This window comes from Pezoporus wallicus, unplaced genomic scaffold (assembly GCF_028554395.1).
Source record: "Pezoporus wallicus isolate ANWC-B61680 ecotype Strahan unplaced genomic scaffold, APGP_CSIRO_Pwel_v1 contig_4710, whole genome shotgun sequence".
In the NCBI taxonomy this organism is placed as follows: Eukaryota; Metazoa; Chordata; class Aves; order Psittaciformes; family Psittacidae; genus Pezoporus; species Pezoporus wallicus.
Genome location: NW_026640647.1, coordinates 4729058 through 4850953, shown reverse-complemented (window position 1 = coordinate 4850953; position 121896 = coordinate 4729058). Strand labels below are relative to the sequence as shown.

General features: G+C 40.4%; 1 protein-coding gene across 3 annotated transcripts; it reads right to left on the bottom strand.

The window, feature by feature from the left end:
• Positions 1-1401: 1401 nt before the first annotated feature.
• Positions 1402-85231, bottom strand: SPATS2L (spermatogenesis associated serine rich 2 like). Of its 3 annotated transcripts, XM_057419966.1 has the most exons (13): positions 84926-85231; positions 65672-65729; positions 46689-46750; positions 34772-34880; positions 30009-30058; positions 28793-29033; positions 24180-24380; positions 23612-23747; positions 10999-11057; positions 7547-7656; positions 6166-6268; positions 4018-4238; positions 1402-2839 (listed from the first exon to the last, which is right to left on the bottom strand). In XM_057419966.1, exons 3-13 carry the CDS (start codon positions 46725-46727, stop codon positions 2441-2443), a joined length of 1668 nt encoding a protein of 555 aa, XP_057275949.1. In that variant the 5' UTR covers positions 46728-46750; positions 65672-65729; positions 84926-85231; the 3' UTR covers positions 1402-2440. The 3 variants fall into 3 exon arrangements, with proteins under 3 accessions (XP_057275949.1, XP_057275948.1, XP_057275950.1); XM_057419965.1 differs by lacking the exon at positions 84926-85231 and having other exon boundaries at positions 65672-65748; XM_057419967.1 differs by lacking the exons at positions 46689-46750; positions 65672-65729; positions 84926-85231 and adding an exon at positions 45211-45349.
• Between the last annotated feature and the right edge of the window lie 36665 nt (positions 85232-121896).

The window sequence follows — 121896 nt, the reverse complement described above, 5'->3', positions numbered from 1 at the left end:
TCTGACACAGCTACACTTCAGGGCACAGCCATGGAATGCTGTTAAAACATATACTGTGATACTAACCCACACTTGAGGTGCAAGGATTACAGTGTTCCCAGAACCAGCCTGCTCCCCAGCCCACTCAAACCTACACTTGTATCTCTCAAAACAAAGTGTGTTTGTATCACAGCCTGAAGGAAAATGCTCTCTCTCACCTGTTAGTCCTGGGTCTGTCACATACTGAGCCTCCAGTACATCAAAGGCTAGCTGGGACTGAAGAGTGCAAGGTGGTCCTGTTGTGCTATGACTAATGTTACAGATTTTATTTACTGGCAGAAGCCTGCTTGTGAGAAGCTGATTTATGGAATAAAATAACTTTCAATAATCCTGTCATTTGGAGAAGATATTAAGGAAGGAGTAAGCATCATTATTTATACATTAGATTATCTTATCTTAGGAGGGGTTAGAAGAAGAGACAGATTTCACAAATTATGCAAGGACAATGTAATAAAATTCCTGTGTAATATCTGTATAGACATTATGATTACATCTCTTAAAGTGAGGTTACAGGTCAAACTGAAGGCAGAAGATAGATTTTGAAAAGCTGCCTATCTGATGGGTGTGCATCACACAGATTCTGGAATTTCAGTTCCATGTACTCAAAACATTCAGCTTTAAAGCAGGGTAGGTAATCAACTGGGACAGAAGCAGTGCTTACAATGCTAAGAAAGCCAGTGTTTACCTATGCATGTTTATTTTTCTTTCACCAGTCTTCCAGATGAAGATGAGATATTTGCCTTTTAGGATCAGGTGGAAAACTGTATATACATATCAAGAGAAATAAAAATAATAAATTAATAAGCCCGGATAAGGAATATGCCTCACGCTACACTTTGAGACCGTTTTTCACAGGCCACAGAGGACAAATAAACCAGTCAGTCCTAAGGAAGCATGCAGTCAGCTAACAGAAATTATGCAGACAATAACCCAGGAATAAACTTTTAAAGATCACAGAATGGTTTGGGTTGGAAAGGACCTTAAACATCATGTTCTTCCAACCCTCTGCCATGGTCCACAAGTGTCCCACTCTTACTGACTTAAGTGGGAGATCCGTCCTACTGACCTTTTACACCTTTCTCATTCTGACACTCAGGCCACTAGTTCACTTAATGCCAGGTCTGGATTCTGGCACCTTACTGTGTTAAATAATAACTTGTATTAGAAGTATGTCCAGGATGGAGCGGCTCTCATGTGAGGGTTCTGTTCCATGCACTTGAGGTACTAGAATGTAGCTAAAAGCAAAAGCCTGGTCTTAATCCAAACTCATCTGAAAGCCTCTCACTGATACCAGTTGTATTAATCAAATACCGTTTGAATGAGATCACAAAGGTTAGACACTGCAAAGCAGCAAACACCAAAGCATTTTAGAAAGAAGATTTTAATTTTCTGAAGAAACAGGTTTTCTGAAATACAGAATCAGAACATTAAGACTAAGTAAGATTTTTATTTCAATAAAAAACTCAGACGGATGTAGCATCTGCTCAAATATGTACCTCCACATTCTGGTGCATGTTGCTGTAACAAATTTATTAGTCATAGCTCTCGTTATGGACAGATGGTTCCTACAGCAAAAATATAGAAAAATAATTCAGATTCAAGTCTAGAAGACCTGCAGCTTTCATATGCAAAAAAATAAATCCAACTAGTCATAGAAAAGTGGCTGATAAGGATGGAAAACAGGGTTGTGCATCTGAATAGCCATGACTATATACATTCCAAACTCAAGAAATGAGTGATTTTCCTCAGCCTCATAAAAATAGTTTGTCAATGAAAAATACCAATATGTAAGACATTTAATACAATTTATACTTGAATTTAAAGATCTCAGATTATGGAATAATAAGATAAAATCAAATGTAGTGCTTTTTCAAATGTTCTCGTATATACCAATACTCTGTGTATACAGTGTGCATGCATGTACGTGTATACACGCACAGAAAGAAAGAGGTGTATAGAGATTTGCTGAAAAATTCTACAAGATTATCTGATTTCATTGCAGACCACAGCAGACAGACTTCCTGGGATCCTTCTAACACTGGCTTCTCTAAAACCCAATAATGTTGACTGGTATAACCACGTATCTACAACAGGTTTTCACTATTATGAATTTAATTATCAATTTATTTCTCCAATCTAGATTTCATTTTTCTAAGTAGTAAATGCTGCTTTGATAAGATTCTGTACTGTCATGAGAAAATAACTGTGAACATATTGGGGAAAGCCCTGAAAGTATGAATTAATTTTGATAATTAGTAAATAATAAAAATACCAACAAGTTTTAAGCAGCAACAGATTTTAAATGATTATATTCTGACTTATCTTCCTCACCAACAGGCAACTTGAGCAAGAAACTAAAATGGAGAGATTAGATTTCTCTGCCTGCCATCACGGTAACATTTTAAGCCACCAAAGTCACAGCTGGAACTGAAAGAACAGTGTTATCAGTAGAGACCTCCATCCTCGCAGGACATAAATTGCATTGAGACGCCCTGCCAACACTGCCTTGGAAAGGCCTGTGATCTGCGGTGTCTGGTGTATGATGCTTTCGTCGGGTCTTTTCTGAATGTGTTGGATTCTCTGTGGTCCTTGTAGTTGTAGACTGCTCTTGATTTTTCATAGCTCCTTTGTTTTTTGATCTGAAGGTGTTATGCTGCTGTCTTCTGTGTTCAGACCTGGAACCACTCTTTATATTATTTTGATCTGCCTCATTACTGGCACCTTGTGACTTAAGAGATCCATTGAGCCGGATGTTTTGGTGCTGTGGGTTGAATCTTCGTCTCTGGCTAGAAGGCCCATTCTACCAAGAAAGAAATTGATAACTTTTATATTATCTGAGTCTTTCCAACAGGACAAGAAATACAGCAATCAGAGTTACCAAAAATTGCAGAATAAAATCTACAGCATAACTAGGAGAGAGGAAAACACTATACGGTTTCAATTGTTGGTAGAGCTCTCTATTTATAACACTTGAAAACTGAACTGTGAGTAACATGCTACCTCTGAGTAGCCTGGAAATATAGATGGCAGGTTCACTACTGATGCCAAATTAAAATCTGCCATGATTCAAGAGAATACAGAGAAGGGAATGAAATACTGGACATCTCAACAGCAAGCAGCTAAGAAGCATTGAAGAACTTAATGCTGTTTTTTTCCAAAATCACAAAAATACCTCTGCTAGTATTGTGTAAAAACTACAGTAAGCAGGAAGAACAGAAATTCATATGTAAATTAAAGTCAAGTTAAAAATCCACATGGTGGGAGAGATGTTCATTGTGGTACCTTGCTCAGAGGAAGATTTGATCCTTAGTGGGAGTGGCTGAATTGCTTTACTTGCATGACTGCAAAGGCAGCTGATTCCATACATGCACTGACATTATGTAATGCTCCTATGATTCCCTTCAAGCACCTACTTGAGCCTAAAATCCTTACTGGGATAAAATTCAGAGACACTTCAGTGGCAGCTTTACCTAAGCACAACAGTACAAGGACATTCTAAGGTGCTCTTATAATGAAACAGGTACCAGTATACCACAATAGTTGTATTAAAAGCTGTATTCTAAAGCTTCTGAAGTAACATGCTTTTAAAGCTGGCAGGATTCCAGTTTTGAAGCCTATCTAATAATCATGCTTTAACATTTGTCAAGCTTCAGGAATAAATGTTTCTCCATCGTAGCACACAGGGCAATTAGCAAGTATTACGGATGGGTTTTCTTTTTCACTTATTAACTGCTACGAGTCACTTCTGAAAACCAAACAGTGGTCTTTGCTGCTATGGCATTTCTGGTATTTCCACCTTGTGTGTTCACATTGCATTGAAAGTGAAGCTGGAAAATACATACTTCCATATTTTCAAAAATTAGGCATTAAATATACAAACTGCAAGCCAGTATTTGATTTTGTATTAACAACTGTCAATGCTGCCTATTTTCTGATTTTTTAAGAATAATTTGGTTTAGTTCATAACTTGTTTCTTACCTGCTTATTTGCTGGGATTCCTTGGGAAGCAGCTTCTGTAGGATTGGGAGAAAGATGACTTTGTACTTTAGGGCTGGCTGATTTATTATCAGAGTTCTTGGCATTACTAGAGAACTTCCGGGTGTGCGCATTCTGCTTGCCAGTTGTTGCATGCGAGGTCATTGAAGACAGCACCGAACTACATGGTGTTCTTGAGGAATAGTTGTTCTTTGGATGGGAAACTATAAAAAACCCAAGAATTCCATATTATCAGTTAAATATCAACATCTAAACACAAGGCTCTATTCTTACCCTGCTTACAGTTTATTTTGGTAGTACTGTTTCAGCCTTACTTTAAATAATGAAGTAAGCCAGATAACTAGTGTTGGAATTAGGCTCATTCCTCTCAAGGAGGTGGTTAACAAAGGTTCTTCTGAACCATGTATATCTATACAAACTGGAACTGAAAGCAATGTAAGCACCATCAGGAACCAGTATTGCTCACCTCTGCTCTGTACATTCCTGCTTCCCAATTCTTAGTATTTTGAGACTGCCTGTTTTTTTAGCCACTTCCATGTCTGGATGTGAAGCACGTCAAATACTACCTCTCTGCCTTTCCACAAGCTCTTCCAAGCTGCCTGCTTCTGTGCAATGGTCCCTAAGCAGTCTCAAAGAGGACTCTGAGGATACTGAAGTAGGTTCTTGATCTTAATTTGCTGTTCTGATTTTTCTGATTATGGAATTTTCCCATTTCCTTGTGGCACAGATGACAAACCAGAGGCTCACTTCACTGAGACAACTCTCGTTCTATCTAAAAGGTACTTCTATTTTTCCCCTTTTAGTACAGAGAAAAAAAAAAGATGTGGAATAATTTTAGCTACTGACATCATCTGTTAGGTTTTTTGAGGTTCTTACTTACATCAGCATCAGCTATTTCTCCCACTAGGTGTCCTCTTCAGAAAAACAATGCAACAATCTGCACAAAGAACTGAGCTTTCTGTCCTAATTTCAGTGAGGGCAGATGTCACTGAATACTACTCCTGTCTCCTGTCTAAACCAGACTGCTGCACATGGAAACCCACTTAAAAAAACCCAGGTGCTTGTCATAAAAATGTACTTTAACAGAAAAGATGTAAAAAGAAAGGGTACATCCCACCATTGGGCATAGGCCTCATTGTGTGATGCTCCAAACCGAAACATGCTTTGCACCAAGCAGCTCTTATCAAAGACATGCCAACAGCATGAGTTGCTTATCTAAGGTCACAAAGAGCAGATTACAGTTAAATTCTTCAGAAGGCCAGTGCACTATCAGTCATCTGTAAGACTGCACTGCTTCCCTGCAATAGCTGTTCTTTTGACTTTACTGACCTGATTTCAACAGGTCTGCAAACTATGCTTATGTAATGCTTTACTGAAATGAAGTATAAATAATTAACTTGCAGAATTAACTGCAGCTGGAGGTTATTTAGGAAAATAGTTCAGCGAGTTAAAAAAAAAATCATCCATGGCTGTATCAACAGCAGCTGTGGTTATATTACGCAGGATAACCTTGGTAGAATTTTCAATCTCTTAAGCTTCAGGGTATGATATAAGGGTCTATGAAGTGACTGTGAACAATCAGATATATTACTGGGAAGCTTATGCCTTCCTTTGACACATCCTGAGTCACTGGCTTCAATGAGGGACAGGATACGGGGCTAGATGCATCTTCAAAGTGTTCTGCAAAAGTAATACTAACAGTCTAATGAGTTACACTGGTTATGCCTCAAGTCGACAGTTCTGCAGCTGTGCACTCACAGGACCACTGGCAGACTGTGGGATATTCTATCTTTTTTCTATTTCTAGTAACTGCTTGAAAACATTATCTCTCTTCCTGAAACTGTTTTCCTTCCGAGTAATGCCTAGAAATCTCTGACAAAGAGGGCACTGTGCACATGCAGATGGACTGACTGTGCAGCACATGTAAAGTGAGTGTAACATATTGCATTCTGAAAACTTGACTTGCGAATTATCAGCAAGACTGCTGCATCCAGACACACCATTCATGTCAGGCTTGCTGCACACACACACTGGCAGTGCACATGCCGTTATTTCTGCCAGCATTTCCTGAACAGGTATGTGGAACACTATCTTGTGAGAACTTTGGTGGGAGAAATCACCAGCACTTACTCTCTCCACAGAGCTGAATTTGGGTCTTCAGCTGTTCTGTATCACAGGAAAATCGTGCAGACCTGCCCAACTCTTCATCGTATTTCCGTTCACTCACAAAGTGCTGCAAAAATACAGACAAGTTAACAGTGATTTGCATTCTGAGCAAGACTACATGGATGGTATAGAAAACCAATCATAGAATCATAGAATGCTTTGGGCTGGAAAGGACCTTAAAAGATCATCTAGTCCAATCTGCCTGCCATCTCCACAGATACCTTCCACTACACCAAGTTGCTCAAACCCATGTCCAGCCTGGCCTTGAACAGTTCCAGGGATGGGGCAGCCACAACTTCTCTCAGCAACCTGTCCCCATGCCTCACCACCCTCACAATAAAAGGGCTTCCTAATATCTAATCTAAACCTACCCTCTGTCAGCTTAAAGCCATTCCCCCTCATCCTATTCCTACATGCCCTTGTAAGAAGTCCCCTCTAGATTTCTTGTAGGCCCCCTTTAGCTATTGGAAGGCTGCTGTCAGGTCTCCCCTGAGCTTTCTCCAGGCTGAAGCCCAGCTCTCTCAGCCTGTCTCCACAGACGATGTGCTCCAGCCCTCAGATCATCTTCGTGGCCCCCTCCAGACTCGCTTGAGCAGGCCCATGTCCCTCTTGTGTTGGGGGCCCCAAAAGCTGGATGTAGCACTCCAGATTGTGTCTCATAAGGGCAGAGTAGAGGGGCAGGATCATTTCCTTTGATTTGCTGGTCATGCCCCTTTTGATGCAGCCTGGGACATGGTTGGTTTCTGGGCTGCAAGTGCACACTGCCAGGTTATGTTGAGCTTTTTGTCAACCAACACTCCCAAGTACTTCTCAGGGTTGTTCTCAATCCCATCTCCATTCAGCCTGTATTTGTGTTTGGGATTGCCTAAATTCTATCTTAAGCTCACTTCAAGGCTCAGCAATCTCTTGACCCTGCCCAGTACGCAGGATCTCTTTGCAGAACCAAGTATTTTCCCATCCTTACCAAATTACATGTCTCATAGCCCAATGATGGGTGGATCACTCCCACACTTGGGAAGTGGGTCATTTCAATGGAGTATATGTGTTTGATCACTGAAGCTGATGCTAACACATTTACTTGTTAACTGAGTCTGAGAAATGATACACAAACAGCAAAACTCTCCACTGCTACACTTACGAAGGGATAGCTTACATTTCTCTGATAGTGGCTGTACACTGCTCACAGGTGCTATGCTGCTTTAAGAAGCTATGCTTTCCCCATGTAACGTTACTCACTAGTTACCCTTTGGCCCATAGCAGGAATGAACAGCATGGGCATGTCAACATGACAGCTCTTTCTTGGCATTTATGTGAAGAAATACCCAAGCAGAAGTCAATGCCTGACCTTAATTTCAGCCCTGAGTTCAGACAGTTGTGCTTCAGCCATCTGACTGGCTAGGTCTGTCAGTCTCTTCAGCTCCTCAGCTTTCTTCTGCCGAGCAGTCAGGATTTCCACTGCCAAATACCAAGAGTCAATAATTAATGCCAGGAAGGTAAAGTGCACTATAATTCATTACTCTTTGGGCATTAACACTGTACATCACAAGTGAGATGAAAATACACATCTCTGATCTCTGACTTCAACTGGACTTCCAATATGCTGCTTGCACAGATTAAGTCAATCAGCATATTTAACTGAACTGCCGGATGGTAAAAAAAGATCTGGAAATGGGATAGTTCTCAGAAAATCAAAGTAAAACCAATCTTTCAACGTTTAGACAAACAGGGCAGAGACACGTTGTTTTGAGATTTGCAGTGCTTTATTTTTAAGCATGAGATCAAGGAGCCTTCCATGGAGACATGGAAAGCAGCATTACCTTGAGTCAACAGCCTGTTTCTGAAGACACGCTGTATTTATTTACACAGGGGCACTTCAGTTCCTCTGAAAAAAGTCTGCTCATATATAGCTGACTTGAAAATCACCTGCATTGCAATTTTGCTTTTAAGTACAGAGTATACACAGTTGCTGTTTCAACAGCAAAGCAGTATTGCAAAGGCCAACAGTCTCTATGAAAAATACTAAATATTCACTACTTCCTATCCTGTGTATTTTGTATAAGGAAAGGGTGAATAGTTGCGTTCTTTAGGAAAAGATAAATCACAAACCACAAAGCAACAGTCTACTTACATGCAGGATAATATGACATTACAATTTTTGTGGAAAATTTAATATATGCAAACTCTTATTACCTACATGGTGACTTAATGTAAAAGCAACAACTGATTTTTTTGAAGGCTGCTGGGATCAGTACTTATGGCAGAGAGAAAAGACAGCATCTAAAGGTAAAATAATAACAAACAGTCTTTTGTCTAGAGCTTACGCCTATAGCCAGGGTAAGTGGTAGTTGTTGTAAACTACCCTGAGACCACAGACTCCGTTACAGCTGTGGAGACCCTGGATTCTTTGCCTTCTTTTGCCACAGATTTCCAGAGCAGACTTAGAAAGTCACCTTACTAGCTCATACTTCATAATGCCATTTTTTTAGGTGAGAAATAATGATATTTCAGAGAGAGTTTGTTTCTCAACCTATTAGCATTTACTTAATCACCTTCTTTTGAAAGTATCATAGAATCATTAATAGTTTGGGTTGGAAGGGATCTTCAGAGGTCACGTAGTCCAACCCCTCTGCAATAACCAGGGACATATTCCAACTAGATAATGTTGCTCAGAACCACATCCAGCCTGGCCTTGAATGTTTCCTGGGATGGGACATCTACCACCTCTATGGGCAACCTATTCTAGTGCAGGCACAGGGAGACAAAGCTGTGGCTGTACAGCTGTGTGCGAGCAACCAAACCGTACGATAGAGAAGCGTGTGTCTCACAAGGCAGGGAAGGCAGAGGGTGGCTATAGTTCCTTTAGCCCTGTTGATAAATCTGTCCCTATGTTGTTACTTATGCTACCAACAGGTGTGTATCTATGTCTCTAGCTGATCCTTTAATTTCATTTTGTGGAATACAGTCTACAAGTCTGAGAAACTTTTATCAGATTAAAAGAACAGTTTATTGTTAGCTGTTTTCCCCTGTTCATTAATTTTGCTTTATTGCTTATTTTAGATAATGCTAATATTGTTTCCCCCCAAGGTCAGCATCCCCTTTGCTGAAGTGACTGCCCAAACCATACCATGTCATTTCATACTGGCACTTATCTCCACATGAGATGTCAGTCAAATACCCATTTTCTAAAAAACCCTGAAATTATCATGTTTGGAATTTTCCTAGCATTGACAGTAAGAATAATATTACCCACTGTAAAACAGTCCTCCAGTGCAGCAAAGAGATGTGAAAATAAACAATAATGTAAATCTCAGTTAGCATATTACAGTCCTAAAACAACTTTCTGCCTAAGGTTGTGAAGGCACTTTATAAGCCTACAAATCTTGAGACAGCAGAAACTACACTGTTAGACAGGTACAGGGGCCATCCAGTGTCACATGTGGAGTTGGCATGAAAGCAGGGAAACAGAACCTGCCATGTGCAAACACAGCACTTCACATGCCTGATTCTAGATACAAATTAGGTTTACTTTCCACAAAAACTACTATTATACCTGGCCAAAATTAATGAAGGGGCTCTAGGATACCATCAGCCCAGGTCAGTGGATTTCCAGAGCGTGTTTGTTCATGCAGTTAGGGATTAAATTCATGTCTGCTGATATTAATGGGAATTTTACCACTGGTTTTCCTGGGAGTGAGCAGATGCTCTGTAGCTGATTACGGCTATCTGTTCTCTGCACATAACCAAAATGCTGCTGGTATATTTCCATCCACGACTTCTCCCGAGAATAACAGAGACCTCTAAATCCACATCTATTTATTGTTAGTACTAGAAAAGTTAGAATACAAAATTCCAAACTGAAACTATTGGCAATCTTGTACCATTTAGCTTCCACACATACACAATTGCAAGACACTTGCCTAGCAATGGCAGATTTAGATGTTTTTTAAATAAATATTTAACTAGTATACATTTGTGAGCTAAGTGAGAGGTCTAAATGCAAATGAAGCATTCAAGAATGTTACATGTATTTTTCATCCTCCTTGGAAGGGCCTTAAATTCACAAAACAATAAAAGGATTGTATGCATACACATCAGTGATATTTTCATCTGCCAGGCAAGGTATCATTCTAATAATACTTCAGTTAGTCTTTGGTTTCTTGCTTAGTACTCTCTATTGAAACACATCCCCTGGATTACTGGGCCACAAATACCATGTCTCAGATGGAGCGTAAGCCAAATCTTGTGGTATTCTGACACATGGCTCATCTTGCCTTTTCTTTCTTTTTTCCTCCCACAAACCAAAATATATCTTACCTGTGCAAAAATCAGAGACGAGGAAAGCCAAGAATCAGATCAACTCCCACAGACAGTTAAGAAAACAGGCTCCAGTAAACATCTGGGGGTTTAATTTTTATTTGTTGTTCTAATACATATGCTTGATGACTATCCCTTAAAGCTATGCAAGGTCACACAGTAACTTACTCTCTAGTAGGTTTCAGTATTCTAACTCATATATCTAATATAAGGAAACAAACAGTGATTAAGACATAGAAACAAAGTAATTGACAAACAATAGGAAAAAAAGGAGCAGTCAATAATAATAAATAATTTAAATCTAACTTCAGATGAACCTTTGATTTATCTTAATTTCATAATCCTGAAATTTTGATGCACAATCCTTATATGAAAGACACTGGAAAGCTGCTAACCAAACTTACAGACTGTGCAATTTTCTGCCAAACAAAACAAATGTTTCCATGACTATACCAAAAGTTCCCTGTGTATATTTTTACTTACTGGCTTCTTCTTTAACTTTATCAATTTCTGCCATTAATGACACTTCTTTGTCTACGATGCTAGAAAATGAAAAAAAAAAAAGAAAAAAACCCATAATTTAATCCATGCTAGAACTCCATCAGTATCAAAAGACATAACTACACAAAGTCTTCAGACCTTAGTTATGGGCAGTTTTGAAGTTAATATGACTTAATGAAAACTGAAGAAACAGCTAGGCAAGCTGGCTACAAGAAATTAGTGATCATCAGTGTATGCTGATTTACATAACCATCTCACTGGCCTCTCCATGTGTCTGCTCTGATGTGGAAGTCACTTGGCTTTACCTGGGCACAGCAGTTCTCAAATGACTAAACAGCCTGTTTCCTAATTAAGCTAGATATTCCATTGCAGAATATCCACCCAGGTTTATCCATCTTAACTCGTGGCACAATATTAAGAACAAAACAAAGTGAGAGCTGTGTGGAAGGAAGTTCTTCTCTTCCTTAAACAGAGATATTCTTGCAAAATATGACAAGGTAACAAGAAAATTGTGATGCAAATAAGCATTAATATGGCTCCATAATGGAGATCAGTTTTCATGCCCCCACCCGCAATTCTCTCCAGGACTGGGAAGGTGAGGTTCCACTTTTACCTGGCTTTCCCCAAGGTCTCTTGTGACTCTCCTTTCACAAATGTCTAGTGTGCAAGCACTGATAGTGCTTTTAAGCTATCAAAGTATTAAGTGATCAGTTGGGTCTACTGAGAGCAGACAGCAGGTCTGGTAAACTGTTCACATCATCAACCCAGAGACATTGTTCAATGAAACAGCACCACTGTAGAATGCGCTCCAGTGGAGAGTGCTCTGGTGTGCCACTCCATTTTCCCCTCACTGGGTTATTCTTAGTCATGTTCACGTTTAATAAACACCACCAATGCTAATGTTTATGTTTGCATAAGTGAGTAAACTCAGGCAGCTGGGGGAAAATCGCAAAAAGTAGGTCAAATATCAGGAGTAAATGCCAGGCACACACTCAAGGGAAGAGTGGAGTTCTCAACCCTTGCACTAAAATAATCCTTAAACATAAGCTTTTGTACCCAGTGAAGACACTGAGTTGTATTTGAACTAGCTTTCATCAGAAGGAAGACATTACAGAAAACTCAAGAACAAAACATTTGTCCAGAATGTCCTTAGGAAAGAAAGAAGGATCCTATAGAGTTCAGTGTGCAGAAATCAAAGATAGAAGACTTACAGAAGGGAGAAGGACTGATGGGTTAACTAAACCAGGGAAAGATTAGGGAGCCTGCAGTGTGGCAAACACATGGCAGCTGACTTAACCAGAAATTAACCAGCCAGAATATCTTTGAGTGCCATGCAATTTTCCTTGAAATCTTCCCAGAAATTAACCAAGCTCGTACAGGAGGTTTGCAACAGAAGTTCTGCAAAGTTTTACCCTTGGGTTTTACCAATCAACCATGACACTTGGAGGAGGAGAGGCTACTACCTTTACCTTGCCTCCCAATAGCCAACAAGAGGGACAGAAGCAGGTTGGGCGATGGCAAAGCATGCAGCAATACAATAAAACCGAGCATAGCACATTTTTCTGTTTCATACATATAAACAACACTAAAACCATTGTTTTGGACTGCCTGATCAATTTAGTTTGACCTACGCACCAGAGGAAATAAACCATCAGGGTTTTCTATCGTAGAGCAAACCAGTTAAGGACTGAAAGGACACACTTGTCCCAGTTGGCCCTCAATATTCTCCAGGTATAGGCATTAAGCTTGGACTCCAAACAGGCAGGTGATGATTCCATCTTGCTAATCTAAATACCAATAGCTTTTCAGAATTAATCTGTTTTCAATTAGCTTTTGTAACTACATTATATAATAAAGTTTCTTGGTTTTCACAGCAGGTGGCTGAAATGAGTCTTTTAAGTTCTCACCCGTTTCTACCCTCTACACAAATACAAGATTTTAATGGTCTTTAGTACTTTCTCCTAAATTTAGAGAGTCTACGTGTTTTCTCCTTAACCATCTTTGTCACAAAAGCACCTCCCTAGTGTACTACACAGGTTATATAAGCATAAACTTCTGGCTGGAAAACTACACAAGCAGCCAGTTCACAACAGCAGAGCTCATCAGTACTGTATTTTGTCCCAGTTCATTCCACAGCTGCTCTCTGCCCACTCCAACAACAGACCCTTGCTAAACTGCATGGCCCCTAATATCTTATTTTGATGCCAAATAAAGGCACTTTTAACACCAGAATGAGAATGATAACACATCAGTCCTGTATTTATCATATTTTATATCTCATCTGTTACTAGACAGTTTTCCACTCCTAAGGTTTTTGTGTGGTCTCTGATGAACATTCCAGGAAAGCATTTGGATGTTGTAGTAGTAGATGCCAGGACTCCGATGAATTTGAAGAACAAGCACCTGAGTACTTTGCTTGTAGATACAAACTAACTGGGAAAACTGAAGAATAAAACAAGAGGAGTATTTGGTGCCTTTGTCAACATAATACTAGTTTCTTTAACAGACAGGTCTTCATGAGGTTGCCCTTCCCTGAAGACCATGCAGCTGTACTAACTTATACCAGCTGAAAAAATTAACTCCCTCTAAACAAAAGGAAAGAAACACACTCATTCCTCATCTGGAAGTGTATAGGCACATTTCTCAGCCTGGAAATCAAGAACTACTATCACAGAATAATGGGGTAAGTTAATATTTCTTTAGAAATGTCATAGGCCAACTAGCATGAGGAAATGCTGTTCTCTTCTTAGTTTGCTTAAGGGTCAATTATTTAGGAAATGGAGTAGGAATAAATTTGATTACTTTCTAGTCACATAAGAGAACTTCAGTGCAAAACTGATCAACTCTTCATCAGGAACTTGGCAAAGTTAGGAACAAATGAAAGTAACAAAGCAAGCTAGAAAACTGGATAAAAAAAGGGCAAAAGATAAAACAAAGAGAAAACTAAATGCTAACAGATATACGAGAAAGGACAAGAACACTATGGAAAAATCAACAATTCAAATCTTATCTCTAGCTCCTGCTAAGATCTTACTGCTTTCACTTGAAGCTCAGAGAGCCACTTAAGCTGAACAGCTTCTTAATTCATGAGAAGTTTAACTGGTTTTAATGTATTTTCTGGAATAATGCCCTACTCAGGCTCAGTAGGTTGATTATGATCAGATCATAGTGTTCATCATTGACTATCATTGAAAATCACTCAAAGCTTGGCTCAGCAATGCCTCCTGGAAATGCATTTTGTTTCTTAGTGTCCACTTGATACCAACATGTTACACCAAGCTGGTACACTCCAGTGCACAGCCTGCAGCCACTGCTGTGCTGTGGAGAAGAACTGGATACTGGATGATGCTATTAGAACTTTCTGCACTCACATATCACCAGATTCGAACTCTAGCAGAGCAAGGAACAGAGTACATTTCAGATCTAAAGACACCTCAAGGCAAACATTCTGCTAATTCCTTCCTCTCTAGTTACGTTGTTTCTCTTGGGTCTTCTACAGATGGTAGGAGCCAGGGTTAAGATCACAAAGATGCTTCTTTAGCTGAGGTTCTGCAGAGGTCATAGCGCTGTCATTTTCTCTGAGTATTCTTAGCACTAACATTCTATCAGGCTTCAGCTGTCTCTTCTCCTTCCCAATATCAGCACTTGAGTATATTCCATAATACCATTTGAGACTCCTGTGACAACTGCAGAACTTGGTTCCACCACTTCCCTCTCTGCATGTACCTGAATCCACGCCCTCATCATCAGTCTGTAGGATTCCTTGCTGTACTGTATTTGTCAGTTCTGCTACAGATGTTCAGGTTTTTATCTATAATACACATTTACAATACACACTGGAGCAAATGCCGGGACTCAAATCCCATCTCCCATTGACCAGGCTCAAGGACAGATCTGAATCAAGCAAGTCTTATAATCCATGACCAATGGTTAAGCCAGAAAAGAAATACCTCTTTCTTTTCTGTTTGCCTTTGCCACACCCCTCTTCTGAAAGAACTGATTCTGTTCTTCTCTCACCCCTCACTTTTTCAGGATCAGGACTCGGGCACCAAGCTCAAGCTATCAGCATCGTATCATTGTTCATCGCAGGTGAGTATCTGTAGTTTGCAGCACAGGATTCAGCACTGTTTGATTTTAATAACCAGATGAAATTTTGAGATGTGGTTCAGGAAGGAGACAATTTTGTTGAAGGAACACAGCAAGGCAGAGGCTTAATATAGACAACATGTAAATGGCACCAGGGAACAGCCAGTGCTCGTGCTGTAGAGATACGAGATGCAGCAGTAGAGATAGCAGCTCTTGAGAATTCATTTTGCTGAACTGATTCTGAAGACAAGAGTGTAAGTGTCGTATTCCTGGTCAAATGGACAGTACTCGTGCCTTGGACTTACGCAGGCTGGCAGAATTCACACTAGCATACAATGGCAAAAGAGCTGCAAATGCCAAACTGCAGTGAGCTGCCAGCACAGCAATGACAGGGGTAAATTATGCTGACAGCTGCCTCGTTTCACACTCAGAACAAATTCTGAATTTGTTCTGACATTACTGGTAACCAATTAATCTTCCTCTAGTTTACTGCATGAAATTTGGTGCTTGCACAGTGAAAAAGAAATTTTCAGTCAGCTGCAATACCTCAAAATCCCACTAAAATGATTAAAGTTATTAGTGCCTCTTCAGAAAAGCTGCTTCGATTGCCAGGCTGGCTGAATTATAGCTTTACTGATGAGAGTCACAAGGGTTCCAGATGACCAGAATCTTTTTTCCTTCTGATAATGATAAACCTATTGCGTCTGGAAAGATGGGGAAAGAAAGAGACCAAGCTGACATGGAGGCACACATGCTGACACAAATCACAAAGGTAAGCCACGGCTGCACGGCACAGAAGTTATTGTTAAGAGTGTAATTCAAATGAGTCCTTTCAAAACCCTTTTAAACTCCCCAGAATGCCAATTTTCTCCTTGAGGTGTTTAATAAGATTTGCTCTGCCCTGAACCAGCTTTATCTATCAGTGGAAATCAATGTTGGAGACTGAGGAAGACACAGTCAGCAGTGAGGTGTGGCGTTCTGAACAACTGCAGTAGGGCTTTTCATCTGGTAGGGGAAAAGAGCTTTTATTTTTCATGGTCACCTTCGGGGGTCTGCTTCAGCAGGTGAGACACCAGAACACTGAGGTACAATTCAAGTCCTTTTTTTCATTAGGGACTTATTTGTGGGACACAGCCAGAGTCTGCCAGCTTAAGCTTCAAAACAAACCAACCCCCAAACCACACACTATTCTCCAGCAACTTTTTCTGTTAGTGGGCTTTGGAACAGACCCCAGTAGCTCCTTAAAGTTGTGCTAGTTAACAACCTGCTGCCAAACTTAAGCAAGTTTGAGGGATGTCAGTAGTTACTGTCGCTGCTCTATCTGAACTGAGATTACATACAAATTCATGGGATAGTCCTGACAAGATCAGTGTTGGTCTTTTAAGTATTACGCCTTATTTCCTGTACACATTTCCCTTCTAGCGTGAACATATTTGACCCAAAGGTGGAGTGAAAAGACAACTGATAAGAACCACTAAACCGTGTACTTCACAACAAATCACCCACCTGAATCCAAAACACCAGAACTCTGTTGGACTTTAAACATAAGGAGCTATAATGATGTGCTGAGAACGTAAGTATAAAGCCCAATAACCTGTAATGGGTGACTACAAGTTTTATAGGATTAAAAAGGATTTATAGGATAGTATAGGATTACAGAACAGCTGTGCTATATTGTAACTGGAGAAATGATACTTCAGGTTTTCCTTATATTAATAAACCTGTAGGAATAGCAATTGTTACATTACATATTTTGCAATGTTTCAGGAAATTATATTCTTCCAGTATTAGCTCAACGGTATTTTAATGTTCATGGTGCTTGAAAATAGTTATTTGATCACTGTATTAGCACACGCAGGATGTTTACACAGCAAACCAGATTACATGAATTTTCATTCTGACCACAAATACAGTCTGACAATAAGGAGACAAACAAAAGACAGAATAAATCAATTTCACTGAAATCCTTCCCTCTGCAGTGTACCATCTGGTAGAAGTAAAAATACTGAAAGGCTTTCAGTTATTCAAGTGATTTTGTGTTATTCTTTATGTACCTTCACTAATGTTCTGTTTAGCAGAGAGCTAGCACAGTGGGGCCTGGCAAAGCCATCGTAATGGAAGGTTTCTTTGCATTTTTAAGATCTCTTTACAAACAGTTAGAAGTTTATTGCCTGATCATAAATACTTGTTTAAGCTGAAAACTGACATGGACAACCTTTTCCTGAAAGAATGCTTCCAAATTTTATTTATTTAGAAATGAAGGCATCGCACCTCTGGATTTGGCAGTTTCAACAACTGAGTGCGAGTTGCACCATGGCTCAATAGCATCCTGCGCATTTTGACACAAATTTGTATAAGTATTTATTTCCTATCTGACCCTCAGTTCTGATACAACTACTGCAGTACCAGAATATCTTACTGGTTTTATATACTTTAGCCCAAATACACTCTGGCAAGGCAGAAGGCTGTGGTCCTTTTTGGGCTTCTGCTATAGAGGAGAGGTAACTTTCCCAAAAGCACCCTGGAAAGTAGCCACAAAGAAAGTAAGAGTCTGGCTCTTTGGGCTAACACCTGTTGAAATTTGTTGAGACTGTTACTCCCTACATATGTTTAATAAGTTAGATTTCTCCTTAGTCCGATGAGATCAAAAAGGATATATTCACTTTACATCCACAATGACATGCATGAAAAGCAACAATCTACCTGCAGGACCCCAAAAACGACATGTGCTTGTGTTTTACTGAGGATAGCAAATACCTACGAATGACTGGGAGGAAAGAGAGAGACATGAAGCCACGAAGTATGAACAACATGCTAAGAGACAACGTAATCCACCTCTGGATTTCACCTCTGTAATCTGTCTTCACAAGTGTAGTAAAAAACACAGGGATAAAACAAGTATTTGTAAAAGACAAAGGGGCCAGAAGGGGGACATGATGTATCTCACTGAAACCCAACTCCTCCAATTTCATGAGCTCTGTCTGTTCTCTCCGCCAATACACAGCAAGAGTAATCCCAAACTGCTGGAGGTCATGAGAAGAGAGCAAGCACAAGCCCCTCTCCCAGTGCTGCAGCTCTGCAGGCAGTAGTGAGCCTGAGGCCAGAGCTATTAGATCAGACTCCCAGACCCCCAGGCAGTAGAAGCAGGGTCCAGGGGCTTTGAAGGTACCTGAAAACCCACCTGTGCTCAAGGAAACCTAAATGCCTGGGAGACCATTTTTTCCTTCTCTGCACTGGCAAGGTTACAGACTGCATTGCGTGACTGACAGGCAAACAAATATCAGAACAAATTGCGAGAGGATTTGAAAATCCATACTTCAGAGGCATAAAGACTACCACAGGTCAGCTGACAGACAGAGGCAGAAAGCTAATGCGAACTGCCTGGAAACACAAAGAAATAGCACAGGAACTCTGTTCAGTGTAAAGCAATACCAGTCCTGGCCTTTCCAGACATCTGCCCATGCTCTATACTGCCACATCACTAACACAAACAGGCAGTTCTTCATCTGGTGCCACTGTTTCTGGGCTCTGAGTAACAGAAAACCATCATCTTTTACCATTTGCCAAGTAAGGGTCCCAGAAAAGGGACGACTGTGTTCACTCACTGCAACTGTGAGCCTGTGAGCACTGGCAGCATTGCTCATCGCCCAGCACTGAGTTAGTACAGACACAATTATGTTCTTATAAATGACCCATTTTTCCCCATTCTTCCTTTGCTTTGATTTTAACCTAGAAAGCAATAGAAAAACTGTTTTATCTTCCCAAAACATACAGTACTTGCTTTCCAGTTGTTCCCTAAATGTATAAAAATACATATTAAAATATCATGTAAAAATATAAAACTACATTAAAATGGATTTAAAAATTGTTAGTATTACCAAACTCAATTTCCCCAGTATTATGTCAGAGGCAATTTTTTATCCAGCCTATGGTGCAGCTTTCAAGGGCTTTTTGTTCATTCAAAAAATCAACTGTGTTGGTTTTCATGCTCTTTATAAAACATACCAATGTGTTTGAGATGCAAAGAGTAGAGGAAGCTTGTCTGTCTTTGGTCCAGTTCTGTGTGCAGTGTAATTAAACTTGGCCTTAATATTTTCTACAGACTATTTTCCATTTGTGGTTGGAAGCAGACTGTATGGGCAAGTGGCAGATGTTTCCTTTTAGTGCTCCATATGACTGTGTGGATGCCCAGTATGTGAAAATGATTTTCTGGCAAGAGGTGTTATGGGGAACTGTGGCTTCTTTTGTGCTCTACACATTTCACTCGGATTCCTGGGGCTCTCTTTTTACCCCAAAGATTATTATTCAGTCTCTTGGTAGAAAAGCAAGAGCATAATTATATCACATGGGCTTTAACCCTGGCAACAAATGCCTCAAGCTCACTCTATTGAGAGGAGAGTTCACCTAGCTTTTCTGACCTTTTCCTGCAACTCAAGCACTATTTGGTATTACTCTTTTTCTTGCCCTACACTATTGTGAGACATGGCTATGCTCCAACATGTTTTACATCAAGCAGTAAGTAGAGCAGCTTATGTTCTTACTCACACAAGTGTTCCTGAGAACCATACACCAAACCAAGATGCAATGGGGAGAAATACTGGCTCAAGAAGTACTGTTAGAAGAATCTTCCTCATAATTTTCAGATGCACATCAGAGAAACAGTGCCCTTCAGCTTGCTCTGCCTTGTGCTCTCATAGCCTTGGGGAAAGCAACGTGGCAGAAAGCCCTGCACGAGCAGGGGTGATGAGAGTGCCAGATCGTACCAGAAGCACAATCCATGTGAGACTGCAAAAGAATTCTCACAGAGTAGGGCAAAGTGCCTTGTGTGGTCCAGCCCATGGCCTGTAAAATGCTCTGCTGACTTCTGGCATGAAAAGCATTGTGTAAAAGCAAGTTGTTATCACTTGTTCTGAGCATTCAGAGAATTACTCCAGTTGGCAGGAGCTCCAACTGGGACACTCCTGAAAGAGAAAGTAAGCCCACTGCAGCTTTACTAAAAAAACATCTTTATGGGATTTTTTCTGGCCCCATTTCATTAAACGGTTAAACCTGGAAGCAAGCTTTGTATTTTCTTTCCCAAGCATTTACAAGTGTCCACAGCATGCTGCTCTATACCACTCCTTTTTTGAATTGTGGGACAGTGGTATGCACTGGTAGGTGACTTTTAAATTGCAGTACAGTGCTGACTGAGAGTATTAAGGAGTAATTTCCCTTCATCAGTTAGGACAAGCTGTGAAATACTGAGCAAGACAGAGACATGGACTTCTACTGATAACTATCACTTAGAAGTTTCTGCTGTTTAAAAGGGAAAGTTCTTGTGATTTTTTCTGCTGAAGCTTTCAGGACATCTTAGGCCACACATGCTATTCATTTATCTCCATGATCATGGTTTGCTATACTATCTGGAGGTAGGAGGAAGATACATGACGTTATCTTTTCACTTCTCCATTGTTTCTGTGATTGGTAAAATCATGAAAAGATTAAAAAAAGATTATATGGAAGTCCAGAAGATTACTGCCTCCTCAAATGCAGTTTTGATTCTGATCTTGACAGTAAATGCAAAAAGAAGGATAAAAAAAGGATCTTTTATCCTACTCCCAAAGGAAGAAAACCAAAGAACAACAACAAAGTAGTAATGTGCCTTAGCATTCAGCTGCAATACAAGATTAAAGCTTCCGACTTCATCTAGGTTCGCTAAAACCTCTTGGGTGGTGACAGCTGTGTGTAACACGAACCGGTTAAGCTCCCATCTTGGTTACTGTGTTCATCCCATTAAAGCATTCCCTGCAGTTCTGACCACAGACAGCACTTAGCCGCTGTTGTATGTTTATCTGTTTTACACCTCAACCAATCCACACTCCAGCAGCAACTGGAAGAACAACTTGCAAAAAGCTGTGGAATCAATCTCACAAAGACGACCAGATATCACTGTCATTTTGGTCACTCCATAGCATCCTGGGAACAACAGTTCAGCTGTGGATGGAACTAGATAATCTTTAAGGTCCTTTCCAACCCAAACACTTCTACGATTCTATAATTTTTTTCCCATGATAAACAAGTTGACTGCCACAGCGGAATTCCAATGCCCAAGGAGGGTGATAAATAAGCAAGAGTCTGCATGCCTAGCTACCCTATCCTCCTGCTACCACTAGTGAAGCTTTGTCCAACCCTGAAGCAAGGAAACTGCCATGTAAATAACACAAACTAAACTGTTCAGCCTGGGAATGTGATCTTTTGACTCCATGAGGTCTGAAGCTGTATGCATCGCTGGCCCTGGTGATTTTTTACTCAAATCCAGTTAATATAGAGCAGTTGGCAGCAACTTCTTATAAATGAGATACTAAAGACAGCTCTTCCCATCTTTTTCAGAGTTTAAGCCACAAAGTCACGTAATATATATCAAACCTGTTATTCATTTTAGCAAAGAAGGTGTTAAGTCATTCACTTTAGTATTTAAACCAAATTTTCTCTTCAATCATTTGAAGAAAAAAACCCTAAACATTAGGTTATGAGATGCCAAAAGCAATGTAGCCCACATTGAGATTTTCATAAATATGTCCTGACATTATGCTGTCCTTGTTGCAATATTATGTTGCAATATTACATGCATGAAATTGCTTTGTGAGGCCTGAATATTCAGGTCTGTTACATTCCAGTAATTTATGCCCTGAAGCTGGTAGGAGGAAAAATTAAAATGAAGAATGTTCAAAATTCTTCCGGGCTATTTTTCATCATTTAAAGTTGACCTCGATTTACACACTGTTTTGTGGTCATTCTGTTGTTTCCCGTATTAAGCTGACCTATTAAAGAACATATTATAGATTAGGCAATGCAACTTCAGTGTTTTTCAAGTTAAAACACGAATAATGAAGAATTTCAGTTCTGAAGTTACTAATATAGCACCTCACCCCACAGTCTTAGATTACAATAGGGTTTTAAGCCTGTTCCATGCCCAGAGTGACTATTGTTTAAAGACCGAATTGACCATGACTGCCTGGAAACAAGATTAGATACAAGGGGCATTATGTATTTTTAACACTGTTACAAAAAATATTATAGTGAGAACTACACAGCAAATGAGACCAAACTATGAGTTTACTCAGAGAAAAGGTCACAGCCTTCTCTAATAGAAACCACAAATGTTTTATAAATTTTCTAAAGCCATATAAAACGACCTCTGAGAACTACCATAAAAAGTGCAGGGGACTGATGAATTTTACTTATTTTTTCTATAATTACAATATAATTACTGCACTTTAGTTTGTAAGCAACCATCGCTATGCTGGCTCCAGAGCACTCCTCACAATACTAGAGTTTAGTACAACTGATGATCACAGCCTATGTTCATTGGAGTACAGAGACAGAAACAAGACTCTCTGCTAGACAGCCAGATGCACTGCTGGCTCAGTGCAACAGAATCTTCCACTAATCAGCTCAGCAGTGCTTCGACTTTCTGCCCATATAGAAGCGGAGCCCCAGTGGCACAGAAGTCACTTCAGATGCATCACTGAAGACAACGAATGCACCACTGAAGTACAGAGTTAAAATTCTGCTAATACTACAGCACTTTTGTAGTATGCTCATAATACAAAGTATGCTCATAAAAATACTGACAAATATTACGGATGAATTAAGGGTGAAAGGTTTTTGTACTTTTCTGTGATTTGTAACCAAATCCTGTATATTTTAATACGATTCCTTGTTTACTGCAATGCTGTATAATGCATGGGTTTTATATAGGATCTATGCTTAACGAAAGGCCAAGTAAAACTCAAACTAGAAAACATTCTTCTATGACAAGTATATTCAAAATATACAGCTCGCTACTACAGCAATTATTTCAGCTACAAATTTTCAAAGGGCGTAGACATCGCTGAGGATCAGGAATAACCAAAATTATAATAGAAAATAATTAGAAAAAAGAAAGAGATAAAAGAATGAAGACAAAGAACGATTAGAGATGAGAACTGGAAATGATGAAGTGATGGATGGGGGAAGAAACTGTGAGGGAAAGAAAAATCAAATGGTGGGATAAGTAGCAAAGATAATGGGAAATGAAGAGACAGTAAAGGACTGTCTGCCAAAGAAGATAAGATCAAAGTAGTAGTATAGAAAGAAGAGACTTAAAGAAGGTAAAGAGATTTCAGAAAACCCCATAGACAGGATTTTTAGAAAAGCTTCAGATCAGATATGCTGACACTGAACTTGATACAAAACAATTAAGTCAAGATGGATCACTTGGGGGAAAAAAAACCCAAACAACATAATGAGATGCTTTTTTTTCCCAAAGAACTGTAGTTTTGTCCCCTTTTATGTATGCAAATATACACTTATGCATATATTTGTGGTTGGTGAGAATTACTTGGGGGTACCACATGGGTTTTGTTTGATGAAACCAAACTGCTGCAAACACACAGGGCGTCAGTGACCCCTCCCCACCAATGCCAGTGGCCTCATTAGCCCCTCTTCTCAGGTGGTACTGATGGATCTCTCCAGCTGATTTACCTACCAGCTGTGTAATTCTGCAAAAGCAGCTTTAATCTTCTTCACTGAATTATCCACTTCCTCTTTAATCATCATACGGTATCTGGTTAGAGAAACAGTGCAACGCTGCAAGTCTTTTACTGATTTTTCAATGTTTGGCCCTAAAATAGAAAGCAAAAATTGCACAAAAGTCAGAAATCTGTTTTTTGTTTTTCTGAATGAGGGAGCAGGAATAATTCAACATTTTATTTGCCCACATTAGGGCAAACTGGTTATCCTACTGAAGTCCAAAGATTCAACTTTTCCGCAGTCCTTCCATGGTGCTTTTCAGTTTTTTAAACACGCTGCTCAAATTCATTCTCCAAAGCAAGTGAGTGTTGAAACAGCACTATTGATTCAAATTATTTATTTTTAATTTCATTCACTATAAAGTTAAATAGACTACAATTTGTTCTATTCATTTTTGTTATGCTGAGTATGATTCTGCTCTCACTTTCCAACATATCTCTTCTTCACATAGGTGCTTCCCCCCGCCCCCTGAGGCCTCAACTGTCTGATCACCTCAGCACACAGTAACCAGGGACCCAATTTACCTCTTTTTTTGACTGAATCGTCTGTCTTTGTCTCAAGTTGGGTTGTAGCATTGGGTGATTTAACTGAGGAAGATTTTGACTTTGGCCTGCCTAGGTTACACTGGAGTTGAACTGATGCCTGAGGAGACTCATGCTGTTCTACTCCATTCATAGTCTTTGGGTTTAATTCCGTGGATACTCTCTGGTGTTCTCGTTCCCTGTCTGCAAGAAAGCATTAAGGTAGAAAACAGGGAGTTAGAATATTAAGAAAGCTATGAAGACATATTGTTTAGTCTGAACTACTTAATACAATGGAAAACGCAAGTTGTTTTGTGGATTTTCACCCCACCTCCCACTGGCAGGCATTCTACAGAACCTTGAAAAGCAGTAACAGAATGGAAACAAAAGGTTTTGGTTATTAAACACTAATCTGAACGCACCTATGTTTCAACAGTCTAAAAAGAAAAACCCATTAAAAAAAATCAACTCTTCCATGCTGACTTGAAAAAATACCTCATAACATAGAAAGCATATTAATAATTGTAATCTTTGTCCAAATATTAGAGAACAGAACTAGAGAGGAAGTCTGCTATAGAAAGCATGAGACTTTAATATTGATATCTGTCTGTCTGTCTGTATCTACTTCACACAAAACAATTTTCACCATTTTGCCAGTATTTTAAAAGCACCAATTAAACATTCCTATCTGAAATACTTACCTTGCCTGACTACAGCTTTCTATCACAAGCAGTTGTTAAGAGGACCAAGCAGGAAATGAAACAACATCTAAGACTAGGCTCTTGAATTCAACAGCTTGAGAAGGCTAAAATAATGCCTGAGCCTGTTTGCTGTCACCAGACAACATGGTTTACTCTTTCCAAGACTCCAAAGGGATTCAAGACACCAGCATCATGACAGAGGGCCAAGGAGTCAAAGAATGACTATGAAAACTGACAGGTAAGGCTACTGTCAGTTGAGATCGGCCTTATTAAATAACTCCAAAAGATAGTTAGAAAGAAACAATCTATCAGCTAAACTATAGAGAAAGGCCAGGCCTACTGTCCTCAAGAGCTTTTGAAATTTATTGTTATAGTGCAAAATTGTTATTTACTGCATTTAACTAGAAGCTTTAGTATTCTTGCCAAGACAAATGGCAAACTGACAGCTTCTTAAAGAAAGTCATCTAGAAGAACGGTCATACTCTAAAATCTTTTCTCTGCAATATATTTCGACACTGTTTCTTCCAAATGATACATGAGCTACTGTGAAACCCAGCAGCACAATGATCAATATCACCTAGCAGACAATACCTTAGTATGCTGCTACTGAACTTTCAAATTTGATTGAGGACAATCAACACAATTGAAAATAGATTGAGAAAGCCTGCATCAAATCCCTGAAGACGTGGGCCAGCTAAGCAACATGTATAACAAACTCTGTCTCTCTCAAATACTTGAAAGAGAAGTCAAACCTCTGGGTAGCAATATCTACAAGTAAACTGTTGCAGCGGTCAGTAGATGGTGGTTTAGGATTTCAGCACTAGTCTAATGTGTGACCTCCTCTGTATTAGCCATTAAGTATTACCAGACCTGCCCGTAGTGGCAGCAGCCCAAATAAACTTCCTTTGAAATCTGCTGAGCTACTATCTTCAAAACGAGCGGTTTATCTTTTTGTAACAGCTTGCCATTTAACACCTTTTAAATAAAGTGAACCTTGTGGATTCTTTGACTGAAAGAAGAAAAAAAACCAAACCCTTGAGATATAAACAGAAAGTTCAAAGAATTCACTGAAAATCATCCTACATGAAAAACAATTTTAAAAAGTAGGCAAGAAATCACTATTTGATTTGTGTCTGGGTTTACCCAAGTGCCTGCAAAAAGCATGGTAAGGAAGCATTAAATATTCTTTCAGCACATTCATGCCCCCGCTTTACAAGGGCATGCACAGAAAACGCAGCCGTTAAGTCCTTCAGATCCTGTGTTGTCAAGGACAAGAAAGAAAGTTGGAGAGTTTGTTATGGTCATCATTTTGAAGTAATATGGTTTATTGAAGGCCTCTTCCCCTTCAAGATACTGAGGAGAGCCCTTGAACTGACTCATAACTAAGCAAAACACTCCCCATGGCCCTCCATGATGAGGTAATTCGGCTTTCCAGGGCCTTGAATTGTGTGCTTCATTTTCTCTAGCAGGTCTTAACTCCCTGTAGGAAACCAGAACACAAAAAAGCAACAACCAAGTACCTCTGAGAGAAAGAAAGATGGAATAATGGCAAGAAATAAGCAGATATGAACTAAAAGTAATAGCCACGTGTTCTCCCCTGTCATTTTCTAGCATGGGACACCTCACGGAAAAACACCAGACACACTGCATCCTCACTTCTAGTCCCTGAAGTCCCTTCCAGGCAGCCAGGAATTTATGGCTCGGAAAGACCTTATCTCACAGACTGTGAGCTGGTATAAGCAAAGTTTCAATCTCATGTTCCTCATGGGGAGGAAAGAATAGGGGCCTGTCAGCAGACACCCGACTATGATCATTCTAAGCTGTGAGCTGTCTGAAGGTGATGGTGAAATGACTGCAGTAACATTAATTTGATAGAGAAGGAACCAAAACAAACAAGACAGACAAGGACAAAACAAAGGAGATTACAACACAAGAGGGAGCAATATGAAACGGGTGCACCTTGGACTGACTTCAGCATTTCAAACTCCAAGTCTGTGTGACTTGCTCAGAAACCACAAGGGCTGAGCTGCTGGCCCCCGAGGAATTCTGATCACCCCTCTATTTAGTAGCATGCACTTCAGCACAAATTTAGCAATATGTACATAGGTGGGTTTTGACCTTAAGGAAGTAGCTATTATACTGGCTGTAAAGACAAGGAATCTAGTGCAACTCAAAGTGAAGCAGCAGCTCTTTCCTTCTCTGTATTAAACAAATTGCCAGGAACTTATTTTACTATGCAGGGGAAACTTGAATAGAAAAGTTTCAGGTTTTCCTTTCTCTCCATTACCTTTCCTTTCTTTTCCCACCTTTTTCTTTCACTTTCATGCCCCTCTCTCATTGTTTCTGAAACAGGGGATATGTGTAAATGTCTATAAACATTGTAAAGGTGTGGTAATACCTCATTTGTCACTTATAAAAACAAAGTAAAATTCTGTGATACTTTTTGCCTTTGGTATGTAAAACTCTTCACTGTATCATGTCAAAGAGAAAAAGAAAGAACTCCATACCAATGCCGCAGGAAAAGATCACTAAAGCATGGGTATTCTTGCATTCAGGTCTGTTACTCCCTAGAAAGAACTCCTCCCCATGTATGGACAGATTCAGTCTATGTATATTTATTCATACATGTATCGTTTCAAAACCAGCAACTCTAAGAAGTTTGACATGAGAGCTTGACATAACATATATTTATACCACAAATGTTTATGTCTTGCAGAGTAAGTGCCAAAAATGATTTAGTATTATGGAAATGCAGAATTTTCTGGTTTATGGCATATTCTATCCAAACTAAGTGGGAGTCTTTGGCAGGGGCAGGAAGAGTATCTCTGATACTTTGTAAGGCACCAAATACTTAGGACAAAATTTGTTGGTAAGTAGTCATCTATTTGGCTGATACAGGTTGCAGAGTTTTCATTTCAGAGGTCAGCACCACCAAAATTATCTGGAAGCTGCAGAGAATTCATTTCAGGACAATTATCCATTTGGCACATACCTTTAAAATGAGGTTTGAGAGCTGTATTTGCAACCATGGAAAAAGGGATTTCAAGTAAAGTTTTTTTAATGCAGTCTTACATACTGCTTAAAACACAGGAAGAAAATGCTAGCAGCAGCAATAGTCTAGGGCTGTCAGAAGTTTGAAATATGAAGAGCTGAAAAATCATTGCCAGTATTGACAGCAATTAAATATGAGCTTTATGAAAGGATACTTGAAGGCGAAAGCTTTCACACAGTTTCTTCCCCAGAGGAGAAAGTTTGTTGTCATTGATGTTGCTATAACCATAACTCTGTACCTACTACAAACCAGTAGGAAAGACCTTTCTTTATTACTGTCCCCCAGAGTTCCAGAATCAGAACCTACACCCTAGCAGAAACGTGTGTGTACTAAGAGGCTATCAGGCTGCCTTCCCTCAACACAAAGGCCCTTCCCTGTCAGAGAAAGCCAGTGGAGATCTACTACCACTAGCCTATTAGGGGGAGATGAGAAAAAAAATAAATGGACTAGTCTGAATGAGGTAAAGAAATCCTGTGGTACACCTCAATCTCATACTACCCTGATATCTTTGCTCCAGATGAGGAAACATTTAATACTCAAGCCATTTTCTAACCCTGCATTCTTGTGTATTTATATCTGCAATATTCTGTATCAGATGGGCTTTTAATTATATTTTTTGATCATTTTGTCTCTAGAAGAGAAAAAAAAGACATTTTGCAAGGAAACATACTGCAAGGTGAATTGTGCCCAGATATAGAACTACTTGCATGACTTTAATAGCTAGGTGCATTATTTTGTATAAATAGCTCCCTCCAATTTATTGTTTTTATTATATTCTGCTTCATGGCTTCATGCCATGTTCTTAATGTAAATGGGGGCTTAGCTATTGCCAGTTAAAGGTGTCTTGTGCCAGATGAACTGACCTGGGATTTCTGGACAGACCAGTGCTGAGTCTGCAAATCCTGAGCCTTTGTTCTCAAGGGAAGCACCTTCCCGTTTCTGACTGGCAGAAGCCCTGCAAGAGTTGTCCTTGGAGCATCCATTCAGATGGCAATCATATATTCCCTGGGGCTCCTGAGATGCCTTCTCGGGTCCACCATTCTTAGTTTTAGGATCTTTATTGCCTGGGTGCTGTTTAAATTTGCTTCTTTTTCTCCTGTTGTTCTAAATGGAGAAACAGTGCAAGAACAGAGACATCACTCAGTGCAATTCATAAACTCAAAATACAATCAGTAACATGCCCATGCTTTTAAAATGCTATACTAGTGACAACAGAGTAATGCAATTTACAGGCCATGCTGTGCTATACAAACACAGTGCATCTGTTCAGCTGAACATATAAACTGTTTCAAACAAAACCTGGAGCCCCAAACTGGTTTTCCCTGCCACACAAAACGCTTGCATTGCAAATTGTAATAAAACCACTGCTAAGAAGCTGCTCAAACTGTTTGCAGTTACTTAGGACAAGCAGTTCTTAACCATTCAGGGGACATCCACACAGTAACAGAGACAAATACTTAAGGCATCACTCTGATCAGGTAGAAAGTAATCACAGAGGACACAGGTTGACCACTGCTACTGTAGCTCTCCCAGCCTTAAAAAGGAGCCTCCATGACACTGACTCTCAGGGCAGCCTCCTGGTACAGCTCCGGCTTGGAGATACATATGCATGAAGATCACATCCCAAATATATACTTGAAGTATCTGACTTGATGGTGTCACTAATGCGTGACTCCTAATGGATGACTCCTATGCTTATGTTACTTTTACACTTGTCAGCAAAATCCCTAGCACTATAATTGGCTGTGATTATCCAGGATACAATTGCTCATAAGTGCTTCTGAACATGGGCTGGTTTAGGATTCATTCTGTACTTGTCCAGCATCTGGGTTTCACACACATGTATACATGTGCGCTGTCCCAGAAATTCTCTCAGATCACTGGGCTGGAGAGACAACAGACGAATAGATTAGAAATAACACACACATTTGCTTTCAAGTTTTCTGACTACAGGTGTGAATGAAGTCAGTTATGTTAGCAAAGGCAGACAGAGCAGTGGCCAAAATAAAAGCACTACATTCAACTACAGACAGCTGATAAATGGTCTGAATGCCTTTATTCTCAAGAGCAAGTTCTTACCTTCTTTTTCCCTGTCATATTCCATTCCTTTAGAACCTGAGCTGCGCTGCCTAGAGAAAGAGAAGATCAAACATTTCAAGAAAAGTTCAGCTATGAAAAAGAACAAGTGTGTTCAAGAGCAGTTTCTACTCTCCTACCCTGGGCAGCATTTCCATTTGCTGTTGTGAACTTGCTTATGTGGGGAGAACAAAGCAGGTACTGCTGCCTTTCTTCTTTTTAGTTACCATTTTATTTGATTACACTACATGGGTTATCCGGCACTACTGCTTTACATGGTCTTCATTCCACAAAGTGATTAAGTGGGTGTCTAACTTAAAGCACTAGCATAGGCCCTAGAAGAATTAACACTCAAATCTCTTGCCTGAAAAAGCGAAGTATCTCATGCTAGTATAAATACTGTGTAAAATACATAGACTACCCTGACCCTAGAGCTTCCCACAGTTTTTAAATCTTCTGCCATTTTTATCATATACTTCCTATGTGTCATCTGTCATAGTCAGAAGACATAAGAACATAAAAATGAATTTTGAAAAATTATTACAATTTTGTATACTTGGAATTCTGTCTGCAGCCTTAACGAGTTGGTTAGAGAAATCTAACAAAGCAAGCAGAGCCTTGTTTTAGACAAGTGTTAGCTGCCATACTAGTAGAAAACTCTCCTGCACCCAGTTAACACCATCATTTTATTCTCCTGGACTCTAAAGCTGAAAACAGATGCTCACAGTGTCATGGTTTAAACCCAGCTGATAACTCAGAAACATGCAGCTACTCACTCACTCCCCACTCCCTTCTTCCTCCCCCCCAACTCCCAGAAGGATGGGGAGGAGAACTGAAAGAATGTAACTCCCACGGGTTCAGATAAGAACAGTCCAGTAACTAAGGTATAACACAAACCCACTACTGCTACCACCAACAATAGTAATGATAAGGGAAATAACAAGGGGAGAGAATACAACCGCTCACCACCCACTGACCGATACCCAGCGCAACCCCAGCAGCGATCTAGCCCTTCCGGGTAACTGCCCCCAGTTTACATCCTGGGCATGATGCGCTGTGGTACGGAATACCTCTTTGGCTACTTTGGGTCAGGAATCCTGTTTCTACTTTGTCCTGACTTCCCCTCCTCCCTGGCAGAGCATGAGACTCATAAAGTCCTTGGTCACAATAAACATCACTGAGCAACAACTAAAAACATTGGTGTTATCAGCTCTGTTCCCAGGCCGAAAGTCAAAAACACAGCACTGCACCAGCTACTAAGAAGTAGAAAATGACTGCTACTGCTGAACCCAGGACAATGGAAAGCATGCAGTCCGAATCATCATTCAAACTACAATGGCAGTATCTGCCACAATAACCCTTTTTCATCACCACCAGGTTAAAGGTCTTCTGCTTGAGGAATCACTTTATCATCCCTTCATAATTCTAGTAAATATTTGTTTATCATCCTTTCCAAATGGGTCTCATACTCTTCTCACTCATTTCAGTGAACTCTTGACAATATTAGTATTAAGAAATAATCCTGTTTTCAGATAACCATGAGTCATCAATTTGGATTCAGCCAAAGACATGTGAGATTTTCAAATGTATCAAAATAATTTTTCTATCTCAATAATACAGATCCAAAATTATCTGGCAAGTCTACCATGCACATTATAAGTGCTAAGCCAAATTTGTTAAACTGTGAAAAAAAAACATGTATGGAATTTAGGGTAAATTTAGATTAGATATTGGGGAAAAAAAAAAAGTCTTCCCTGTGAGGGTGCTGAGGCGCTGGCACAGGCTGCCCACAGAAGCTGTGGCTGTCCCATCCCTGGCAGTGTTCAAGGCCAGGTTGGAAGTGGCTTTGAGCAACCAGGTCTAGTGGAAGGCATCCCTGCCCATGGCAGGGGGTTGGAACTGGATGGTCTTTAAGGTCCTTTCCAACCCAAACCATCCTATGATTCTGTGAATCCGTCAAAGCCATATTTTGTTTCCATTACAATGCAGACCAAAGGCTAAGAAAACTTATGTGTATAATTATACATATAACTATATTTAGTTACACAGATACATACTTATGTAAATACAAATGCAATCCCCTCTCCTAGAGATATGCTGTCTTTCAATAGACACCACGTTTCACGAAGAAGAAACAAACCCAGACACTTCCTGCCCATTTTATTCTGTGCTGCTGAAAATACGTGATTTTACTTGACAGCTTTGTTAACTGTTTTCACAGTATCATCCAACACTCTTTTTGTGTTGGCTGGTGTTGTCTTAGTTTTGCTTCCCTCAGATTCCCTGCAAATACTATGCACGGTGAGGATTATTTTAAGGATTCACCCAACTAACCCTAGTTTCTTCTTGTTGGAAGTGCACTAACTGCAAGTCCCAAAGCCCTCATTTAAACCCACCAGTATATTTTCTTGACTAGATCTAGAAAGCAGCTGAACAGCCCTTCTGTTTATGCTTAATTAGGTAAAAATATTGCAAATAATAAATTTGAACCACTATTTTATTTAACTCAACTCACACTTCAAATATAGAAGTAAATTTATAATACAGACATCACCTATACACCACTCCAGATATGAAGCTGATAGGAGCTGATCTCAGAAAACTAAATTTGAACATTTCTTGGTTCAGCATGCAGCACCTCTGAGAGAACCACTGAATGGAGGTGCTCAGCCTTTTCACTCAGCATGGCTATTCCCATGTTTTTCACTGCTTGTAGCAATGTGTGCTCTGCGACTGTGGTATTTCAATCTTAGCAATGTTTTTCATTCATGTGAAAAGGCACTCAAAGTGCTAGAGTCATTCTATCCATACTGGTAGCTGAAAGGACATGACCTTTTTCATGCCATTTCCAGACAGTTACAAATATTGTCTGTTTTCAAATGCTCACTTGCAAAGACTTCTGAACTCAACACACAGTGATCATAAACTGGTGAAGCTCAAAGATGATTTGAACTCAGGTTACAACAGCTTGCTTTTTTCCAAGACTTTGTTGCATTCCTGCATTTGCTTTTGCCCTATTTCTTTTTCATAGCAGATGACAACACATGGCTATGAAAGCACTTCCCCTTTGAAAGAATCACTGGAAACAACTCAAGCAAGCAGTAATAACTTAAGACAAAATAAATTGCATGAAAGGAACTTAGTGAATGATTAGGGAGCAACCTCTCCACTACTTTTCCCAAGCCATGTATTACAGGAGAACAAAATTAATTGATGCATCACATTTTCCTTTCTCTGTGTGTGAACAAACAAACTCCTCTTTCCAGAGGAATATGACTGATGCAAATACCTGAATCAAGAGGCATCATATAGATGGGATGGAAGAATTCTGAGGTATTTATAAATAGTCCGGTTTGTTTGCATTTGCTTTGGTGTATTGGTGAGTAATTCCTAGTACATCATGAGCTTTCTGGCTGATGCTTCTTAGTAAATTACTCCAAACCAAACGCAAAACTATTCTCAAGTAAAATAGATAAGAAATAAGCAAATTTGAGATGGCACTTCAACACTATGAGACATTTGCTAGGATACTGTCCTGGGTTCACCAGCAGCAGTCATTTTTCTCCTTCTTAGTAGCTGGTGCAGTGCTGTGGTTTTGACTTTCAGCCTGGGAACAGCGCTGATAACACCAATGTTTTTAGTTGTTGCTCAGTAACGCTTACTCCGACTCTGTCAGAGTCTCATGCTCTGCCAGGGAGGAGAGGAAGGCAGGAGGAAGCAGAGACAGGACACCTGACCCAAGCTAGCCAAAGAAATATTCCATACCACAGCACGTCAGGGCTAGATCACTGCTTGGGTCGGGCTGGGTATTGGCCAGTGGGTGCTGAGCGGTTGTATTCTCTCCCCTTGTTATTTCCCTTATCATTATTATTATTGGTGGTAGCAGCAGTGTGTTATACCTTAGTTACTGGACTGTTCTTATCTGGCCCGTGGGAGTTACATTCTTTCAGTTCTCCTCCCCATCCCTCTGGGAGTTGGGGGGAGGAAGAAGGGAGTGGGGAGTGAGTGAGTGGCTGCATAGTTCTGAGTTACCAGCTGGACTTAAACCATGACAGATATACAGGGCTTTTAAAACCACTGAACTTCCGGTATCTTTTAAGTAGCCCGAAACTACAAAGATTTTGAGAGGTTTTGCTCCTGATATGTTGCTATTCCTGCAGAGGGTTTCCCACAGTCTTTGGTGAAAGTTCAAAATACTTGCTATTATATATTTATCAGAAGTGTTATTTAAACACAAGTGACCTTTCATCAGAGTTGGTCTCACAATGCAAAATACGAACAGATCCAGATTTAGAATGGCTCAAACTTTCAATGGAGTCTTAGTTCAGCCATTATAAATGTCAAGGCTATTTGCAAAATTCAGATTGAGGTTTGAATGTCAATGTATGCATCAAGTTCAGGGGTTTAGAGGCCTGGTTATCTGCTTCAGAACTATTCCAACTTCTTATTAGTTACTGTATCTTCAACAGCGAATCATATTCTGACATATTCACTTTAAAAAGCATTAACTTTAATGCAGAATTAAAAAGGCCTGCAAAAGAATGGCGCCAAAAATTGGCAGTTAGGTAGAATAAACAGCCATGTCAAACTCATACTGTGAAGAAGTAAAGATGCAGACAGAAGTATCAATTATAACTAATGAGCTTTCCAAGTGTCACAATCATCAGTATTTTATCAGAACAACTTTTAAGCCACTAAAGACAATGAATACTTCAGCATGCAACTGAATGCCTCATGCCTTAGTGAAAAAGGTATGCTCTACTCACCATCCATGAAAGCTTGAACAGCCTTGTCTACATTGTTATCAAACTGCTGCAACACCAGAACTATCTCATTATTGCTTCTGTTTGGAACAACTGATCGGATTGCATTGATCTGGAAGGAAAAAACAGGAATACGTTAACACATGGGTTCATCATGCTCCTTTAGACAGCAAGGTACATCTGTGCCAAGAGATGTTTATATATATGCATGTTATACATGACATACTGACAGGTATACAACAGTGTGTCTGTACGAAACAATACCCATCCTCTCCTTAACTGACCCATGCAAATAATGAAAACAATTTCCTTAGGAGACTGAATCACAGAACTGGTAGCCAGTAAGCCTGGAACCAAATCCTACCTCAATCACAGCAGGAGAACTAGTTTATCTGAACTGACAGAATTTGACCTTATGCTTTTTTCCTAAATGTTCTATTTGCTCCCATGCAACTTGACAAGACACATCACCTATACAAACTTACGGAGTACACAAGTACTTTGACAAGGCTATTGCATGGCCTTGCTACGTTAGTTACGATCAGTGCTTTTTGACATCTGGAAAACAGTCATATGCATGAAAACAGTCACAGGCTAAAGGGAAAACAGTATAAGTTTTAAAAGCTCTAGCGGCTGCTCAGCATAATTTCAGTTTTCTGTTCCATACATATGTGATCAGGAAGCTTGTGTACCAAAATCCTGAACAAAGGATATGGGAAGCCAAATGCTTCCTTCAGGGAACTGCTGATGGACGAGGTGTTACACCCACCCATGATTCTGGCACACCATGCTTATATTTCACAGCATTTCCTACTGCTGTATTGTCTTCAGTATCCATTTACACCAAATGGCAATTCAACCCACTATGCTTTAAATAAAATGTTCCTACTGGAATCATGTTGATGATTTACTTTCTCTTGCCCATGTAACATAAGTGCTATATTGTTTTAATGCTAGACAAGCTTTACTAGGTAGTACCAAAATAAAAATACTTAAATATAATCAGCAAAACTAACAAAAGGGCAAGGTAGTACTCTGAAAAGACAAGAGAATCCATGCCAAAACCAATCTAGTTGTTCCAAATCAGCTTTTTGAGTTCGAGCTATCCACCATGTATTTATTGTATTGCAAATGGTCATCCAGCTCCCCTGTGGATGGCCTTCTTTCTATGGGACACATCCTTGATTAGGGCGTACTTTATTTACTGTGTTACAGTGTCATCATGCTAATTTCTGATTGTGAAGTACTGGTGGTCTTTTTATTGTACTGTAAAATAATTGTGAAAAAATAATACATGAAGATAGAACTCTTTAAGTAAACTAGGCTGGGTTACATGGTGAGAACATTCACAATACCTTGTCTTAGCTGACCATTTAGACGCTGAAGACCAATACTTCCAGATTCCCTTTGTGGAGCCTCCATCAGTGGTGGCACCAGAAGTTGATTCAGAACACTGAAGTGCTCTGACTTATGACCAAGAATCTTATTTTGCTGTCGTATGCTCACCCCACTCCTCAATCACTGTATTTCCCTGTCCCATGTACTAACAGAAGCCACGACCCATTTCAAGCTCTGTTAATACACAGTGACTGAGAGCTCTGATTCATGACACCTGCTGGACATAGCTTCAGCACCACAAAAAGTTGATACTTGCTTCAGCTAAATCCACATGGGATCAAACTTTCTAGGGGACGCTTTCACATTAGCTCATCTCTTTCACTGTGTAAGAAAGGTCACTTTCTGACTTCAGCACAGAACTCTAGTATGTCTACTTAGTACAATTTACCCTGTTTCTGTTTGCTATCATCATCTCATGTCTTTGCAGCTTCACATTTGCCCACAATACATTTCAAGTAGCAAGGCTAGCCTTGGACAACTCAGGCCACAGGCATAGAGGGCAGTGGAGTTAAATGGCTTCTCTGCTTCCCAAGGACCTTTTCCAAAGGCCTATCTAATAACTTGTCTACTGTTGTTGCCCTATGCTCACAAGCTAGTTCTCAACAACTAGTTGCTTTGGAGGTTCTACTAAACACAAGTGACTACTGGAAGTTCAGACAGGCTAGGCTGTCAACTGGCTGTTGTTGCCAGAAACTACCCAGAAAACCTCTGCTCAAGCTTATCTCTTCAGCTGATTTGGGCACATGGGGAGGGAAGTAGAGAGTATAGCTCTCTGTGTGCTGCAGGCATTCAAGTGAAAACTAACCCAGATGAACAGAAGGTGCAGAAAAAGCCCTGGAAAAAGGAGTCTTACTCATCTGATTGTGGGCACAGGCATGCTATTTACTGATAAAGCTGCAACAAATATGAACAATAAAAGTTGGCAAAGACCCGAGGGTAGATTAGGCTGCAAACTGCAGTCTAGTTTATGCTCTATGGTGGTAGATGCCAAAGGTTTCCACCATGTGGACTACATTTCCGTATTCTCACAAAAACCTCCCATCTTCTTTCACAATCATGTGGATCACCTCTGCCTACTCAAAATTGCATAATCTCCTTGTGGCAACTGCTTACAGGAAAAATAGTAAAGGAAATATCTAGTGTATTCTAACCAGCTTTAAGTATAAGCACGGGAATATCATAAGGCTTCTAGGTCCTTCTCTGCTGTGAAAGGTCTGGAAGCCTCAAGAAGCATCTGGAAACAACAAAGTGAGGCCAAGACCACAGGATGGATCAGGCAACGTGCCACACACTGCAGCTAGGAAACTTCTTAAAGACATTAAGAACATCTGTGGGGTGGAGAACACCAAGGCACAGGAACTTGACCAGGGAGACTATGTTTTAGGCTACAGAACCTACTGCAGACTTTCTGTTTGCACTGTGTGGTCTTTGTTAAGAAATTTCCGATTAATAGAAAAACCAGAATTAAAAGCTAAACTGTGTTTCATATGACTAGTACTATGATTAAATACAAAAAGGTTATGGGAACATTACAGTTGTGGAGATAACCCAAAAAAAGCAAGATGATGACCTCAGGAAGAATACTTGCCAATACGCAGAAAGGAAATTAAGCATATGACCAATACTGTGGACACAGTCTTGTTTTAGTTGGACTATGTAAAAATACAATTTAGGTAATATTAATGTACTGCAGAGCTCAACAATTTTACTGCCCCAACAATATCCTTTGTTGACTGTTGTACAAAATATACATTTGTTTATCTTTCCATTTAGAAGTTCTCTATCTCACGAAGTTTCATCAAAAAACTTTCCTCAGAAAAGAACATCAGATTGCAAAGAACAGCATCCAGGGCTTAGGAAACACTAAATCAGAAGTCGCTCACACTTTTCGAATAGGCTTCTCTTGTGTATGTATGATGTGATACCCACGATACCTACAAGTTGTGTTTCTGCTTTCCAGATTTCTTCAGTGACTTACATGGGATAAGACAAATGAAAACTAAAATTTGCAACCAGAATATGTTAATATTAAGGAAAAAAAAATAAATGTACTACTCTGTTCAGAAATAACAAAAGCAGATATAAACCCAGAATTCCAACAGCAGAGAAATCCCAAAAGGTTTTGTTCCAAAATAAAATATTTTGCCTTAAAAACAAAATATTTTGCCTTAAAAACTTCTAGGAACAAAATGGAATAATGTTACCACAATTTTTTTCAAATTCCAAGACATACAGATCCATGTATCAGGCACCAGATCTCCAACATATGCACTGTTCGAATAATGTTTGCAGCCAGAATACACTGCAATTACTGTACAGAGGACATCAAAAAAAGTCAGTGATTTCTGGACATCCAGAAATTACTGACAAATGGTTAAAATTCTCAAATTGTGATGTGACAGTGTATCTGGGGAAGGGCAAGGTGTGTTGAGGGAGACCAGGCCATATGACAGCCTTAGCCAAGAAATGCAAATTTCAAGGTCCCTGATATTCCACCTTTTAGTCCTTCCACCCTGGTTTCAGAAACATGCATAGATTTCTATGCTTGAAGCTCAGGTCTATCCCCATATGCAAAATATGTCCCATATATTTCTGGAAAGGGACACAGCAATACAAAAGGAAAAGCTAAAGGGAGGGTAGACAACCGTCTTGACCACGTAAACTTAACAAATGCACTTCTATAGCTGAAGGCCTTAAGAGACATATCACAGACTGTGATGAATGGAGCCACAAAGCTCCAGGAAATACAAGATGACAAGTGGGAGATATATTAAAAGGGCTGGATTTGAGCTGGTTCTAGACAGCTTACGTATGCTGGCTCCTCTCTGGTTCACCTGCTAGCTCAGGTCATAAAGCAGGCCTTTTGCTAGTACAGCTATATACCTCAACCGCTTACAAGTCTCCAGCTTCGAGAGCAATCCAGAAAACTATAAAGTTATTTTTATTAAAGGTGTGATAGGGAGATACCAGGGCAGGAGGTAATTCCCATCTTTATCTCTCTAAGCTTCAGTCCTCAAACTTACCAAGAACACCCGTCTTCTCAACAAGTAAGCAACAGGTTATGGATCTACAATAATCTAATGGTGAAAACTTCTCATCAACAAATTCCTTTGAAAAATTATTTAACATCCTAAAGGATGAAAAAAGTACAAGAGCCAAAGAATCCCCTCACATACAGTGATTCTTCATTAATACTTAGATGTCTGCAAGAACAAACTCACAGCAGTCTACTTTATTAGATTTACTTCTGTGTATGTGGGAGAATAGAGTTTTTTCCTACTCACTGAAACCTGATCATAGGAGGAACATTACCAGACAGACAACAGGGAAGTCAATTATTCTAATGATTTTGTGAATCATCCCGTCTTTATCCAGTGTAGATTCCCAGTGAACTTCTGTCATCATTTGGATGCTGGACAAGCATTCCGGGACACGAAGATAATTCAGTAACATACCTTCTGAACCACAGTTAATTGTGCCATTACTGTTAGCATTAGTTCAGAAGGTGTCACTGAGAGTATTTAAATTCCTGGGCTTTCCCTCCTGTAGCCTGACTGGAAAGCACATTTATTTCTTTACTACTAAGACAATTTGCTCAGAATTTCAGCTTACAAAAGCTACTTTAAAGCAATTAGAGATCTAAACTACAGAGACGTAATCTCAAAAACAACTGTGTATGCTCAAGCACATGGAAGGCAGAACCCACGTTCACCTCTATTTAAACTCACTATCCAGAGACTACCTTTTTAAAGCATGCATTTAATTCCAGCAGACCTACCTACTCTCTTCTGGGTAAGTCTAAAGTTAGTTCAAAGTTCAGAAGAGTTTTAACCACTTTTCTGAGCTGAAGTCTTAGGCACACAGTTAGCTTGAAATGCTTGCTCAAGCACAGTTAAAGCTGCTGCAAGTTGAGCTGGGTTGCGTCTCATCAAGACCAAAATTCCACAGTCATGAGGCTGTTTTTATCTGTCTCTTACACAAATTGCTGAGGTCTGCCCAGAAGTGATATAAAAATTGAAAAAGGCTCCAAGTCCCCTCAGATAAGCTGTTTCTACCCAAAAATAAAATCCCCAAAGCCTGATCAGATATAAGTGACTATTTTTCTGAGAATTACTGTTAAACTATAGGCAATCTTACTTGGGGCAAAGTTTTGGCTCTCCTGAAGCAAAAAAAATCAGTTTACTTCTGAGGACCACGGCACATAGGAGAGGGCACTGAAATTCTAATGTCTCATGGTGTCTTACTCAAAGTTCTTAGGAACACCCGCCTCATGAGACCTTCCTGAGAAGTCAAGCTCAAAAAGAAATACAGCCTGCCTGAAAACTGTGGCAGCAGATTACCTACTCCACACCCAGAGTCAAGCTGATGTTGCTGTGTATTCCTGTGAGTCCTTTAGGTTCTCTGTCAAATTCCAAATGGTTCCCAGGCAACCGTAACAACATGAAATCAATCGCTGCCTGTTTGCTGCTCTACTCCATCTGCTCCCCCTTGGCATCATCTCAAAGAGGATGTTTCTCCTGAGTAAGTAACATATCCGGGGTTCAGAGAATTTGTTTATATATCTCTGACATAGTGACAAATTAAAATTCTTTGCTGAAAGCTCACGGCTGTTCTGAAACCCCTGAACACAGCTGTTCTAACTCCCTTGTAGTAAGTTACTACCATGGCCACTTAGAAATATTCTTACTTATGCTTGGTTAGGAACATCAAATGCAGATCCACCTTCCCTTTATACTAAACATTAAGATAAATGGATTTTCTCCGTGAGGTGCCAAATTCATTTAGAAGTATGGTTATCAACAAATACACAGACATTTTCCTACTTTAGTAGCAAATCTTTATGTACACATACACATTGTATATACCCCCTGCAACTGAGGACAGGTAGCAGTGTACACCATGCTCAACTAGATTACACCTCCAGCTGCAGTTGACTCAAATCCTGCATGAGGAACAGGCAAGGAGGGCTGTCTGCAGAACCGTGCTGGTTTCTATAATCTAGGACATTAGCATACGTCCTGGTTACATTGAGAAGGAAAATGCATTTAAAAACTTTGAGGTTTTGAAAACTCCTACACAAACATATTTCATAAATACGATTTGACTTTGCTGCATTAAGAGCCCATTTGTTACGTCAGAGAAATTTTCCAGAAACTTCACTAACAGTTCATCACAACACACTGACCAAGTGTTGTTAACATCCTGTTTGAGCAAAATAACAGCTTTGATCAGGTCTGCATGTCTCTTTCCACTACAAGACCCATTTATCACACGGATACCTTTGGATTATTTATCCCCGTGAAGCACAAAACAACTTACTTGCTGCAATAAACTACTTTAGGCAGTCATCATGGATTTATTTTGTCACCCTTGTCCCCCCAGTTCGTAAACTAATTAAATGGAAAACCCAGACATTTAAGGAATCCTGAAAGAGTATATTAAGAAGTTTGGCTCAGTAAGAACTCTTCTGCTTGAGTAATAACAGCAGACACTTGCAGATGTGAATCTATAATATTCTTAACCCAAGTTAAATGGCTCATCAAGTGACACAAGTGCATTTTGCTCAACTTTGTCCATCTAGTTCAACACATGGGCAAGGAACAGCTGCAAAGGACCACTTTAAGAAAGCCTAGTGAAATTACAGGTTGGAAGCTATCTGCTTTTGTAATGGGTGATTTTATATTTATATACTGTTCCATTCCTTCCACTATGAACCCTACTCTGTCCTTTCATGCTATCGCTTAAGTTATGGTATAATGTAAACAAAACTGTGAAGCCCCCAAAACTACATCTGAATAAAGTTTCCTTCTTGCAGTTTATGGAATAAACCTGCCCATCTGTTCCTACAGCTCCGACACTTGAAATGGCAAATGAAAAAGCAAGCCTTTCAGAACTTCAACAAAACTGCACTCCTAACAGAATCCCACAAGAAGGACCTTAATCTGAATGGGTATTTTGCCAATTCCAGCTGACACAGATCTCACTTGCTCAAACATGTTTAGATACACAATAACTGGGAGGGGGGTGGGAGGGTTGGAGGTGGCGGGGAAAGAGGCCTAATGACAAGTCCCAAAGTTTGAACAATTCCCTGTATTTCTTTGGAGCAAACCCAAACTCTTGTGCCAGAGCTAAATGGTTACCCTGGGGAGTGCCTGATACTCTTCTCTTGTTAAACTAAGAGGGTATAATTGTTAAAGGAGAAAACACACTGCTTGAATTCCTCACTTCAATTGCTGCTTTGGAGGCCTTCTCATTCAGAATCTCAGCACCTCTTCTGGTGATACACCAAGTTAATGCATGAATACCTCCATTAATTTTATGGAATTATTTTGGATTTAAGACACCAAATCTGGCCTATTTTATTCCTTAATCCAGTGAACTTGTGTCCATATGATTTAAACTATGTAAAACCCAGTCTCTGAAAACCCTGATACTAGAAAATAAATTCTTATTTATACTGTATTTTCAGGCACAGACATCAATATAATCAGAGGCGAGAGAGAGAGTGGCGCAGTGCGGGAAGACTATTGCAAGGGTCAGGGAAGAGGGAAATATTCTGAGAGACCCTGATGTTAAGCTCCTTGTACTAGCTATGCAGGCACGTAATGAACCTTGTGGCTGCAGAAATGCTGAACTTGTGTTATTCCGGAAAATCTGTGGGTTATATGCATGAAAATATGGTAATTGGAACAGTCCTGGCTCCCCACATAGAGTATCACAGCTGCAGGAGCCTCTGCCAACTATGGAAACTTCCATTAGCTTTCCTGACATCACAGGCCAACATTCATATAAAACTCTCGGGGGGTAGGGGCGGGAGAATGTTTAACCTATTGACTTTATGATCTATTTCAGCTAAAATGCCAAGAATGAATTACACAAATATCAGCACTACAGTAGCATTCTTTTATGACTCAAATTCAGAGTAGGGTCTTACAGAGGCTGTGAGCATAATACTCAGAATGTCTCCCTCAGATGCACATCACTTAAAACAGTGACCGAGGTCTTAATTCTTGAATGACTAGCTGATCATGGAGAGAACATGGGGAAAAGCCATCATTTAAGAAAACCTCCAAGCCACCTCCTCTCCCCTCCCAGAAAAAAACAACAACAAAGAAACCCAGCCACAAACCAGAACAACAAACGTTATGCTAAAACTTCATGGGCTCTGTACTACATTTTTGTCAGAGAAACAATGTTCAATATAAGGGGAAACTTGTGTTCTACTTTTGCGGAAACTTGCAAGAATAAGCATTTGTGTGCAGATGTACAGCTCCTTTGGCTTCATTCAGGTCTTAGCAGGATCAAAGTCTTAAATGCATTATGATCTGCAAGCACTGAGGTAGAAGAGAAAGAAGTGGGAAGGAACTGTAATCTATTCTGCTGCTTTTAACAAGGCCTGCTTACATTTGTGTTGACAGCAATGGATTTTTACTGAGCTCAGCAAGAGTAACTAAACTTACAAATCTTCATTTCGTTTCCCAGAAATACTCATGCCCAAAAGGTAGGTAAAAGTAAACACTAAAGTTGCTGCTTCAGTGTTGTGTAGCATGACCACAACTTGCACTACTGTTTTTTTAAGTGAGAAAGGGATTTGATTTTGACTCTTTTACCAGGACACTGTACATAAGTCTGCTTTTCAAACATTCAAATGAGGCCCTTACATTTCAGCAGTCTATGTGCAAATATAATTAAAGCTAACTCTGCAGGACATATCTGTTCAACCCCTTCCTCGTATTTCTAACGCATTATTCAGAGGGTTCTAAAGCTACAGTTGCTTTAGTTACTCTGCTGCTGACAGAAAGAGCCACCATACCGTAAACCAAATACAAGATGTCAAATGGTCTTGTGCTATCACAGTCTCATTTTAAAACAAGACAGTCTTGTCCAAGTGAAATGGCAAACTGAGCATGCTAGCTTCTCAGTTGATGTATGTAGAGTTCATGAGATTTATGCTGTTCAGTCATTAAGCCTTTACTTAGTAAGTTATTAGCCTATATCTTCCAGAACAAAACCCAGTGATTTTGCAGTAAAATATTAATTGCTGCTTGGCATAGATATTTAGTGGCACTAAGTACTGATAGAAGATACAAGAATAAAGAAAGGAATTATTTGTAACAGAGTACATTGATCCAATTATTTTCCTGCCTTAAAATGTATATGCCTATAAATATTTGATTTTTAAGATACTCCCAGCAGATATCATACTTGGAATAGCAGATATCTAGTGTAAATAAAGACCCTTTCATTCTTGAACTAGCAGATGCTGTTTAAAATCCTGCACTTGGAAAACTGACTAAATTAATTATTAAAAAATAAAATAAAATCAGGCTACACAGTGAATCAGTAGAACTTCAACTGACTTACTGAGCTGCATTTTGAGAGTTACTTTAATTTATGTTCCAGCACTCTGGCTCTAGGGGAAAGAATGCGATGACATTACCTTCTGTTGCAAAATCCATCATGCTGCTCAATACTTAAACCCTGTGCTGTTATTGAAGACTAAGGAATATACTCGTCACCAAAATACAGATTCAAGTTGACACATCTGTCCTCAAGCACAATGAGAGACTCAGTAGTTTACAACATATAAAAACTACTCAAAAAGCAGGCACCTGGGCAGAGCAACAGGTAAGGGACTCATTCCTATCAGGGATATGAAGCAAAAAAGGTCTGTCTTCTGAAAGCAAAGAAAGTGAGTAAGCAGTGAAAGATGGACACAACAGTTCAAACAAGAACTCATTCCCACCTGAACTACTTAGTATGAACCACTTGCTATGCTGTTTTCTCAGCAGCTTCGTTCATGTATTGGTAGGCAGGTAATAGTGACTGTTCTCTCAGGAAACGTCATTAGGAAACTGGAACTTGAGGAAACCTAGTTTCAGGTTCATTACTTGCCACGGCTTATCAACTCTTACAAAGCAAATGCAATGTCTGTTAACTACTAGTCATGATCAGTGCTGGGAAATACATTACCCAACTCAAAAGTTCATTATTTGTGAACTCAGAAGCAAACCAGGAAGTTAACTAAAAAACTGAATACTGACCTCAAGGTTATTTCTTTTTCCTGTCATGCTGTGTCAACTATCATTTCTTTAAACTTTTCCAGATTGGAAAGTCACATTTACAGTACCTTGCACACGCTCCCCAGGCCAAATAGCATCTTCTTCCTTGTTATCAGTCCACCTAACTGCAAAACTGAAGTTATAAACTGCCAAAATTGAAGGCAGGCAAATCTTTTCCTGCTGTTTTTCTGTCAGCTCAGGAAAAGAGTTGATCCAAGGAATCACACAAATTTTTATTATTTTCCTTTCCATTAATAGGCTTAGAGAGAAGAGAGTACTTCACATTCCTACTGCCCTGCAAAATGTATAATCTGCCACAGAAAGGTCTTATGATACAGTGCAAGATGACTACATTTCTCAGTTTCACATTGCCCTTACTGTGTTTTCTTGCTATTTAATCTTGGTAATTAATTATTTTTTTCTTGATCCTTTCTGCTTGCGCATTTTTCATGAAGTGAATGGGCCTAATCAAATTTTCACTGATACCTGAACAAACGTGGTCTCACTGACAGAGCTGCATTCTGGCCTTCAGCATTTATCACACTGCCTTAAAAACTGCATCTTTATTATGCTACCTTAGGCTTAATAAAGCTGTAAATCAAGGAGCTCATTAGCCTTCTCTAGACTACCTAAATGAAAAGCTCCCTTTCTCTTACCAAACGTGAAATAGAACAAAACCTGATCTTACAAAAGACAATTCAGGTGAATTCTCAAAATCTTGGCTTATTTTAAAATACAACCCTATCGTGTTATATTCCCACTTCTCTCTCACTCTTTATGAGGCATTATGGTTTCCTGTTGATGTTGGTGAGGAGTATTTTAACGTTAAATTGTCTCTTCACAACTTTCCTGTTGAGAATCACAAAAGATCTCCTGACCTACCTCATATTTGTATACTAATTAGCTTTAGGTCCTTTACTGCTCCTGGAAGGGTGGTAAAGCCCTAGCAACAGCCAGGACATGGAGAGGACATACGCAAGTACACAGAATACAGAGCTACTCATATAGGAGAAGAAAAAAAAGGAAAAAAAAGAAAAGAAAAATCGACTGTTTTCAGACCCTGTAATTTTAGGAATTGTCTTTTAAGTAGTAAAGGTGTAACATTTCTGGTCAGAAAAATTGTTTTCTAAAGGATGTGTTTACCCAAAGGCTGTGTTTTGTACAGCAGCAATCACCACAGACTGCAATTCTCCACAGCATCAGCGTGCACAGGAATCACAGAGGAATAGAAGTCTGTCTGACAAAACATTGCCTCTTTACAGAAAAGCAAAAATGTTTCTCAGTTTCTCATCAACCAAGATTAATATATTAATCTCACCAAAAGCTGCTTGAGTACTTAACTTTATGCACAGAGTCAACGCATATTAAAGTTACGTATGTGAGCAGTGTCTGATGGAGCAGGGATAAAATATGTATGCAAATATCATTTTGGTTTGCACTGTACTGTGACTTGAACCTACCTTTTCCTTGATATTTACAGGAGAATTTACTTCTGCCATCTCTCTTCAGGTGAGAATATTGTCTGTGAAAGGAGAAAAAACCCAAACAGATTAATTTGGAGGTTTTAATCCCAACCTAGTAAAGCTATAAAGACTAATTGCATGTGCTTACTTCTAAGCATTAGAGAAACATGAAAACACTTAATGAACACAGTGCTCAATCTTGCCAAAAAGCAAAGCTAGTCCAAATTTCATACTTTCCCCAGATTAGTTCTGTAAACACATTTTTAAAATGCCTCATAGATATGAATCTGGATAGAAAGGCATCATACTTCTCCCAGCCATGTCTCTTGGACTCTATTCACTATTACTTGATTACTTTGAGGTTTTAAAGAGGAGAAACACCTTAGATGAACTCAACAGCTCCTTTTTCCTCATTCATCAGCAACCTTAAATTTTGCCAGGAAATCTGTCTGAAGATCCCATCTTAAAAAAGCAGCTAAATGTGCCAGGCGGTTAGACTGATGAGTGCTGCATGGCTGGTGGTTTTGGTGGGTTTTTTCCTTTGCTTCCTTGTTTGTTTCATTTGGTTTTGTGGGGCTTTGTTGTTGTTTTGTTTTGGTGGTTTTCTTGTTTTCTCAAAAGTAACTCAGAGGATTTAGCCATACAGCTCCTACTGAAACTAACAGTGTTTCTACAGTTAAATCTCCAAGTCTGCTCTGAAAACTTGGGCACATGAATGGAATTTACGTGTGATTAAAAAAATCCTACAATATGCTTTCTATTTCCAGTTATGTGGCTGGGTGAGAGAAACTGTACACACAATGAAGAGTTAACACACGAAAAGGAGTCCAATTGCTTAATCCTGCTGCCATCAAAACCAGCTCCAGGAACAGGCTTGAAATCTTCACATTTTAAGTCACACGCAAAGAACTACAGCAAAGACTAAGTCAAATGGAATAAAAGCTTGGTTTAGTCACCAAATTTAACTCTATTGTACACTGACAAGAAGATATAGATGTACATAAATGAGAGTGAAATCTAGTTCAAGTTTTTAAATTGAAACACTTCCTCCTTGTCCACATTTGAGAGCCTTTGCTATGTGGGCTGATATGAAAGTTTCCATAATTCTTCTAAATCCTTCTAATGCACTTAAACAATCCTCCCTTAACTCCTGCTTTAAAACACAGCACTTCAGTGGGGTTCCAACCCCAGAAACTAGTGCTTCTATCACAGTATCCACTGATAGCATTTAAATGTTGTTATTAGTTTTTATGTGCATCCATTTTCTAATTGAAGAGATGAAATTCAAGCAAGCACATTTTCAGAATAATGTGACTTTGTGGGAAATGCAGAAAGAAGATAGGAAGAAGAAAAAGGAATGAATTTTGCAGTGTTGGTCTGATGAAAAGCAGACCCTGAATTATATAAACAATCAAAAAATAAGGTGCCAGGAGAAAAAAAGAAACCCTTTCTATTGCCAGTTATTAAAAAAAGTGCTTGAAATGAATAAGGTTCCTCCTTCCATCTCTATTTTACTTTACCATGAAAAGAAACTCTCCATTAAAACTCACATACCTCATACCTGTCTTTAGTCAGTGGCTCAAGCACATTGTCAAGGCACTGAGCTGGAATCCCATTCTGCCCAATAAGTCTTCTTCCTGGCAACTGGGCCACAATGTGACTCTGAATGCCTTCCTGTCTGCTCATATCTCAGATCAGAAGGTTCCCCTCCCTGTCACTCCTTAAATCAAGGATGAAAGAGTTCAAATTAGTTTCTGGGCCAAACCCACCCAATAGCTAAAACCAGAGTTATAAAATGTCTGGACAGAGCAGGCAGGAAGATCACACAGAGTATGAGTTTAGGGCAACCCTATTCCCCGTATTTAGTGTGTTCCAACGACTAAAGGAAAGCATCGAAAAATTATTGTAGTCTGTAGTCTCTATGTAACATTTTTTTTATGTACTTCTTGTCTATTGCACTCAGCTATGTCTCATGCCAAATAGGCACAGAACATGAGATATAGGTCATCACATTTCTCATGCAGAGTGGAAAACTTAGCCCTAAGATTACTCCGTAAATCTTAATCTCCCTTACTGCTTTTCAAAAAAGCATGCCTTCCACAAAGCAACATCAGCACCATACTTGACTGATACTGTTCTTCAATAAATAATCCTGCGTTAAGGAATTTGACTAGTTTATTGACAGATTATAGCTAACAAATGCTTCTGGCTTTAAAAGTCTATTAAAAAATATCTACAAAAAAAAAACCCGAAACAATGAATAATGGGAAGAGATACTTGCCACATGAAATCGTCACGTTCTGCTTTGTCAGCAGATAATTTACTAATTTTATACCAAAACCATACATTTTAAAACTGCATCTTGTATGAAGCAAATTAATCCCAATAACCATACTTTGTGAAAGCCCCACACCTCTCAACTGATGTTGCTTCAAAGATATTAAATAATTCTTCAAATTCAAATTGAATTCACTGATTAAACCCTACTATAGCACTTAGCCAAATTTACTCTTTGTAGCAATGCTCTGACTCAGCTTAAAAAAGACATAAAAGCTCCATGCAACGCTTTGCCAGATTTGACTTGTCTCTTCTTTGCTGTAATGCTCCAGGTATTACTATGATTATAGTCTTCCACTGATGAATGTGCTGTTGACCCAGCCAGCTTGTAACTGAAGCTGTTTCAAGAAGACCTGGCAGTCACAAAAACATACCCTTAGTTTCTCTCTTTCTTCCTCTTTTATTTCTTCTTCTTCCTTTTAAGATCAAGAACTAAGAGGACATCAGCTTTTAGAAATGGACTCATTCCTCTACACTTCAGACTATTCATTAATATGCATGTTACAGCTGTCAAAATGAAGATGCTGAAACTGAGTTGGCGCTATTTTTCATTCACCTTCTTCAAGGGCAGATAATTGACATAACCTGCATAAAACACTTGCTCATTTACATAACAGTCCAGCACTGCTTGTTACATAAAATACAAATGATACATTAAAAGGAAAACGTCAGTGTAGCACTAATTCTTAAAAATATCCTTTAGCTATACTTAATAGCTAATCAATTTAATTTTCTCATTGTAACACAAACATTGTTATTTTTCCTCTGATATTGTTAATCTCTGTACTGAACAATCACTTCATTTTTAATCCTGTGACAAAAGATTATAGCGCATGAAAATATTTATGAACAAAACAGTCCCACTGAAGTTTAGAAGCTCTAGCTCCAGGCTTTCTACATTTATAATGCCCAAAACATCCTCTATACAAGAGGTTCTCGGCTCGAATGTCAGTTTACATGCTTTGTCTTTCGCCACATCTCTTGCTTGTATTCCTGCTTCCTGAAATGTTACTGCATGTCACACCACACAAAAAAGGAATGAAAGACATACTACAGGTCCCTAATTTCTGACACCAATTTCCAAATGTGCTACCTGGAATAGGAGATCACTCTCAGTTGCTTGCCACACCCAGACCTCAAATACTGATGGAAGAGTGTTATTTCTATGCCTATTATACGCATTTACTTGCCTTGTAAAATGAAGCATTTTTGTAGTATTCAGGGGAATACTGCAGAGAAGACTGGATTATGTTTGGCACAACTTTACTTCTCCCCTCTACCAAATGAAGCAGTTCATATTATTCTACACAGGTTTAAGCTAACATGAAACTGAACTAGGGCTGCTATGGTGCTGGCACATGCTCCGTCCTGCTGACTTTACTGCAAGCAGCAATATCCAGCAAGGCAGACAGTTAGGAACAGCCTCTAAGCACTGCAGCAAATATGCCAGAGCTCACCTGTCACAGCCCTAAGTACGTGGCTGCTCGCCCAGCCTTTACAGAAGTTTCTTTTCTCTCTTCAAACAGCTCTGAAATCCCCCTACTGCTGTGTTCAACTTCCAAAGAACACCTGCCACGTTTCCACTAATATCAGCTTTGGAGCTGTTTGGCTCACAGGCACCTCCCAGCTAGACAGGCCTTCAGGTAAAGCTGACAAACACTCCATTTTACACTACACTCTGCACAGCTGGGATTGCCTGCATCTCAAGCATCAGAGAATCGCAAGATAAGTCTGTGCTGTGCCCCACCAGCAAACCCTGGCAATGACCACCAGCCACACCCCATTTTCAGACTTAGTATCAGAAGAAGAGGAAACGTACTCCTCTCCAACAAAGCAAAAATACATAGAGGGGAGGTGTTTATGAAAACAGAAATGTTGCCAGAAAGACAGGATGTGTGAAAATGCCTCAGCAGTAAGCTCTGTCAGAGTGGAGGAAATTGTGTGACACCTGTTCCACCATTTCCAACATCTGGAATACAATTTATCTTTGGAAACAGGGAACAGAAGATTCCCCATGAAAGAGCACAGAATAATCTGGTGTTGGAAGGGTTTCCCACCTGTATGTTTATGGATGAAATCTCCTGCACTCCAAAGATAACATATTTGATCATCTGCCCACTGCAACCGTCTCCTTTAATGCCTCCCTCCACGACAGCATAACAGGAATCCCAGGTCTAACTGACTTGACTCTTGTCAATGCTTCTCTAGCCCCTATCTGCTTCTGTATTCACCTGCTGCACCCTGTGCTCATTTCTTTCAGATGTCCCACAACTAACCTTTTCAAAGATACACACAGCACTGCCTAAAAACCCTCTGCCAGGCTCTTTTGCACTGCCCTCCTCTTCCAAGCCTGGCAATCCCATAACTACAGATGCTTTGAGTGACAGCACAACACCACAAAGCATGAGGTAAGTTTACCAGTGGTAGGGCCACAGATCCATTTGTTAGCCCTACCAAGCAAGGTCACTGAGTAAGCTTTCACTTCTAACAGAGGAACTGGAGTTTACAATTTTGTCCCTCTCATATGTTCATAAAGTAGATCAGTGCTAGAATGTGGATCTTTTATTTTTAATTAAAGATCATTTACTCATTTCCAAAGAGTTCAGCCAAAATCCCACAGCTCCAAAGAGCTAGCATGCAAGGTACGGGTGGAACAAAGCAATCACAATTTTGGAGCCAATTTAAAAAAAAAAATAACATGTAAATGTCAAGTATTTGTGCTGGTTTTGGCTGGAACAGAGTTATTTTTCTTCATAGCAGCCAATATGGGGCCATGTTTTGGATTTGTGAGAGAAACAGAGTTGATAACACAGGGATGTTTCAGTTACTGCTGAGCAGTGCTTACACAGAGTCAAGGCCTTTCCTGCTTCTCACATCACTCCGCAGCAAGTAGGCCAAGGGTGCACAAGGAGTTGGGAGGGGACACAGCTCAGCCTGTAAAGCTGGGGGAAGGAGGAGCTGGGGGGATGGATATTCAGAGTGATGCTGTTTATCTTCCCAAGTAACTGTTATGCGTGATGGAGCCCTGATTTCCTAGAGGTGCCTGCCAATGGGAAGTGGTGAATGAACTGCTTGCTTTGCTTGTGCACGCAGCTTTTGCTTCACCCTATTAAACTGTCTTTATCTCAACCCATGAGTTTTCTCACTTTTACGCTTTCAATTCTCTCCCCCCTCCCATCAGTGAGCAAGTGGCTGTATGGGGCTTAGTTGCCAGCTGGGGTTAAGCCATGCCAGTATCTAATGAGACTGTAGCAGTCTGCACTATGCTTTCATTGCCTGCACTTCTACTGCCTCTACAGAATTCAATCTCATTTTTAAATGGGATTCCTAATTACCTACATGTATTATACTATACTGCTTTGCTTGCAAAGGTAAAGACAAAACCAGCAGAATCAGAGAACGGCCTCCATTCCACACTTTACTTTGTCTTTTATTATAAAGAGCTGCTACTGAAGAATTGCAGATGAAGGCTGAGATGAAGACACCTTTTCTAATGCAGTTTTAAGTTAACATTATTGTATCAGAAAGACAAACAAAAGTGCAAGAGTGTGATTCCAAAACTCAAGTATTTCTGAAAGGCATTCTTCTCATCTTTAGATTTTATTTAAATAGGAGAAGAAAAAACAACCTCAAGAGGTCAAAGGCCAAACATTAGAGTGCATATGATTTTAAGTTACAAGAATTAGTACCATTAGCTGTGCACAAAGCCCCGCCATTGCAGTTGCAATACCGCAAGAGGCAGCATGAGATTTAGACACATCTTCACTGTCTTCAGATTAGCAATAGGTGTAATTTTTCATTTGCTGTAGTCTAATGACTAAGGATGCATACGGTAAAAAGAGCATAAACATAACCAGCATCAAAAGCATGTAGGACATATTACTGAGTGTCCTCCCAAGCTGTCCTTTTAGCCTTCTGTTTCATTATAAATGAACACACTTACTAAAACCAATGTAAAGTATAATTAATACAAAATGCTATTTTTCCAGTACTGTTTTATGGCCTTTTTAAAGGCTGTATCCAGAAATGGCACACACCATTTTGTATTTCCGGGTTTTCAGAAGTTTGAAATTAGCCACTTCAGGCTAGTCAAGTGCCTCTGGGTAAGTCTGATTATATCTGAGCTCTTTAGTATCCTTCTCTCTAAAGGCATGCTATAAACATTGCAGAATATTCCCCATCTGCAGAGCCCAGACCCACTACCACCGGGTTGTCATGCTTGTTTGAACCACAGAATGCAGCTGTTGCCTCTGCATTCTCCCTTCTGCTAAGCTAATGCAGTCCAATTTCCCTGATGGTCACCACACTCTGACTGAAACCTCCTGGCAGCAGAGCCGGAAACAGGATGCAGGAGATAAAACGTCTCACTGATTCCACATGTAGATCTGGATTCCTTCAGAAAAGAGGCTTCTGCTCCCCCATGACTTACACCTCCTCCCCAAGGATTTCTGGAATGACTAACATTACAATCTGAGAAGGCAGCAGCTAACGCAGTAACACTGTGATGTCCAACCAGTGTCACAACGAAATGGTCAGGCACCCACAAGTCCCGTACCTCACTCTGATATAACACTTCGCAAAACCAGGCCACTACATATGTGGGCACCACAGGCCTCTGTGCTTTCATGATGGAGAGAGCACAATGTGCTGTGATGGATGCTCAGGTCCTCTAAATACTTGGTGCTGCTGCCCTCACTGTGAGTGTTCTGCAGAGGAATGTTCCAACCCTTATGAAGGTCAGTTTGAGAGAGGGTCAGAGAAAAAAAGTCTTTGATTGGCATCTTTCCCAAGCTCCAGTACTATTTCATCCAAACAATTCAAAAGTATTCAGTGGTATGACCATATCTTAATACATAAAAAAGATTGTTTTTTCCTATCACTGGTCCACAACACATCCTTGTTACTACAGCAAAGGCTGCTTGCAAAATCTGTTGTTGTACAGTCTTCAAATGCTGGATCTGTCCTATCCAAGATAAGTTCTTCTTTAACACAAGTTTCAGTGTGGCTTCCCCAAGAGATCAGTGACTGTCAGTGTACTAAGCTGATGCTCATTTGTGCCAAGTGACTGACACCATGTGAGTTACCAGAGTTACCATCCCGGAGATCTGCAAGTATCAGAATCTGCTAACTTTGTAGACTATACCTTGGGCTGAGAAGGATTCATATCAGTTGCTTTCATTTAGGTCATTAAACACCATCCTGCATCTGAGCAATAGAAATACTTTTTTTGTAAAAAGAACTAAAAACACAAAAAAACCATCCCACCGCTAAGTGGAGAGAAAGGCCAGCTCTGCATTAATTACAGCAAATTACTGGAATGAAGGACTGGGTGACAGAAAGGGACATGTATGCTCTGTGAAGACCAAGTACCCATACTTCAACAGACAGGTACCAGTACAAAGTAGATACTGTGCGACTGCTGACATGTATACAGGCAGGCACATAATGGAAGTAGCACTTCAGGCGTGCATTAAGTTGTTCTGTGATAACCCATGAGCCAAGGTATACAATACAGTGTGTGTGTATAAGTATATATATATGCACCCATTTTTTACTGACTGACAAAGAATCATCACAGCATCATTTAAGTTTCACTAGAAAAAAACATTTGCTTCCCCTGCCCAGCAACCCTCTTATGAGGGTATACATATATTCCATATGAATACGCAAACATTCTTACACCAGCAGTCACCTTCTGTACTTAACACAGTTAATAAACAACTTGCTTCCATGCAATGGGAGCAGTACTGCTTCCTTTGATGGCTACTTGGCTCCCACCCATAAAAAGGATCTTTGATTCATTATCTCAGATTCTGCATCTGTACATTAAAAATACATATAATACAAATATCCAAGACTGATTTTGTGTGGTCTATTATGATCCATTCACTGAGTCCAGAGGATGGCATCAACTATTCCAGGGTGACAACAAACTTAGGATGAGCGATCCCCAATCTCTTTGCATGGTGGGCAAGCAATTATAAGTCCTGAGACCTGTGGAGTTCATTACTGCTCACTTTCTCTTTTCTGCTATTTGACAAACTTGTATTAAATTGCATTTAATTCAATCATGGCAGTTCTAATGATATTATGAGTTAAAACCAAAAGATTGTCATGCAGTTGGCAAAACCAGAGATAAAGCTGCAAGGCAGATGAATCTCCCACCCCCCATCTTTTTCAGATGAGATAATAAGGATGAAGAGGTGTTCAAATTTCATGAAGTCACATTCCACTATAAAAAAAGCTAATCAAGTGTTTGTTAAAGACTGGATATTAAGTTTACTTGGTGCATTCTAAGAACACATTCTAGACAGTTCAGTAGTAGTTCAGTGTTCAGAAACTATGAATGTAATAAAATGTTTAATGAAACAATCATACTTTAAGTACAATAAATTTGAAAATAAGTACAGTTATTAAAAACAAAGCATTCTAAACACTTAAAAACATTCCCCAAACACATGTAACAGTATGTTTCTTAAACTAAACTAGTAATTCAGATTCAAAAAAGGTCAAATTCCTGGGAGTCTTGTTGCACAGTACCAGGTCTTTCCATGAAAGGGCATTTACATGATATAAGAGCTGTTTCCTAGTGAACAACCAAGTGACTTAAGCACAGCCTCTGAAAATTTCTCCCAACCTCTTTACCATACTGATCAGTAGCCAAACATTTCAAGCCAGACCCTCTCAGAAGCTGCACAACTTGTCATTTGAAGAGGAGTGCCAAAAAGCTGAAGCCAAGCTTCCCACCTCAACTAGTATATATCTCATCACGTGTTTAAACTCCGTATCCATTTGGGTTTGTGTCCTTGATGAGGTACACAATCTGATTTGACCTGAATAACTATCAAGTATGTCACTGAAAGGATGCTAGGGGTTGAATGCACATTCAGTTCAAAACTGAGGTTACAGTGTTTCCCATTCTTTTTGGCCCATACAATTTATACCACCCTTTTACCTAACAAGGAAACACTCAGCAGTGGCACTGAAACTCTACTCCACATTAAGAAGCTATCCTGAACTACAAAAATACTGAAATGCTGAAATATGATGAGTCAGCAGATCTCCCAACAATTTTTCATTTCAGAGTAGGAAATCATCATTCATTAAAATCAGAACTTCAGAAAGAATGATGAGTCCTGTCCTATAAATCCATCTGATATTTAACCAAAATGAAACAGATCAAACAGAAGAGACTGAAAAAATCATCCCATCAGCCCAGGGACAAGACAATGTCTTTAGCCTACAAACACTGAAGATCTATGTACATGTTCCAAACAAGTCTCCTGCTACACTAGAATCATGCTTTAACCCCTGGGCCATTCTTAAGAGAAGGGGAATTTCTCTAAATATTTTTCATCATCTCCTCAAACCCATTTACTAGTTTCCCGGAACCAGTAAAGAGCAAACAAAGGTATTGCCCCACTCCAGAGGTTCAAAGGCAAAAATCACAGCATCATTCCGTCAATACCATATCTACCAGGGGGTGCTCAGGATAAAGTAGCAACTTGCTTGGCTACCAATGCTCTCCACTCTAGGGACTGCACCCAGGGGCTTTAATATCCTTCCCATTCAGCCACAGAATCACTGCTGCGGACCTAGAGCCTATGTTCTGCTGGCTGGCATCCTAGAGGAGCATCACTCTGATTTAGCATAAACTTAAGATGTCAAAAATTGCTGCATTTACTACATATATCTCACCAGTAGGGCTGAGCCAAATTTAGAATATGGGGATTCAGCTACACGACCAGTAAAATGCTCCTCTCTGGTATGCAGGAAGGATGGAGGATATGGAAAGAAAGCTTCTGACTGAGAAAATTCTCTTTCTACAGCAGTGCTTGCCAGTATAAACATCAGCATCTTGCTCTTCCTCAAGCTACTGAAGGAATCTTGCCAAATGTACTGATAAAGAACAGTGAAATAGTCAAATACAATCTACTCAAATTCTACATTTGCGTGAACTTCCTGCAAAACCAAAAGACAATACAGAAGGTTAACTTTCAGTTTTTACCTACTAGGTAGTATTGTCCAAGTCATTCTTGCCAGGTGCTCAGATCATTACAAGTCATTTATGCTGGCTTCTATTTCAGCTCAGAACAGCATGCCAAGAGACAGTGCCAGTTAATTTGCTTCTGCAGTTGCCCAAATGTGGACTGCTAGAAGCGTATGGCATGCGAATGCTAACAGCAAAGTATGTAATGGAGTAGTATACCTTGCCTCAATCACAGTGGTTTCTCTAAACAGTAAGAGCAGAGGAACAAAAGTGAATGTCAGGAGAAGTTCAAATTTACACTTTAGATGTTAAGAAATAAAATTACCACAAGGAATTAAACTTCTACCAGCAGCCCTGTACAGTGTAATTGTTACAGCAAATTCTCATAATCTTGGAATAAATATCAGGTTCAAAGAAAGTCCTAGAGCTATTCGCATTTCAGGCTTCTATTAAGTTTTCCAATACTTAATACACTGAAGAGCCAGTTTACCATTGCTAGATGCACAGGGCTGATTCTCAGCAAATGCAGATTGGAGCAACTCCTTTTCAGTTCAAGGAGCTACATGGACTTGAACCAGCTTCTTGCTAGTTCCACAGGACAAAACAGCAGAACAACCCCCCCCCACCCAGCCCTGGCTGCAGACATAGAGGAGGAGCCTCTGGACAGTGGCATTTTGAGCACAGTTGGCAGAACTGGGCTCGACAAGCACACAGGGAAGCATCGTGCTCATGATGATGAGATGGCAAGTTTATGGTGAGCTTAGGGAAGAACTTTACCAGAGCTCTGAGAGAGCTCCCTGAAATAAAGTACCTTTGATGAAAACTTATAAAACCAGATACTCAACTGGAGGCCCTAATGCAGCCAGCCCCAGGTGACTAACGTATGTTCAAAGTGTATGTAAGCATACTCTATGAGTCACTGAGTTTATGCATATGCTTGAGGTAAGTATTTGATCTAAAGGTGTCAGAGCAGCCTGAACGTTCCAAAACTGAACACTAAAATTAAATGAAGCCTTTAATTTTCTAAGACCAAGTCACCCCATATAGGTCCTTTGAAGAATATGCAAGGTTTTCCTTGAACAATATTCTATTTTATATATATATATATGCACACACACACAAAATGCATGCACATAAACTCTTAAAAATGCTTACAAGTTCCTCTATTAAAATGACCCGATGTATGCCCAAGATAAACAGACACAGGCCCAGCAGTATTCCCATGTTAACAGCACCCATAGGGAGTCACTGGAAACAATACCCCTGATATTTTGGTAGTCCCAGATTCATAACAAATGCTAGATGCCTTCTCCTCCCCCACCTTCCTACTCCTAAGGAAAATGGTGATTTTCTATGTTAACAAAAGCTATTCCTGGAAACAACAGCAGCATATAAACAAATTAACCTATAATTACTTATTGTTCAGACAGCCCTTCAACCTAATTACTATTACATATTGAAATAAGTTCCTTTTACAGTATTTACTGGGCTTTGAACTGCACTTTTTTAAAGCAAAAAAGGAAACATATTATTCTTTTCAGCTGAAACCCATGCTACCCAGGCACATCAAAATTAACTGTAAAAGTACATTCACTCAGTGCAGACTGCGTACTGCCAAAGATACGCAAAGGCACCTCAACCCCCACATCCACCCCAACAGTCAGGAGACAATACCAGAACACTCTCCTGCTTCTGAAGGTCAGCAGCGCATAAAGTGTTGCTTGATAAGCATGAACTGAGGCCCTTGTTTAGCCAGGCATGAGGGGGCTTCAAAAAGAAAAAAATAAATTACACGTTTCTTAACTTGACAAAGGCAATCCTGACACAGAACGCTGTTTGACTATCCATGGGAATGAACATATGGGCAGTAAATGGAGTAATTTCATCAATGGAATAAAAAGAAAGGTATTTTGTTCAGCTGTTGAGGAACATTTTAAAGAGAATAATGTACGCTATATTTTGAAGACAGGTAAGATCAGTTACACTATACAGCATAGATACGTAACTCTTGGGCATTTCTCAGCTCCTCTGTTTTTTCCCATTCACTGGAGGCAATCCTTGGCATGCCAGAATCCATGAACTTATAAAATCTGTGGCACATTAGACAGACCTTTGCTTTGCATCTGTCTGGAATTTCTGCAAAGGAATATTTAGCATAGCTTTCTAGGATGAAATAATATACCACTTCCTCCACAGAATCTATTGTTCAAAAGCATCAAATTAAGCTCTCATTTGCAGTTACCAGCAAGGCCCTAACTGTTGAAACTGTCAGCGTGCTAAAGGATACCATTTCCACTTTTCTTAGGCAAAAATGGACAGCAGTACATTTCAGATAAGTGCTGTATTGGGTTTGTGTGGCAAGGTTTTGGTAGCGGGGGGCTACAGGAGTGGCTTCTGTGAGAAGCTTCTAGAAGCTTCCCCCCTGTGTCCTACAGAACCAATGCCAGCTGGCTCCAAGGCAGACCCACCTGCAATGGTGGTAGCATCTCCATGAGAACACATTTAAGAAGTGGAAAGAGCTACTGAGCAGCAGCAATTGCAGCTGGAGAGAGCAGCAAGAATATGTGAGAGCAACAGCTCTGCACACTTCAAGATCAGTGCAGAAGGAGGGGAGGAGGCTCTCCAAGCACCAGAGCAGGGATTCCCCTGCAGCCCCTGAAGAAGACTGTGGTGAGGCAGGCTGTGCCCATGCAGCCCATGGAGGGGTGGATATCTGCTCCCCCACAATGGGGAAGCAGATATCCACTTGCAGCCCATGGAGGACCCCACACCAGAGCAGCTGGGTGCCCAATGCAGACTGTGATCCCATAAGAAGCCTGCACTGAAGTAGGCTCTTGGGAGGACCTGTGGACCCATGCTGAGAGAAGCCCATGCTGGGACAGGTTTGCTGGCAGGACTTGTGACCCCATGAAGCAACCTGCCCCTGAAGGACTGCACCCAAGGAAGGGACTCACCTCCATGGCATGAACCCCATGCTGGAGCAGGGGAAGAGCATGAGGAGTCCTCCCCCTGAAGAGGCAGATAACATGCGATGAAATGACCGTAACCCCCATTAACCATGCCTGGCAGGAAGGAGATGGAGAATTCAGGACTAAAGCCCATGAAGAAGGGAGGGGTAGAGGGATGGTGTTTTAAGATTAAGGGTTTATTTCTCAATATCCTGCTCCGATTTGATTGGTCTTTTTTGCCCATGACGGTAATTGCCGAGTGTTCTCCCCGACCCACGAGCCTTTTGCTGTTTTTCCTCTCCACTTGTCCAGTTAAGGAGAGGGAATGATGAAGCAGCTTTGGTGGGCACCTGGCATCCAGTCGGGATCAACTCGCCAGAAGTACACAGAAAAGCATGTTTTGTATAGAACTTCAAAGTTGTCCTAACTGCTCTTCCCACTTCTGTTAATTAGTGACCTTACAATAGCATTTACAAGCTCCTATATATTGCATGCAGGCACTATTAAAGAAACAGTGGCAGTTAACAGAGTTACCACACTAAGCAAGCCGAATGCTCAGGATCTCAGTTTGCTCTAACCACCCTGTAAGCTGTAAGAACTGGCAGACAATAAAGTGGGCTGGCCAGGAATTTTCCAATCAAACCAGGGTTTTGATGGGGCGGGTGGAGTTACTTCATCATAACAAACATTTCTCAAACATCTGCTGAACAAGGCGCCTCCAAAAAAACTAATCAAATTCCCTATGAGCCAGTTATCCTTCTCCGGATCCCACAGCAAAACTTGGGATAAGTGAAGTTCAACTTATCAAAGCAGGAAGTTACTGTGGCTTGTGCACTCAAGTCAGAAGCAGAAGAGCTGACCAGTCATTATTGTCAAATAAGGCCTTATATCAGTTATGCCTTTCCTTCACTCTTCAAGAGCCATTCAAAGTAAATGCAAAGGTAATTATTCCTGAACAGCTAGTCTTTTAAGTGCCTGACTATATTTTCATGAAGCCACTCACTAAGTTATCCTCATGCACACAGAGCATCAGTCACTGGCAGTCACTCGCACTCATTTCTTGCTGTAGGCAGAACCACATAGTCAGAACCTCCACAGATTCACATTTAGCCACATAGCAAAACACACAGGGCTGGCTCCGCACGCAGCAGATGTGAGCTGCAACCAGATTCTGTGGTTAAGAGAGCACTATCACTGGCATCCACAGAACTAAGGATTTTGGCTGGAGAGAGTTAGCTTTATAACTGCTCAATATTTGGACTCTCCCCTCTAACAGCGGGCAGGGAGTTGGGAAGAAAGAAGAAAGAAAAGAAAAAAGACCCATGTATGAGAAGCAATTTGCACAGGACTGTGAGAAGCAATTCACACAGGATGAGACTCAGCCCCACTGGCTGTCTTCCTTAAACTATGCAAGTTCCCAATAATATTGACAGAGGTAGAGCTGTTCCAAGAGCTGAACTTTATCCATCATTATTTTTTCCAGGGGTTCTGCTCATTAACTGAGACTAGACAGTCTAGCCATCTTGCTCACAATCACAGCACAGCGAGCAGGGAATGCTCTGGCTCTTTCTAAAACTGCCTGAACCATGCAGTTGGAGGAAAAATACAAGAACTCTTCCACCACTTTATCCCCACATACACCCTGCTTTTGGACAGGGCACAAATTACTGCCCTGATCCTCCATTCTAGCAGAATGTACACTCCATCCTACCACCCTCAGAGAAGGTGTTCGTTCCTCTGCTTCTGAGGATAAAGATATGCACAGGTCTTCTAACCTACTCTAAGTGCCTGCTCCACAGAGAAGACAAAAACACAAGCTACCACTGGCAAAGAAAAACTATTTGCTCTGATTATGAACCCTTACAGGATGAACTATTTCAGAACATAATGGAGAGGAGCAATTCTGTCCTGCCTTCACTGTAGGATGGTTTTTTATCATTTCACTCTTCTCCATCATTCAAGGAAACCGTCATTCAAGTCAGTGCTTCAGTACTGACAAGCCATGAGAAATTACATACCACCTTTTATGAAGACATTGAAATTTCAGTTTCACCACATGACCAACCAAATCCCACATCATATCTCTCCCAGAATTGAATAGCATCAACTGACAAATCCAGTAAGAGATTTGAAGGTGGCCACTTAGCAGTCTTACTTTCAGACTGGTCACACTGCTATACATTTACCAAAGTCTTTGCAATGTTTTCACCGTGAGGAACAAATGCTTTATCCATCTTAACATTAACAGAAGTGGAATAAAAAGGGGACAGCAGTAACAACAGAGCAGTCCAAGCTGCTAAAAATAAAGAATCTCAAGAGCCTCCTTTAACCTCGATGATTTCCTCAGAAAATGCTGTGAAAGCTCAACCTTCAGTTTCACACTTCGATATTGATCAAAGCGAATGCTGAAATCTAATCTGAATTATTTCTTGAGCTCTCTATGTCACACAGCTGCCAGTTTTTCTTCATTGACAGCAGCATACATGATCAAAAGCAAAGGCAGAAAATTCAGATTTATACATACAAGACGCACCTATAGTTAATTACAGAACTACCCACTTCTGAGATAACTTGCTCAGTGCGAACATTGGACCTTTCTTCAGAATTAATTTTGCAGGACAGGACAGTCAGCTTGGACATACAGCCCCTATTCAGAAAAGCACTCAAGTGCTACTGAATTCCATGACATTCCATTAAATTTAAACAGATCTTTTGAGACATTTTTCAGAGAAAAATGAGATTCAGCTCATGCTTTTTGAACTGTTTCAGAAGTACTCATGATACTAATGAAAATGTCACATATGCACATACTAGAATTTTTTTTAATCAAGAAAACTGTTTTTATGATCTTACAGTAGGATTTTGTTCTTCTAATAATTCTTTTTTTAGTGCTACATTAAAAATTAAGTAAGCATACTGAGTCTGGCTGGGATGAAGTTAACTTTCTCCACAGTAGCCCATGTGGTGCTGTGCTACAACAGCGCTGATAACACAGCAGTGTTGTGGCTATTGCTGAGCTGTGCTCTCACTGTCAAGGCCTTCTCTGCTTCCCACTACTCCCCACAGCCAGTAGGCTGAGGGTGGACAAGAGGCTGGCCCAGACTGGCCAAAGGGACATTCCATACCACGCATCCTCAGAAATAGAATATAAACTGAGGTAGAGGAAGGAAAAGATAGGGTTTTGCTTCCAAAGCAGTTGTTTAGAGATTGCCTGGGTATTGGGCTGCCTATGAGAGATAGTATTTGATCTCCTTTGCTCCACTTGTGTGTGTTGTGCTTCCATATCCCCTACATCCCCATTTTCTTCACTTATTTAACTGGGGGGTTTGTTGTTGTTGTTGGATTTTTTTGCTTGGTTGGTTTTGTTTTGTTTTTTTTTCACTCAAAACTCAAGTCTTTGCTTGAATTTTTGTTCTTTCCGTTTTTTCCCTTTGTTCCACTGTGGAGAGTGAGCAAGGAGCTATGTGGGTGCCTAGCTGCTGGCCAGGGTAAATCCATCACATACAGAAAACCCACTCCACATTGGTGTATGACACTGTTTTCAGATTCTGATGTATAACTTGACCCAGTATTCACTGTCTATAATATTCTATTAATTCTGTAGGTATTTGTGTGGCACTTCACATCCAAGTATCTGAGCCGAGCGTAATCTTCAGCACAACTCTACAGTCTGGGGAAGCATTTATTATTAATATCACTTCACTGATGGTAGAAAGGTCAAGACAGTCTACGGAAAAAGATTCTCAGAGTTGATTAGAAGTTTGGCCTCATTTCCAGGAAGAACATTCATATGCACCGGCCACCTTTTAACAGCAACCTGAAAGTTTCTCAGAACTGGAAAACAAGAAGGCTTCACTGACCTCCCTACTACTGCCCCTGCAAGTACACGACCTGGTTCACAAACATGGATCTTCACTAACAAGCCAGCAACAATTTCCTTATTTTCAGAGCCACAAGACACTATTCTGATGTAGAAGACCAAGAACAGCTGAAAAACTACCCTCTTTTCACTGCAATCATTGAACACCAGCACTGCTCTTCTGAGAAATCCCTGTGCTATGTAACACTGCTGACAAGGGTGGAGATGCTTCCAAGGTATCTTGCTCTCTAGGCAGGCCATCTGTTTCTGAGAGCTCAAGGTCTGGTCAGGAACTGACCTGATGATTCACTTAGCTGTAGTAAATAAAGCTCATAGCCAGACAAGTAATATTTCATCACGCACTTGGCCACATTTGGGATCAGCAGATGTGCAAGAACTACTTTGGGCATCCGTATCTTTTTTTATCCTTTCGTTTGAGGAAGTCACACACTGTTTCAGTAGAAAACACTACTGAGTTCAGCACACTGAACTATTAACCAACAGACTGATTCTAGCCAGCCACTCCCTGCCCTGCAAGCCTCACATTACCAAAAGCTTTGGAATTTTGCCATGTAGCAGCTCTGTTAAAAAAAAAAAATAATAAAATTCAAGCAGAAAGGAAATCCTTAAGAAACAGTGTAAGCGCCCTCCACCAAAGAAACAGTGTGCATGCAGTGAGTAATGTGCAAATGAGTCCTCCTCCTGCCTGTTTATTATAAAGTCTGAGTATTTTATGAACCTCAATACGTAACCTATTTATCATCTTGACACCCGTGCTCAAGTGCAGTAGTACTGTTATCTCACTTTACAGATTTAAAAATGAGGCATTGAGCAATTCACTGAAGATTTCTCAGGAAACTGTTCATAGGGAACACAATCCAGATGTCCTTAGCTGCAAGTAAACTGGAGAACCTTGAAGACATTTGGAAAAAATGGTCATTCCCACCAGAATTACACAGAATGATGAGGTCATGAGCCTACTTGTTAGATTCAGGTTCGAAACAGACTTATGCCTTTGTAATATGCTGGACAGAGAGAAAACGCCTGCTTTCAGACACAACAGCAACAGGAATACTTGGTATGCTTAAGTATTTTCTTCAGAACAAAGGCAGTTGGTTCAGACCATCTCTGAACTGAGGCAATTGCAGAGATCATATTTCTCAGTTTTGTAGTCTGTTGATTTATCCAATTTATTTTTTTGTATTACTACAAAACTGCCCTTTCCTACCTGAACATCACCTTGGACTAAGTGAGAGATGATTTCAGAATACCAGTTCAGCAGGATTTTCAGCTGCAAACCATGATACATCTTTACAGCAGTTCACACAATTAAAAAAGGATGAAGAGAAGCAGTAGGACAATATCCTATGAGCTGGTCAACTTAATGACACAGAGAAAGAAGATAAAGGAAAGAAATTTATCTGCAGTGATGAAACATAAGACTGCAAGCAAAACGGGAACCAAAGCAGCTTCTAAGATGTTCAGATAGACTCCACTGCCCTGGTGAAAGGAGCCCCCAAAATTCCCGGTTTCTTGTTCCCAAACTGACAGACCTATAAAGTACCTTCCTATTTGTTATCTATCACGCAGATGCACAATGTGAAAGCAGATATGTGCTTACCCGCTAATCTGTGTCTTTGTAAGAAGTCAAAGCTACACAGTAAGGAATTCCGAAAGCATCATTTTATTAGTTGTTGCATTTTTCCGTCCATTCTGTCTGGCCCCCACACCCACAATCACTATGGAATGTGGTGCTATGATTGCAAGTCTGACTTGCAAGTTTCTGAACTTACCGAGTCACATGTCAGTCACAATGATTAGCAAAGAGATAAAGAAGCTATCTTACCACTGTGAATGACTTCAGTTTCTGTTCTTATTCTGTCTTCTCCAATAGATTCTATTTCCTGCAAAAAACAGCTGGAAGTTAAAAAGAAAGTAATTAGTTAATTTACTCTTGATTTACTTTACTGCTCTCTCCTGACAGGAGACTTTAGTGCAAAAAAAACATCCCTCATCACCTTACTGCTCTGGTCAACATGTGGGGGTGCTGACAGATGCCCTTACAAGTTCTTACAGGGCTTATCTTCACTGCCATGCAAGCGTAGGCAATTAACTAAGCCTTGCTGTTAGCCCATTCCTGACCATATACAATTCTCCCAGCTAAAACAAACCCACTTTTAAAACTAACACTTTAAACTCAAACAGCCAGCGCATGAGGATGCGCAGAAAGATAAACCTAAGCAATGTGAACCTCTCTACCCATTAATGCAAGAGGGCCATACCTGCAAGTTACAGAAACTCACCAGTTACTAATCAAATCCCTCTGAGCAATACCAGTGCAGTTTCAGTTAGGTCTTCTCCAATAAAGCAACACTATTATCTCAAGAACACTAACTCAGCTGAAATAAAGGGAAGTGCCAAGAGTGACACCAGCACTTTGCTCACAGTAGAAGGCCTTTGCCGATTTGCATACAAATTTCAGAGGATTTTCCCTCCAAATTAAAAACATACAACTACATGGACAGCTGAGTGCCTATTTATGGACACAACAGATGAATGAAAACTGATTTCCTGGTTTCATTAGCAGAAGGGGGTGGGGGTGGTGGAGGGGCAGAGAGCAAAGATAAGTTTTGTACTCTCTTCTGCAGTTACAAGGAGAAGGCAGCCATGAACTGGTCTATGATTTAACTATGCATGCGAGACAGGAATTATTCCTTTCCAGTTGCTACTTGAGTCATCCTGACTGCTGAAATCAGCCTGTACTGGATTGTCTTTGCAAACTTATTTTTCCTTCTGAATTACAAAATACTCTGTAACAGACTAGAAGAGTGTGACTGCTGTCCTATTTAATTCATTTTATCCTTATTGAAACGACATACTTTGCCAAAGCGAAGCTTTGGAGTGCAAAAGTCCTGTCAGTCACAGGTTTCATTTTAAAGGAAGGTAGGAAGTTCTTAAGTGCTTCTGCATCTGAAAGAGCCAGATGTTCCCTGCAGCACTTCACCTACCAAAGGCTCCCACAACAAAGCCTCTCGCAGCTTAGGTCCCAAAATCCACTGCAATCTAAACACACATTTCTGCATGGCTTGCTGAGTCACAGTTATGTTCAAAATCAAAGGAATGAATGGAGCAATTTGAAATGTGATGCTTCAATGAAGAAATACAAGAACTCGCACATGTCACAGTGTTAAAGAGCATTTACTGCAGTTGGAAGCAATCTACACAACAGGCACAGATCCATGAGATGAATAGAGGGGCTAGAAACCAGGTGAGGGAAGCATAGCCACTTCCTTGCCTTTGGTCACAATACCCTAAGCAAGAGCTCAGGAAGAGGCCTATGCTATAGCCCACCAGTGCTTTGTTCTCCAAGCAAGCAAGGGGAAGACTTAGCTATTTATTCCCTTCAGAAGGGCACCAGGAAGAGCTGAGAATAAGAGATGTTGTGCATCCCTTTTGCCCAGTGAGCACCTGAATTAAGACAGAGAAACACAGCAACATTGCTAATAGTTACAGCATTTCTTATATCAACATATGGCCATCTAACTCCTTCCAGTAACATCTGCAGTATTTTTAGGATTTAAACAGAACAAATCATATCATGCATATCCCCCCCCCCCCCACCCCGCTCAGTGAGTTCTTTTAACAATTTTTGTCCTTGGAACTTCATGAAATATTGAAGACCAAAGTGACAGGTAATCTCAGAATCCCATTTCTTGATGTGGTCTCGGGTATGAAATATGGTCACTGGTATGAAATTATTCAAGTTAGAATTGTAATTCTTGTATAGGACAGCTATGTACCTTATGTAAAATTAAATACACGTTTTATTGGATGCTGTTAAGGTTTGTTCTTTCCAAACAATACCATATCTATGAAGCCTGACTAAGATGTAATACCTTGAAAAAAATTAAATGGATTCTTACAGGACAAGTCTCAATAAATTCGATTACCTTCCTACTCACCATTTTGTCCTTACTCAATGTTCCACGGCATACCATCAAAGAAAACATTATGCAGGAAATAATGACTCGAGAGAGGAGAATGGAAATCAGGAGTAAAGGTACAACACTTAAAAGGAAACTTAGTTCACCTCCTTATTATCAAATAAAATACTGTTGCTTAACATCTGCAAATGCTTAAGGTAATCTCCCATCATAATGAAAGATTAAATCTTAAGGTGTTTTTTAGATTCAAACAACAATGACCCTGAAACAGGAAAGCATGCTCTGTACAGACTTTAAAAACAGTGGCCCATACCCCCTCTGTGGCAGAGCTATGACCAGCAAGACCATACATGTGGAAATGACATGACACACCCTCTCAGAACCTCCAATGCATTGTCCCCCAGTGCAGGGTACAAAAAGAAGCAGAGCTTCAGGTATCATACCACCAGATGCAATATCTGAAGCAGAGCTCAGCAACAAACAACTGCACCAAAACTAACATAAGCTAAAAAAAGCAGCAGGAATCAGTGCTCCAGCCCTGAAGAACATATAAATATACCGAACACTTAAATCCCTTCCCATCTTGAACTGACCTTTTTTAACAGTTCCCTAATCCTAGTATTAAAGTGATAGGACACAAAAAAGCATCAGAACCAGATACTAATATTAAATCTAGATCACAACAGCTATTCATAAAGTTGCAGGTCTTGAAGAATCTAAAGAGTGGAATCAAAGCATAGCATGAGGTATGTAACACTCTGACCAGCAGTCCTCATCCTGTTTAAATACTCTTTGGAAGAGCAAAACAAGTTCTCTGACCACTTCTCTTCTTATGCTTAACCCTGACCCCCAACCTTAACCTAAAGTTTCACAATACACCTGTCACACAGAAGAGCTCAAAACACTAAACATGCCACTCTGCTAATTCCACTGTAGGATCTAGAAGGTTTATAGGTCTAACAGTAAACATAACCTTCAATCCCTCCATTCCTCAGTACATATCCTAAACAGAGTCCAAAATACAGTGTAAAGTATAGCCCAGTGCCAAAGATTAGCATTGTAGTTACCTGAAAGTTACTTGAAAGTGCCTAAATCACCTCCTACCTTTGTGGGAGCCAGCAGTAAATTAAAGTCCTCCAGTCCCAAATCAAAATCTCAACTTAAAACATAGCTATCATCCACCACAACACCAAATTTAAGCAGAAGCCTCAAGATCCTACCTGCAGCAGCCTGCATACAAGCAGAGTGATACTGCAGGGCTGAACATTAAACTGAACTCAACACAACAGATTCACAAGCTCAAAGACTACCATAATGAGTGGACGACTCTGCTAGTTTTCAGGGTCCACTGTTCAGAGTTACCTCTAATATTAGTCTCTACCTGTTACTTCTACATTTAATGTACCTTTAATGTTAATAATAGTTTGATCTGGTTTTGTGTTTTCTTTGTGTGTGTGGTTTTTTCATTCACTTTTTTTCCTTCTCTCCTCTCCCCTTTTCCTAAAAATTAAAAGCTAGGTTTATTGCTGGAATCAAAGGCATGCCACACTGTGATAAATGCTGGTAACACAAGGATACAATGGATTACAGCTATTTTTCGTTCCAGGATATTTCTCTGGTGAGGCCACTGATAGAACATCTAATGTGAGAAACAACAGAAGGCAAGGAATCTTCTATTGAATGCTGACACGACTGACTGTAGAGGCTATTTGGAGTCTGCTAGTATATACACACACACAAAAAGTAAGATGTCATTAAGGGTTTTGGCAGTTGTTTTTTTCTGAACCTGTTTTGTTTTTTTATTTTGGCCTGGCTAGTGAGTCAATCACACTTCCCCAATTGCCAGTGCAGTTATTTAGCACATGGAAAGCAAACCTGCACGTCTTTTGACACATGGTCAAATCTTAAGACATTTAGCCTCAACCTTATGCCCAACAGACTTTAAGCTCTGATGTAGTCAAAGTAAATAAGGGGTGCTCCTTGTCTGGCACTGCTACACTTCAATACAGTTGCAAGATTCCTGTTTTGCATCTCAGTATTCAGTGAATTAATAACATCCTCCAAAGCTGCACTCTGCCTGCCTTTCCAACTAACCCACGGTGTTGCATTTTGTACACTGCAGTTTCTAACTCCAGCCAGGGAATGCACTGTTAAGCATACTCAGCAGCATCCAGCCTTCAGAAGACAATTCATATTGACATTTACAACACACATTTCTTACTACAACAAAAGATGCATAAGATTATAAAACAGCATAAGCTCCCTGACTAAAAGCACCCTAATCTGATATTCGTCCAAGATTTTATAGCAAAAGAATCTGTTGACTCTAGGACTGGGAAACAACCAAACAAAAGCTTCAGAACTGGACCAGCTCTCATCCTATGCCAGGTTTCTGTTCAGTGACACTAATAGGATAATAATATCACAGTAGGGCAAAGGAGAGGATCTATGTTCAACACTGGTCCAGGAGGGAACTACAGTAAACGAAGAACAGCTGCAATAAGGAAGAAAACCTGCAAATGCTGTGTAGTCTTGTCAAGAGGAAAAACTGTTCCTGAAGGTCCTCATAGCATAGAACCAGCAATGCAATCAGACATACCACTGGCACCACTTTCAGCCAGTTTCACTGGCACAGTTTCAGCCAGCATGAAATAGCATGGTTTAAAAACCAAACCAACTCTGGTGTTTACTATGATCTATACATTTTAAAAGACTTGAATATCCAGTCCTTCTAGCCTATGAAGGTCTTCCTGGTTGTGTGGGAACTTCGCTGTGAGCAAAAGCATCAAGATGGGCCTCAGACTCTTTATAGATACACATTTTTTAAAAAGTCCGGATGCAGAAGTCTGTAAGTACCTTTATTCCCAACAGTGATCTGTCATTATTTTAGTCTGTTATTCCTCCTAATTTAATTCCAGTCAACATTTTCCTCCCAAAGCATTAAGGGCCTAATCCAGTTCCTACTGACAGAACTGAAGCTGGAATGGACCTGTAACACAGACACACGAGCCATATAACACTGAAAATTCAACATCGCAGTTACACACCAGATGAGAAATCTCTCTTAAAAAGACCACTGTCAGAAGAACATGACCCACCGGAAACCCAAAATGGTTAGAAGACTGAGTTGTGGACCCCACTAAAGCACTAGCTCTCAGACAATGAGCATAAGGCTGCACTTAGCAGTGCAGAATTGTTGCCCGCTTCCTATACTTTCCATACTTTTGATAGATGGGGATAGCTTTTTCCACAGCTGGGAATGTTCTACTTGGATGTGTTTATTTTTTCCTCAGTCTCTGGCTGACTCAGATATCTCCATTTATTTTAAGTTTCTCCACTCTCAGAAACAGTAAGATGGTTTCAGTAACCAACTCTAAATATACTGTTAATGACCCTAGTAGATTTAGGGAAAGCTCTCCGTTCACCAAGAAACTCATCCACATCTTCCCAGAGAAGCCTTATTTGGGGAATTAACTTCATGAAAAGAAATGTATATTCAACTGTGACAAATCAACAGAATAGCTATCCATTTCAACCTGTAGGTGATAAAGAAAAATTATACTTTTCATTTTGCAGAATTCTTTGTGGAGCAGGACAACAGAATAGCCAGCCAGACACCTATGCTATATTCAGTTGTCTGAGTGTCTGCATACTTTGTCAAGATCTGCTAATCTGATTTAAGAGGCGAATTTTCCCTGAGCCCACATGCCAAAATTATTCCCCCTAAGGGAAAGAGAGGGCTTACGAAGCTACATTAGGATATATTCACAAAATGACATGAGATGACATGAGATCTTCAGCCAAATGGTTATGACAGTTCCTCATTATTACCGTTACTAAAGAAAATATTCCTCAACACATTCCAAACTAAGCTTTGCGACATTTTCCCTGCCCTGAACTGAGGGCACACATAAAGTATATCAGAAAAGGCAGTATCCCAGCTGGAGTTAGCAAGACTGCCTGAAACACAAGCCATTATTTGTTATTCCTTGCTTCCCATCAGGATTCCAGCTTCTGAATGCAATGAGTTTGTGCAGTATCCTTGAAATAGTCCAGTATATTGAAAAAAAACCCCATATTTAAAATAGAAAGCCTTTGTGAGTAGCCAAGTGGAATACTTGAGGAAAAGAAACGATCATTAAAGAAGCTGTAGAGGATTTACAATTCTGTTTTGTTTGGATCTGTACAGTAACCTAGCCCATAAATAGAAACCAGGTTTTTTTTACATTTGCTTTGCTTTATTTGAGAGTTGTGGGAATGATGGTAACCAAGCAACACCACAAAGCTGGAAAGCATTGGTTAAGACAACTGCTGATACCCTGATGAGCCAGGATATGCTCAACGCCTATAGGAGCGTTCCATCTCCATTTTTGTACACTTTGGGGCTCACAAGATCCTAAAGAGAATGACAAAAAGATTCTGTACAGTGTGTGGACTCTCCATGCCTCCACGTGAAAACTCCCTCCTCTGAAATGAATTCTGCTGCCACTTGGATTCCACTGTGAGTTTTACTTGTCATTTTTGCACAGTAAAAGGTCAATCTGCCAGGAAAGCTTCCTCTTACTGAGGCTGGGGAACTCAAAAATACTGTGCCTCAGACAGGGTAAGTGTTAACAAGTTCAACATAACCTCCACAGATTTATTAGAAAATTCACTGTGGACCCATGTAAAGTGGAGTATGTTACACAGAACATCACCTTTTAACTCCAAATGACAATCATAAAACTGTAACTAAGCTACAAAGACTATCCACAATGGAACCTATGGTCCCATTCATCTCTAGCAAATCAGAACAATTAAGCATTTTACAGCTCAAATACCTAATTTTCAATTCAAGAGCAATCACTACTGCTTGCAAACTGGTACATCCCCCATGTAGTGTCTTCAGCCTTCCCAACAAAAGACAGAATCTTCTGAAGGAAGCATTACTTCATTTTTTTGAACACCAGTGATATCAGTTATGCCCTCAGTCCATCAAATGGTTTTCTTTCAGAACTTCATAAAGCAAATTTTTAAACTGCTCCAAACCCAAAATACACTTTTTAATAACAAAGCCAATGTCTGTATTTTTATACACATTTCAAGATATAATCATATTCTGAGAAAGAGATCAATGTAAATTATTCTTTTTTAAAATTTAAAATTATTTGCTTATCCAAATCAGCAGCAGGCAGACAAAATACGTCTGAGTGGATTGCTGGCTCTCTGCTAGGAGAACCTTCCAAGGACTGCTCATGCTTTTAACTGGATGAGAGATTATTTTATGAGGCAAAGGACATCTACTGAACATAATCAGTGCATGGTGGATAATACAGCAAGGCTGCAGATCTTGAGTTTACACTGCAATTTTGTAGACAGCATTACAGCAGCTTAATATCACAGGTAAGGCAGCAGTACCAAAAGCAACACAATATAGTTATATTAAAATCAAAAAGCCCCAGTAAGAGACTTCTAAGGGTGTCCCTTCCAAGTTACACTGAGACACAGAGATAAGGGGGCTTCAGGGGACTTATCTACTGATACTCTGTGTGCTTGTGAAAAAACATCACATCATGAATGTGAAAAGCAGAACTTACCATCAACACTACATCATATCATAATGACAGTATTGGGTGTCCCTTTACACAGTGTAAGTGGACATGAAGTCCAAAGAACAAGACAGCATCTCCTAGGAATCCTTACTGGAATCCCCATCAGAACAAGAACTTCATCCTGCTTGGTGAGCAAGCACTTTACTCAGGGTCTAGAACAGCAGCGGCCACAGGATCCTCAAGTCTGATTCCACCAAACTCCATCCTAGTTGGCCTGATCTCTGGAAAGGACTGAGAACTACCACAGCTACTGACTGAACAGTTTCACACTCCTCTCTCCTTCCTGGTGCTCCTACAAGAGCTGAACACAACATGAAGCATGTTTTATAGTACAGAGCTCCTGGGATTAGATACATTCCTTCTTACACAAAACTACAATCGTTCTTTCTCACCATTTAGAATGGGGAAATACCCTCTTTTCTTGTTGCATACAAATTCCAAGAATGGGATCATAATGAACAAAAATGAATAACAATCAATTTACAAATGTAAATATAACTCTAGACCCTTTTGAAGTTTTAATAGGAAGGAGGCGCAAAATTACCCAGGGGAATCTTAGTCAGACTCAGTCATGAGTATAAATGAAATCTTGCTCCCATGTGGTATTTCACATCACAAAGGAAAGCACACAGAGCTCTCACAGGCCTCAGACAGAAGGTTCCACGAAACACTCATTTGTGCGTCAAAGCAGCCTTTTCATGGGAATGACATGCAACTAACAAAACAGCCCCCAAAGTTTTGAAGCAAACTTCTCATGCTGGAACTTAGCATTTCTTTGATGATTTAAAATACTTTGGTCTGTGCCTCAGCTGAAACACTTATGTCACTCATTTACCTACAAAGGAATTTGGCTAAAATAAAGCAAAAATACAGCTTGGTTTTCTTTTTTATTAATGAGTTTGGATAAAAGTGAGTGCTGGTAAAAATCTGGAATGAGTTCAGTGAACTCAGACTCTATGCTAAAGGAAATCAGTCTGCCTCAGTTTATTGGCATAGCACCTTCTGTATGGACCATTTTTGCAGAATTCCTGTTTGTATTTACTTTCTTAAGAACAAACGTGTGTACTGCTGACACTGAGCCTCAGAAACCATCGTATGACTTGGCACCACTGCTCCAAGTGCTTTGGAGATACTGAGAGTAAAGCTGGTTCCAGTAATATCCACTCACCCGCAAGACATAGTCTGCATATTTTATGATGCACTAAAAAAAGTACTGTTACACTTAATAGAAAACTGCAAGGAAAACATTACGTGCATGCAATATGGCCAACCTACCATCTCTAAACAACCTTTGCTTTGTGAACTATCAGGCTTCTGTCTGGTTTAGCTTTGAAAACTCACAGTACATTGATGTTGTTTTTCCATTTTATTTCTTTTTTCTATTTTTGCTGATTAAGTTGAAGGGGGAGGGGTCACAATAAAAATCACTACAGTCATTTTAGTCGTGTTTCCACAGTCTCCCGACTTTCACAGATCTACTTGCATGGTATAGGTCCTGCTCACATCACCCATAAAATCAGCTCAGCATCATCCTTTTAACTCTAGTCCTCAGTACGAACAACTGAAGCTTTCATGTGTCAAATACCTTAACACGCAGATTTCAAATATGCACGCTGCCTGACCACCTTGTATCCACAAACAGGTACCTTTCTACTTTTGTAGTAACACAAAGGTTTAAAAATCTGTTATAAAATAAAATTTATCTCAGCCACCTTAGTATATTTCTGCTCCTAGTTAATTACTGAAGACAACACACTTGAGAACTCACACAAGCAACTCCTGGTGTATGACAGGACTACAGCACATGGTAAAAGCTGTAAATTAAAAGCAGAATTACCAAGTTACAAAACAAGGGTGAAATGATTACAACTTTTCACACCTTATATATAATGAAAAGCCTCACTTGACATAAAACATACTAACAGTGAGCTATCATATTCAAGTCAGCCTGAAGCACAGCTGAAAATCCACTGCTGTTACTCCTCTTTCCTGCCAGCAGGATCTGATTAGGGAGCTGACAAACCTAGAGGACTATGAGACCCACTAGATCAGAAATGGGATGTTAGGTGCATGCTACATGATGTGATTTCCAGGAATGAGCTTAGAAAGAAGGAACAAGAAAAAAGGAAAGAAAGAAAAAAAAAATGCAGACTTTAAAAATTTTCATTTCAATTCCTATTTAGAGTAGAAGACCTTCAAAACATGAGAAGAAACATGACTGTTTTCTAAGAAAGTTTTTAATTCATTACAAATACTTTTAAACTGGGCAAGGGATGTTATATGAAGGGGTGGTAGAGGCAAATAATTATTTTAATCTCTTACATTTTAAAAAGGGTAGCAGATAAAACCAAAACAGCCACTCTTCATTGTATCAGAGGCCAATTTTGTACCCAATTCCCTATGACCATTGTCAGAACTTCCAACACAAAGCAGTAATAAAGGAAAAACTCAGAGGAGTCTGCTGACACAAGTGACCTGCCCATTCCCACCCCTAAAAATAAACATGTTGGAAATGCAAAAATGTGAAACTTGAAGCATTATACAACACAATACTCAACATTAGGCCATTAAGGGACAAACATGAAACCACTGCAACAGTCTTCCTTCAGCACTGATGCCTTACGGTTAAGTAAAATGATCACAGAAATTTAAGAAAAAACTTTAAACTTCAGGTAAGTCTAAATATATCTATAGTTATTATTTGTTATATAAAATAAAGATAATATGTTAAATTCAAAAGCCTGAAGGCAGTCTGGTACTAGAATATAAAGTCTAACATTTCACTAGAAATACCATTTGCTGGTCCCTCTCAGACACCTGGTGTTTAAGTAAGATAAGACTTCTGGAAACAGCCTCTCCTTAGGATACTACTTTGACCTAAATTTGACTAATATGTTATCATGGGAGGATAAGATAGAGAGCCACTGGGAAAAGAAAGACAAGCAAAACCCAAAAAAATAATCAAATCACCCAAAATCTGACTAAGGTAAAGTCCCAGTAAGGGAGCCGGGATGAGGTAGGCAACATAGCCAGAGCTGAGCAGGACCTGCAATCCAGGTTGCTTAGTAAATACTACTTAAGCCAATAAAACAGAGCACTGTTCAGATGTGGTTTTTTATACTTTATGCAAGAGACAAACTTAGAAACTGACAAATTATTTCCTTACTAGAACAGTAATTCCACAGAAATAATGCCACAAGAGAAATTAATAAATTAACATTTATCTGCAAAAGATAACCTTCCAGAGATCAAGGTGTTGCTTTGCCACTACTCTTTACATACATATTGCATATGAAACAGAATTGCAGAACCATTTTTATAACAGCTCTGAAAGACGCACTCTTTGTATGGGTGCTTTTCTTCTCTGTCATTTTGGTGACGAGAAGTTTAATGTATCATATGTCCTGAAAAATCAAGTGTAGCAGAGTTCAGCTAGTGCTGAATATGAGCGGCTGATACATTCCCATCCCATCATCACCATCTTACTGCTCTCTGCATGTTTCTTTTAACTACTCACAGTTCATTTGTGTAGTGAGTGTGTGGGATGGTTGGCTTTTTGTGATTTGAGTTTTTCTGGGGGTAGAGAAGAAGTGGTGTTGCTTTGTCGAGTCTTTTAAACTTTAACCCATGAACAGGCAGTTTTCTACATTTGCACTAACACAGAGAGTTAATAATTTATGGCATGCTTCTTAAGGAGCCCATCTGCTGTTCAAGAGCCTGTGTATCCCTGTATTTTCCATTTCAGTTAACAGCAGATTCCTTCCAAACGCTCTTTTCTGTGGCCAGTACTGCAAACTGAAAATGTCCAAAAATGTAGCGCATAACAGCCCCTGAGGTCCCTCCCATAAAAATCCTAAACTAGCAAAAGGCAAAGCCTTTTATGGAGTCTGGTACCAAATCTGTTTAAAGATGAAAATCCAGCAAAACCAGCACACTCAGCAACAGCCATCCCAAACCAGCCCAGCTGCCAGCTGGCGGCAGTTCCAGCAGTTCCCCAAGCCTGTCATGCAGAGTGCAGCTCTGCAGGGGCCTCACTCTCATACAAGTGTGGTCAAGTGCCTTCACCAGGCTCCTGCCTTGTAGCCCAAGATTTCAAAATGAGTTGTCCTTGCCCAGGTCTTTTGGCACCGCAAAAAAAGAGCTCTTGCTATCATGATGTTTGACCATTTCCGTCTATTAAACTGCTTCTGAAGAGCCAGGCTCTGACATTGCAGGCAGCTCAGTGAGGATGCAGTGCTCAGCAGGCTTAGTTCAGCCCAGAATGAGCATCATACCATGATACAAAATTGCTGTTGCTTATGACAACAAACAGACATCTTGAGGTTTTTCTTTTTTAATTACAGAAAATGAATCTTTTAAGGCTGAGTGGCTCTCCAAAAGGAAAACGATATTATTCACTTAAAACAGTGAATGATAGTTTAAAGGTGTGCTATTCAGTTCAATTAATGATTGCATTTACGCCACTTCATTCCTTTAAGATGATGCACCAATGGTAATGAGTAACCTTTTTGCAGTTTAATAGTCCATGCAATTGTAAGATGATCCCTCTTTCATTTAACAAGCCCCTTGCTAGAGCTTAATAAATCTGGCTTTGCTCTTTAGCAATTCTCATTAAAATGCTTTGGAAGGTACCACCATTCACCTACAGCATGATTTTCATGAGGACCTGACTGCACACAATTCCAATTAAAACTTTCTGCACTCAACACCTCTGAAAATCCAACACCAGGAAGGCAATTAGATGTTTTCAACCTTTCCTAATCTATACTGTAATGTGCAAAATAATCAGGATTGGGTACAGTGTAACATATCAGTGTGCTAACACGGGAACCTCCATTTGTCTTGTTCATTTATATTAATTCCGTCCACTGCACTGACACCACTTGATAAAGAGTCATGGGTTACTTTTTTGTACGCTAACATCTGTTGCCGGAGGAAGCACCAGCAGAGCGACCTTCCAGACTGCAAAATGCCTGTTCAAAACTTCCTTGGTTTTGCAGACTTATTCTCTACTACAAAATACAACACTTCACATTAGAGAGTACCCTTTACCCCAAAACACTCTGTAGACTGTGAACCTTCTAACAGGATTGCCAGAAGTTTCAGGACTGAGCACTAGATAAACACAGGACTAATGGATTGAAAGGTAGCACACTGCTGCAGCCTGCTCCACAGCTGTGTCTCATGCCATATTCTTGGTTTTTTAATGTAAAATACAACTACACAGCAAAAAGGAGAATATTAGAAAGATTACATAAGGCAAGATACTGATTTTACACCAGAACCACAAAAGTGCAACTCCACCAATGTTGAGGATTTCATGCTTCGACATGCGCCAGAAAAATGGTGACTTTCTCTGTAGTCCCCTTTCACACAAAGATAAACACTCTAGAGTCAGAGTTCTTCTGATGTAAAGTTAATTGTCCACTCAGCTCAAAGTTTCCCCAGATCATCATCATTTGGATATTTATTTTACTTCTTCTAGAATAAGATAATAATTACCACATTGAAAAAAGTCAGAGCAGCTATCGCAATCGACTATGCCAACAATGTTCTCTGGCCTTCCTCAAAATCTTTCAATCCACCAGCAATTTGGTAAAGAAACAGCATATGTAAGCCAACGAGGCACAAGAGCATGGATATTAGACAGGTGTGTGGTTTCAGGAAGAGATAATAAAGGAAGAACTTCTTTTTTTGCTTGAGTGACAAGGAAGCAATGATAATGGCCCAAACTCTGTACTTGTGGATTTCAGTAGACATAAGTGCATAACAGAATGTGGCTGTAAATCCATAACATATGAACTGCAGTAAGCCCACCATTTCCATCAGTTCTTTAACCAAATGTCCAAACCTGAGGAAAACCCAACTGGGGCCAGGGAAGCCCTGATCTTGTATTAGCATCACAGAAAAGATATTCCCTGCAATTCCATCCTTTCCCCCAACTCACCTCACAAGCTTCCCCTTTCACACTTGGGTATCTAAACAGACCTAAGCAAAAGCTTGGTGCCTTCCTACTGCCAAAGATCCTTCCAGCCCATGGGATCTTCCCTGACCTTCTTCCCTCACCAAGGCTCCTTCCAACCACCGTGTTCTACTCTCTTTGCTACTACAAGCCTCTCGTATACAGGAGCTGCTCTGGCTCATCTGTATTTGCCTCACAATGCAGACCTCTTCAGGGCACCATTGGCAAACAGACCTAAGACAGACTGAATCTTTTTTGGAACAGCTGCTTCTCTGTTGGCCAAAGGAATCATCCAATCATTTCTGGCTCCCACTGCATTTGTACACAACATAATTTGGCCATTGTGGAGGAAGCAACCCTCTAGTTCTTTTATGATTTTAATGAGAAGGAGGTTTCCTTCTTTCACTCTAGTAACAAAGTGGCTGCAGTACATGGAAAACCTCAGGAGCTGCAGGAACAGAAGGATGCTGCGCAAGCAGTCTATGTCCACATCATCCCTCTCCTCATCAACTTCAGAACAAGGAGCACAAGCTCTGATATTAAACACCAAAGCACAACTTCATGCCAGCAGCTTAAAAAACAGTCAACTCAAAACAATTTCTAGCCAGCACTAAGTTATTATTGGAAAACAAACTTACAGAAAAGGCAACATTTCATCCAGACAGAGTTGTAAAGATCACTAAATCAAAATCTGTGCAAGGTAGTATTACTGCACAAGACAGTTATTCCCCTGCATCAACACAGTAATGACAATTTGGGATTTGCAGGTTTTTCCAGCACTAGTATAAAGCACAGTCTTTGAAACATTCCCACCCAGAAGTACCACCACACCCAGACAGCACATGCAAGGCTTTTACTGCATTTAATTTTACACAGAAAACCATACACAGCACTGTAATTTAAACACTAAGCGGATAGTTTAAGTCTAGTGCAGAAGTGAAAGCCATGAATTGGATGTGTGTAGGTCAGTACATACTAAAAGCTGTTTTTATATACTACTAAAAGTGATTCAGTCCGAAATGACCATTTGAGTACCTGCTTGAGCTTAGAGTCATCCAGAACCCAAATACTCTTTCTTGGCAGTTGTACCTAAACCAGCCTTAGTTGTACCTAAGAAAGCCTTAACTCCTGATTTGCCACCCCCATTAGCTGTCAACATGCATCAGTCTTCAGCAATAAAAGCCATAAAATACCACAAAGAATACTCAGACACACACTCCTGCACTGAACCTTCAAGATCTGCACAGGTTTCTAACAAAATCAACCAGGATCCTGAATATCTACCATCATTCAGAAATGTCTCATACCACAAACATCTTTTGGTACTGTTCCAAGAAAGATTCAGGTCAAACATCATAAATCCATGCATGGATTTTGCATAACATTGGAACAACAAACACCAGTCTACCTGCCCCAACTGTGGGGTGTTTATTTTGAATGCTGCCAGGCAGGTTGGCCTTACCAGCACAGAAGGATAACACCACAGTGAGACTGTGCTGTAAACACAACAGTGCTAGCAGCTTAATGCTAACTCAAAACACACCCACAGCTTTCAAGGATAAGACACCTCCCAAGAAATTTTACTCAGTCATCTTGGCCATGCACAGCACAAACAGGTAACATTGCATCAGCCTTCTTAGAAGCACAGCTCTTAGAAACACCAGGTTTCTTAAAAAAATGAAATAAACGGAGCAGACCTTCAAGCAGTGAACATAAAACTGTATCAGTTTACAGAGGGCAAAATCTGTCCTCAACTCTGAGCAGCAGCACACCGGTCTTCACAAACAGGTGAGGCTTCCTTGCCATTTGAACTCTTAACTTTTCAACACTTGGGAAATTAGATTCATCAGTAATTTAAACACTGGACACAGTACACAGCCATAGGCATTTTTTTCAGTCAACAAACCACTAGAGAGAGTACTGAAAGGCCTATTATGAAGGCAAATCACTATCCTTTTCTTGAATGACCACATGAAAATCAGTGACTGTTCCACAATGGATTGAAAGGGCCTTTTGTCTGAAGGAAAAGGACAAGGAGTCACAAAGTACTGTAAATTCATTTGTAACTCATGTTTTTTGAGGAAACTGTATACCTTCAGCTAAGAGTAAACCAAGCTTTGGTTTACCAAACCATTTCCAAGCTTTGGAAATGTTATGCCACAGTCCTTTCCTGCTGTGTATAGGCAAAGCATATTTTTAGATTAGTCTCTAATTCGTATTATAAAAAGATGGGGAGGGATTCTGTATTACTGTTGTTTACAAGATGTTTAAAACACATGCAGAGTTTTGACTTTATTCCAAAACCCCAATTAGGGTCTGCAACGCTATTTGCCTTGTCTAAACAAAAAATCATCAGAAACTTCTTTGGTACGAGTTCTAGTGAAAGTATAATTGCACTGGAAGAATAAGTGAAAGCACTGTCACTGTTGCTTAATAATGACTTTAGTAACTGAGTAATAGAGCCATCACCCATAAAGTACATGGTGGCCTAGTCAACAAGAAGTCATTTCTTACATTGAGAAACCAACATCTGACTCTTGAATTTTGAAGTCTCCTCCTGAAATCTCTTAAAAAAAAAAAAAAAAAAAGAGTAGCTTACATCTGCTGACAACTTCTCAGAAGAAATGTTTTACTTCTCCAACTGCCCCAATCACATTTTCATTTCTCAGGTTTTACACACAAATGCACACACCCAAAATGGGATTTGCACACAGGATTTCATTATGGAGTTTCTAAACAAGCTTCACATGGACAAACTTTCAGCAGGAAAGACAGTGGGGGCTAATAACCAAAACCAGATTTCTTCTAATCCATATCCAGAACTAGGGAATTACTCTACTTCCACTCAGAAAGAAAAGTCACAGCTGTCAGACTTGCCCTCGTCACCCGTCTGTTCCACCCATAGACTGTGAAACTAAACAGTCAAAAAATGTCAGTTTTCACCCTCCAGCTTCTCTCTGCATCCCAGAATTTATATCCCTTGTGCTGCCACAACTCCTCCTGAAATAAAAGCAATGTATTTTGCACACACCATTGGTCAAGGTACGAGCTGGATTTAGCTCTTCTGATCACCCCATCAAATTAATCTGTCAAGGAGCTGGTCTTTAGCATGCTACAAGACAAGCACTACCAGGGCCAAAATCATTGCTGTGGGAATTGCCCAGGATGCCTCTTTCAAATATGTATTGGAAGTAATACAAGGTAACTATGCACCCATCATCTCAAACTCTGTAAAACATGAACATACAGTCCTCCAGAGGTCCTCAGGACTATAAAAAAGATCTTGCAAATGCAGAGGCATAACAATGTGTCACCACCTTCTTGAAGGTCAAGGGACTCAGAAACAAACAAGGCAAAGAGACATGAACTGCACAGCCACCTGCTAGTCTCAGTGAAGAGCCAAATGCTTTGATATAATAATGCTATGAAGTGTTGCTTCCAAACAACTATTAGCAGGGAAGGTGCCCAGACTAAAATAAAGGCACTTTGCTATCAAAGTTAACTATCTCAGCACTGTTCATTCTTGTACATGAAGAAGAAAAAAGTGAGAAAGCTGGTGAAGCACATGAAGAAGGAAGAAAAGGTAAAAAGAGAGAAACTGTAGGACTGAAACAGTGCAGAAAAACATGGAAGACAGAGGAGACATATTTCCCCAGAGTAATACAGACAATAAAATCCCTAATATTATCTACAAGTTAACTAAAATAACAGTTAACTATTAGTTATTTTTCTTCCCTTGATCTTTATGCAAAGCCTTACTGTTCCTGGGTCCTCTGATCCAAATTGTTACACAGTTTTACTTTTATCCTCCAGTGAGCAGTGAAAAGTGGAGTTTGACCTTCCCTTCAGATGTGTAAAGCATCACACCAGATTGTTTTGAGAAAATGACTGAGGATTTTGTTTTCTGCATGACTAACATTACTTAACAGTGACTAAAGATCTCTAAGACATGGGCCCTGAAAAGATACTAGGAAAAGCAGTTCCCAGAATGGCAACAGAGGCCACACATGTGGGTGAAAAGGAACATGAATATAACAGCCTAGAGAAGTTAATACCAAACACAGGTTGCCTACAGCTGCTGACAGGCACAGCTTTGGTGCTTCCACCATTGCCAGAAGAAAACTCAAAAGATATAAAACACACTGAAGGCCACTGGAATGTTGTCGTGCTTTCTCTTCAAAATAGGCCTAAACTGATTTCTGTACTGGACAGGTAGTTCCTTAAAATTCAGGAAATGGCAGAAAAGTGTCCTGACATAGCCTCATTTCCATTTCTTTGAGCAAGAAGGACTAAATAACTGATCTAGATGCAAACTTCCCTCAACACAGAAAGTACTTAGAAGATGCTTGTGTTCAATTTTTAAGCTTATTACAGTATGTCAGACAAAACAGTAGCTCTTATGCACATGTTCCTTCTCAGACACCTGCCTGGGCGTAAGGACTATGGGAACAGACCCTTCACTTCAGGATAACCCTGAGAACATTTTGAAGAGTACTTAATTTACTTCATCTTAATCATAAGACTTTCTTACATCGTAAACTTCTCAGAGTTGTGACCTTACCTTCTTACATGTTTATACAGCACCTGACACAGTACAAACCTTATCTTGATTAGTGTCTCATTACCTTTAACAGATCCTGCTGGTGGTCTCCTGAAGGGCCAAACTCCTTCAACTCCCATAACACAATTAGTGGGAGAGCACTCAGTCGAGCGGCAGCATTCAGCTCCAGCAGGCTGTGATGGCACCTCACCAAATGCATCAACCTGTTCTGACCTGGAAATTATTCTGCATTTACAGTTTCACCACATTCACAGAAACAATTGTGGCAAGGGCGCAGTATCCAGCTCACAGCAGCTTGAAGACTCTAGTTAGCGGCATTCAACAGGTTATCACCCAGGATTTCTTTCATGGCCAGTGCAAATACGTTTCTAGTTAACCCTGACATTCTGTATGCAGCAGTCTTCTGCTGCATAGAAAGTTTGCAATTTACCTTCCCTGAATCATCACATTTTGGAAAATCTATCAGAAGCTCAAAGAAATGGAAGAAAGATGAATCACACAGAAACCAGCAATCCAAATTTAAAAGTTAACAGAAAAGAATTCCCACAGAAGATCATTAGTTACCTTGAAGCATATTTTTCAAGGTGGAATCAACTAAATCACTCCAGGGGAATATGTCCTGGAATGAAAAAAGATGGATTTGCTGCGGTGCCTCTCAGCTCTCCTCAAGAAAATAAATCTGCAGGTACAGGTGATTCACATCTCAGGATGATGAGGCTGAGGGTGGGGAAGATGCCTACACTATTCGTTTACAGTTCAACAAAGGAAGCATTGCACTCTGAGAATAAAAGGATATTGCCAGCTGCCACTGCTTATCAAAGATTTCCACGCCTAATGATTAAATTTCTCATGCACAGTAAAAAAGGAATGCTAACACCCCCACCCCCCCCATGTACACACAAGGCAAAAAAAAAACCAAACTAAAAAACACACACAAAACCAAACTTCCCTTATCACCTCAGCGGTCTTTCATCTTCGTGCTGACAAAACAAACCCTCAAACGGCTGGATTTGTGCAAAAACAGCAACTAGGGCACAGCAACCTTCGTCCCTGCCTTGTGGTATGTCAGCGCTCGCAGCAGCGTTTCACAGCCCATGCAAAAACGTAAGGCGGCATTTCAGGAACAAACGTACCGCTGGCTCAGCGCGTCTGGCCGCCAAGACAGCCGGGGATAAACGGCTGCGTCCGGAAAGCCCAGGCTCCCCGTTCCCCGGGTGAGCAGTTAATCATTTATGACCAAGGCTGTTACTGAATAGCCTCGCACGCCACAGCCCAGTTTCGGCTCCGGCGGCGCCGGGGGCCTGGCGGAGCGCCGGGAGCCGGGAAGCCGCGACAAGCGGCTCCTGGGCGCTGCGGAGCCAGTCCCAGAGCAAGCCGGGCGGAGCCCCAGCGGCCGGAGCCGGGCCCCGCTGCCGTTCCCGTGCCACCAGGAGGGGCTGCCTCCGCGGCGCCGGGACCCGAAGCGTTAGAGTAGCGGGAGGGCGCCGCGCAGCACCACAGCAACCGCCCCGCCCGCCCGGCACCCCTCGGCAGGAAACTCCCGGCGGGCCCGCGCAGGTGCAGAGAAGGAGAAAGGAAGCGAGGAGGGAGCAGAACGGTGCCTTACCAGGTACCGGCCGGGCCGCAGCGAGGCCGGTGCCGAAGGTGTGGGCCCGCGGGGCGCAGCGACCGGCTGCGACTCGCGGCTGTGGTTCTGCCGCCGGCTCGTGGGGACGGGGCGCGCACCGCCCCGCCCCGCCCCTGCACGCGCGCACCGCCCCAGGCCCGCCTCAGTAATGGCGCAGCGGACCCCGCTCACTGCAAGGGCGGCGGCGCCGCGTCCCCCCGCCCGCAGCCCCGGGGGTCTCTGCCGGCACCGGCCCCGCCACCGGCTCCGCCACCGGCCCCGGCCCCTGTCCTTGCCCGAAGCACGGCTCCCACAGCGCAGCGCGTGTCGTGCGCTTCCCGGGTGCCGGGTGGGGAGAGTTCTGTGGGGCGGAGAGAGAGCATTTCCTGCAGCGGGACTATAGCTTACGCGTGCTCCTCTTGGCACAGACAGATGAGGGTCCGGGACGTGCAGCGACACCAGCAGTGCTCATGTAAAGACTGTTCAAGACCTCCTCCGTAAGCAAGAGGAAACAGGCAACATAAATCATCACTAACCTATGGGCCTTCCTACCTGTGAACACTCTTGGCAAACAACCAGAACATAAAAACATACCGATAACGTTTTCAGCAATCAGTGTTTTAAAATATGACTGAAAAGCTCCACAGAAAATACAGAGGCATGGTTAACACGAAGCTAAAGGAGCAATAAATACCTATCCACTTAAACACTAGAATGTGGAGGTACAACCACACACTTGGAACTAAAAAAAATCAGCACATTTTCCATAAACAACTTAATCTGGATTTACTATCAGTATTGGTGTCTTACACCATCAATCAGCATTTCCCTTCACCAAACACATCAGTTCTCATTTTTGAGAGCCACAAGGCCTGGAAAATCATAGCATTACCCATCAAAATCACTTCATGCGTCTTTTCCTGCTAATGCAAAGACGACTCTTCTGGTCATAACGCACCTTTACCTGAACTCCATACCTTCAGCCAGAAAACTAACTTCTTCCACCTTCAAACACAGGTTGAAGGCAGCACTTGGTTCTTACTATTTTCAACCAAGGATTCACAAACTGCAGCACGGAAAATAATTCAAGGTGAGATTTACACCAAGTCCACAGCCAACCCATCCTGCGAACCAGGCAGAGCCGGCAGCATTTCCCCACAGTGGGTAAGCGAGCTGGCAGAGAACCACCCAAGTGTGATAGACACACAGTTCCCTCTGATGGTGGTACCAAAGTGAACCTCACCGGGCAATTTCTACTCTATTCAGCTGCAGTGGCTTCATGGGATGAGTATCTGTTGAATGGACTCATCCACCTACTGCAGAAAGCTGGGCATGAATTAGATAGTCAAGTTATGGTGAAGCCACAGCTTCAGAATTAACATTTCACTTGGAATCATGTCTTCCGAACTATTCAGATCTTCAGTAAATGTTGGTTTGCCTTAAACAATGTAACTTTGAATGTCCACGCTTACATTTGTGTTCTGAGAGTGCTCTTTATAGCATTCCTGTGTTTATCCACAACCTGAGCTGTATTTTGCCTCGGAGTTCTGGAAATGATTCTGAAGTTCAAGAGAACAGTACATTATATTCATAAAACAAGGGTGCTGCTGACCTTTCAGTACAAGAGAATAGATGTGCATCATGGATCTGAGACTCCTCTAAAGAAACACAGTGGAAACACATAGGATGAAAGGCTTTAAAGGCTTTACAAATTATGTTTGGATGGGGGAGAGCAGGGAGAAAGAGAATGTGGGAAAAAGAAGAATGAAAAAGGATCCTGCTGTTTAGCTCATGCATAAACTGTATGTGCCCAGGCAAAGGTCACTCCTTTTATTTTCTCATTAATTTCAATGACGGTAGATGGTATATGAAGAACAATCTAAAAATAAGAACAGCCAGAAATAACGCAGGTTTTTGCGTGACAGCATAGTGGGAAGAAAAACCTGAGCTGCAACTTCATTCTGTATCTTTACTTTTGACTTTTTAAAACATAGTGACTTAATTATTTAAGATGAACTGTAAATTTATTTAGAAAGCTAAACAAAAATCAAGTGGTCTACTTTTTATGTATTTTCCACTAAAGTCCTTGTACCCTCTGTACACTGAAATCAGTTCCTGTTTGTGGCTTTTTTAGCCACCACTGTTGGTGAGAAATGGTGTAATTTGGACAGTTTTGAGAGTGAATTGTCTAGGTACTAAACACAAGTGAGGAAAACAGTAAGTACTAGGCTAAGCTGTAAACAAATAGAAAAGGAATAACAGCTTTGGGAATCCTGCAGGTGCATGCAAAATCTGGCACAAGGAAACTGCCATCCACAGAAACTGAACGCAGAGGCTGGAATGGGAACATGGAAGGGATCATGAATATTCTGCAGAGAGGATCATGAATGGCTGCTTCAAACAAATCTTCAGGAAACAGGAGCCCTTCATACAGAGACTGATGCAACATCTGCCAATGTTTTCGTAGGGAATAAAGGGCCAATATCTAGAAGCTGATCTCCAGACAAGGTGCAGAGATTCTCCATTGGTATGGAAGGAGTTTTAGCATTACTCCACCAGCTTCTTAAATTTTGCAGCAAATGTGCAAATCCATGTTGACTTGCAGTATATTTGGCTGTATGGTGAGCCTACATTTTCAAAAAGAGGACACCAGCTGCCCAGAGTTTAGTTCTCATCTCCTGTTTATGCCAAATAGCAGTATGAACCTTATGGCCAAAACATGTTGCAGCATTCAGTTCCTCTGCAGAGGTTATTCACTGATAAATGTAAAGTGATAATCAGCAACAATTAGACATCCCAGCTGGAACCTTTGCACTGTATTAGAAGTGAGGTGGCCTCGTCAGAGCACAGACTTTGGATTTTGCATTAAATCCTCAGTACACAATATTTCCTATACAACCATGGCTGTAATTCTGATGTGATCACAGAGAAGAAAGGAATTTCCAAAACTCCGTGTATATGACAAAGATTATGAGATACCCCAGGTGTAGCTGCACAATGCAGTAACTTTGGCAGTAAAGGTGCCTTAGTGATTTCTTACTCTCTTGCAATCTCCCCGCCTCCATCCGTGCACTGTGATCTGTTATTCTACTCAGTTTGTGAAAGTTCCCTGCAGACCAGACCACTGAAATGATCTGGGCTAAAAATACACCACCCCCACCCCCACCCCCCCCTTTTCTGTAAAGATTTTTTAACTGAGATCTAGATACTGATGCTCCAACAGCTAGTGACCTGTCCTGAAAAGGACCTTGAAAACTGACATGTCATACTCTAACAAGAGATAATGAACTGCAGTAATCCAGAGGGATGTCACAACACAACCATTGTAAATTCATTGTTTCTGAAGGAAAAGAACACACTGCCACACAGATACGGGGTTATGTCTGGTGCCACTTAATTGCTATTGGGGCTAGGGATGGAAGAAAAACCAACTGAAGGCAAAGTAATAAAATATATCCCTATGCAATTGTTCTAATCTCCTTGCTTTTTCAAACACCTATTGTTCCCACAAGACTGCCAGAGTCCCAGGCTTCAGTTAAATCAGTAACACCATGTCCTCTTGGACTGCTTCTCAGCAATCAGTTTCACAGTACTGCCCAAAGCAGGTCACTGCTTTTTTTCATGGCCTACAGATAAGAGACAGCAGCACAGAAAGAAACGGTGCAGAGAACTTCCCAGCTGCAGAAATAATACAGGTCTTCTAAGTCCTGCCCAATGCACTAGCTACAAAGCCTCACCTCTCCTATTTGGTGAGGCCCATTGGCCCCCCAAAGGGACTGGGTGTCATGTGCAGTGTACAGGACTGGAGACCACAGAGCAGGGAGGAGAGGCATCTGGAGGGGAGCTGAGGTGCATTGCTCTAAGCATGCGTTTGTTTGTTGGTTTCAATACCAGAATCAGTGATTAAAAGTTTGTTAATTGGCAACAAATTAAATCAGTTGAAATTCCCCTGGCACAAAATTGTTTCTGGCTTGCCAGAGGGGAAAATTGATTCAACACAGGAATTTGGAAATAAACTGGTACAGTCACAGTGGTCTGGCAACAGATCTGAGGGTGAAGATATGGAAAACAGCAAATTACATAGCTCATGTTGTACAGCAGCTGCTAATCTGGGGCATAAATGTAACATGGCTCTTTTAAGCCAGGAGAAGGACTGATAATAATATTTTATCCTGGCTTTTGTTAACTGCAGTTAAAAACTGCAACGTCAACAGAAAAAAAAGTTCAAAGAGAAGCACCAGAAGTGATTAACAGGGATATGTCTTCAGGAGATAGATGTTTACATGCTTGGCTTAGGAGAAAGCTACCAAGCAAAGACAGAAGGTCCTTTCAGGGGACTTGTGTGGAGTCACAGAGAGCATTATACAGAATATCAACATGGAAAGAAGAAAAAGAAGATTCGTGATAACTGTAAAGATTCTGACAGTCAGTCACAATAGACCAAAAACCTCAAGTGGCTGTCTTGCTACATGTTACCAGCAGAAAGCTGTATTCAACATTCAGAGATATATTAGAAAAAGCCCTTGCATTTACATGTGTGATCCCAAGCAAAGAAGTCAAGGAAGACAGCTTTTTTTGGCTCTGAAAGCTACAAGTCAAATTCAGAAAGGATAATTCACAACTCACATGTAAGTTAATGGCCATTATGTTTGCTTAGACAAGGCCTGAATTTGATTAAATGGTTATGGGCATGCAGACTACATACTACATAAACAAAAATCTGTTTTGCAATGAGATTATTTATATTGAAGATAATTTCAACTGCTGCTCTGAGATCTTACATTTGGTTAAAAAACAAAATGTCCTCAAACAACTGTGACAGTCAAAGTACAATATTCCAAGAAAGATTTTTATTTGTAAAGATTGTCAAACAAGCTGTTTAGAACCTTCAATGAAACATGCAGTTGGAAAAAGAACCTGAGTGTTTTCTGATTCCAGAAGCAATGCAGCAGTACCTTGTGGTGCCTAATGTTTCAGAGTGAGTGGACTTGAGCAGGGTGGTAAACACTTAAGAATGACTGAAGCTCAAAAACAAACCAAAAGAAGCCTTGAGCTCGCTCTTGTAATAAATGGGAAAGAAGTGAGGGAGAGCTTGGCAAAAATCAGCATAATAGTAGGCTTATTGTTGAATCTGAAAGCTTCATTTGCCAACAGTGTCCCTTTTCTGGGAAGCTGCACAACCACTCTGAAAGCGCTTTCTATAGGGATGATAAATCTATGGTGGAGATTTATGCACATTCAGATTAAGTCAGGAAATCAGTAATGAAAAGGATAATTAAATAGAGAGACAAAAACCTAGAAGAAAAATTGCCAACCCCTCCCAAAACAAACACAGCTAACAATACACCATGATGTATCAGGTCCTGGGATTCTGACTCTGACTTCAGCCCCCATTCTTGCTCAAGCAACATACAGGGTGAGTAACCTCATATTCTTCCTCACTGCGTTTCCCAGGACTGCAGAGAGGGACACTGCACAGCAGCAGTCTGGGCTGTAGCAGAGTGTGTGAACATATGAGGCTTCATATCTTAAGTTCCCCCACCTCAGTGTTCCTTGACACCAGCCAACCCCCCAAAAAGGATGTGTTTGGCTGAAGAGTTTCTGATAGAAGCATGCTGAAACTGGACACTTAAATGTTCCTGGACACTTAAGCTGTATTCTTATCTTTTGATGACTTCCACCATGCATTCAGGATGCTGGTATGCGTTCAGCACTAGGAAACAGCTGAAGAGATAGATCCTTTAGTTCACAGCCATGGTAAACTTCTGTTCTGTGGTTGGAATAGACCCTGGGCTAGAGAGGCCAGTCTCACTATTTAGCTTAAGGCATCCAACACGGGTGCCTAAGCCAGCAGCCTCAGTGCCTATGTTGTCAGGGAAGCTATAGGTGTCCCACTGACTCTACAGGAGCCTTCAGCCACACAATCACCAGTCAGGTGCCTGACATTAGACTGTGAAAAAACTCAGTGCACGGATGACCTAAACAGCCACAGTGCTACTTGCATTGTTTGCCTGTAAGGAAAACTACCCTCAGTGACCCAGAGGCCTTCTGCCGCAGTCTGACTCCAGCACCTTACTGCTTTATGTTCCAAAAGGGCTTTGGTCCACTCCAAAACTCCAGCAACAAAAGAACAGGGAATGTCCATTAGCTGGTAGCACTAGCAGATTGCTGCCCTCTCTGGACTCAATACTGTGAGCAGAACATCTGCAGATTCATAAGCAAAATGAGAGCTTTTGAATGTTACACTCTCATTGTATAACCAAATAGCCCAGTCTTCCCAGCACAAATAAGTGAGGTGCTGTGAGAGCTGGCTCTTTTGACACAAAGGTCGCGTCTCAGTGTTGATGGTAAAGCAAACACACTGACAGAATAAAATTTAGTGGAAAAGTCCTTCATCACTGGAACTCTAACACATGTAAACTCAATACCATGTCATAGTCCAGTGAGCAAATTACCGCAGCTTTGAAGATGTGGTATACAAATACTGCAACTCCGTGAGAATGCTTAATTTGTGCACCATGACTTTTTAATTAATTCATTTATTTATTTACTAAACCTTGTCCCACTTCCCTAAAGTGGATTCAATCCTAGTGCCTGATCAATCTCATGTGGGAGCCAAGAACAGATGCAGATGAAGAAACTTGACACACAAAGATATAGAACTGCTTCCAAATTTTGCAGTGTGAAGCATAGTAGAAACTATTTACAATCCTTTCTCCTACACCACTGAACAAAAAAACTCTGTGTTCCACAACAAGTGTGGCAATTCCAATTTCTACATACGAGTTCTGTCCTAGGCAGTGTACAAAATGGTATTTCATCCCTTGTCCTTCTTTCTGCTAATAAGAGTAATTTACAACAGATTTCCACAGGGGCTGGGTGAGTTTATAGATGGTAATTTACTTTCTGCTACTAATAAGCCAGGCTTAATTCAAACAACAGTCTTGAGGTAAAGAGCACCGTGTCATTTACTAATCACACAAATCAAGACAATTTCCCTTAAGCACTGAGGTTGATAGCAAGTATTCCACTGCTGGAGATGTGTGGGAGTTTAACTGACACTTACATTGGTGTAATGAAAGAAGGTGTGTAACGGAAGGATGCAAAGTAGGGACTACTCTTGAGAGCTGGCTTTGCATATGGATGGTACTCAGAAAAAGTCATCCGCACAAGATAATCCTCGCCAGGAGGAAAAAGAGAAGAGCAAAAATGTTCAGTGCTTTGGAGCGTGGTTTCAAAATCTGGAATTCAATACAAAACTGTAGTGGTTTAAACCCAGTCAGGCAACTCATTCACTCACTCCCCCTGCTTCTTTCCCTCCCCCTACTCCCGGAGGGATGGAGAGGAGAATCAAAAGAATGTAACTCCCACAGGTTGAGATAGGAACAGTTTAGTAACTAAGGTATAACACAAATCACTACTGCTACCACCAATAGTAATAATGATAAAGGAAATAAGAAGGGAAGAGAATACAACACCTCACCACCAGCCAACCGATAACTAACCCCCCCAGCCTGACCAAGCACCAACCAATACCTTCTTCAACCCTGCAGTCCCAGCCCTTCCAGGTAACTCCCAGCTACATCCTGGGCATGACGTGCTGTGGTATGGAATACCTCTTTAGTCAGTTTGGGTCAGGTGTCCTGTCTCTGCTTCCTCCTGGCTTCCCCTCCTCCCTGGCAGAGCATGAGGCTCACAAAGTCCTTAGCCAAACCAACACATCATTGTTATCAGCTCTGTTCCCAGGCCGAAAGTCAAAACACAGCACTGCACCAGCTACCAAGAAGGAGAAAAATGACTGCTACTGCTGAACCCAGGACAGAAACTTACCTAGGAAGTACTGTAAATAATGGAAGCAGCAAATTTGAATCATACTTTAACTACTGCAGTCAGGAGGTTTGGCGGTAGAGGTTATTGTTGTTGAGACAGTGAAATGGCTGACAGTATTTGAAAAGAGGGTTGGCCAACAAGCAGAAACATATAATCAAGTTGGAAAACACCCAGTAGATGCAAGGATTACAGCTTCAGTGTTATTACACAGCACACAAGGAATTAAAGTAGTAAAAAGTAGATAATAATGACAGATGAAACTAAAAGGTATCAAAAAAACAAGGGGTAACAAGGTTTGATCAATCATCAGTGTGCTTTAGGAGAATAACAATCATAACAGAAAATACACCAGCAGTGTGATTTAGAAGGTAACAAGGTTTAATTCAGAATGATGCCAAGCACAGATTCATTTATCTCTGAAAAGACTCAAGTGAAGCTCAACATGGTAGAATCCAAATTCCTCAGAAGCAAAAGGAAAGTGTCCCCATGCCTCTGTGCACTAGGAAAGCGGCACTGCTGTTTAACAAGGAGGGAGTCCCAGCTCAGCGAGTGCCTCACCCATGGCGGCACAGGAAGGCTTTATGAGAACCAAGGATTGAAGGCAGCCCTCCAGCAGGACTCCACCTTATAGCGCCTGTTGAAAGTTACCCTAAATTAAATCTACTTAAAACAGCACTCTGGCTAAAACAAGAACACCACTTGTCTATGTGCAGTTTCTTGATTTAATGACAAATACAGCTTGCTACTGTCAAAGACCAGAAGGAACAGCTCATGGGCTGAAAGAAGACAGAGCTGACACTACAAGAACAGAAGACAAAACTGAAAAAGCAACATATATATATACACACATAATTAAAAACCCCAACACAACTCTGGGGTCATCCTTTGTACAAGTGCCCTACTGCGTGTAACAGAATTCAGGCAATACTTCCATAGCCGTGGTTCCCAAATCTTCTCGAATGTAATGAACATTTTGCATTGTATTATATGAGAATATAATTCTTTATTAATTAAAATTCTTAGGCTGGCTTCAGAATTTCAGAAGAAAAATATTATTCTATGCCAGAACACTATGCCAGAAGGACACGTAAGGAGTTAACTCACATAGATGCATATTGCTGCTTATCAGCACTTCACTGCCATTACCATGACAGCAAGGCAAAGACCATTTTGTTCTGCTCCATTGTCCCTCAGCAGAACTGCCAGTTGACTTCCAAATTCAGAACCTTAACAGAAATTAGAGGCCAGATTTTGCATTGTGTCCTAAAAGCTCAATCTGATATGAAATTTAATGACAAGGTAAGGTGGAACAAAAGGCTGTCCTTTCATAAGGCTAACTGAACATCAAGAGGCTGATTGTGCTGTTTACAGTACAACATGGATAAGAAGAATCAAACAAAACTCAGAACAAGCATTTGCTGGGATAAAATGTGCCAAAAACTACCTGCATCTTCTTTTATTGCCCACAAACAAGTGCATTGATCAGGATGTTGCTGCTGCCTACAGGACATGGTATGTCTGAGAAGAAAGAGCATGGTACAATGAAATAATGGTACATCAAGAAAGTGTATAAAACAGTGAGGAGTAGTCAAGACCATGTAACATGCCAGCCATGATTATACTTCTGATCTGCATACCCAATAGATTAGAAATATTAACATGACAACTGGTGCAGAAGGCAGCTGCTAGGGCATCAGAACTGCATTTCCTGATTTACTGGACACACTGCAGGCAGTCCACCCCTAAGGAATAAAGAGCAGAGGGAGAGAATGCTACAGATGGATAACAAGTAACGACCACCTCCTAGCTGGGTCGGGCTCTTTATCCAGCTCTACACAAGTCAAACAATTAAAGATTCTCACATTAAAGGAATTCCTCTACCAATCCCATTCACTAAAGCTGCACAAGTAAAACTACTGATACAAATTCTCCCACCATTCCTGGGTAGAAACAATTAGGAGGAGACAGAGAAATCAGGTGAGCAAGGCTTGATGAAACAGAACTGTGGCACAAACAGGCTGGAAAACAACCTGAATGGAAGGATGAGAAGACAGGATGCAGGGGAAGCAGAATAAAGCAGGTCTTAGTCTCCTGGAGAAGAGGTTCAGCATGTGTGAACATCATGAAAGATCCAGATGGCCTTCTCCACCCAACAAAGTAGTTTGCTCATGCAGGTCTCAGAAGACATAGTTGCCTGAACAACCTGTGCCCTGTTGTAAAACCTCTCCTATCACCATTTGCTCAGCTGGCCACAAAATAACAAAGTATTTAGCTGTTCCCCCATTATGTCACAAGTACTACATAAGCTGTGTTTTGTCTACAGCAAAGTAAGAGTTAATTTCCTCACAGGAACAGAGGCAGAGAAAGACACAGAAAGAAAGCTAGACAGAGCTAAGCTGCAGGCTGCAACAGCTATGCCATTTGATTCCCAGCTTTAAATAAACCCTTTGAAGTAGAACAGGTTTTTTATGTGAAAAAAAAAAAAAGCACAGCTTTTCAGTATGCATCATTGTTTATGGTTGCAGAAATGACTCCACTTGAACTCCAAACTGGATATTCAGTGTTGGAAAAAAACAGTGGGAAATTTACGTGCAGACCCCACCATTCCCACAGCTCCCATGCCGCATCCAACACTTATTAGCTGCGGCAGTAATAAGTGTTACAGTAACAGCTGACATTGTTTTGCAGGCACAGTTCAGAAACTTCACCTTGATCCCTACAATCCACAGGCTGAATGGTATAGCTGCACAATTGAAATGCCTGAATAAACTACAGAAAAAAATAATGTAGCATCTTTGTGAACGTCACGTGTTGAAAAGATCAAGAGCCACAGAAGAGAATATACCATGTGAACAAATAAATGCTGTAGTTGTTGAGCTGGGTTTCCCTTCTGTCTCCTACACCACATAAAATTAGACTATAAATATCAAGCAGAAATGCTAATAACTTTCTAAACAGAGTAAGTTTGCACTTACCTGAAGAAATATGGTAGCTTTGCCAATCTAATCCACATAATCTACTCTTCTGTTAGGAAAGCACAAAGTTGAAGAAGAGGAGGCATGCTTAAGGGAGCTCTCAAACCGATGGGTAATGTCCACAGAGAACAACGGGAGAACTTCATTGTTATTTTCTACTGCATAGATCTTGCTTCCGTATTTAAAGGGTTCACCCTTGCCACCTATGAGATCTCCAGACTTTGTAGATTTGACAGCTCTCAAATCACGTCAGAATTCCCAAAGTTTTATCTTCCCCATGAAAAATTAAAGATCTGCATCTATTGTATAGATCAATGAATAATGAAGAGGACCTCACCAAATGCCAGTCGTGTTTTTGTGAGTAACAGCTGTAAATTAAGGATTGCAAACTTGACTACGTGCAATGTGAAACCTCAAGTCCCAGAAGCAGTGAGTTGTAATGAAACAGGCTAGGAATCAGTTGTGAATTTTAACTAAATTATGTAAAGCAACAGCTGCATTTCCAAAAGCAAAGCCCAAAACAACAAAACACAACACAGAGACAAGCCTGTACATATTTCTTCTAAAATGGCTCTATGAAGGGAGAAAACACCAGATTTAGAATAAAATCTAAGGTCGGAGTTAAAAGTGCAGTAAAATGCAGTTCTGGTACTTGTTCCAGGGACATCAACAATTGGCTACAATCCTCTCATCAAAGAATTGTGATTAACAAGATAGAAAGCTACACAGTGGTTGAGTAAGATTAAATTCTCACGGTTAGCCAAATGTGGGTTCAGGAAGATATCATTTGTCATGCTCAGCATTCATTGCTATTGCAAAGCTGCTCTGAGATCAAAATCCTGATTGTAATTCATCAAACCAGTAACCACAGTGAGTCGAATGGCTGAGCAATTGTGATGACACAGCTGGCTGCAGGGATGGTGCTAAGAATTAATATGTGAAGCTGCTATCAGCCTCTAGAAAGCTTTGGATGAAGGGAAAAGCAGCATGGTAATTGCTCAGAACCACAACACAGCAAGGATATCAAAAGGGTTATTAAAAACAAACCCTATCCTGTCATGCTGATTTTTGAAGGGGAAAAAATAGGTCTGCTGCTGTAATTTAAACAAAGGATGTGTCCACACATCTCTTCACCTGATTTGGGCATAAAAGTTTAGTTCTCTTCCCAGTCAGTATCGGTCCTGGTCCATATTGAGCAATGTGCATGATTTCCCCACCACTGCCCTACCTCCAGTGTTTTCACAGTAACTAGCCTCCAGCAGCTATAAACACAGGCTATATTCAGAGTGGGAGCATCAAGAGAAAGAATCAGCATGCTGGCCAATTCAAGACAACTGACTCTAACCAAATCCTGCTTAGCTTGCTCCAGTAAGTCACCTCAGAGAAGCCTTCAATGTGATTGAAATGCAGCCAACAGTATTCCCCCTCTTTGGTTTGTGCTTCCTATTGCCTTTGTCACTTTGACCCTTCATCTCTTCTCCGTGGGATTCTTGGCTTAAGTGTACAGGGTTTTTTTATCTAAATATAGCAGCTCTTCAGCCTTTTTGTCTCTCTACTACAACCTTGTCTGCCTTTAATAAATCCTGCATGAACTCAGGCCTAGTTTGTATTGTAATCAACTTTGGTGACTTATGCTTTTAATTAGTCCTTAATATTCCTCCAGTCTGTAAGGATGGTGCATTATAAAGAACCCTTTCTACATGTCATTGTGGTTTCAACTGGAGGGGAAAACAATATTTCACAAATGGTATGGATACAAGTAATATATGCAATTTATCATACATCAGTATGACTCTGTTCTCTCCAGCTGGAGCAGCAGATATGTTAATATGTTTTTCTAATTGAAAAAGTACCATGTGATTTCTTATTCCATGAGGAGCAGGAGTCCAACAAGTCCCTTACTTGGATACAACCTCTATGGGATTCTCAACATATTGTAAATTGCTGGATCAGAGTAACCCCTCTCCAAAACCACAGTGGGCCTCCGAGTGCCTTGCACACAAAGATTTAACAGGTTAATTGACCAAATCATGCTCACTTCAATAGCCCCTTTGTGTTCAAGATTTGACCCACAGAAGAACTCTGAAAGTTTAGAGCACAACGTAAGTGGTAAGTATTACCGGGTCACATTTTGAGGTTCAGAATCAGTTGTTACTTGATGTTTATTCAGGCACTTCCATTAAAGTAGAGCACGGAATCAACAACCCAGTAAGGACCTCCAAATTTCAGCCATTTTTTATCATTCTGTGTATCATTTAAATGTAACACTGTCATATCTTTTACTCTTGCCCCATGATACATCATTCCGAATAAAAGATATTCAACTGTCACTTTAAAAGTGTAATTTATTGCTAGTCAGCCTGCTCCTCTGATTGAATGAACCAAGAAGTTTCTATGAGGGTTCTTGAAACAAACTTTCAGTACAGTTACATTTATTGCCAGTTTCTGACTGTTTGCATTTAATAATTAGAACGATAACTGCAGAAATGAGATCTGGTAAAACACATATCCGAAGAATATTAACTGTGCAAAAACTAGGAACTTTTTTTAAGACATCAAGATCTTTTCCCATCATATCAGACATGTAAGAGAGAAAAACCAATGGGCCCAATGCCATTAGTGCCACCTGGATTTCACCTTCTGTAACCTGGCAACTTGGCAATCTGCAGCACCAGGTCTAAAGGCATATTTGTCAGTCTCACGGTTTTCAGATATTGTCTACCTTGTAAAGCAGGCTCATTTCTAGAATTTAAAGATGAAGAGACTCGCCTCCTGTCAGCTGCAAAAATGACATTTCAGCCAGAAAAGAGCATATCAGTGGCAGAGTGTCAGGTCACATGTCTGACCTCAGTGTCTCATCTCTCAGAATCACAGTCAGTAACTGATGCTTAAAAAAAGGAGTGTAATGAGAGAAAGCATGCAGTGTGCCTTCTCCACTGAACTTTCCCAGCTTCCAGAAAAGTCCATCTAGGGCACATTTCTTCTGGCATGGTGGAAATGATCAGGATTTTAATCTTTCAGGGTTTGAAAAAGAGAAATGCCAAACAGCACTGGAGTGTGTCACTTTATATGGGTGACAAATCCCAAAGTCTTCATACTGACCAAGGCCAGGCTCCTAAGCCCCTTGCAGAACTGAAAGATTAACGCTTGAGAGACAGGGAGAGGAGAAGGACATTTTCTTGGTCTTGTCTGATTTTGCTCTGAGGCTGCCAGAGCTTGAAAGAAGGTAAGCCTAAACTGTGTTAGGTTCTTGGTGTTTCCAAAGGCTGTCTTTAGTCGAAGGTGCACTCTGGAGAAACAGCAGGCCAGACTCTGGAAATTTCATTCATTCTACTTCTGCAAACTTCAAAAGAACTTTAACAAGATTTTATGCAAGCATTATAGTAATTCAGCCTAAGTCAAATGAAGCTTAAAAGGAAAACTTACTTTCTGTTCAATCCTAGGAAAGGGTCAAATCTAACCGCTTTAAAAAAAACTGACTTCAGTAAGGGAGAATTTTATCCCAAATTCTTGAACACTAAACATATAATGATTATTGAATATTTATCTCTTGCACTGTTTCTTGGAATGCAGGTTTGAAACACCAAAAGAAGTCTGGGACTCAGAGCTTCCTGCAAACAGGAAAATGCATATTTTTAAAGCCCTCAGTAAAATGAATCAGAAAATATTGTCTCGAGTATAAGATAAATGAAGGGGAGAAATACTTTTCTATATTACTCTAAATTATATACACACAGAATTAAAGGAAAAAAGGAAATTATGATTATTACATGCTCAAATTCCAGGGAAAGAGCCAAATGTATCAGGTTAGGCTTTTCCTCATATGCAGAGCAGAAATATTTCATAATAATTTGCAATGCATACAAAAAGTGTATCGTTTTAAAAGCCAAATGATGTAAATCAAATACAGAGCTGCTTTCAGCAAGCTCACTTTTACCCAGAGATTTCAATGAAAGCAACTTACAGCAGTATAAATGGAGAGAACTTTACAAAACCCTTGTCCTGACAGTCTCATTTTAACAAAAGCTGGCACTTCTGCCATTTGCACAAAGTGGAGACATTTCCTGTTTGCTGCATAGGACCTGAAGTCAGAAATCATGTGCGTGCCAGTCAGTTCTCTTATCTGAAACACTGGGAAAATACATTAAACTGACTTAGCACAGTCGAGACAGACTCAGCACTGTATTCCAGGTACACCCACAAGTAAAGGAACAGACCCAGCCTACCCTGGCAGGTGCCTGTTCCAACACTGCCGAGGGAAGTTTCTCAGCCTCTTTGAATTCTCCAGCATTTCAAAGCCTGTATAGTCAGAAAATCTTTCCTCACATCAAACTCCTTTTTTCCTTTCTGTAAATTAAACCAAATTCCCCATGTCCAGTGGAAGGACAACTTATCACTGTTCCTCTTAGAACAATTCTTACATTCTCATTTTTATCTTCACTCAGCTTTTTCTTTTTTAGACTAAAAAGTGCCTTTCCCTTGCTTTATCTCATAAACCTCATTTTCTTCACTTTCATTATTATCCCAGTTTCCCCAGGCTCAGGTTCTTTGTGCAGTTCTCACAAAAAACGGGTGACCTATTTTACGTATGCCCCAAAAAGTACATATATGAACAGCACTGCTACATTAAGTCCATCAGAAAAAAATACATTACCATTTAATATAGTTACATTAATTTGCCAATCAAGAGTCTCATCACTGACAAAAGAGTCATGATCCCTCCATAACAGTCTTTGTCTTGTCATGCAGTACTTTTCCAATTACATTTGGTATAGGAACTTTATTGATGCTTATTCTGTAATGCACCTCCCACATTTCAGACACTATAAAACTCATGCATAATATCAATAGCAGTTTTGAATTTTAAACATTTTAAAGGGACTGGAATGTTTCATTTTCTTACAAAGGTGATGAAATTTGCAACAAACATATATATTTTATTCTCAGAGAGAAGTCTAGGGAGTAGCTCAAAAGTCTTGAGCCACAGATGCCAAGGAAAGGGAAAGAGATCAAAAGCCTTCCTTTCTGCAAATCCAAGTATTTGTAGTATCTTTCAGCTAATGCAGGTGAAGGGGGCAAATTGTATGACTAATTTCACTCCATGTGAAAACTGAACCTAATAAATGTTTTTAACATAAGGATATGAAAAGATAGGCAGAGAAAGTCTAGAGGAGAGTATAACTGACCTGAGAAGAAGGAATCAGCCATCTATTTTAGGAATATTTGAGGCTGGGCAAGAAGACCTTGCCAGAGTAATAGGTACGAGAGGGTCAATGAAAGGTTGGGGTTGTTCCTCCAGGCAAATAAAGACTTCTTAGCACTGTGAATTAAGGAGTGAAATTGGCATCCAGCTGCTCAAACCAGTAACCTGAAAGAATCACTGTGCAAAGATAACAATGGATGTGGGCTGTTGTTTTAATAAAGACATTTATTAAACCTTAGAACCTGAGGAAATTAAGTGGGTTCCAGTCATGGAGAAATAAACTAATAAAGGCAAAAATAAGTTGCTCAAAAATGTATATACAGAGTATATGCAAACATGCAGTGATACAGCAGTCTAGAGCTAGGCATTATGCACAGCAATTTGATTAAAAACCAGACACACCTTGCCTGGTAGTAAACTGTAATGGGGATGGAGCATTGCCCCAGAATCTTGTCATGATGACTTTGACAACTGGCATAGAGTGAGCATGTTCTCTGTGCCTGCAAGCCCACAGTCTGCCAAGACAGGGCTAGATGTCTATCTTAACAGAGATCGCTTGGAGATATTTAATAGATAGGTAGATTTAAAAGACATTTGACTGAATAAAACAAAGACTGCTACTAGCTTTTTCTACCGGCCCTAAATAAAGAGTTTTGAAGAACCTGTGAAGAGCTATTACATGTACCAAGAAGAAAGCCAGGCTAAGCAAGACAGATTTTGCTAGTAATATAAGAAAATATGGGCCCCAGGGGGCTAGTGGGAAACAGTATAGAAATAGTAACTGAAGTGAATAGGCCAAGGAGTTGCAGCAGCAATGAAATGTGATAATCACCTGAGGAAAACAGAGTATTCGATGTCCCTACAGCAAGAAAATGATCCCAAAGAAAATGGGAAATTGGAATTTGTAAAGTAGGATATATAAAGATAAACTAAAAAGTAGCATGATTTGGGGCTGTGATGGGTCTGGCTGGGATGGAGTTAAATTTCTTCATAGCAGCCCACGCAGTGCTGTGCTTTGGTTTTGTGGCTACAGCAGTGCTGATAACAGTGTTGTGGCTATTGCTGAGCTGTGCTCGCACTGTCAAGGCCTTCTCTGTTTCCCACTGCCCCCCACAGCCAGTAGGTTAAGGGTGGGCAAGAAGCTGGCAGGCGATATGGCTGGGACAGCTGGCCCAGACTGGCCAAGGAGACATTCCATACCACGCATCCTCAGAAATAGAATATAAACTGGGGTAGAGGAAGAAAAAGATGGGGGTTTGCTTCCAAAGTGGCTGTTTAGAGACTGCCTGGGTATTGGTCTGCCTGTGGCAGGTGGCGTGTGATGCAAACTGCAATGTTTGCATTCACTTCAACTGCCCAGATTACTACAACCAGAACAGAACCTGCCTGGATCTTCAGCCAGTTCAAGAATCCTTCAAGATCCAATATTGCACAGTTTCAGGAACACTTTACCTACATATATACCTATTATAAAACCTTAAGACATAAATGAACAAACCAATTACTCCCTGATTATTTTGTCATTCTCCAGAAAAGCAAGAAAAATATTACCTGTGTAGAAGGAAATTACAAATACAGAAAGACTTACAAAATATCTCGCCTAAGCTCATGTCCTTGAAACGCAAGCACTAAAGTTCTTTACTGTGACCCAATTTCAACAATGACATTTATAGCATAGCATGGAAACCAAGCTCTCCCGGTTCTAGCCTGGTTAGCTGAGCTGTTGGTTTCGCTGGAGACCTGATGAAAGTGAGATTTCTTCTCATATCCTCCAGCTGCAAGGTTCAGGAGTATATAAGCTAATCTTTAAAAGCTTATGTAACAGTTAATGTCAACATCTATACTTTAATGATTTTTAAATCCTGTTAATCTCTGGGACTGAAACTGATGGAACTCATTGCCAAAAGACACTATATATTATACAAGAACATATTTAATTTAACTGGTTTAAAACATCTTTATTTCAGTCTCATCAGATAACTATAATTCTCTTCTTTCAGTTTAGAGAATAGGTAAATTCTAAAAATAATAAGATTTTAAAATCCAATATCATGTGGAATTTCTTGGCACAGGAAAAAATCCCGAGTCTTACACTGCACACTGTCCAGAGAAATAGAACACTGTTTGCACTGTCAGTCCCCTGCTCTCTTCTGGCACACCAGATCTCAATTTCATTCCCAAGAAAGTTAAACTGCTGAGCTGACAGTCATTACGTGCCCAGATCTTACCCTGATTTATCCTTTTTAAGCCATTCATTATTTCTGCAGAGTGGCAAATGCAAATATACAAGTGAAGTCTATTCCATCTATTCCTCAAACACCAGTCTTAATGCAACAGAAGTTCTAATGAATGCCTTCTAAGTAGCCTAATGTGTGCAAGTTAGAGAAAAATCATACCTGTGCTAAATAACATGGAGCTTCTGCCTTGATATTGATACATTTTCCAGGGAAAAACGGTTTATCTGGTTTGTGATTTCTGATATAGAGTAGGCACTATACGGACCATTTGTTACACAATTAAGGAACTTTTACTACTTCTCTTTACTTTCAAAGCATTTTTCTACAACAAAATTCCTACTAAAAGTTAACTTCTCTGGCAAAACTATTTCGTGCTTTTATTCACCTTTCCTTGCAGATCGCTATATAAATATTAAACAGAGAGATTTATTGTCCATATATTTACAGAGATTCAAGAACACAGTGAAGAACAGGACCTGGGAATCCACTGTCATAATTAAGCATTTTAGAGAAACAGTCTGTCCTTTCACTTGAATGCATATGTGACGTACAGAAAACCCAATGAAAGGGTCACAGGTAAGAGACTGAACCACAGCTTCTCCTAGAGAACCTCCATTAATCATGATTATCAATTCATGAGTTCATGATAAGCCTCTTTTTGTTCAAACTGATTTTTTCTCCTTGTTTGGAAGTTGAATTAAAGCATTAATTACTTGCATTATGCCCCTTGTGATGGTATGAGCTGATTAGCTTGTAAAGCACTGATTAGTTTGGGGCTATCTTAGTAGAAAACTATGAATTATAATGGAATATGCAGATAAGCTTGGAGAGGTACTTATAATGTGAACCAAATTAATTTTATATATAAAAATATATATATAACTCAAAATGAGCATATTTCATAATTGCAATCTATTATAGATGGAAAAGGTGACACTGTTTGAAAGACTATGCTAATCTTTTATCTAGACAACTCACATAATTTCATAAGCAGTTTATCTTTCTATTTTCTGGTACAGCAACAAAGGGTCCCTCCCTTTCTCCCACATGCTGCAGCTCCTAGTGATGGACTCACTACATACCTGGCTGATGGGAGAACACCATGATGTTTGTAAACATTTTGGCAGAACTGCTTACTAGCGAGTTGCACATCCTGCATGTCAACACAGATCAAACTCAAATCAGAAAATCTTGCATTTCTTAGCTGACTGCTCTGCTCACTGAACCGCTGGTGCTCTCAGGCCAGGACACAACAGGTGGGCTAACCATAGCTCGGGATATTTTCTGCAAGTCCTATTGGGTAATGAGATTTTGTAACAGAAAACAGGGTCATGGCAAATGTTTTTAGTGCCTTTTCAGAAAGATTTTTACTGTATTAGAATTTTACTGTAAAGGAATCAGCTTTGGAAGAAGTCATAGGGCTCTTCACCTGGCTGAGGTCTACTACTGGAAGGCCCAATAGTGCTGCCTTATACTGCAGTGAAAGAGTGCAGAATCCCACTGAAAAGGCTTCAGGGGCTGCTTATATAGACAAAGATTCTTCCTTTGATGATAGAATCAGGAATACTTTTCTTTCAGTGCCAAACAAACTATCCACTACTGACCACTTCTCTAATTCCAACCCCACTCTTGCTTCAGGTATTAGACTCAGGTTCACAGGCTGCAATTTAGAGTAGTGTAAGGTATGTGGTATTTTTTGTAGAACTACATGTTATTTCATGTGAATGTGAAATGACTTTATACTGCGACTAATGCTAGTAGAACAAGAATGCACAATACCCGAATGACTTGCTGCTCCATGATTCCCACAGCACTGATTGAAGCTATTCACAGCATAATGCCAGGGCACTAAAACTGCTGAGAAGGAGTGGGTGACAGAAGAACACACAAGGGAAAAGCAGCGTCTCTTCAAGTAGAAAAATGTACTTGTTTTTGAAATGAATAAAAGTTTCTGTCACACCACAGACCAAATGACTACGTAAAACATCACCAAACTGTGGCTCTGATGCTACTGGCCAGATCCTACACTGCATCAATGGATTTAGTTAGTATGGAACAGCACAGAGAAAAGCATATCATATGACTTCTCAATAGTGTGAACACAGGAGTAATGCAGAAACCCTACCAAGTCAAGGGAGATGAAGGAAATGTAGTGCTGAACTGCAGTTTACAAATGGAGGCCAGTGCAGGGATGGACTGCTGATAACCACCATCACTCCCAGCACCATCTGGACAATTAGCTTCTGTTTCCATGGACTGAATCCTATGCAGATTCTTTATTTCCAGCATCTCTTTTCTACAAGCCTCAAGTCTGAGCAAATGGAAATGGTAAGCAGTTGTTCCTATGATGTCAGAAGAATGAACTAAACTAAATTAAGGAGTTACACTGACCAAGAATGCCCAGCTCTTGTTTTCTTGAAAGCTAAGCACTCGTTTTTCTACTCAGCCTAGCAGATTAGTATGCTGAATATGTAGGAATACTGCCAATATGAGTAGGAGAATTCAATTCTCAGCACCTTCCTTCACAGAGTTGCCCAAATATGAATATCATAATCTATTGCTAAGTACCCATTTTAGAAAACAATGATCTATTTTTTTCCAGTTAAGCTGAAGTTAATTTTATAGGTTGCGACCCAACTGTTTTTTCTCCCCTTAATTTATTTACATGCTTCTGCTATTAGTATTAGTATAAGAAGAATACAGTATCCTCTGAGAGAGAGTGTCAGCTTGTGCAAAAGAATGCAGATGCCCTGATGGTTTTGGAATGTGGTAGATTTACAGCAGCTGAACAATTGACTGTCTTCCAGCAAAACTGTTGCAAAGGTCACAGATACACATGTCCAAAACAGTATCAAAATGCTTGTACTTCTATTTTAAGCTAGATTCCTCATAGTTGCTAAACTCACAGTAATCCACATTGTATTATGTAGCACAGATTATTATGAATCTAGTGACTATGTACACACATATGCTGTAACCTTGGTTACATTACTACTAAATCAGCCTTTTAACTGGGCCTAAGACTAGATTACAAACTGCAATTGAAAATCTGTCATGAGATGGCTGGTTTACATTTACAGAAATCAGATTTGTTTTAACAGCCTTTTCCAACTATAGCTCATGATGTGGAATAGGAATGTTATGCTTCTGAAATGTTCTTCATCCACCATTTTTCACTAACAACGTTTGTGGATTTCTTCTTTAAATTTGACAGCAGATAAATTATCTTCAAGATTGCCTTACTTTCTAAGCACGTGAATGGCACTTTTCCTATGGAAAATTTTTAGCAATTTCAAATGAATATGCAGCATTATGCATACTGAAATCAATGTGTAACCCGAGGTTCTTCCTTCCCCCTTGTGAGTAAAACAGTGAAGTCTTTTTCAGCATTACTAGAAAAATCTACTTCTCCATTAGAAAGTCAGTAAGAAAATTAACATGCTGATCATCTATAAATTTAAGTTAGTTACTTCAGGCCCGATACAAATCATGCTATTGAATTCAGTGGAGTTTGGATGACACCGTAAGCTTCATTTAGTTTTCTACCAACTTAAAACTATTCTCTATTTCACACAAAATCATTTGCATTTTTTAATGCCACTAAGTACACTGCATACAGAAACCAACAGATTGATTTTGCAGAATCATATTGCATACAGTTGTGAAGGAGATCTTGTAGAGTAATGCAATCACACGATAGCTAACTGGGTATAAAGTCAGCCTCCCTCTGTCAGCACAATTACTCCTGTTTCAAAGCAGAAATTCCTTCTATACTCTTATAAGCTCAGATGGGTTCTTGCCTTTCTTTTTTTACTTCCCTAAAAGGACACATATTTTTCTTGCTACACTCACTCTCATAATACTCACAGCAGAGTGAGAAACTCTTTTGCATGTGTGGGGTTTAGTTTTTGTTTCATTTTTAAAGTATTTGGTTTGAAATCCTCCTTGAAATCCCTTACAAAGCAGCAAAGGAACAATTCTCCCAAGCACAGCATCCAGAGGAGAAGAAAAGTCTTGGGGTCAGAGAAAGAATAGTTCAGGCTTAATGGGCTTAATTTTTCAATTAGTTTCCTTATGACTAGAGAGATAGCCAAGAGCTCTGAAGGAGCCTCAGCCTATTTTCCTTAGTCACAAGGCATTCAGTGTGATGGACAACTTAAACACACCAGAGGAAACCACAGGGCAAAAATCAGGAGGAGGAAAGCACAGTGCATAAATCAGAAGGACAAAATAACTAAGTATCTGATGGAGTGCGGCAGCCCAGACCTGTGGCAGCAGCTATGGTAGAAATAGAGATTATTCTCCTTGGAATTCACTACTTTGGGCCTTGATATGTAAAAGAACGCTCTGTCCTTCAAGAAGTTTTGAGGGTTATCTGAAGGACACATTCTTCTCAGCTATTTTTAAGTATGCTTTAACCATGCTCGTTAGACATCCTATTCTCAGGTCTTCAGAAGAAGCAAAGATAGTCTTAGTTCAGTCTGTTCACAGCTACTCCACAGAGGCAAGGCAGTGCATACCACATAGCAACCTTCTTTGCATAGTTTCCAGTCCAACAATGGACAACTCTATGCTTATCATTAAATGACAATGTCAGCTATAAAGACAGCATTCTTAAGCTATATCAGTTACTCCAACTGAATTCTAACTGATCATCCTCTGTCCTTATCCATCATTTCACTATCAACAGCACAACCCTTCAATCCAGAAGAAGATCAGTACTCAGAGGACATTAATGTGTTGATTTCTATTTACTGCCTTTCACTAATGAGCTAGTTTGCCTGTCTACCACATAATATTTGGTCGGGGAAACAATCGCAAATGGAGCCCCACAGCTTCAAAACACACATTAAGGCATCTAAATAAACACAGATATGATACGATAAACATTTAGCAGGGAATGTACATTACTGCCAGGGTACATGTCCTAGTGAAGTGCATTCCTAGCTGTGCATGCATAATTTTTTTGCACACTTCTATGATCATGGATATGCTGTATATACACTTACAACAACATCCATATGCTTAGCACATCTTAATGCACAGTTATAAGCCTTGGAAAAAAAAATAAAAATAAAATTAATTACTGACCTGTATTAGGTCTCCTATTTGCTCCTGTAACCCTCATTCCTTATTCTTAAGGATGAAATCATGTACTTTTGACAGCTAAACAAAAAGAGTTCACATGACAATACCATGATGTAAGAAGCAAGGTCTGCACGTGCAGACCACTTGTGAATTACCAGGAGAGGAATCAGACGTTTCAGAAGCTTCAACGAGAACCACATGGGTCCTGGGGATGCACGATTTGAGTCACCCAAGTGCTACATAATGCATGGACTAAACCACGGTTGGGATGCAGGTCAGCCTCTGATAAACCAACACCAGGCTATCTTCTTCCCATACTACTTCCCGTGTTTAGTCCGTGTTACTCCTTTACAGTGTTTTGTGGCTTATTTTCCCCCACAGCTCAGTGTCTTATCTACAACCTGATGTTTTCTGCACAATCCCTTTCATGTTCTGCAATTTAAACTAAAAGCTATAGTAATCACTCTAGCAAGTTTTTACAGAAAAGAAGCTTCTGCCAGGTCTCTGGAACTGTACTAGTCAAATTACGACAGTCCTGGAGAGAGAGTTGGGTAGCTGGAAATGTAATGTGCTTCTCAGCCTTTGGAACTCAGCTGTCATAACTGGACCTCAGAAATCACCTACTAGTGTGATTCACTCTAATTTGAAAGCCATGCTTCCTTTGGCAGGAAGATACAAAGGCCATTCAGCTAAGTATTGAAGTTATCTTAAGGCACTAAAGACTTCTCAACAAGACTACAATCTAGAGTCCTGACCTATTTTCTTCAAAAATCAGCACCGAAGCAGGATTTTACAAAGCCATTCCTGCCCTGTTTAGAAATGCTTCAGTTACACTGTGCCAGGGGTTCTCACATCACTGTAACTGTCTTTCCAAACGTTTGCAAAAGGGTTTCAGTTTTATCAGTTAGCCATGTCCTGACTGGGCAGAAACTTCAAACAAGTTACACATTTATTTGCTTTACAGTACCCACATACTTGGTATAAGATTAAAAGAACCCCAACTAAACAAATCCAAAAAAAAACCCAAACCACACAAAGTAACCAAAAAACAAACCAAAAACCCAAAAGAAAAACAAAATGCACTCAGTTGTTTTCCTCCTTTTTCATTCTTCAACTTTTGAAGCTACATATGCTAGTCTGTTTTCAGTTATTCAAAGGAAAGCAATGTACAAAGTACAGTATCAGACCAGTTATGCTTTATATATGTGAACATATGTGACTACATTCTTTCTCTTTAAGTAAACAGCGAGCAGCAGCGCAGTCTGTGACCTTTTGGAACAAAAAAGTCACCACTGGAAAAAATTAGTAGATGGCTTTATGCAATTGTGGCTGTAATTCATGATGTCAAAGAGCACAGCAGTCTATCAGACCCTGCTGAGGCAGACACATGAGAATTATCACACATACATTTACACTCCTAAAATAATCTCATAGCCTAGCTTCTGGGAGTGGAGGTAAATTCAAATTAAGGCTGAATCCTTGGACAAAGTCCCTGGAGACCCTGTCAGAGCCAACTAAGCAGAGCAGTCTGACAGCACAGAGGGAAGATGCTGTTCTGTGGGCAGGTGCAGATAGGGCTAAGCAACGGCAGCTCTGCCTATGGCTGGGAGAACACTGCATTGCAATGAAGACAGGCTTTTGAGTACCTGTGCACTGAAACATACGTAACTGCTTTCCAGTCTCTGCAAGATATCAGAGCACTAAATAAGCAGAATAAGCAATAGCTGCAGACAGTGGCCTCCAGCCTCAAATCCAATTTTCTTCTTTGCAACACGATTTAAAGCAGAAGGTGAGCTCTTTGTTATGTCTTTGACAGATCTGCTGCTGTCTTGCCTGGAGTTCCCATTTTACCCATTAAGACAAAAGATGATATTTATCAAATGTTAATGCCAACATTTTGCATCAATGCCCACCAAAAGCAAGAGCATTATGGAGTAATGCATTGTTTTTCCATACAAAGGCTTCAGAAAGATTACATATCTTCTACTATAACCACTCATTCTCTGTATACTCCACAGCAATGTCAAACACACAGCAGTACTTGTAATAGAGAGCGTTTCTGGGTATATATTGGGTAACACCTTTGTATGTAGGAGATTTTTCTAACACTTTATTTCAGGAGAGAACAAAGTCGCCAAAAAGCACGAGTGACAGGTTAAACCTAAGGACAACCAGCATAGGAAAGCTAAACAGAGTTGTCTGAATCCTGGATGCTGGCCCAACTGTTCACTACTGTAGAACTTTCCAGATCAACAAAATTTACTTTTTTCATCAGACAATATATGTAAGAAAAACAAGCTGCCACTGCCAAATAGGAATGGCAGATGTTTCACAGCTGACACATTGCAGAGACACTGTCGCAATGACTACGAGTAATGGCAGCCCCAACCAGACCTCTAGTTCTCATTGTGTTAAGTGCTGTACATTCAAACGCTCAATAGGCAAGGAGAAAAAAAGCATGAGAATAAAATGTAAGGGAGACCTAAAGAGATTTGCCTTCATCTTGGCATCAAATGATAGAAATGGGGATAGGACCTATGTCTCTGCCCTCCCAGCATACTGTCCTCTCCAGTCCACCTTGCTGTTTTCTTGAAGTAGGCTGTTGAACTCTTTTTTGCCCCCCTCTTCCATATGTTTCTAAAATGGAATGAAACCAGAGTCAACAAGGAAAATTCTCAAGCCTCCTGAAGTGAGGGACACTAAGTCCTTGCCAAGGGTCTAGCTGCCTACACAAGGAAATTGCACATAAACTGAAAACAAGTTTTCAGGTTTCCTTTGAAAATGCAGAGAAGCAAGTTTGTGTCCCATCCTATCCCATCCCATTCCATCTCTCCCCACTCAGCACACAAAGTGTATGCCCTTTTGGGGAAGAAGCATATTGAAAATATACCCTTCAGCTTGCATTGCTTGTTTCCCTGCACAGAAAAAATAAAAGATTTAAATTAAGCTGACAGTCACAAAAAAAGGAGAAGCTGTTGGAAATTTTACCAGGATGTGTAAGTAAGCCAGGTAATACCACATCCAAAGGTTCTCATATTTTATTGGTGATAAAAGTAACACCCCCACCATGGAAAATCAAATGGTTGGAGACAGTTTTCAGCCAGCTGACATTCTCATCCAAAGAGAATGCTTTGATAGGGAAAACAGCTGCTAACACGGATTTCTGCCGTTTTCATTGGACCAAGAACAGTGTCAACAGCCGCAAGCGAAAGGACCATCTTGGAAGCAAAATTTTACAGTCTTCCTTTTCCCTTCATGCTTTCCTTGCAAATGTCGAGAGACCCAGAGGCCTGGCAGTTGCACTGCAGACACCAGCTCATGGGATGGCTCCAGAGCACTGAGCCACTGTGGCTCAGTGGCATCCTTAAGTTGCAAGTCCCTGCTCTTCTCTTCCAGGGGAGGGAATGGTTTTGCCATTGCACTGCTAGTGCCCAGGCTTCTTGTCTGACAGCTACTTAGGTTTTGGAGGGATGTTAATTTTTTTCTGCAGGCTCTGCAAAGAAGCCAGGTGGGAGATGATGGTCAATACTAGCCCAGAGAAGGTAGACTGGTTATTCTGCCTATCACCCGAGTTGTTTAATAACATGTCACTCAGTAAATAAACAAGATCTACAGCTGCAATAAACATGTACAGAGTTTTCCTTGTCATGTAGGATCTCGCCCAGGTGTCTCAACATTGCCAAGAGCTGGTATACAAATTCTCTGCATCTCACATGAGAAAATTTGAAAGACTAACATACAAAAAAAGATTAAAATGAAACCTATAAACATCCCAGAAAACAAGTAAATAAATAGAAACCTGACATCTGCTAACAATTGTCACTCACGGTTGCTAATTTTGAATTTGGCAGGAATTTCATTTCCAGCACTATTTTTCTGTGAGTCTTACTCATCTCTGAAGGCAAATAACTCATTTCAGTCAGCAATGCTGCATGTTGTGGGGCCCATTGGCTCTGCCACGTTTTTAAGTCTTCTATCCAGGTAACAGGCCCTCCAGCATCTGGTTTCTGCCTTCTGGCTTGCCTAAAGCGTAAGTCTGCACAGGCTCCTCCTGTCTCGTGTACCACGGCTCGCCTCTTGCCCAGTGCCACGTGTAGGTTTATAAACTCTGCTGCAAACAATCCTTATGACTGCAGTCCTCACAGCACCACCCGGCAGATCAGCCTTTGTTTCAGAGGCAGCTCCCACAGATGGTTCTGGTCCTCAGCAGTCTCTCACAGACACTTCACACAATTCACCTTCAGGCTTGCTCCTGTCAGCCTCTAAACCCCACCTGTACCTGTGTACTGCAAATCAGCAATCCACTGAGATCCAGAGAGAATGCCAGTGAAAGATACTGTTCTTAATCACTACATGTATCCCCAGCTTCCCGAAGGGATGAAGACTGTCAGGATGACAATTACATTCCATCAAGAGCTTATCACAAGGATAACGCCACTGGTCTAGGAAATCCCAGACCTGCAAATGACAGAAGATGTGAGGACATACAGGAAAGCAGTGTTTTCCCTGCCTTATTTGCCTTGTTCTCCCTTGTGCTCTACTGTGATGGGTCACTGAAGGGTTTCATTGAACAGGGAAGACAAAGCAAGGCCACAGGCCATAGCTGAGCTCCACAGATCTATTTAATAGCAAGTCCTCACAGCAAAGACCTATGAGCTATGAAGCAGGCAAGAACAGACATTACAATCGTAGCCAGAAGGCTAAGAAGAATAATAAGATGGATGAGTATTTGGTGGGACCCATCACAGACACAGTAACTCTTGTGTTTTGCTCCGAGGCCTTTGAACCTCCCCTGTTAGAAAGGCTAGCAGGAGATCAGTGATAATCTTCCTACTCAGTGTTTGTGACTTTCTATTAGCTATTGAAGTTTTGCTTGTCTCAAAGCACTTCTAGGTCTGGAACTGCAGTAAGAAAGCTAAAAACCCACAGGGCTAAAACCCATCTGAGCTCTTCACTGAGCAGCCAGTGTCAGCTGCAGTTGTCTGTCCTGTCTTGGCTGCATACTTTTGCAGAGTATCATTGCATATCATAGCTTCTTGCTAGCGCTCAATGAACAAATTACTCTGCACCTTTCTTAAATTACTCAAATCCAGCTTAGTTTTGCTGGATGACTTCCACAATCTGTCAGTTTCTTCACTTCCAACACTTCATAAAGTTAAATTTACCATGCATTTCTAGGTATTTATTTGCACTTCAGAAGAGAAACACTTTTCACACGTGCAAGCTGGCTGGTTCTCATCCTAAAAATCACCAACCTATCAGCATAGGCAGATACCTGATATTACCATTCATACAGATTTGCTATGAACAGTGAAGGGGGATGAGGTGTTTGTCTCTGCATCTTTTCCTTTTCAACTGTGATTTGGATTGCTCTTGACAGAATCCCTTTTAATGGAAATGTGTCCGATATTAAAAGGTAAAACAAAAATCAGTGAAGCCTTCAGATAGATTACAAGCACATTAAATACAGTGCTGCCCACTCTAAAGGTCAGACTGGTTTCGTGAAAATCTGCTCAATGCAATAGGAACTGCATCTCTAAACATGTATGTATGTATGTAAACATGTATTGTATGCTTTTAGTTCCAAGAACAGAAATCCCTTCTGTCCCATGCAGCTGACACACCTTAAAACACAGAAGAATAATTATTACATATGCATAATTAACAACAAATCAGTCAACTGGCATTTGCCATAAGGTAATATTTATGCTAAGCGAAAGAGTAAGCTACACCCTGTAGACAGGACTGTGTCTGAAATCCAGGACAGGAACACAAATGAACTCTCCAGTTATGCTAGCAATCAGATGACACTTTCCAAAATGACAAGAGTCAGAATTATAAGTAAAGATGCATGTAAGTACACATGGGGTTTTTAAACAACACAAACACGCTCAATTCCCATGGAAGTCAACAAGGAGTAAGCACCAAATGGGATTTTCAAAAGCATTGAGGGATTTGCCTGCCATTTCTAAGTGCCTGAATATCTTTCAGACTTAAGTAAACTCCCTTTTGAAACAGCTTCTCAGCAGTGACTTTGGATTAACTGTGAACTATATTTCAGTTACAGTGTGCTGTGAAAATCAAAGTTAGTCGCTATAGGAATACAGGAACTGAAAGTAACTGCTTTGTAGTTGAATTTGTCCAAGTTAGAATGCCAACATGTGCCCTGAACCAGATCCTTAGCTGACGTAAATCAACACCAATCAGACATTTCCAAGGTCTGGCTTTATATGCTTAAATCTAACAGAATAGAACCCAAAAGACAAAATATGGAATCCACATCCTAATAACAGTTTTATGTTATGTCAGGCTTGAGGGATCCATGTTCCTATCAGTACTCACTGAAGGAGAAACTGGAAACTAATGTTCCTTTCAGTGTTCAGCTAGCAGCAGTTTATGCTGCAAATTAATCTTCAAGCTTGATAAGCACTTAAGTTTGAACTGATTTGTAAGCTGGTGGGTATTGTCCCCATACTTAAAATAATACATAAGCATATAAAGAACATGCATGTATGTTAAAGCCAACAAAGCCTGCAAGGAGAAAATGGCGAGTCACTGTTTTGTGATGGTTTTATTTGTTCCTTGCTTAAGCATATTGCTATGAATTTCTTAGCAGGAAGCATCTTAGTAGGAGGGTAGCTCATTTATGAGCATATATGGGCGGTGAGGCACTAGAACAGGTTTGTCCAGAGGAGTTGTGGCTGCCCCATCCCTGGCAGTGTTCAAGGCTTTGGGCAACCTGGTCTAGTGGAAGGTGATCCTGCCTGTGGCAGGGGGGTTGGAACTAGATGAGATTTAAGGTCTCTTCCAACCCAAACCATTCTATGGTATATGCAGGTACTCCCCATTCAGGAGATGCCAGCCACTGCTCATGTGGCCAGCATCTTTGGAGAGGAATTTTTTAATAGGTGTATTTCTTCCTCTCCCACTCCTACCCTAAACTGAACTCCCTTAAACTCTCTTTGTGCAGTTAATACATGCAATGTGAATGAAGCAGGTGCCTGTGCTAAATATAGAGCTTAAAGCTCATCATGAATCTGAAACTTTCTCCCATGAAAAAACACACTGGAGTGGCCAACTCTGCTTTATGCACAGACACTTCATGCTTCTCTGGGGGATACCAGCACAAGGCCAATGCACCCTCCACCTTACCTGATCAAGCCTCTTCCCTGGTTTTACTGAGGCTCAGCTCCTGCTCACATGAATGGGAATTCTTTACAACTATTAACAGTAGTGAGCTCTGTATTACAATAGCACCTATGAGGACATACTGTGCCAGCTGCTATATACCCAGTGAGTGGGAAGGAGACAGCTTTGCCTGGAAGAATGTAAGGTCCTTAAAGAACAACCAAACCAATAAATTTAGGAGAATGATCAGCCTCAAACAGATGTACCCAAGGCAGAGAAAGATCAAATAAAAGTTGACCAAAATCACATAGGAAGACTCATCAAATCCAGAACTGGCTATTCCTTGCCAAGAACACTCACACCACAACTGCAGAAGCTGAGCAATTACTTTTACTGTAATTGCTGTAATTGACTGTGTTGAAAATGTCCTAATATATTCACCTCAGGTGCAGCCCCAAAGGTGCTGCTCTGTTTGCTCAGACAGTAGTCTTTCACTAATTAAGGTTCTACACAGTTTCAGTGCCAGACTAGAAATTAATGCTATTACAGAAATACTAAATTAAATCACTCCCGTCACCTTGTTATCATCTTTGAAAAATATTTTTGCAAAAGAATGATTTACCCAATACAGCAATTTAACATAAATATCCTCTCTTCAGTCCAACTTCACCAGTTGCTCCAAGCCATCTTCGGTTATACGCAATAGACATCCCAGATCCTAGTCTTTAACTGAACCACAGGGAAGCTAAATATCCTGGACAAACTGAAATGACCATGTCAGTCAGAATCCAGGGTATTTTCTGGCAATATTTGATTATTAAGATCACAAAATAATTAGGTTTTTTTTTGTAACCATGCTGTTATTACAAGGCTTTTAGTCAGGAGGAACATGTGCCTGTTTTTCAGAGAGTATTTTTTCCAGTGACTTAATGTCTGAATGAATCCACCGTGAGACACAGAAGTGTCATGAACATTCACTCCAAGCAAAAGAGCAGCTTTGAGTGTCCACACACGTTTGCATCACTCCAGCCATAGTTCACTACCTTGAATACTCATTCCACCAGACTGTTTGGTCCTGGTAAACATGAGGCAACTTTTCCTGGCTCCTGTACTTACTAAGCCAAAGGAACATTTTGCTGACAAGTGTGCAGCTGGTGTATTTCAGAACCTCAGAAACCATTCACAGGCTACCTCTGAAAAAGTCTTTTTCATACAAGATTAACCAGGTCAGCACCGTAAGGAACAGAACTTTAGGATCTACAGAGCCCTTCAATAAACCAGGAAAGCGTTTTGAAGATGGAAAAAGTGAATCCCCAAGAACTTCCCAAAGACGGAAGTTACCCATGCAGCCCAGAAAGTGATTTGCAATGAAAATCTCTTACCAATTCCCACCAATACCTAGGACTTATGCCTTAGCTACATGGCATTGCTGCATCTTTCCAAACAAAAGTGTACATTTGAGAGACATTTTCATGAAGCCAAGTTTGTCATTTTTTTCCCACAGGACAAGCTAATTTTGTTCCTGTCCAACTGCAGCCAGAGATCTGTTCTGCATCGAGTGCAGATCCTCCCAGACGCTTCCCAGCACTCTCCCCAAATGTCAATGGCATGCAAATGAATTCCACATGCAAATGAACAGCTCAGTGAACAGTGACAAAAAGGTCCTGTTATTCCAGTTCTGTGACTCAACAAGGCAGCCTCACAACATATATGTTACCTTTTATCTAAAACCTCTGTTAAACATTTAGTGGCCAGATTCAGAGTACACATATATCTTTAATTGTGTCCTAGTCCATGAGCTGACTTACTAGAAACCTGGGAATTATTACTGTTAGGTGGCAAAATCCAGTTCCTAAAGGCAATAAAATGTTGCTGTATGTGTACTGACGATTCAGTTTCTTTCTCCTGTGTAAGAACCTGAATAAGATTTGTATGAGTTTGTATCAGGGTATTGGAATGAGGAATCCTCCTCTCCCTTACTTATTAAGCAGTTGAGTCCTCATGGTTTCAGTAATCTTCACAACCTTTCCCTACAGATCCACACTCACAGACCAGGAAAGATCTGTCTCCCCCACACCTTTTTCCATGTCAGAGACCTGCACCACAGAAGATCAGTCACAGTTCACATATAAAGCAGTTCATGGCAAAGCTTTAAATACTTTGTGACACATTATAAACCAACACTTTCTGGTTTAGTTGTACCAAAAACTTACTCTACATTAGAAGCAAGAAGAACAATCTCAGATCCTTATCTTGCTTAACAGTTTTAACTTCCACTGGATAATCCTCCCTTGTAGCAAGAGAGGACAAACTGTAATTTTTTAAAGGAAGCTACTATCAAACTACGAAAACTTCCCAATAAAAAAATCACTTTGCATAAGAGTCTAAAAAAATACTGGCAATTTGTAGCTAGATTCTATCCCAGAAACTTCACAGATCCTCCATTACAATAAGTACGTAGTACTTTAACACAGTGGTTTTACAGCAGTTCAATTATGTATTTCAGCAGATTAATTATATAGATTCTTGGAACTCATTTCACTAGTGGCTTATTTCACAAAGTTGTACCACATACACTGCCAGAACTCAGGTACCTTGTGTTTGCCCACACAACAAAAAATGTCATCCTGTTATGTACGGATGTATGTATCCTGTATGAATCATTAACTCCTTCCAGAAACAGCAACTTACTGGGTGACCCATTAAATTCCTAACAATTCCCTGCTGGTTTCAATAGGTTATCTGGTGCATCAAACATACCAACAGTTCTCAAAACAGGAAAATAAATAACACTTGGAACTGAATCACTTCGGCCACAATAAAAATCGTTCAACTCTAGTGTTATCAGTATCAGCACTTCTTCTAACTACTCAGTTAAATGACAGCGATTAGCCATTGTATCATTCATTTGAAAGAAAAATTCACAAGAGCAAAATCTTGCTTTTCCATCTGAAGCTATAATGGTTACTAAAACTGTCACAATTCTTAGATGCTAATGTTGGTTGTTTTAAAAAGCTGACATTTGCTAGGTAACAGAGACAAGAGTTCATTGTTCTACTGCAGAAGTGGGGCAAAACTTTAGTATTAAGGCAATCTCAGGCAGTTGCAGCTATCAAAAGCTTCAAGAACAACAGTTCCTGTATTTTAAGACATTTGTATACAAAAGTCATGCTGAAGTCTCACAAATCACTGGACTTCAGCCCATCCTCCTCTTGACAATCAACAAAAATCACATCACATACTCCCATGCTATACTAACAACTGGGAACAGGCAAACAAAAATGTTGGTTCAAAATGCATCAATGTGATTTAATTTTTGCATTAGTAAGATGCCATGGTCCCAGGATGCACCTACATAATACTATTCCAGCAAAAGCAAGGATTGAGGCTGATGAGAACTCAGTTTCAAGAAACCCAAACCCTGTCATCATTGCCAAGGAGTTCCAGTAAATGTAGGTATTGATTTCAGATTAAGTCAGTTACAGTTCAAGAAGCTTTTGCTTCTTTTACCCTACTCTTTTGTAAAGGTTAAAGGTTAATTTCAACCCAACCACAAATCCACTACAGCCACAGTATCTAGCCAGTGTCCCATATCTGGAGCAGACTTACCAGAAAACCTTTGAGAAGGCTGTCCCTTCCCTCTCAGCTCCTGTCACAGGGGGCACATATTCCTAGGACATTTGGTGGACATGCTAAAGTGACAATACACAGTTGTTCTGTGCCTGCATCCACAACAACAAGTGTAGGAGGAAGCCATCTGCTGTACAGACCCCTGCAGTAGTAGCCCCACCACAGCTACACAGATATCCAGTTCCCTTCGTCCTCAGAGTGTTTTTGTGCATCTAAAATCACCTGTCTCAAGTCTCATCAGGAGCTGAGCACCCTCATCTTCAAAATGCCCAGCTGATAATCATGGCTGTTTGATCTTTGCATTCAAGAGTGAGGCATCAGCCATAATGGTCTGAGACAAGTCTGCTGAATGCCAACATGTCAGGGTGCATTAAAGCATACAACTCCATACAGCACAGTGCAGAAATAAAACCTCCCCCTTCAGTGTGTATGCAGAGCCCTGCTGTGGACAGACTGCTGACACTGCATGTCAGGGAGGAAAACTCACTACAGAGCAGGACTGAGAGCACTGCATGACCTTGGAATAGCCTGGCATCCCTGGGGAGATGCACAGCAGCAGCACATCTCCCACAGAGCCCACAGCAGCATATATTTAGAACTCTAAATACAACCTAACATGAAGACATTATAATACATTTCTTATTTACAGCTACCAGGAACTTGCTTGTATCTCTGAAATCTTGTGGGTCTGTTCTTCTGTCAGCCTCACAGAATGGCTAGGAGCACTTTCCTCAATTACTAGAAAACCAGTAGGAGCAAGCCAAACTGAAAGACATTTTTGGAACAGACTGCTGGTTAATCATTTAACCATTAAACACGTAAACAGAGCCTCACAGTAGAGATGTTTGTTAAGAAGCATTTAATGTTTGTCACCTGAAAAGTTATTTTATACTTCCCAATCACATCTTCATGCTAATTTTGTTACATTTAGCTCCAGCAATATGATTTTGTAGTTTAAAGCAGCAGCAGCGGTTATGGAAGGAAGGGAAATTGAGAGTGGGCTCAAAGACAGATGTACGTCTGCTACAAGCTATGTCAAAACCATGCATGTCCTGACAGATGCTGTGAGTTGAGTGGTAATTACATCTTGAGCTGAGATAATTGCTCAGTAAGCCCGTGTAAAGTGATCTGGTGATCCTACCTGCACATGGTCTTAACAAGCAAGTTCCTTTCTATTATTATCCCACAGAGTGGAACTGGTGATAGACTTGGACTCACTGTGGTTACTGTACTTTGATGTATCTCTATAAATTCAGTGTCTGACTTTTAGCAGCAATTCTGCTTTTTCTCCCAGTTAAAAAGCAAAAATTTACTGACTTTAGGAAAACTGCACTTGAAAGGAGATAAATGTTTCAACATAATGGTCATGACTACAGAACTAGATTTTTAATTCAGTAGCTGAACTGCAAATGTGTGTATGAGTGAGGAAGACATTTAGTAGTGGTCTATCAGGAGGACAGCTTAAAAAATCCCACCAAATATCCAGGACCAAATACATACATTTTAGTTCATCAAAGGTAAGCTTAAAATAATACATGGTTGTCACTGATGCAAAAAGTTGGAATCAGCTCTGTAAGATGTTAACTATATAGTTCAACATTAATCCTTCAGCCTGCCATAGTGAAGTCTGCAAGGTAGGGTCCTTTTTGGTTACAATGCTGACCATGCCAGTATAATAGATATTTCCTGTCCTGTTGGCTCTATTGGTGCTTCACTCAGTGTCTGTTTCCAACAAGTGCTGGCTAACAGGTTTGAATCCTTCTCATTCATGCTATTGCCTCTGTATCAGGCCAGCAGAAATACCTCCAACTTAGCTCAGAGCATTAACATTCCAGACTCTTCATCTTTTACTCAAAACCCCACGCATCATATTTTCTTCTGTGAGCTTTGCAGAGGTAGTTTGAAGAGGTTTTTCTGTTTGACATATAATGCTTGTATCAAGACCTCCACATACTGTCAGATCTCCACTACTTGTTTCGATTTTTCCTATTTTCCGCTTCCATTTTCCATATATGCTCTTGGAATTGTCAACAGGAGGGAAGATGAAGAAAAACACCACATAACTAAGTGCTGAGCTCACTTTACCATATGTGAAATTGCAACTAGAAGCCAAGGCTTTTTTTTCATACCCTCTAATCTACTGCAGAAGATGCCAGAAAACAGAGGAGCCAAGGACTTAGCAGGTAGTGGGCCAGTGAGTACTGAAGGCCTATTCCAGCTGTCAGTAAAAGCTTTGGAAAGACTGGATCAGTGCCTGTTTTTAAATCTGAAGCTGGAAGGGTCTTCCCACAAGAAGAAATATCTGGTTCATGCTAC

Coding starts and splice junctions, on each gene's coding strand:
- SPATS2L (XM_057419966.1), bottom strand. CDS start 46,727: ATGGCAGAAGTAAATTCTCCTGTAAATATCAAGGAAAAG. Junction 30,059..34,771: donor TGTTCAAGCTTTCATGGATG/GTGAGTAGAGCA, acceptor CTCTTTCTCTAG/GCAGCGCAGCTCAGGTTCTA. Junction 11,058..23,611: donor TTTGCAGAATTACACAGCTG/GTAGGTAAATCA, acceptor TTCATTTTCTAG/CATCGTAGACAAAGAAGTGT.